Here is a 107,855-nt window from a genome sequence, read left to right as displayed (position 1 = left end):
TGTTATTCTTTATGTTATTTTGTTTTTCAATATTGCAAAGATGCACGAAAATAAATTAAAACTGAATCTGTCGAAGTGCTAATTGAACGCGTGATTTTACGCGACACATAGCTGTGCTTTAAATCAGAGTGCTCTTAAATTATACGGGCAACTTTCACACAAGTTACAGCAAAACACAATCCTACTTCAACTAAAATTCATTATGATAAAAATTGTTTTTATTACACTATTTATTGGCAGCAATAATGGCGTCATTTAGCAACCCAGCAGGTGTGTTGTTTTGTATTTCTGTTTACTGAAGTGTATAGAAAAGAGGCTAAATAAGAGTATCTTGAAAAATGGTGAGAAAAATCTAAATATCGCACTTTCTGAACTAATTAACGAAAGACTTGAAATTTTTCTTATTTTGAGAAAGATTAATTTCACCGGCATGTGTCTTGATTGTTTGCGTATGCTTTTGGGGCTATTGAAATAGTACTTCAATCCCTTCTAATTACACTCTAGCGGCAACTGTTAAATCTATTCAATAGCGACGTCAAACACGGCAACGGGGGTGGCGTCACAAACTCTCTCTTGTTGCAGAACAATGTGAGTTGAACCTGTACTTTACCAATGAATGTACCACTGGTCCACTGTCAATATGTCTATTGGCTTACGCACAACTTGTCCGGAACGCACAAACAGCAAAGGTGACCACTTTTTCACGAGCACCCCGAAAACATTGGGTCGTTTCTATGGCTTACCTGAAAAGGTGCACCTTTGTTTGCACAGGCCCCATTATGACGACACTGTCGTGCTTTCCTAGAGTCAACAAGCGATGACAAGTGGCGTTAAGCTTTGGAAATTTTGGAATTTACGATCGCGCGAGCGCCTGCGTGAATCCTTGTGGCACACACAGACAACCAAGTTCATACTTGCCCGCTTCTGGCGAAAAATGAGATTCTGAATACAATTGCCTCTCGCCCCAATGACGCAATTCAGTTCAGGAAGGGTTCCTTTGAAATTAAAAATTAGGCAGGCACATTGTTTTACTAATAATCGAACCGAATAAAATCTTATTTATTTTTTAAGAATGTTTACATGGAAAAAATTTTTTACCAGATTTTATTTCATTTTTTAGTTTTGCACGTCATTTTTTCAGTTGATACCGGCAATTTAAAAAAACGACACATTTTTGTTAGCTTATCACTAATGTAAATTAAGCTATTTACAACACTAACTACCAATTTGTATACAAAAATGCCAATCTTATCTCCATAATATCTAGCTTAGAGTATATATAGAACGCAACACTTTATGCGAGGGGGGAGAACCACGAAAAACTCACATGCTTTCACGGCACCCCTGGCAAAGTCTCGCGGCGCTTAGCTTGGGAACTGCTGATATATACCGCTTTATACTTAATCAGCCCAATTAATAGATTTGCGATTCCGCTTCAGTCTGGACTCACATTTTACAGTTAATGGCAACTGTTATCAAACTAGTTTGTTCAATACAGTATGAAGACTCTTTTAGGGGTAATACATGTCAAGGAATAATTGCGCTGTTTGTCTTTAAGAACATTATCCCAGTTTTAAAGTCAGTGGACAGAAAATCCTATAAAAGTAAAAATCCGCGATTTTGGGGTATTTATGCTAATTGGTGAGAAATTTACACAGATTATCATATTTTTAAATAACTTCAATCAACATTAATCTGTCAGTATGGGTATGCCCAAATGTTGGGAACAAAATCGCCTAGTTGGATCTTTAAATGGGGTCATGTTGGCAATCGCCGCAAGACATTGCTGTTAACCGCGACGACTTCCGCATACTTTGATTACCCTGTGCGTAAATCGAACGATGACGTAAGAGCGGTTAGAAGAATACACAGAGTGGCAATTACCCTGTGTCATAAATATTGCTTGCACATGGAAGAGAAGCGATGTTTTTCTGGAAACGACGTTTTAGGCGGTCGATTTTACCGCAATTCTTTTGTCTCTTGGCCTTTGCTTATCCCTGAAACTTGGTCCAACTGAGCATTGTTTTTATTACTTCCTTCATGGGCAAATCTGTTATATGTACCTCTGGGGTAACTGCACGGGAAACGCAATAAAAATAATAATAATACACCAAAACTAAGATTTGTTTTATCATGTATTGTCGACAAATATATAAAATAAATTTTACTGAAATGTGATTTATTCAAGCTTACACCCAGAAAACCTATATTATTTTTCAATAATATTGTACGGCGCGACGCACGCGAGAATTACTGTAACTTGTAACAGATGACGAGGTTTGCAGCAATACAATTTAAACGTTGTATTAACGTGCGCTTAAGTGACTGTTTTCACGGTTTGACTTGACTTCAATAGTTTGGACAAATAACTTGATTGGACTTAAATTATTTAGGGAAATGGAATACATAAATCCTAAGTGTTTTAATTGAAACATTTTTATTTTCCTTTTATACTTTTCATTGAAACTTATTGTTTATTGAAAACGACTTTTTAGAACTAAGTTATTTTGTAATTGAATTTACAGGCGATTAAGTCATATATACACTACACCAGGTGGACAGCAACGCTAACATATAGTAGGCCTAATATTAATTTACTGTTTGTAGGAAACCTAAAAGTAAAAGATTTGAAAACGCGAACGTTAGATTAGTAGATATATTATTGTATTACAAGGATGGGTGTAATTGGTAACCCTGGGCCAGGACTAGTGCATCTGCCTTCTGGAATCTTCAAAGTATGTACACCCTTGTGGACATTCAAAAATACATAAAAGTGGATTAAACAGAAAAAAATCCACTTTGTGGCGACTTAGGATCATTTTCACAACCTTGTATTGTATGAAAACCTTTTTTCAAAGTATTAGTTTTGTACGAACACAGTGAAAATTACTGAGGTCATTCCTGGCAACTCTTGTCAAAGCTATATATGTTCTTTGAAAACGGCCCGATAAGTCAAAACGAAACCAGATATTGCTTGTATTGTAAATATGTTTAGAGCTTTGATATAAATAGCTTAAAATTATTTGTTATTGAAAAAGTTTTGACAATCTTATTGTGTTGAAAGGGTGGTCCAGAGCTAACACAAAAAGGTTAAAACATACGAAATATTTTTCAACACACTACTCCTAGACATTTTCGTAAAACCTTTCTAGTTGTAGACCTTTAGTAAAGAAAGCATAGACATATAGCAAAATCATTCTGCAAATTACAGACAGTATTGAGAAATTATGAAAAAAATTGTATATTTGCACTGCGATGTGCAAATTAAGCTCTCTACTGCACCAAGGGAGCAGTTTAAAACGTTATAAAATTAGACGCTTTATGTGTACAGTTAATCTTATAACCACAAAAATGAAGCTGTTTGAATGATTAAACAAAACACAAATGAATAAATTTAATTTAAGTTTGATTATAACTTGAATTTTTATTTTCAGTTTTTGATTACGAACCATGAACGGGTCTTTTAAAAGAATTTCCTAGTTAAGATTACATGTTCCGTTTTTCATTTTATGTGTGTTTTTGTCGCTCGTTTGTAAATAAGCCTGGTAGTTATATTTGGCCTATATCAGGTACGACTCATTTAAAAAAAATTAAATTAAAATTTCAAAAAGTGTAAAACTAAATAAACATAAATGTCAGTTGCAGTACGATTTAGTTAAAAGGGGGAAAAATATTGTATGATTTAACTAATAATATCCAAATAGGTTGTTATGCTGAACATTCAAACTACAGCATGTAAAGCTTCGGACTGACCCATGCTTGAGTCGCAACATATGGGGCTTAAGAATCATTGAATTAAGGTTAAGATAATATTCCCGTATCCCATCATTTTTCAGCTCTTGTTTCATCCCAGGCACAAATGCATTTTCATTAAGCATTAAGTTAAGCTGTAAAAACGTAAAGGAAAAATTTATAGGTCTAAAAGATACAGCTCACAAATGTTGGAAATCGCAGTGACAATCATACTTCTAAGCAATGGCGCACCTTTCTTAGTAGGCCTACCTCAGTCAAATTCGCTCGGTTTTAAATGCGACCGCGCAACGATCAAGGAGTAAACATAGTATTTAATTCATAGCATGCAGCACTGCACCGATCAGAATTTATCGAAGCGTTATGTTTACACTTTTCCTGTTTTTCTAATGCCTTTCTATCGCCGGTACTAGTGTGGTCTTTTTGATTCGGCGCACCTGGAATAAAGACTAGCCATCGCCTTAAGCAACCATAACAAAGAACAAGAATCAAATAGATTTCAATTTAATGTGAAATTTTGATACTAAATTTGACCAGATCTGTAACCTCGTCAGTGGAGCCCGGTTTAAACTCCACCGTGGGACGCCCATTTTTGCTTATGAGCATAAGCTAATTTTAAATTAAGTTCTTTTTTCGCAGCACATAAAAATATTAACAAATAAATTTAATTGTTGTTACAACTGATAGTCAAAGAGGAAAAAAAAAGTTGATGCTTATAATTTAATACAAACCCATAGGTTCATACGTGCCAAAGTGTTTAAAACGGGGCTTTCAATAGGTTAAACAAAAAATTAGATTAATAAACTAAAGATACTTTTATAGTTTTTAATATAAATATTTTCCAATGCGGTGCACCGGGTGTTCGTACGATAATTGTTACGGACCTAATTTTGACTTTTACCAAGTTTCTTAAAAAGGCGTAATTGTAGAGAATGCAATGTGCAGGAGCTGCTTACTAAGGTCGCCAGTTAATTAAATACTATTTTGACTTTTAACTTTCGCCATTCAGCTTAAAATGCTTAACATGTGTCATTTGAATGAAATGTATAACGTATTCATCAAGACATTGGTTAAGGAATATTTTTCTTCTAGGAGTGGACTCAAAAAATAAAGTAGGTCTGTAGTTTAAAATATTTGTTTCCAGCTTAAGATCTGAGAGCATGTACATCAGCCTTAGCTGAAGTCTAAGAGGTACCGTGGTAGTTTATATACTGCCATATATGGTGCAACGATTTCACTAAAGGCATGAAAGGCTTTTCTTCAATTCATCAAATAAGTTGGTAGTAAGCGTATTATACGGTTCTAATGACATTTTCCATGATGTGGTAAAAGTGTATAAAATGATGTATTCCACAGCTGCGTATTCCAAAGACAAAGCTTTTTAATAAAAGCAGAAATTGTGCCATATAAAAAAGCGTGACTTTTAGGGCTACTATATTTTCAGCACCTAAAAAGAGGCAATTTTTGGCCGGCAAGTAAAACAAAAGCAGAATTGTTGCGTTTGAGTTAATGATGTTTTACGCTGGTTGGATGTTTGGTTGTTTTGGGCTTCTCGGTTAATTTTCGATATGAAATTTGGTGTTGCTGTCCGACTTGAGCGATGGTTTTGCTGTTGGCGGCTATGAAGAGCGTTATAGGTGACGATTTAAAATCCTACATTTCCGGCCGGCCAATGTAATTCATCCGGCCCGCAGCCTCTTTAACAAACTACACACGAGTCTATTCCAAATACTATTCGACTATTTTAACTACATTAGTGCAAAACATTTTCGCGCTTTGAGCGAATGATCGTTCAACTTCCGGTTTGTTTCCGTTATGATACTGTCTTTTGAACTATATCAGCGCTTCTTTTACCGTTGTTGCTCCGTGGAGTGCGTCGCGGACAAACGGAAAACGTATTCAAATATATTAGAAATATATTTTTTAACATTTTTTTACGTTTTATTTTCGGCAATGTAACAAAAACTCGCAAAAAATTTACAAGAAATTTTAAACGCCGGCCTGATTCACAGTTGTTGTAACATTTCAATAACACAATTTTCAGTTAACATTTTGTGCGGCCCGCAGAGACCTTTCTGAGTTTGATTTTGGCACGCCACTAGAAAAAGGTTGCCGACCCCTGTTTTAAAGTGAATAATCACACACTTTTGCTTTATTAATCGGGCCGTTTTTCATGTGAGGTTCGGTTGCAATTATTCTGGCGCAAGGTTTGCAATAACAATCAAGAAGGTAAGGCTGGTAGGCCAATTTGTTGGAAAACCTTTTTTAAACCAGCAATTCACCATGTTTCATCACTATCTTTAATCAGAAAATCACGTTTTGCATACTGCTTAACTGTTGTGGCCAACCTTTCTTAACATTGATGTAATCAAGCGAAAGTGTAGCTGGTTACCACACAAAATTATTGTATAAAAAGATAAAAAATGTGTAAAAATGTATTATACTCTGCATCTACGCGAGTCGGCTCTGTAATTATAGGAAATCATAATAGCAGATAAAGATTCACCCTTTGTCTAACTCTATACCAGGGGTGGGCAATTATTTTTAACCGCGGGCCACATGAGAAATTTAAAATGTTGTCGCGGGCCGGGTCAAAAAAGAGGATCTCTAATGCACGTAACTATGACGCCATACGACGCTAAAAATTAAATAAGCTAACCAACTTGTTATTACGTTAGGAGTTGTGCGCAAATGTTTCTTAACCTTTTTTACTTGGGGCGCACCTAGAGACATATACATACAGGACGGCGCACCTTGCGAGCGAAGCGAGCTCGAATTTTTTTAGTTGTACCGGTATTTCTCTTAAATTGCCTGCATTTTTTTTAATATATAGGTTTTATAGTTGCATATCATTAAAGGGACTCCAGCCTTTAAGACTAAAAACTTTATTTTGTCCATTTAAGTCTTGTTCCGATTAATTTTGGACTTATTACGTATTTAGTTCTTATTTAGACCATTTTAGATCTTATTCTGTCGTGGTTATTACTGCGAATATGGCGTAATTATGTCGGTGGTCTTAATAGGCCTACTATGAAAGCCTATTTATAGATTAATTATCTGATTTAGATATTGTTGCTTTGTAGGTCTTATTGCGTTTTCTACTTAAAAGGCTTGTGAAATCAATGAGCTAAGCTTAATAGGAAAGTAAAAAATATATGCTTCATATAATAGGACCTACATTTTTTTTTCTTTTGCTCGCGGCGCACCTGGCAGCCTTCCATGGCGCACTTTGCGCCCCGGCGCACCGGTTGAGAAACGCTGGGCTATTTGTTTAAAAACGATTTTAATTTAGACATAGAGGGGAACGTCAAGCATTGAGCACAGATAAAAAATGTACATTGCTTGATATGTTGGCGTTTATCAAGTTGTGGGCCGAGTTGACTAAAAAATTAAGGTTAAATTCGTAAAAATTTCCCACAAAAAAACTTACAATGTTTTTTAGCTTTTGAGGCTTCAAGTTACCGATGTGTTATACTTGGGTACAATGGCCATATTGCAAAGAAGGTATAAATCGGGCGAAACACACAACATGGCATTAACTAAATTAGGCTGACAAGCGTGAATTTGTATGTTTCAGAGTTTAGAAAACAGCATGTATTTCGTTCATATTTTAAAGTCGGAATAGATTCGAAAGCAGAGCAATATATCTATACATATATATATATATATATATATATATATATATATATATATATTAGGGCTCAGTTTGTTAAAGAGAGAGTGTCACAGTGCAGAGGACGCTTTTGATCTGCAAATATGGCCAAATAATTCGTGGAAGATACGAAAAAGACAGAAAAGATTCGCGCGAAGCAAAAAAAACATTTTAGTCTTTAAAACAGGCTTAAAATATAGAATTTGGATCCGTCCCTAGAAATAGTGCTAACGATACAACCAAACACGTAGAAATTCCCCCTTGTTTTCGCTCGGCTTATGTATTTAGAAAACTAAGCCGCGGGCCGGATTAAATTGCCTGGCGGGCCGTATGTTGCCCAGGTCTGCTCTATACCGTGTTATAAATATAAACTACGGCACAAAGTTCGAAGATTACCATTTTTAACACTATACAGATACGCTATAGTTACAGTGACAATAAAATCACCAAAGTTGATCAATTTACAGTTGTGCTTATGCGGGCAATTAAATGTAATAATGTAGGCTATATGGTACCAACCTGTCTTTCTTCGTTCGAATACTGCTGGACTTAACGATGGAAGGCCAACTTTGCTTTTCACTTAACCTTTGTTGCCACATCACGAAGTTTACAATCTTAAGTTAAAAAATTATTTCGAAATTAACTGTAATAGACAGATTAAAATATATATTAACAGCTTTTAAATAAAGTAGGCTGCAAGAAATCTTTAACTTGTCGTCATTTGAAGAAATGTTGAAATAAATTTATTTTAACTATACCCGGCAGTTTGTCCAATAAACCACTTCTCAGTTGAAATTTGGAAAAATCTAAAACACATTTTGCGAAAATACTGAAAATCCATCATAACAATAGAAGCAACGCCCACCTGCTGGTGGTGTATGTACCCCACCTTTACTAACCTACATGGTTGTAAACATAGTAGCCGGTCGATAATATGACGTCACAAACAATCAGTTGTTCAAACACCATTCGATGAATTTTGCTGGACATTGAAGCAAACGACAAATTGCTATGTTTACTGTCCTGTCTTCTAAGCTTGGTATTTTGAGCCCGGCTGGCATATTTGCCGACTTAACAAAATTGTTGTAATACGTAAATTACTCGCTTCACTTTCTGATTCGGACAGAAAAAAAAGTTAACTAAAGTGCGATCCGGTAAAGTTTGACGACTTCGTCGAGTCCCTTATCCGAGTGTGATTTTACAGCCTATATATCACCCATTTACGTCACTAGAATCATCCAACCACAATACGTGTTGGAAAATATTCTACCATATGATATTCATCCTTTACAATTTACAGTGTACCGCTTTATTGGTTCTTAGTTTAGTACTGCGCATGTCTGACTCCCAACGAATTACTTATAACTACAAAATCAGCCAGAAACACAAAATATGTAACAATAAAGAACAGTCTGAGTGACTAAAACATTAGCAGCAGACAGGTTAAGTAGCCGTGTGACGTAATGGAGATAGTTGTTGTTAGAATGTAAGTTAATCAAACAATTTTGGAGCGACAGTTTGCGTTCAGTCGTTAACGTTGATTAAAAAAATACCATTATTTACTCGTCTTTCTGATAGTAACTTTAAATTTTCAAAATACAATCGTTCATAGAACTTTAAGTAGGGCGTGTGTCAACTTTCAGAGAACGTTTTCGTTCAACGCCTGAAACAGTTTCGTAAATAGCAAGCAAATTGTTTTGTGTGCAAAATTCGGGGGGCTGGCGTGTTCGAGCTCTAGAACTACATTTGAGTTTTCATGGCTTTGTCAAGTGTTATTTTGTTGTTAGCCTATGCCTGCGTTTCCATCGAAGTTACCTTAAAGTATAACTGCAAAATAGGTTTAAAACTTTTACTTAGCTACCAAGCTTATTAGTTTCTCGGTGTAAGCCCCCACCAGGGGAAAACAAATAAGAAATACTACTCGGGCCGCATGTGTGTTTGCAATAGTGGCAACCGAAAGACGTCTGTATGCATGACACACTTGGTTGAGACCGATATTGCTTTTTTCATCGGACAAACTGGTCGAATATTTAATAGATATTTAGGCTTAATTTGTTGGCAGTTGATTGACATTAGTGGTAAAACTACAGAAAACCCCCAGCTTTATAAGCGCCCCCACGGTCAATCCGGATTTAGGGTGTCAACCTTTAGGCGCCGTGGTTTGAACGGCGACCGGTTAAGGACCTATTCCGATTTAGACGCTATTACGACTATTAGGTATTAGTCATATTTGTTCTTTTTCCGAACTATGTTTCATTCAAACGTCGATGTTGTTCTAATTTCGGGGCTCTGGCAGCAGTCCAGCTAACTGAGTGTAATAAACGAGGAAATGGGTGCTGTGGTCGTATCTTAATGTGTTGGTTTTACAGACCATAATAATCAAGATGCTATGGTAGATGTGTGTATCACGTCAAAATAGGTGTAGGCTTCCGAAAGCGGAATACGGAACTGGAAGGACATGGGAAATAAAACACAATACAAATAAATTGTTGAGATTTTTATTTAAAGAACGTCTAAACTTTGTTGAAAGCTGCAATATCGACTGACTGAACGATATCTTCATACTTTGTGATTTCCTCTTCCAAATAATCAGTTGAAACCTAATAAAATATTTTAAAAGCACGATCAAGGGACGTACATGTTAATACAGAACCTTAATTATGAAACTTACTTTGTCATCTTCGACAACACATGTAATTTGTAACTTCTTTATTCCGTATCCAACAGCAACAAGCTTGGCTAAAATAAATGTTTTATAAAATTAAACTTCATTCGAATTGAAGGGCTTGTTAAAAGTTATATAATAGTGCAGACTGCATGTTTGACGAACACAGCAGCGGTCGTGGGCACCAACTCGTACGTAAAGGCCGCATGAGGTGGCCATGGTGTAATGTAAGGGAAGTTTTATCATTTTTAAAATTGAGTTTTTTAATCAAACTTATAAGATTTATGCCGTGAAGCACACGGGGGCGTTTAATTACCGACCATTAACATACCCCTGCCTTAAAACGGTTGAAAAAAGCCAATGTCGCTTGACACATTTCATTCAACTAACACAATGTAACACGAGGTTATAATGCTGACCCACAGTACTGTACCCTGGACCTTACGCTATTCCTGTAAGTTGATTGCCGTTGTGTTGTTATTCAATAAACACAGACACGTTTAACCTATTGCAGTGATAAGCTGTTAGAAATGGGAGTTGGATCGAGTCTACCGTAAATTAGACAAGTTTTGCGCTGTACAATATTTACCACAATCCGAAGCAAGCCAACTTAGCTCGACAAAGGCATGTTCTTAAAAAGCTACGACATTAAGACTAAAGTTGAAATCAGTATGTATTGGTTTCATTATGGATCAATCACTAGATTTAAACTAGTGTGGAAACAATAAAAGCACCAGAAAATAGGCTGAAAAGTCAAAAAGAAAAAATTGTGTGTCCGTTCCTTAGCGGTCCCTATAAAATCTTTATTAGTTAGTTTCTCAACATGATTTACAAAAACCTGCACAACTGATGAGATCCTAACCACAGATGTTTTAAACTTTGCCTTGTTTGTAGAGAAATTCTTGTCACCTACCCCAATAAAAGTTTGTAAACTTACCTGCACCCCAAACAAGGCCATCAGTGGAAATTCCTCGAACTAACCTCTCCATTTCAACAAGGTCAGTGGTGTCTTCCCATGGTTTAACATCAAGAACAATGTTCGATTTAGCAATGACTGCCGGTTCTGAAAAAAAATGTAATTGCAATCTTTAAACCATCACAACAATTTTAACTAAAAAAAAACAGAGGAGTACTAGCATACTTTTTTGTTTTTTTGCCATATAAGCTGCCAGTCGCTCAGCCTTCAACTTTTCTGCTTCTTCATCGACTTCATCATCTGAGCCAAAAAGATCAATATCGCTGTCACTATCATCCTCTTCTTTCTTCTTGGGAACAGCACCATTAGATAATGCTTGCGTCAAGCCATAACTGTCAATTGGCTGCTTTATTCCAGGAAGACTGAAATTTGTTCAATACAATGTATTATTACATAAAAGACATAAATTACACAAGACTGTATCAGTGTGTATTTTGCAAACTTAACAAAAAAGAATGCATGGCACAACAATTGCGGTTGGTTAGTGATGACATTAAGTCCCAATGTTATAAAAACAAAAAAGTTTAACAAATAACAAGATTAAGTCATTGACAATTAAAACAAAACCCTGCCAAGTTATCGGTATTAATCTATGATCCACAGTATAAACCTGCTCATTTTTATGAATATGTGTTTTTACAATGTTGCACTTTCAACTAATCTATTTTGGAAAGGTTTAAATCACTGTCTAAAGCGGTATGTATAGCATGTTTCTCTATTCGTTCAGGTTGGCCAATCAGAAAGTGTGCATTCAACAAATCAGTAAATAAAATACTTCAGTTTTGTATGCAATTTCTGTTTGAAACTAATTTGGAATGAAATCTAATTTAATATTCTACTTTGACCATTGCTAGTTTAGAAACTCTTATATATATAATATATTACCTAACTCCCATTTTTTACATTATCAGAAGGCTACACATACCTGGCAAAATTCAGTTTGTATGATGTAATGTGATTGTACCAGCGTTGAGCATGTGGGAAGTCCAACGAAGGTGCTGATTCCATTTCCCCGAAAACCACTACATCAGCTTGAGATGGTACATACCTAAGAGTATTTTTTAAGTTAGACATGTATCAGTTATAAATATCTATGTTCTAGTGGTTATATGTATACAGACTGAACAATGTAGTATAAAAAGTACATGTTCTTAATTTCAATAAGGTGTACTATATTTTTACTCATAAAGGAAAATAACACAGAAGGATTTTGTTTTTAGGACTTAAAAAGCACAGAATCATTCATGGAAAACTCTTTGAGTGTGCAAGTGAAATTGATGTCATAGGCCAGGGATAGCGATCCACTGACCCATCACAGATTTTTTAATGACCCACTTGCCTCTCTAAAAATATTGAAATGTTGTCAATCATTTTCAGAAAAGGATAAATGTAAAAAACAATTTTCCGTTAGATAGCACTTTACTGTTTAAATCAGGGCTGCCCAATCTGTGGGTCATGAGAAATTCTTTTAAGGGTGATCAGTAGGCTTGGTAGATTAACTGCACTTCAACAACCCGTGCGGAAAAGCAGACAACTAAAAGCATTTTGTTTATCGATGTAAAACAAAGGTGGCAATAATTTTAGCGACATTTTTTTGGGTATACCGGTATTTCTTTTAAATTTCTTGCAAGTTTTTATTACATTGCCGAAAATAAATTGACGCACTTGGCTGTCTTCCGTGACGTACTTGGATACCCTCCACGGCGCAACGGTAAAGAAGCGCTGATCTAGGTGAAAACACTGCATCAAAACGTAAACAAACCATAGGTAGAATGATGATTCGTGCGAAGCGCGAAATTTTTTTGCACTTACGTAATTAAAATAGTCAAAAAGTATGTGAAATGGACTTGTGTCTAATTTATCAACGAGCGGCGGGCCGGATGAATTACATAGGCGGGCTGTAGGTTGCGACCCCTGCTGTAACAGCACAAGTTGATAGCAAAGAAGATTTAGTGTTCAAGCGGATAGCGGTTTAAGTAGCTACAGACAATCCAATTGCTGACCGCAGTGATAATGGGGAAAAAAACATTTAGCATTTAACACTTCGGTGTGAGTTAGCGTTGCTTGACATAGGCCAGCGTGGTCCAACTTCTTTTCATCGCGGGCCAAAAACAAGTTTTTTTTGTCTTGCGGGCTAATGTTTTTAAACAGAGATTTTTAGGCTTATTGCTGGCAAATAAACATAGTCTATGGCAGTGTTTCTTAAACTGGTGAATGGTTCTCCCCAGGGTGAATGAAATTCTTGCAAGGGTGAACCAACTAAAAGCTCTAAGTTAATATTTAATTCTTTTGCAATGATTTTAGTAGTTTCGTTTTGGTTGTACACCACTCCTACAGCGCTTACAAACTCTGTTTTTGCCAACTTTAACATTACAACAGCCCAAAAAAATTGCGAATCTTCTGTTATCTAATTTTGTTTTCTTTGTTGAGCATAAAGTCTCTTTGAGTGCCATTGCATGTTTTCATTTCATTGACCGCCCTATCTAATTATAATTTTTCCAGTGTTGTAATGACTTAAGTCATTGACTTGATTTAAGTGCACTTAAGTCACTGTTTTCAAATGACTTGACTTGACTTAAGTCCTTTGACCAAAATGACTTGACTTAAGTCTTTTGGACAAATGACTTGACTTGGACTTAAGTCATTTTGTCAAATAACTTGGGAGTAAATTAAGTGTTTTTCATTTAAATTTATCTCAAGTTTTGCACATTTAACACTCTTATTGCTGTATATTGCGTTTGTGTGTTTTTTTAGTTAAATTGTTGCTTGTAATCGGACGAGTTTACCAATTTTAATAGTTTAACAATTTACTTTTATGTCAATGACATGACTTGAAATTGACTTGCTCTCATAATGACTTGACTGGGACTTGACTTGGGCAACCGATTACTTGGACTGGGACTTGACTTGTTATTTTTGCAAAAGACTCGACTTGGATTAAGTTATTTCAAAATGACTTGTTTACAACACTGAACTTTTCTAACTTATAGATAAACCAGAAAAGTCACCCACCGTTTGAACTATTTTTTATCCATATTTTATATAATTGGATAACAGGATAGCAACAGGGGGACGAAATGTTTTACAAAAAGCCTCCTGATTTAACACGTATTCCTCAAACGTATCAATTCTATTTTCGTTTTACTTGCAGGCAAAAAAATGTCCTCTTGTTAGGTGCTAAAAATATGGTAGCCCTAGTATAAGTACCAAAATTCGGTGACTTTGTTTGGTGCTTTTGTTGCTTTATATTTCTGGACTTGAAAAATCGTAGATTTGCAATGGTAAAGCTTAGCTTGAGTTGATCCTAACAAAAATCGAAACAATCTAAGTCATTTTGTGCTGTTATATATAGACGAGATAGTTTTATCATATCATTAGACAAGGGTGAATGAAATCTGAAGATAAATGCTAGGGGTGAACAAAACTAAAAAAGTTTAAGCACTGGTCTATGGCATATATACTAAATTTATGAAATATACACCTTTGTTCAGTTATGGTAGTTATGAAATAATTTCAACATAAAAAATTAAGAAACAAAAATTGAACTGATATTGCTAGATTGAAGTTAAGCTGACTATCAGTTTGCGGGCCAAAAAAACTGGCCTATACTTGGATCACACTGACATAGGCAATAATACTGTCACATAAGCAGAAACATCATAAAACATACGGTAAACACAAAAGCTCTTAGTCGGTAATAAATCATGCCCTCTACAGCGTCTTATATGAAACTTTCTAAAAATGGCTGTTTTGCGAACTTATAAGTAATAACGAGCAGGGCGGATATTCCGATAGCTGGTATAGCCTATATAGACAAGATAGTTTTATCATATCATAATACAAGGGTGAATGAAATCTGGAGATAGATGCTAGGGCTGAACAAAATTAAGAAGCAATGATCTAAATTAAAAGTTTCGTCTAATTCGCAAATTTTTCGCGCTTTGCATGCACTATTTTCATTTGCGCACAAGTTCGACGATAGCAGCAAGTTTCTGGAGCTTATATGTATGCGACGGTGTTTTGTGACGTCATTCTAACCATTTCGTGCCCCGACCAAACGTAAATCGTTGATCTTCTTCTGGTACGCATCTATAGTCTATGTTATGTAGCCCGTAAAATATATGCAAGAAATATCGTGGCCCGCGATGCTGTCAACCTTGGACCACTCTGAGCTACACAATGCAGTTATTTAAAAAAAAAATATGGGAATATCTAAAAAGCTCACTTTTAGCATGTAAACAAGGTTAATTTGTATATATATATATATTTGTACCCCTACTATATTTTAGCAAATGTGATATTATAATAGTATAACACGCTAATTTATGGTTTAGGGATTTTTTATGCCATCTAGGGATTTATTGACATAGCTTTAGGGATTTTCTGTTTTTGATTTGTGAGAGCCCTGACGCTCTGCTAAATTTTGCAAGGCTGTATTCCATGTAATTTGGTAATACTTGCACGCGATTGAAGTTTTGCGTGTTTGATTGACGTTCTGAACGCATTTATTGGTAAACAAAAAATAACTCACCCCTCGATATAGCTTTTATCTTCAAGGTACGTATTAAGAGAACTTAGCCCAGCTGGTGTTGTAATATTACCAAATCCCATTGTAGACTAATTTGAATAAACTTATAAGGCACAAGAAACAAGAAACAACCATACGAAGTGACGTATTCTGCAAAAGACCAGATAGGGATTGACGACAATCTTAGGAATTCTAGAAGTATTGATCACGTGGGGTTTAAACATAGAAAAAAATCATTTACAGACGTTTTAAGCTAAAATTAAAGTTGGAACACCTTAGTAAGATACCAGGTAATTCAATAGTGTGTCATAGGTAAAATATATTCTGTTCAGAAAATAAAGTGAGGGTAAGTCGTACTTGTCAGGTCATTTATAACACTTCTGTAAACTATCTCCGGTAAAGGTAAATTTGACGTTTATTTTATCTGTACCAGATGCGGAGATCGTTTTTCTTGCTAAAATATTAAAATGTTTTCATAACGTAATATAATATATAGGTAACAACATTAAATAGAAAGCCTTTTTAAACAACTTTGAAAAGCATTTGTTAGAAATTTTGTCTAAAATTTTTTTTAAATTCTGTAATTTTAAGTAATTTTCATTATATTCTGATGGTATGGATTAAGGCAATCAAAAACACGTGTTCAACCATAGAATACTAATTACATAGAAGGCTCACTGGTGTCCGTCACGCATGAGTAACATTGACACGATTTTATAAAAACACGGGTTTCGGCGGCAATTACTGGTAGAGTATTTATGTCGTTTGTTGTACTGTGTATTATTTTCGCGTTTTTGCGTACTTTATTCAGCGTTTCAGTTAATGCACGAACTTTTCTAATTCTTTCCATGTTTATTTTGTCAGTTTAATAAATTTAACATGTCAAGGATTGGACTGACAAGTGAGGTAATAGCCGAACTGCTTAACGTTCCCCAAGAAATGGAATTAAATCACTAATCAAGCCAACACCAGAAGCAACCATCAGTTTAGTGTTCCTGCCGGGAAAGATTCAGCTTCCCTTCTAGCCTATGAAGTAATTACGGATTGGTTGCAGTTATTTTTAAGATAAAATCAACCGGGTTGTATAATATCACATTTCACAATATCCGAAATTTTGCTGTAATGTTGATAAGTTATTTTTAAATTTACCATAATTGGAAGCTGCAAAGTCCCTTTTACATTTAATCAATGAATTTGTCAAAAAAGAACAAGATACAGTTTTACAATCCTATTCTATAAATAAAGCCGAAAGTGAAATGTTAGTATATGTTGCTGGATACTGTAGGGGTTTTGGACTTTGGAACTGTGACCCCGTAAACTCTGTCCATTCTGTGAACAGCCTGCCGGCTGAATCGCTCATGCTGTCACTTTAATATCCCGTTTGTTAAAGGTATTCCCGTCGCGTGTTGTATAAATTCGTTCGTCGAATGGCCGATTTCCTAAGTCGTGTTATGTGTCATGTTTCTGACGCACCTGACGTGGTACTGAACACGCATAATAACTCCTGACTAACTAATATTCTTAAATAATTAATATTAACCTTTTGTATTGTATTTACTATATTTTTAACCTACGTTTTTTTGACCTATATTTTAGCCTTATTTGTCTGTGTGTTATTCTTAAAATTGTTATGTCGAAGAATAACTTTTCTGTTTTGTTTTCAAAGGTTTCAAGCAAGCTTGCAACGTCAAAATTTCAACGCGTATAGCTGCCATGCTATGTAATATAAGGGAAGGGAATGTTTTTCCGAAACCAAAAGGAATTAATTCCAACTTTTCCATTTCTAAGCTACGTCACAGGAAAATAGGATCTCTTTCTAAACTTGTTTCTTCTTTCTTTAAAAACAAATTTTCAGAAAGCAATGATGTTCCAATGCCATCGGTTCCAGTTGTTCCACCGATTGCAGTGTCAATCTCGTCTAACGATTCTGTTTCTCAACCTGCAACTTCTCTTTCAGCTGAGCCGCAGATGGGCATCAACGACCAACCACGTTCAACTTTCGAAGCCGCATCTACCTTGTTTTGCAGTTCGGCAAAACCTTTGATTGTGCCGTTTAAATCTTTTCAGACTACTCTAGGTGCGCCCAGCAACGAATCTTCAACTGCAGAAGCGACGCCTCGTCAACAACGCAAGTTTATTCGGCTGCTACATTCGACACATCTATGACATTATGCAACTCTACGTCATACTCTATTCGAAAAGTACTTTTAACCTATCTTTTTCACCTTTCTCCTGACACAATCTTATCAGACAGGAATTCTTGTCGATCGATTGATGATTTTAAGTATCTCGATGACTGGTATCGTCCGCCGGACCTAACAGCTTGCAAGGAAACTTTTCACATCTGTTGCGGCAGAAGTCTCGCCTTCTTACGACGGTTACACCTCATGATAACCTAGTAAGCTTTCATAACTTTACTTTACCTTATCTATCTACGGCCTCGTTTAGTTAACGTTTTTGGGTAATGTTTAGCGCCTATAACATTAGTTTTTGTTAACGCAGGGATAGGCCTTACACCAATCAAATTGTTTTATACCAATAGGCTCATTACGTAGGATGGCAGCTATAGTTTATTCGTATTTTTTGTACACGCTATGCATTGCCAGATTTTGATACATGCTTTGTTTATAATTTACGCACCACGCCTGTTTTTCTAAGCTGCCGCCATTGTAAGTATGTTGTTGCTGAATTGTGAACTCGTTATAATGTTGTCATATCGGTCGAACAATTCAGATTTTAAACCGCGTTTGAGATAAACTAAATTTACGGCATAGCTGTTCAGTCATTTGCAAAATTACGTCTCTTTTTGTTAAGTTAAAGGTGAAACTTTACGTAAGAGAATATTCTTTTCTCGTGAACTATTTCTCTAAGCCAGGGGTGTCCAACCTTTCATCTCTTGACGGCCGCATTGACAGTCTTATTTTCCTCACGGCCGCAAGTTAAATTTTTTTAGGGATGACTCAAAAAGTTGTCAAATCGTGACGTCATAGCATAATTAATCTTCAAAGACGTTTTGTTGTCTAACGTACTCGTGGTAAAATATGGAACCTAAATGCAGATTAATCGCGCGAAGCGCTAAAAAAATGCGTTTATTAGGTTTAGATTTGGCAAAACGTTTAATTCAATCGAAATGGGCTTAGGCACATAAAATAATCGCATATTGTTATAAACACAAGCATTTATGTAAGAATTGGATTTTATTAGTAATGCGGAGCAATAGACCTATGCCATGATATAAATAGCACTTTTGATATTAACGGATTTACTTCAAAGGACTAAAATACAATAAAGACAGAAAGAAGAAGTTCGCGCAAAGCGCGAAAAAATAGCGTTTGCATTGAAATTTGTCAAAATAATATGTTTAGAGGCATGGCCAGGTGCCCCCTCTGGATCCACCCATGCTCTAATGCTCTTAGCCAATCTAATGACCAGCAATGGTAGACGAATGTCTGCCTGGCCTATAATATAAAAACCCCGTCTAATTTTAGACCAGCCTCAAAGTTGCAAATTCAGCATTTTTTTTTTCTATACTGGCATTTGTTTTAAATTTCGTGCAAGTTTTTATTACATTGCCAAAAATTAAAAACAAATTAAAAACATATGCACTATATTTTTGAATACGGTTTCCGTTTGTCCGCAACCCACTTGTCAGCCTTCCACTGTTCAACGGTAAAGAAGCGCTGATCTAGTTCAAAAGACAGCCTCAAATCGTAAACGAACCGGACGAACAAATATCATTCGCGCAAAGCGCGAAAAATTTTACGCCCTATTGCCTAGTTAAAATAGTCAAAAAGTATTTGTAATAGACTCATGTCTATAATTTGTCCTAAGAGGCCGTGGGCCGGATAAATTACATTGGCGAGCCGATCCGGTCGGCGGGCCGTAGGTTGCCTACCCCTGTCATACACTGATTTCTTTGTGCATCAATCAATCAATGAAATCAAGTTTTTTTTAGTGCGCATAAAAAATCTGTTCACTGAGAATGTAGCGAAAGAGCTTTAGCTCACTGATTTAACTGCACTCCCTAAAGTCGTTTTAAATTATAATCTGCATTTAGCATATTATCAACCATTAACGCTTGCCAGCACGGTCACGGCCGCCAACACATGCTTATTAAAATACGTGTTAACGGCCGCACAATCATTCATCGACGGCCGCATGCGGTCTCTCACTCTTACAGAAGTTGCGCCTTCTAAAGTGCCATTTCCTTTAGCGGCTAACGTGCCGTCTGGTCCTATATGGTTTACGGTGTTTGATCCGAGATATCGCACATAGAATAACCTGACCATTTTGTTTGCATTCCGGGCAGAGATCCCGTTGTTTTCAAGGCCACGTGATGCCTTTTTTACCTTACTGACGGCTGAGATACCCGTCGCATGACCATTTGGGTTACAAGCTTGCATAGTGTAACTTTTTAGTTTAACCTTTACGCCAAGGTTAAAATGTCTTTCATTTAGGGATTACTTTAAAATGGACAAGGCGTTAGTTTTGTTTTCGAGTTTGAGAGATTAGCACCGTTTAACTTTCTTTATTTTGGTATTGTAGAACGATAGATTCTAGACATTTGACTGACGGTTTTGTCTTTTCACATTAAATTACGATTTTGACGGCTCTATTTCTGCATTGTTTAGGCTATACATTTATGTATTCGCATGTTGTTAATCGCCGGTGTAAGTATTTTTACACAGATTGTTCAGTTACAACGAACCAGCTCGACAACGGAGGTATTCTCGAACACTAAGGAGCAGTTCAGTTTCAGCACCTCTGTGCAAAGCGAGATTTTCATCACCCGACAACTACAGTTATCTACGCCTTGGAGTTTCGCTATCGCTCCTGACTTGTGCAACAAAGAGCCGATCGACAAGGAGGACACTATTATCCAATGAACAATGTTTGACATGCAGGAGGAACACCACGAAGATGAAGTTTCTCCAGACCTCTTGTCTTAAAGGCAGGAAGAGTGAAATGTAGAGGTTTTGGACTTTGGCACTGTGACCCCGTAAACTCTGTCCATTCTGTGAACAGCCTGCCGGCCGAATCGATCATGCTGTCACTTTAATATCCTGTTTGTTAAAGGTATTCCCGTCGCGTGTTGTATAAATTCGTTCGTCGAATGGCCGATTTCCTAAGTCGTGTTATGTGTTATGTTTCTAACGAATTAGTAACTACTAACATCTGTCCGATGTAGGCTATATAAGAAATGTTGTAAATCGTTAATTTAGCAGTCTTGCATACTGTTCATTGTGGAGTCCAGATCGCGTACGTTACACGGAGGTTAAGCATCGTACGTATATCGTAATTATCTGTAAATACTGTTTGTCGTTTGTTCATTTGCAATAAATATTTCTTTTATTGTGCTTAAAAACCCACAATACCAAAAAGACTTGCATCCAATTATTCAAGTTTTATGTGCACCTGAAAATGAAGGAACATCGAATTCAACCTTTCTTTTCGGGTTGAAAATAAGAAAATTGCCATCTAAAGATGCCTGCTGAGTGGTGCTCATATTGTTTAATTATATGTATTTTACTTGTAGCATAGAATGCAACACAAAAGCTGATAAAATTAATTTTAATGAAGTAAAATAATTGAGGTACTGTCAAGCAGTCGTTTTAGCGAGTATAATGAAACTCTGAGTGAAATGGCTAAATGTGATTATGAACGGAGCGAAACGGTGACTGTTTTTTATGGTTATCCTGTTTACAAGGGTTGTGGGACACAGTTATAGTAAAAATCTTTTTGAAAATGTTTTTAAAAAGGTTAATAAGCAATCTGCAGGTTTATAAGAAATATGCAAACAAAATAAGAAAGAGGCATGTAAAATAATATAAAAAAATATATATATTTAAATCTATATTATAACAGTTTATTTGCACATAAATGTTTGTCTATTTATTTATGACATATGTCTTGATTGTTGTTTTATCGTTGATGCATTATTAGCATTTGTTAGTTGGCCATTAGGGATCATTATAATAGTTAAATGATTTAATTTCAACCCATTAACAGCAATTCATTTCTTATTTGTTACATCAAGTAACAAAAGAACACCAAATTATTATTCAATTTGCATAATTTTTGGGGGAAAGTGGATCTTCACAAAGTATTATCCAGGCATTTTTGATCTCATGTGTTGTATTACCGCCTTTGCTTTTTTATGATTTTTTTATCTATTACATGCTTTACACCATATGACACCTGGTGAATATCCGGATTTCTTGCCCGGTAGCCAAGGCATAATTTGATCTTAATTAGTAGATAAAATTAGTTGTGAACGTTAGTGATAGTGTCATTCATGCGGAACGGTATGCAAATGAGGCAGTGAGCCTTTTATGTAATTAGTATTCTATCCACCAGTGATACTATATTATATAATAGTATTGTAGGGCCGCATATCATATATGTATATTGTACTACTATGTGTGGTGTTACCTTGTGTATTTTATTCCATCAAAGAAGGGGAAGCAAGGGAAACCTGAGAAAGTTAGGTCTGCTCTTAAGCGAGAGACAGAGCCGTCTTGCACAAACAGAGTAGGCTAGATATCGAGTCTATAGGCTTCAACTTGTTGTCAGCAGAAACCGACTTCAGAGTTCTTGCAGATGTTCATCTGTAGCGTTCCTCGTTTCTTTTTACATAAAACCTGTCTTTATGACGTAATCGAATGCCGCTTGCAAGACTGCAAGTTACCGTTTATAACCAAATCATCGCGCGGTTTGCAAGATTTATGCCTTTTGACACATACTTCAGATGACCTGGAAGACTTTTCGTAATGTTACTGATATCCTAAACGAGTTGTTAGAAAACAGTTTGATATTTTTAGCGCTTGTGAAAAAGGCAGATAGGACAACGCCTTGTCACGTGTTATATAATGTAATATTATAAGAATTGATTACGTATTTTCCTTTCTTGTACGCAGAATTCTTACTACTGATTTCGTTATAAAACAGAGTGGTGAATCAATAAAAATGCCTTTTTAGCCCAGCATCAAGCTCGAGTGAACAATCGTCAGTCAATAAACAGAATTGCTGGCTTAGCTGAACGAACAATTTAGCTGAATGAACAAAAATTTAAATGCTATCCCCACCTTGAAGAAGTTAGGTTAACTCATCAGGCAAAGATATTAATAAGACCTCATAATTAACCCACTTGCTTCACATCATTTTATGCTTTCAACATTTTAATAATTCTTGCAGCAGCAGAGAGTAACTTCGGAAACCTTTCTCGTTACAGAAATATGTAGAATTCTGGAATCCCTATCTCTGCATGCATTTGCTTCACCATGGTGTCACATTGAAGTTCCACTAACTCACTCTGTGATTCCTTAACTACAATGTCAATTTCTACAGCAAATAGCGTTAAAAAAGTCGAAATTGCGGCTCAAATACTTCGAAATTGCGGCTCAAATAAAATTCTGCATAGCGCGCTTCAACTCGCTGAATTGAATTAGGCAACAAATCTGTATATGCTTCCATGCATTTCGGCTTAGCTTAAATTTTCCCTAAAGACAACTTCAATTTATTCAAATGATGTGTTATATCTGTTAGGAAAGCAAGATAGCATTGGAAAGTAGCATCAGCCCATAAAGGAACTGTCGAGATCATATAAAGTTGACTGTTTTACTTACCACTACTTCCTTTTGTAGACTTTTACTACAAAGGGTTCTTGGTGTAAATTGCAGTGTAGCCTACACTAGCGAAGTTATTATTTTTCGGTTTCAAAACTGTTTAGTTTGTTTTTCACAAATCCAACTACACCCACATTGCTAGAACGCATTGCCGGTGCACCGTCTGTGGCCAAACGTACGTTACAAGCCCATCCCATGGGAAAAATCTAGTAGTCGTACCGCAAGCTATTTTCTCGGGGGCGCCCGTTAGCCATAAATGATTAAGAACCACTGCACTAGGGTGTCGCGACGCATAGTTTGATATTCATTGACTTATGTTATATCCATACTTTGTAATGGCTTTTTGAGCTGTCTATACCAGGTGTGACCACTCCTGCAGATGTACAACTCTGTTTTTTCCCAACTTTACCTTTGAAACTACGCAAAATTGTCGCGCTACCCGCGTAATTTCAATTATCTACTTTTTTTCTTCTTAAGTACAAATTCTCTTTGAGTGCCATTGTATGTTTTCTGTCTATATGTTATACATATATCATCGACGAAATAACCGCCCTATTTAATTTCAGTTTTTTCTAACTAATAGATAAACGATAAAAGTTAGGGTTTGGGGGTTAGACCCCCCCCCCCCTTTTTGTAAGTGAAATTATCGTTTTTTGTTCGTTTTGTCAGGGTTTTACTTACCGTCCTAAGCGGCAATGTTTTTAATGTAATTAGGTCACGCATCTTAAGCTAATGCCAAATCAAAATCAAACGCAAAACACCGTTTTTCTTATGTTTGTTTGGTCGACGTAAACGGTCGATAGTTTTTCTCTTTCGCCTTTCGTTATTCGTTCGGGTTGGCTGATCAGGAAGTGTGTGTTCGGCAATGAATAACAATAAATTAAGCGGTCTCCGCTTTTTTCTCGCTAAAAACGTCAAGTTAGCCGGTGCTGATGATTCTCGCTATTTGCTGTCCGCGTTAATATCAAATGTTGGTGTAAGACAGGGGTTCGGCAACCTACGGCCTGCGGGCCGGATCCGCCCACCGCCTATTTGACAAACTATACACACGAGCCATTTCAAATACTTTTTGGCCATTTAACAACGTAAGTGCAAAAATTTTCGCGCTTTGCGCGAATCATCTTTCTACGTCCGGTTTGTTTACATTTTGATGGTGTCTTTTGAAATCGACCAGCGCTTCTTTACCATTGCGCCATGGAAGGCTGCCAAGTGCGTCGCGGACAAACGGAAAATGTATTCAAAAGTATTGGACATATATTGTTTAATATTTTTTTAATTTTTATTTTCGGCAATGTAATAAAAACTTGCAAAACATGTGAAATGCCGTTATACCCCAAAAAATGTGCCGTGACTTGAAAAGGTTAACAAACACTGAACTAGATTACCATTTGCCGACCCCTGGTGTAAGACGTTCTTGTATTTTTGCTGACTTGGCACACAGTTTGGCACAGAGGTCGCGCTAATCGAATAACACCCGAGAAAAACGATCTTCGTTTAGTATTGCAGGTGGTGACAGACGAGCTTGTTCACGCTCTAGTTTACGTTTTTCACCTGAAGTTAACGATAACACAATAAGCACTTGGCGGGAGTGTGGACGACGCACGTGTTCGCTTTGTGTCTAAATGTTCGCTTTTGCTGGACTTTAATTCGCTGTTGCTGATAATTTTTTTATTACTTATAACGTCATTACAATCGCTATTTTATGACGTCATATCCGTCGTTATATTATGACGTCATTAACGTCAGACGAAAAAATGGGGCATTCCCTAAGTTGAAAATCGGCTAAACTTTAATTTAGGAGACATCAATCAGTTGGCTCAAAAATGATTACTATTTTACAAAACAACAGCACCTCTGTTTTATTATCGTCACGAGTAAATGTGAGTTTATTTTTATCCAGCGAGAAATGTGATTTAATTTTTATTTTTATTATCATGACGTAACCAGAGGCGCCCGCAGAAAATTTTTCAGGGGGGGGGAATCAGGGGCGTATCAGGAAAATTAAAGAAGGGGAGTCGTAAATTTTCAACTTAGGGAATTCCCCTATTTTCCGTCTGCCGTTACTGAATAATGACGTCATAAAACAGTGACAGTATGACGCAATAGAATGGTGATTGCAAGACGTCATAAAAAAACTAATCACAAACAGCCAAATACCGTTCAGCAAAAGCGAACCTTTTGACGCAACGCGAACACGTGCGTCGTCGACAATCCTGTCAGGCGCCAGCTGCGAAACTACAGTGTGCAATCGTTAACCTCAGACGAAAAAATAAACCAAGACCGTGAAAAATGTGTGATTAATTATGGTAGAATCATACATAATTCGACTATTAGCAGCGCAGTTTCCAAGTTCCATGAACGAAACTAGCGTTAAATTCCAAGCAACGCTTTCGCCACCTACAATACTAAACAAAGAATGTTTTTGCCCGGGTATTATAATGCAGCGATTGGCGCAACATCTGCGCCGAGCTGTGTGCTAAGTCAGCTTAAATACAAGTTGCGGTTGAGGGAAAATAAGTTAAGCCAATTGCACACTTGACACATGGTCTTAGAGCAGTGGTTCTTAACCTTTGGTAACCTGTCGAACCCTAAATTTTCTCAGTATTCGTTTCTTCCTCCTAGCAGCTGAAACTGGGTATGATTAAATTATAAACTTGCATTTATATGGGTTAAATTGGCCAAACTTTCATTTTATAACGTTACATGACACATTGGAAGATAAAAGAGATTCGAATTTAGCTTGGAATAACAGCATTTATGTTTCAGAGGACGTTCTCGCCGAACCCTTGAAACAACTGCGTCGAACCCACGGGTTCATACTGCGCCTAACTCGACGTTTTTTAGCGAGAAAAAATAAAGAAGGTTTGACTTAGAGTTGTCAATTGTCGAAAACACACTTGCTTATTAGCCAACCTGAACGAATAACGAAAGAGAAAAACTATCCACCGTTTACAGTCAAACAAACAAAAGACAAAAAACGGCGTTTTGCGTTTGATTTCGGTTTCGCATTAGCTGACCCAATTACTTAAAACGTACTCCGCTTCGAACATTCGTTAAACCATGACAAAAACAAACAAACAAAGTACTAATGTCACTTACCAAAATGGGGGTAAGAACCCCCAACCCCCTAGATACGCCAAATGGATAATGTATAATATTTTTAACCGTCACAAGTAATACATATTACACTTAGTTCTACAAAAAATCGCATTTTGAAAATTCCAAGGCGGGCAAGTGCCCCCCTCTTTTCCCAATTTTTTTTGAGGGTGCAAAAAGTTTGAACTTTTTTTGTTTAGCTTTTGCCATTGTATAAACTGCGTATCGAACACAAATAGATATGCTATAGCAAACGGTTTCGAAGAGCAACTGACCTAGTTTTAAAGTAATACTTTAAAGACATTCAAAGAGCAAGGGCTGTGACACCCCTGGCCACGCCTAAGTAAGTTTCATGTATTTTCTCTGTGATATAACTTTAACGAAAGTCAAATAAGTTGTATACAAGCACAAAGGCGCGTGCGTTTTTAATTACCTTTTTTGAAAAACCTATATTTTTATTGTGCTGCAAATTATTATGTTTGAAACTTATATTTACTCTACACGCAAGGTTTAAATAAATTTCAAGGCTGTTAGGACTGCATTTCAGTACTGCATTCAGGGTTGGAAATAGAATACGCGAAACTACATTAAACGTCTCGCTTCAATTCTGTTTTAGAATTGCACAACCCCAAAATTCAGTAGTTTTTGTCAAAATGCAATGTTTTTTTCATTAGATACTTGTATCACTAACAGCAGTAAAATATATCAGGTGAGGTTGTAAATGTTTATCTATAGAAGGCAGAAGCTCTCACTAGCACCTTTTTCGTAAGCTGCAATAGAAATATCGCGCACTGTATTCAAAATGGCGGAAGCGTTGCCAAAAATTTATTTTCGGAACATACCTTGTTTTTGCTCTTATTCTTTTGCGGTTGCTATGGTTTGCTATGGTATGTTTCAGACCGATTTTTGTCCGATGCATTATAGAAAAATATGCATCGTAGAAACGTAGAACTTTCAAAATTTCAGACATGGCGTAGAGTGGTATGTATGTGCACATAAAAGGTTTATGAGGCTGCATTTACCGAGTAAACTTGGCAGAACTATAGCAAACCATAGGCGTTAAACCATTTTAGGAGAATAACTATATTTGCTTTGTAAACATTTTATCTGGCCCAAACTTAATAACATGGCCGTTCGCGTTATCTATACGTAAATTCTATTTTAAATATATGTTTCGATCCTTCCCCAAATATCTCGCCGTATTTAAACCCCTTTCGCATGAAGCCAAAGTTAAGTGGGGAAATTTTCGGCCCATATCTGTTTTTGCCTGCAGAAACAAGTTAAGGATACGATAGAACAATGTTTCTTAACCTTTTTAGCTCTCGTACTCTTTGAGCTTCATGAAATTTTCTCGTACCCCCTGCCTACAATGGCCGGCGGAAGTAAATAAATTTTGTAATAATAGAAATTAAACTCAATGTACTAACTTCCGTGTTGAATGCAGAGAATACAGTGTTTTAAGTAGAGCAATATTCGCACCACGCAAACAATCAGTGAATTTACTAGTAGCCTTTTTGTTGTTGCTTTTTGTAAATTATGCATTCCTCACAAATATGCCTAAACAGCGCATAATTTCACACTGCATGTCGTACCCCCTGCTTTGATGCTTTGTCCCACCAAGGGGTACACGTATCCCTGGTTACGAACCCCTGCTATAGAACATTCAACGAAAATATTAAACCACGAACCAAAATGAAAATAATAAAATATAAGAAAGTATAGTCCTGGTAATTATCACTATTTATAACGGCGCACTAAGACAAACTCTTATTTAGAAATAAAATAAAATAAATACCAAGCCCTGAAAATATACCCCCGACAAAATATACAACAACCGCACCCCCGTCTAATTGTATTCCCATTTCCACCACTATAGTTGTGCTATCCAGGTTTCATAGAGATGTTCGATAATAATGCTTGGGTAGAACCGACGCAGGGTGTTGTTAGAACGTGACGCGTCTATTACTAGGGCGGCATCGGTGCTGCTATGATCTTAACATATTTCAATCGTGGTTTGACATCCTACGGAAGTTCAATCGCCTTAAAAAATGTAAAATACGTCAAATATGTATGACAATTAGCTTGCACATGCATTCTTTAGTATACATTTTGGTCGCACAGTCAATTGCTCAAGCTGTTCATCTGCAAATGTATCAATATTACCGCACAATTCGTGTGCCTTGTTTTTTGACAAAAAACTGACCACTAAGTGTAACAAACGAACTACTAGTTGTAGTTGGATACATCTTCGTCTTAAAAATGCTAAATAAGTTTAAATAACTGTTTTGCATTTTGGTTATATGACTCTTTCTGTCTATTCACGAAAAAGCAGTGAAAAATACGAAACCAGAAAAAGTGTATATTTTTCGTTTGTATTTACATTCAATATGGTTAATAAGCATATATATGACGTTATTTAATATATAGAAATTGTAATAATAAGGACTCAGTTCAGTGTAAGTAAAAAGCACCATTTGTCTTCAAAAACTACTTAATTTCATTGGATACCAAATTTTATATTGACATAGTTTATTTACATATTATAGTATTTAACATACCGGTGAATGAGTGATGTGTATACACAATTTAGCCACAGCCTATATTAACAGACGCCTCTAGAGCATTTTGGTAATTGCACACACGCAGTTTCTCGCACTTTCGTTGAAATATTTTGTGTGGTATACTGCAGTCGATGTCTTTCCGGTTGAACCATCTATTTACTCTTTTACAGACCTTCCTGGGCAAATGTGGCTCAATATGTGCGGCATCATCCAAATAGTAGAGGATCCTAAAAAAATGAAAATCAGACTAATTCACAAATTTCACGCGAAGCGAAACAAGTATGCACTGCGTTTATTTTGTTTGAAAAGGTGATACTCACAATATAATTAATATGCTTGAAACACATTTACCTTCGCACAAACGTCAAAATCATTTTAAATCACTAGCCTGTTTTCAAAAACCTCCTGAATTTCTAGCCGACCAACAGTTTCTTTTAATCATGTCATTTTGAAAGATGGTTTTGTTACGCTACCTTATATACTGAAGCTTTCGTTATCGCAAACTGTTTTTATCGTTGTTGTTGATCGCGTTTTTATTTGCATTATTTTACTTGTGTTTTGTCATACGTTGTACTGCGAGTGTTCGACGTTCTTCGCCCTGAAGAAGGCGACTTGATTATAGGTTGCCAAAACGTTTCCTTGCGGAGCGTTTTTTTCAAAAACAGCATTATTATTGTTAAAAGTTGTCAAATATACATTTTGGGGAAAAGTGCACAGCATAGGTCTCCACCATATCGTCACGCTCATAACCAAATAAGTCTTATTTTACACATTTTCAAAGTTTTTGCTTCAGTCACTCCTTGTTACCATCCCCGTCCATAGAAAAAGTGCTCAGGTCATTTTTAGGTCATTTTCCATGCGCTTGTGCAAAAAAATGACTTAGGCACTTTTTCTATGGATCGAGATGGTAACAAGGAGTGACTTAGGCAAAAACTCTGAAAATCATAAAAAAATGACTTAGGCCAGGGTTGGCCAACTTCTTTTCATTGCGGGCCAAAAACAAGGTTTATTTTATCTTGCGGGCCAATCTTTTTAAATTGCGATTCTTAGGCTTATAGCTGGAAAATTATACATAGCCTCTATGGCAGGGTTTCTTAAACTTTTTCTAACGCGGACCCCTCAATTTTATTTTTGCCTCGCGTGGACCACTTTAGGCAAAACGGTTTCAAAAACGACGTCATAAATTTAGGTCACAGTACAAATAGACCTCATAAATTTGCTGATTTCGGTTCAAAAATTGGAAAGTAAAATGGAGTCTAAATACATTTAGTGCAGAACTGTTTTATTTTTAAATAAACTATTTTCTTTGATAAATTGATTACTTCTTAAACAATAAGTAATATTTCAATTAGGCTTTCACGGACCCCCTAAAATTAGTTCACGGAGCCCTAAGGGGTCCATGGACCCCAGTTTAAGAACCCCTGCTCTATGGCATATATACTAACTTTATGAAATGTATACCTTTGTTCAGTTACGGTAGTTATGAAATAATTTCGACAACAAAAAATTAAAAAAACAAAAATTGAAGTGATTGTGCCAGTTTGAACCAAAGCTGACCAGCAGTTCGCGGGCCAAAAAAGCTGAACCCGCGGGCCAACTTTGGCCCGCGGGCCTGCAGTTGGACCAAGCTGACTTAGGCAATTTGGTTATGAGCGTGACGATATCAAGCCGATTGTTGTGTTTCAACATAGACCAAATTGTGGGCAAGAAGGATGCTGAAATCAGCGTTGGAAAGCCATGCAACAACCAACAAGCACAGTATTAACTTTTCTGCTGCTCAAGTCTTAACGAAGGAAACCGATTACCACAAGCGAGGTTTTCTTGAGTCGTGGAATATCCATTCACGCGCCAGCACGATGAACGTAAAAACTGACGTTCTAATGCTGATAAGCTATCGCGCGCTCTTACACCAATGAGCGTTGGGGCGAGTTTTTAAACGCACAAATAGGCATTGTCGATTTATAAGGAATCTGTTTTGCACGATACGTCAGTATCCTGATGAAGATGTTCTGTATAGCACGTCGAAACGTCGATCTATTATATATACTGCTGGAAGAGCAACACTCCGTGATATATTATGCCTGGCAGCAATAGCTTATTTCATAGACCAAATTGTTCAAAAAGTAGCAATCATAAATCCAAAGCAGCCCAAACCTCAAAAAATGACGAAAATAAGTAATTAAAACACTCGCAAATCTTAAATTAATAATTATTTTCTTCAGTAACTAAACTCACATGCGCATATTTTGTATACTAAATATAAAAGCAAACTTAACAGCTAGCGGACAGGATAGGACCATTAAAATCACTATGCGAAAAGTAAAAAAAAATGTAGTAGGGATGGCGCCCCTCCTAGTGGGGTGCGCCTCCGAGATAAGAATCACTGCACTAGAGACAACTTACTCTTCGCTGCCTCCTTCACCCGGCCAAATTTCGGGAGACTTGCCAAAGATGATCAATTCTTGATCGACCACAATTAAACTGTCCTATTTAAAAATAAAAATACATTTATACATTAATGTGATACCCTCAAAGCAATTGCCAACGTTTTTCGTGTTTCGTGCCAACAGTATTCAGTTTTCTTTCTGTTGTAAAGTTACATTAAAACTTAAATTTGTGAGAAAAAAATATATTATTTAAAAATATAAATAAACGTTTGCTATATATAGATTTGAATAAAATTAAAATATATTTGAATAAATATACGTTTGTTTGTACTATCGTGCGCATTGGGTTAATTTAATTCCATAAAAAGTGTTGAAACATAGGCCTACTAACAGTCAAACAAGATTTAAGCGCGAAATTGTATTTTGTTTCAAACAATTAAATCGTGTTTATGTTTTATGAAATGTAATATAGCATTCATAGCTTGCTATCGGCCTTTGGTAGAAGGAAGACGAGTAAGGCGGCCCTCGAAGCTAAAAAGGTTGTAAAGTAATATTCTATATACAATGATTTTAGTCGTATAAATTTTTGCGAGATTTGTGCCAACAATCTAATTAGGAATAGGAATGTTTTCTTTTTGTCTGATTTTTTAATATATTTACTGTAAGAGATACGTTTTCCATGGCATTTTTATTGAACTTACCTAACGTCTTACGCGAGTAAAAAATCAGTTAAAGCAGGATACTTTCTTAACACCTTTGAGGAATCTCTTAACGTTTATACCCAGTATACTTCTGATTAGTTTTTGCCTTCTTTAAGATACTACTTTTGAAAAGTTTTGGTAACGCATATAATTCGCATTCACTTCGGAACTCAAAATAGACGAATCAATATTTGATCATTAATTAAAATCGATCTATAGATTTATCCGATATTGACCTTGTCTGGCGACACATAAAAGTAAGTTTCTGTCTTCCAGCGATTCGCTTAAAATAACTTACATTTGTCTAAACACAGATATAAAAAAAAACTATAACTTACGGTTTTGGTCAATAGATCTTTCTTACATTTAGTAAAACAGTCGTGTTTCATTCGGAAAGTTCTCACAGGTCTGTTTTCCTGAAGGTTCTGATCATTCAGAGCTGAAAGGTATATTTAAAATATTTGATATATTGTTACTTTTTATGTAATGCTAGATAGAGTAGTGGCGTTGCTCTGACAAAACATAGTTTAAGCATATTTAATTTACTAATTTTTATTTTTAAATTTGCTTATTTCTGTAGATAAATATAGTTTTGTAAAAACTCATATTAAGCAAACAAAATCCTCACTTGTTAACGGGGAAAAAATCCAGCCAGCCCAAAACCAATATAGTCCTGTCTTTCAATACATAACTCTGTACCTATTATAATTAAAGGCTCACGCAAAAATCTTCTCCAAAGGCGTTTTTACGTCAAGATTTTCAGATTTTATTGATTTGGCGGCCAAAGCTGTAGTAAGTTTGACGTAACTAACACGTTTTGGTCTAATAAAGGCTTGATTTTTTACATAATAAATTAGGACGGTGGTACTTAAACTGTCTGTAATTAGACTCAAAAGAGTTTAAGTTAATTTTATAGGTAATTAAATTCCTTTTAAATCACAATAATAATAATAATGATATTATTATTTTTTATTAAACTTCTCGGAATAAGTTGATTCGGAATACAGCTTCACGATCTATTTATTAGACTTGATAACCTAACTTGAGATTTATTGTTCGTAAAGAAATTTTAGGTTTCGACAAAACAGGTACTTTGTTACATTGTAGATATCTGCAAACACTTTTCAAAGAAACGCTCGAAAGCAGACTAACGAGTATCGACACTAAACCTTTTTTACGGTTGTGACGTAACTGCATAACGAAGCGCACAACTGAAAAAAAATGTAAATGTCCCTATTTGTCTAACTCTAATTAGCAATACAATTTCTTTAAATATAGTGCCACCTAAATACCTTTACGGTAAAAAGTATACGTGTAGAATATGGGACGCTGTACACTTTTGTATGCGTGGTCAATGCAAGTGTTGTTGTCCAAAAAGAAACGTTACAGACGAGGCGACAATCTACCTGGCCTGACGTACAAAAATATGTTATGATGTTGCCGTAATATTTACTTATAACATTATAAATAAGCAGCGGCAAGTCATGATTTTATTTACTTTATTTTAACATACAGTTTAAACTGTGACGTTTTAATGAAGTCATCTCTTCTATATTAGTAAGTTACAAATATGCTTTTGCCGTCAGGCCAACTAACATATGTGGCTACTCCTAAGTTATTACGCTAAATTTTGAACTATATGGGCTGAAAATAAGGCCCTGAAAAATACCCCCTGACAAAATATATAACGACGCAACCCCGTCTTGATATATGTTGTATATTCCACGTTTTATTAATGACGCCTTGATGGAAATTTCAAGAGATGACGTCAAAAAGTTACGTTGCAACGTGAAAAAACAATTGGCGCTTATTTTTCTTTAAATTGGCCATGTTCAATCTAAAAAGAGGACGTAACGCGTTAAGCAAACGATCAATATTCTTGAATTACTCAAAAAATGATCAAGATTATTTTAGAGGACTAAGTTCACAAGGCGCAAGTTAGCTAATGGCAAGATAAACTATAGTTCACCTACACCCCCAGATCCTCCCCTGCCCTTAGTTAATTTTTTAGTTTGAGTCAAGTTTGAGTGGTGATCAACATTTTGATTTAGTAGCCCATAACAAAATTTATGGCGCCTTGGACATCATATTTTTGCGGGGATTTTTTGAAGTCCTCTGGCACCTTTCTCGTCCTGAATCAACAAACGATCGTTCTACTGCAACTTTTAAACCTATGAAAATCAAAAAAAAAATTTCTCCACTAAGTGGATTTCTCTAACAAATTATAGAATCCATTTAGTGGAGAAATTTGAGGTCAAGATCTGCCACCATGTGAAAGCGTACAGACAAATGTGAAAGCGTTACGAGTGAGTTGGCCAGAGCCCGTAAGAGTCCATTCAACGAAGGTGTGTTGGTCATTGTTGCATAGAATCATTACTCAGGACCTTCGCATTTTTCTTACAGAATACAGATAAGAGCAAAATTACAGAAAAATGATTTGTGTAATATGATTTGTGTAACAAAATTACTTGTAATAAAAAGAGAAGAATGTACCAGAATGGTTAATAACTTTACCACTTTAACAATACCAATAAATCATACTACAGAGTAATATCAAGTATTCTAGTTCGAGGAAGTAGCAACTTAACGATAAAGAAACTGGCCTAGAAAACGGTTAATAACGCACGTATAAAAAATATTGCGAAAATTGAATAGCAACGCATAATGTTTCCCGACCTCAAAAGGACCCTAAGTTTGATAGGCCCGGTACTAGAATATAAACAAAGTAGGGTTTTGATTTTTCATTATGCCTCTCCTTTTAACTTTTTTTTCTGCAAGACGGTAAATGTAACAAAAAATCACATTTTGTTTCATATATAGTTTCATGGAAAACAACACAGTTTATCATGTTTATTTTAGATAATATATTTTTTGTTATTTAGAAAGAAATTCTACACCGTTAATTTAATAAATGTCTGGAAAAACACATAAAGCTACAAAAGATTGTTAATCTTTTAAAAAAGTAGTGTAGTAAAAAGAATATTTTTAGTAAAAATAAGGCCATAGCAGCATTAGAAAGATATACCACATATACCTTTTCTCGGTGAGAGTAAAATGGTCGCATTGAACTCCACGAAATTTGGCGGTTCATTCATTCTTACTTGGGTAATTTTAACGTAGTAAAGATAGTCCACCCTGTGAAATCATCGTGTACATATATATTATATACACACTTCAAAAGGTGTTGAAAAATGTAAAAATTCATGAAATTTGGTTTTTAACGATATGTTGTTAATATGTTGGTATATTAACAACATAATAACGGGCATGGGCGCCCGCACGGGGGGGGGGGGGCACTTGCTCCTGATTGCCCCCCATTTTTGTATTGTTTTTTAATTATACCTTACTTTTGTAATGCAGTGTTATCTCTGAGATAAATCGTAAAAACGCACCTTGCACATCTTATCGATATAGGTACTGTGAAGTTTTGGCAATATTCCTTTTCGGGATTTTTCGGGGAGGAATTAACATTGTTAAAAACTTTTAGGGGGGAATACGAAAAAACACTTTGAGAACCACTTGTGTAGACATAATTATAGACAGTTTATTGTAGTGACTACTAAATAGACCAACTTGTTTTAATGAAGACAAATTTTATAGTTATAAATCCACACAAGGTAGCACTAAAGTAAAATATGATTGCTTATGGTATACCAGTTCTTACTTTGAGCAAGCAGTCGTTTCGCTTTGGAAACACTCTGTCTTATCGATAAGATTACAAGTGTTAAGTGATTTTTTTTTCTCCTTTTTTTTACTTTTTTCTCCTTTCTTTCTTTTTGATGTCGTGTAATGGATCGTTGCCGTTTCATTGGCAAGTTTGGCAAACCTCCTGAAACGTAAATATATTAATTAAATTTATACTTTTTTTTTCCACCTCATGGCGCGCATTTATCTGTCTTATCAGTTTACATCACTTTACTGATTGCATCGTCATTTAGTTGCAGTTGCGGCTTGCGTAGTGCACCACTTGCCTAGAACAGTTGGTTTAGGTTTTTATAGCGTATACTTGACTTATGTTGTGTTATGTTTTTAGATACTGAAGATGCTTTATAGCGAAATATATTTATCTTTTTATTACATACAAACAAACTGATTTTCGGTTTACTAAGTTCTGTACTTAGTTTAATCTTTATTAAATTTATACTAAAATTAAAATTTTTCATTTTAGCTTGATGCCTAAATCGGTGAAAAGTGAAATCCAATTGTTAACCTATGGTAGATTTAGTTTGCCTTAAGGTAGATACCGCACCCCTTTCTAAGACATGAAAATATTTTGTTATTTTACATCAAATGATTTGGATAACGTAGGTTTTATTTAAACGTTTTGTTCCTAACGGAACATAGTGGTGAAATCAATTATAAACTTTTGAATATTTCTAAGCGCCTAACAAATTACGAAGTCCTATAGACAGGATTAGGCTACCATACCGTGCTTATTTCTGAGTGCAGTGTCTTAGAAAATACCAATGTGCCTATTTTTACGAAACGTGCTTATTTTTGAGTTGTGTGCTTAGTTTCTATTTTCTTAGCATTGTTCTTTTTTAATTCTTTGACTTTGACGGAGGAGCAAAAAACATTTATCCATTTATATTGCCAGTTATTTCACCAGTTCTGACAGCAATGCATTATATTACTTAATATCAATGGATTGTGATTGTTTTTATCAAAAAAGTACATTGTAGCCAATAGTGGGGTATGTTGCTCTTAGCAATCAAGTAGACTTACAGTTTGACATGAGCACTGACATTGTACATTTTGGAATATGCAGACAAAACATTATTGAGAGAATAAATAAGCGTAAGTACGTTTTTTGTGATTTATATTAAAATGATTTTGTCAAAACTAAGTCGAAAATGGTAAGAACTACGCTGATTGTTGTTAGTGTGATTGTAAAATCAACCTAAAGGCTATCGAAAAATCAGCAGTTACTGCCCATTGCCCAGACCCTTTTAAAGTAAAAAAATCAACTCAGGCATATTTTTATAATGAAGATAAGGTATGACAGTTGAAATATTGTCAAATGCAATTTAAAAACAATGTTTGATAAAATTTTAAACTGTAAAACAATTTATTAAGGCTCACTACAGTTTTTATTTCTTTTTTTTCGTTTTTTTTTATTCCTTCGTTCAACGATAATAAAGCGAAAAACAAAAAATGTGATACTCGGCCCGCGATCGTAAATCCTAACAGTTAACCTGCCCCGATGGTCAGGACTTACAATTATCTCATCCTATATGAAAAAAGTTTGCTGACCATAAACTAAGGCATCGCGACTCCTCTTAATTAAAAAGTTTTGTCAATTTTACCCAAATAAACGCTTTTTTCGCGTAGACTGCATTTGAGGTTTACTTTTCATAGAGAAACAATTTTTTTTTATTTTAAGACATTATTCCTCAAGTTTTGGATACCCACCACACAAATCCTGGATCTGCCCCTGGTCATCAGTAGCGTTTTTTGGTCTTAGCAGATGGTAACACTTTCCTATATAGATAAGTGATTTTCAACCGGTGTTCCGTTCCGTGAAAGATTTTTAAGTGGTCCTCAAGAAGTTGATTGATAGGACTAATGTTATACATGGAACCGAGCGGATCCAGGGAGGGGGGCCTGCCAAACTCAATTTTTTGCCTTCCATGTAAAAGCAAAAGTTTTTTGCGCTCCGCATGAATCTGTGTTATGTTCCTAATGTGCTTAAGCCTATTTTAATCGCATTATCGAGAATAAAGGCTTGGCAATTAAACGTTGTAAAGGAGTTTTTCGTTTTGCGCAGTTCGATAACATCTTTACAGAAAAATGTTTGTATTGAAAGTAACACCTCTCCAACCTTAAATTATAACGAAATAAACGAACTGTGTGGTGTTCTTAAGGTTTATTCTTTTTGTCGTCGTTAAGATGTATCTTTGTAACGTCACATTCTGACGTAACTTTTTGACTAATGAGTGATTGTTAATTGGCGTTTTGTTTTTTCTAACAAGCTTTTCTATGGTGATTTAGTATACTTCAAGCAACGCTTTCGATATTTATCCGGCGTCTTAGTGTTCCTGTGAAAATAGTTCCAATTTTAGGCGCGTTTCGTCACCATCCAGTGTTTTCATGTTATTGTAAACAACACCTGCAACTCATCAAAAACTATATAGGCGGATATGTACAATATGATCAAGTTTTTTTTTCTCAAAACGTAAAATTTCTTATAAGTAACAATTAAATCAAAAAGTTATTTCATTAAGTCCATCAAAAACACATACCAAAGTTATTGGTCAAACTATATATCCTGAGGTAAACTTATTCCAAAAGTAGTATACAAAAAACTGATAGTAACCATTATTTTAAGCCGTAGAAAATATTAAAAACAAAGTAAATATGCCAGATTGCCCGAATCCTTTACTTGGCGTGTGGCAAAACAGTTGTGGGATCATAGCTGAATGTCTTAAAACACGAGTTCTATGTCATCTCTAACAAGTCTTCATGCTTCCTTAATTTAACTGTATAACATGTGAGACATAAAGTTCGCGCGTGGTCTTTATGTCTAAATTTCATTTGTTTCTTATTTGTACATTTCATCCTCAAACCTTACCTTTGTGATATCTTTACGTCAGTCGTTAGTAGAACTTATTTCACTTAACTGACTTTTGTGTCCGAACAAATTTTTCTTTCTTAGGAAACTTATTTCAGGTCTGTATGACTTTTTAGTCTATAATAACAAGTCTGAAAGGTGATATTACTTTGTTTATGATTTAATTTACATAATTTACGTCATAGAGACGTTACGCATTGTAGCCTACTATTAATTACGAGATTAATATTTTGAGTTGGTGGGCTTTAAGTTCGTCGTAAGTGCCCATGAGTTAAATTGCAAAATTGACGTCATATCGTATTTTTATATATATTTTTAATAACGTTTTAATAACTTTATCAATTCGTTTTTTAGCCTATAACGAATATGTGACGTCATTATGACGTCTTAGACATGATATATCCTCGAGAAACTCTTTGTTCCTGGCATTTTTCTGTGGTTGCTGGCACTTTTTCAATTGGCTTTTACACCCTTGTTAATCTGTCTTGTTAATTCACAACTGAGCAAACCCCTCGCGAGTTTTTCCGGTAAATCAAACTTTGCAACACTTTTGACTCACCTGCATTTTACACAACCGTCTTCTACGCATTTACACATGTTTTGTTTATCGTTGCAGCTTAGTTCTAAGTTTCCGCTGCCTTTTAGAGCGTAGAATTTGGTACAGGTTACCTATAAAAAGATTAAAGTAATGTTGTTTAGCAGACCTTGAACAAAACACGGCCAAGCAATTTAATCCGGACCGCGGCTCATTATTAAGTAAAAACAAACATTTTGCGTTTTTTCTTCTAATTTTGCAATATATACTATCGAATAAATTTCATTAGTAAAATAACCTCTCTTTTTCTTAACATCAGACGATTTTTAAAACATTTTTTACAGTATTTCTCATAATGTGGCAAAGAGTTTTATGTAAGACTGTCAGGGTAAATACGACCAGGCTAAATCAAATTTTATAGTAAAAGCTACGCAAACTCAATTTTAAAACTTCGAACATGTCTAGGCTTTTAATACATAGATATTAAATTGAACCTCAAAATATACCCAAATACACGATTATTTTTTAAATATTCTTACATCAGGGTTGTAGTAGTCGTATACTTTGACAGCGGCTGGCTGTGGATTTTTTACTATCGTTTCCCGTATCACCTTAAAATACAATTGGGCCACATCTGAGGAAATCTGGGATAAGTAGAAGATCACCGTGTTGTTGGTGATTTCGTAGCGATCGACTGTAAAGCAAAGATCGTTTATATTATTAAATTAAATTATAATATTTTATTCATTTACAATATTAAATAGCATATAGATAACAGCAAAATACTCTAGCAAAGTTAGCAATTCAGATCTGACACAATTACCAGATCTTAAAAGATATATATATATATATATATCGCCAACAAAGGTATCGTCAGATTCATAAAAAATAGAAATAAATCAAACGCAAGAATATAACAATAAGTCAGATTCATGAAAAAAACAAAAAAACATGTATGTTGGTATATTGTATTTATTTCGTCTTTAAGATTTCCAAGAGGTACGCGGCAACATATCGGAATTTTACTGTTGCAAGGCTGTAGGAGCGTAACTACAAGCGAACATGCGGTGTTGGTAATTTTTTCTTTAAATTTCTTTCTGTTAGAATCTTGCGACCAATTCCTTCTAAACATTTTTTTACAATGAGGGTATGCAATCTAAACATTTTTTTACAATGAGGGTACAATGAAAATGATATGTGCGGGGCGCAGAATTATTATTTTGATGCTATACTGCCCGAGCAACAATGCTTGTCCGGTTACGCGTAAGCAAATTTTAGCATTGTGTAAAATCCTGCCAAAATCACCGTGCCGAGGCTTTAAACATTACAGACACCAGGGAATCATACTTTAATATTACAACTAATGGCGATCGTATAGGGATATGGGCTGGCTAGACTGTTTTACCTTTTCCATCAACAACCTTGTCTCTGTCCAAGTTGTCTATAGATTGCTTAACCGGTTTGAAACCAGATAATAAACCAACCTCGATGATCGACATGTTTAATGGTGGTCCTCTAGGTTTCATTACGGTAACCTGAACAATGTCAAACATACCAGTTTTTAAACACGATGTTTAAAATAATGATATGAAAAATTAATCTAAAAATGGCATTGTTGATTTCTACTGACCTTGACTACGCTGTTTTCTAATTTAGCATCAACTTCAAACACACAATTCGTTGTGTTTACCGTTTCACGCCACGTACATCTGTAGGAAAGTGTGCCTTCACCTTGACCTGCACCAGCAACGGTTTTGTTTTTAAAGAAATTAAATTACTATACCGAATAAACGATTTTTTCTTAAGAAAATCTAATGGTTTACATTTATGACAAATTCAACCAATTAACCAAACCGATAACACCACAAGCTGCCAATGTTCGCATGCAGGAGTAACCATCTGAAAATATCCAAGTATAGGCCTAGGTTTTAGTCGTGTGCTGACGTGAACACTAACCAGTTACGCTGACTGAAAGATTTGTTCCAATAATTTCTTCGGGAACTGGTATATCTTTTCGTAAATGCTTATGCTCGTTTGTTAGCACAAGTTTTTTTCCGCTGCCAAACCAGGGCGTCCCTCGTCTGGTTCGTATAAGGACGCTAAGGTTTGTTGATGGAGGTACGACGTTCTACATTTAATATAGTACACAATGGAATGAGCAGTTTGCTTGAGTTAAGTCTGTTGTATATATTACTTGACTTTAATTAGTTATGTCAATTTGGTCAATGACTTAAAATAACGCTTCCATTGAATATAATTTTGGTAAGATTGGGTATATATTCGTTTTAAACAGTTTGCTATGTGCTTTATTTTGCTAGTCGTTGTTGTTTTTAAAACTTGATGCTTATAAGAAGGAACTGACTTGCTGTAGCAATAACTTGTACTGGGACTTGACTTGGGAAAGAAAGACTTGGGTTTACACTTGACACAAACCTAATTTATTTTGCGAATTACTTGACTGGGACGTAGCCTAAGTTTTTTCGAAATGACTTTTATGTTAAAGTCCTAATACTAAGACAATAACAATAATAAGCACTGTATGTACGCTGTTAATCTTAAAACCCTGGCTTATAATTGAGATTAAGGTAGTTAAAAATCAGGAAACATTGATATAATTAATTGATGCTTCGATTTGAAAGGTATGGTGTTTGTGTACAGAAAATCGAAAAATTGCAATCACAGGAAGTTGGTTTCAGAGGATGAGTTGCACTGAGTCATGACCCCCATAAAATTGCATAATTTGCGAACTTTGTCAATGCAATAAAAATATAAAAGCCATAATATTTGATAAAAGCGACATTTCGCAATTTACAGACGTTTCAGCAATAACTCATGCCATCATCAGTGTAAAAATCAAGTGAAGATGAAAGCGATAAAACGTAAAAAGAATTGCTGAAAACGTCTGTAAATTGCGAAAATGTCGCTTTTATCAAATATTATGGCTTTTAAATTTTTATTGAAATTACCCGTGTATTGTGTTCCGAAGTTTGTCAATGCAAAAACAACAATTTTCGTTTGTTTGTTTTGAGAAAATGTTTCCAACATAAAGTCGCCGTACTTAACATAACTTGTTTTTTTTTTCAACTTAAACAAAGTAAAAGGCAAAATATTTTTCTTAAAAAATTCAATCGCCATCTAAAAGTATTTTTACATCTTTATCGTTCACCACAGGCTAGCGCCATTTAGCCATCTGGACTCGGGCTATTTGCAAAATGCTATTTCTGATTTTCTGCAAAACATGTTTAGTATTAGTAAATCAATGCAACTTCGGCCGTTCGCATCAATGTGGAACGGGAACACACAAGACTTACAAATCAACAATATCTAAAGCAGGGGTTTTCAACCTTTTAAGATTGTTCCAACAGTCTTTTTTTTTAAAGTGGCCAATCCAGAGCGTTTAAAGCGTTTTTAATTTTTTTAAAGTATTATTAAATATGAATGACATAATTTTGACGTCTTAGACACGCTATTTTTCCGGAGATTTTTTGCGTGGTGTTTCAGGCACCTTTTTTGACCTTTTCTGAACAACAAAAACCTTCTTTTGCAATTACTTTAAGGTTTATACTTTGTTCAAGTTTACTTACTGACCTAACATCAAATATAATATTACACGTACAATTGTAGACATCCAGGTCATGTAGCTGGCTGTGGCCTGCAAACCCATTACTGTGTCCTGAGTGGAAACAAACCCTCCGTGGCTGTTTCGTTGCGTGATCAACCAGAGGGCAATTTTTCGCGTGCGTTGTAGATGCTCTTCCGTCACTGAAATAAATAAATTAGTGTACAGGAAAATATAAAAATGAATACAATGTAATTTTATTGACCTGGGTCATCAGCCAGCTTAATTTGAGCCAATAAAGCATATGCAGCGGTTTCTACCATCCCAGCTCTTCCTTGAGTGCTTGACCACGATATGTAATTGTCGTCTCTGATTGCTTGATTCATTAATCTGTAAACAGCAATAAAAAATATACCAACAATCTCGGATAACAAGTTAAACCTAAAGCCTTCGGGCATCTAACCGAAATTAGTCGATCTTAAAAGGATTTTCCTTCAAAAAGGTAAAATTAGAAAGTGTAGCTTACAGTTCGTTTCCCACGATATCTATGTCGTGCGAACGGTCGCTCTTTCTTGTTATCGACGCAAGTACAGGAAATTAAGAAACAACCATATAGTTAAAAAACAACCCTATAGTACTACTGTATTTTTATTATTTGTAAAAATAATGTATGCCTAATAAATGATACTACTCTGAGAAGTGGGAGCCGGCTTGGGGTTCAGTGGAGTCGGACTCGGAAAGCTTTAGACTATGAGGTTTTCAAACTTTTTTTAGCTGCGTATACCTCTTCGATTAATTTGTATGTATGGCGTAATTCATTACAGCCACTGGTAATTTTTTGTAGTCAAATTTATCAAAAAATAATAGGTTCAACTGGAGTTACCTAAAGTTTTGTAACGCTGAAAAATTACATTAAAACGTTTTAATTTAATCTAATGTGCTTGTTGGAACATAGTAATGACGTCATTTGGTATAAGATCGGACCGCGATGCAGTAAGTCTTAAGGGATCGTTTAGCTTACACGCTTCACTATAGGCCTATAAGCTTAAAACGTTTTTCTCGCTCGTCATTTAAACGGTAAAAATAATGCAAGTAAAAATAACTTTCTCGTGTACAACTGATTTTTTTCTAGCGTACCCGGCGGATTTTGAGAAACCCTGTTTTAGACCGAATCCACGGCCCTGGTTGTTGCTACGCCCAAACATTTGCTTGGTGGTGTTCAATCCAAGTAACAAGTTTTTGTCTTGATTGACGCATCACATATTTATTAACCTTTGATTCCATTGGAGGGCTGAATTTCGTTGGTTGCCACTGTAGGCGAGAGCGTATGTAGTCACGGCTAACACGTAAGGGTTGTTCGCCACCAGAGTGAGCTGCCCCTCAATATATTGCAACGCAATGCTTCGTGCTTCCCGCAGCTCCTCAGATAAGTTGGGACAGACTGATTGCGATTCGGCCAATGCAACCGTAACGTAAGCAGTAGTAGCAATGACACCTTCCACAAGGCCCTAAACAGGTCGATTAAAAATAAAATCTTTTTGACTTGGCGGAGAATAGATTTTGTAAAAATCCGAATGAAGTTTATGGCTTCCAAATATTTAGGCAGTTCATCAACTTACATCCATTTCTCCGTGATAAACTGGATGTTCATCGTTAAAGCTTCCGTCGGAATTCTGTTGCTCTAGGATCCACCGAAGGGAGTTGCAGATTGGCTGAACGTCCAGCTGAGGCCAGATGTCCCGCGCTTCGGTAAACACGCGATCTACAAATGCATTTAACCTGCAGAAAGATCAACAAGATTCTAATTTAGTTTTAGCTTATGTTTTGGGTAAAACTACTATTTTCCGTGACCTCTGGGGTCAGTGTGGTCCAACTCTATTTTGTCGCAGACCATAGGTAATTCGTTTCATATGGCAGTCCATGAATATAGTGTTCTTTAAAAGGGGTGGCCGTCATAATTTAACCGCGCAAAGCACGAAAAAATGCGTTTACCGGTAGTTGGTCGGAGTTGGCCAATCGTTTAACTTGCAAGTATATTTCACGCATTAGGCGCATAAATAGATCATCACAATATTAACTTTACATGAATGGCGGCATCGAAGTCACGTAAAAAAGTTCAAAGAAAGCGCAAAAAACATACATACTTTAATACAACGGCCATATTGCAAAACTATCCATATATGTTCTGAAGAATCCTTTTATTCGTCCGCTAGGTTATTTTGTTGATCAGTGATCAAATTAAAATAAAAACAAAACACCAAAGATGAAAAATTATTTTTTGTTGACCCGCAATCAAATCCACCGGCCACATATTTCTGCGTTTCATCGTTTTATTTTGCTGCTGCGAGTTACCCCTAAACTTTATCTTAATTTAACAAGGTAAACGCAAAATGGCTAGCGCCTTGCGCGAACATTTTCTATTTTCGATATTATATCTTCCATTAAGGCAAGTTAATGTAAAATGTTCAGCTTTTCTATATCTCCACAGTCTATAGCGCTGTGTGGCAACTATCCACAATATAAAATACAATTTCTGCCGAATTACCTACTTCATTAAAAATTATAATTTTCTATACAACGTTGCAATAAGGCCATTTTATCGTAAGTAACGCTTATCCATTTTGTAAAACAAGATTAACGTATTGTATGTCTGTTGCCATCGTGCGAAGTGCTTACGTGATTGCGGTGCAGACATTTAGCTGTGGAGATTATTTAGTGGTAACAATTTTGTGTGTCAAGTATATACTGTTAACCTAAAGTTAAGTTTTTGCGATTAAAAAAAATATTTTGTAAAACTGAAATCTATAGATGGAATTCATTTGCGTATTGCGCGAATAACTTTGTTTTAGTTACATAATACCCAGCCATGTTCGAAAACAGCATATGTGTGTTTTTTTTTAGAATTACTTGAACATAGACGTTATTTTGAAGATTTTTTATGTCCCTTTTCCGAACTAAATCCTGCCCAACTGTATAAAACAAATTGCTTCTGACGGCCCGCGACCAAATATACTTGAAGCACGCTATTTTAAATATTAATTCTGCGTTGCAGTAAAGCATATATTTTTCTTAAACAACATTTTAAACGACCTGCTAATAGGAAATTTTAAAAACAATTTTATTCTTACGCCAATATAGCCGAGTAAAATAAATAACAGGAGGAACAAAACACAGAAAAAAAAACATTTTAAACAAAATTCGCCAGACTGTACGCGACTTTGGGGCGTGTTTTATATGGTTCAACGCTGTGTTTCCCAAACTTTTCTCCCAAAGCGCCCCCTAAATAACTTACTATCAAACGCCTTCTTAACAAACAAAAAAACGAATTGATGCAAATAAATGTTGATTTAATTCGAGTCTCTAGTATAGTGTGAAGGATGAGCTTGGTGCAATTGCATAAGTTTTTTTGATATCCGGCTCCATTTTCTTAGAAACAGTCGTAAATCACTATGTCAAGGCGGTTTCTTTTGTTATCCAGAAGCATTGTGACGGCACTGAATGCACGCTCCACTAAGTACGAGCTGGGAAATGCAATAAAAACTTTACAAGTGTGTGTTAAGCGCATAAGCTACAAAGTGTGTGTTAAGCGCATAAGCTTTTATTTTATTTACTGCCTTGATGACAGTCTTCAATAAGAGGTTAAGACGATCACTGATATTGTTGGCCACCAAATATCTTCTAAAGAACAGGAAACCTATTCTGATATTTTCATTTGCTAGCTCTAAGCTTAGGCAATTTTCTGATATTTTCATTTGCTAGCTCTAAGCTTAGGCATCCCACTACAAACTTGAAGTGCCCCAACTTGGGCGAGAATTTCAGAGACTGTTATTTTGCCTTCTTAGCAACAAAAGCTTCTGACATGCAACTAACTTGAAAGCTCTGCAGGAACTTTTTTTATCGTCCGAAAAATTAATCATGTGACTAATGCTACAGTATCAAACTATATTAACTAATACAACCTAAAATGCTTTTCTTGCCTACGGGCAGTAAACTGCATTAAAGCTTGTTTAGATAATCCTTTGGAACACACACAATTAGCCTCCCTACATAACGAAATGATTGAGCGCTCCACTAAATATAGCAAAAATCACGAACACGATAGTTATACCAGGCTGACATACATTCATACATGCGTTACATAATTTTCTTACATGCAATTTTTACATAATTTACTATAGTAAATAATCGTTTTTTATGAAACTCTCTATAAACGTATGAAAATTCCGCCACGTTGAGAATCACTGTTTAACGGTATATTTTGTAGTTAAACACATACTTAAACAGTATAAATAGGGGATATGTGAGTAAAGCGCCCCCCCCCCCCCCCTAAGACCTATTATGACAGGGTTCACCCCCTCTTTTGAAAAATGAATGTTTATCGTATTCTGTCAAAAGTGGCATACCACATCTCTATTTACACGTGAATATTTGTTTGAAAAGGGTAACCGTTAAAATCTTACCGCCTGTTTTTCAAACCCCTTGAAAGTCCACATTACCCCGACATGTAGGGGCAAAGTGAACCAGCGTCTAGGACGATATTTTAAAACGCTATTTGACCAAAATATAGACTATAGCTACACCAAAAAAAACGTTTAACACGAACTTTTATTTATATACAGAACACAGTTAATTTGACATCTTTGACTACACAATTCACAATTTACAAACAAAATTCGCACACAAAGTTACCATCCTCTTTACTTCATCCATTGCATGCTTCATGTGCCCATCGTTTACGTTGGGAACACTGGATTCACCCATCGCCAGTACAAGAAAGAGAATACAATTCGTTGCAGTAAAAACACTCTGGGTCTTCTGTTAAAGAACGTTTGCACAAAGCTTGCTTCCTTCGTTTCGTAACTTGCTTTGATGCAGTCTTTACATTTTTCTTTTCTCTTCTCACAAATAACTGCTTAGATACGGGCGACTTAGAAGCTGCCAAAGTGTTCTTGTAGGAAGAACTTGTAAACACGGTGGCACATCCTCCTTTGCGTGATTTTCGCATTTCTGTTTTTTCTTGATATGCCTTTGGGAGTGGAAAGATATCTACTGGCCTTTGATGTGCGAAGCCTGAATCTACTTCATGTGAGGTTGAGGGAATATCGTTGCTGTTGGTATTATGATTACTAACAGATAGCGGTAGGGTAATATCTGTGGTTTCAGCTGTAGCATAGTCAGCATCAATAAAAACATCCGGATTGAAAGGATATATCCCACATTTTTTTAAGCCATTTACAGTATTGGTAGGCGTCGCTGCTCAGCATTGGTAGGCATCGCTGCTGCAATGAGGAGGCAGGCATAAGACCGACACGTGATTTAATATTGCCATTTCAATAAATTCCAGGTTTTTTGTATGAGTCATGTGTCCATCCAAAATTAACAATAGAGGGTCCTCTTCTGATGGCTTACTGAAGGATAGGAAGTGCTTAAACCACGATGTAAAAATATCTATTTGCACCAGCCTGATGGAAGACAGGCAAATGCTGTTCCAGGGGGGGTATCGTCTAACAATTAGGGCTTCATTCGTTGGCGTGGAAATATTATAAACGGCGAGACATGGTTGCCTCCTGCAGACATGCATATGACTGCTGTGCAGAGAACGCCCCTTTCTCCAGATGTTAATGTTCCAACTTGCATTTTACCTTTTAGAGAAATATTTTCGACTTTTTTGTTTGCACTGTTGTGATACCAGTTTCATCTACATTAAAGATTTGGTATGATTGATAATAGGATACACCAATTAGATTTTATAAAATACTGAAAGATCTCTTCACATTTGCACGATTAAAACCTCTGGCACGTGCTGCTGGTGTGGCTTCAGGTGTGCGCAAACTTAACGTGGGGTTCCGTTGTAGAAAACCCTACAGCCAGTCCTCGCCAGCAAGACCATTCTCTTTGTTGAAGTGATCCCAAACATTGGGAATGTTGTTTTTCGTAGCTAGATCAAAAGCCATTTTCTTTAAATCAACTCGGGTGATCCCAAACAATCTACTTTCAAGAATCAGGACATGCTGGACCAATTCGGCTTCTTGTGATTTCGTAAACGTTGATCGAAAACTTCCTAATATATTTTTATTATCAACCGCTGCCACATTTGTTCCTTTTACTCTTCGGATTAGGGTTGTTTTGGGTACATTAATTGTCTTACTTGCAGCGTAGCTCATGGTTTTCGATTGCACAGCCCTAATTGCATTCTTCATGTTATGCTCATTCCAATTCTGTTGTTTTTTTTTAGTAGTTGCGTGGCATTTCTGAGCAAACCTGTAAAATCAAAAAAGTATAAATAATCCAAGGGGAAAATCCAAAGTTTTCCAAATATTTAAACTGGAGAAAAGTGGACCATCGGGGCCCACTTTACCCCTGTACAATATTGTGCTTACAAAAACATTGTAATAAAAATTTTGCTAAAAAATTCAAATTTACTTTACTTTATGCACATAGCCTAGGTACTGGTTACCAACACACAGAATTATCTGCATGTGCTACAACAGTTAGCAGTTAATACGTTAATTTGTTTAAAACCCTTACCTTAGCTTAGATCAAGGCATCCAAAAATCAACTTTCAAAACAGTTTCTTTGAAAACTTGAAACTGTAATGGCGTCCGAGACGCGCTTTGAGCCATTGACGCGCTTCATTACATATAATAATATGCGCTTGGTGGCGCATTATTTAAATAAAGTACCGGTATAGCGAAATTCCACTTTGTCCCGGTAGTCCGCTTTACCCACATTTCCCCTACTATTCAAAACCTACTGTATAGTAACACCATTCAGCGTAATATCCTAAATCTTAGGATAAAAGTATTCGAAGCCCCAGACCCGGTCGCGATTATAATCAGCCGTAAGAAAAAAACTTACCATAAACTCGGAGGAACGTGGTTCCATACTGCCCAAGCTCTTTTTTGCACTTTATCCGAGCGCCACTTGAGTTCAATATTGTAACCTGAACAACAATTTCGTATTTTATTATAGGCAATTGCAAGAATTTAAATACTTTGGTTCGTTTTTAGTTCGGGCCGCGAGTGCTATACCGGAAGACATATGGTAAGGCAACTTTTAGAGTTTTTTTTACACAAAAACAAAAGGTACAGTCACAATATCATTTTAAACAGGAATGGAATTGCAGCATGCAAATAGTACAATACAAGATGTTTGTGAATTAAAAAATACTTTTCCTATACTTGCAACTAACATTAAACTCTGTGTGGTAAACTAAATTCTATGCCTAAATCTCAAATAAATATTAAAAATCGCAACTGTTATATGTAGGCTACATGTTAATTTTTTGAATTATTGCTATCCCATCAACGACTGTTATCCTATTTTTTTTTTTGATTTGCTTGTAATCACATAGAAAATCTTAAAAAATTAACCCCCCTATATATTTTCGTACCTCCCTGAATATTATTGACGACTTGATTAAACTCTTGGCCTCCATCTTCCACTTGACCTGTTGCTTTTCTGTATTTGTACACGTAAATGGATGGCGCTATACGTATCATGTTTTGCTCTCCGCAACCCCCCGGTGCATGTATTAGATTCTGCAAGTTGCTAAATGTCTGCGTGATTGGGTCCGGTGATGCAACTGGTCCCATTAAACTTGCTATTTGAAAAATATAAAATGATTTATTGGCGGGAAAAAGGTTTGAGTTAAAATGCGGTGTGTAAAAACTTAAGTCCATGACTTGATTTAAGTGCACTTAATTCTCTGTTTTTTGTGACTTGACTTGACGTAAGTCTTTTGGACAAAATAAAAAAAAGTAAATTGGGTTTTGAAAGAAATCTTTTTCGTATTTTTCATTTATTTTAAATTGAGCGCATCTTTCAGTATTTGCATAATCGAGTTTTACAATTCTAATAGAGATAACGGTTAATTTTTATGACAAGGACGTGACTTGAAGTTAACTTGATTTTGGCAACTGATGACTTAGACTTGGACTTGGACTTGACTTGTTTTATTCCAAAAGATTTGACTTGGATTTCAGTTATTTTACAAATGATTTGACTGGGACTTATATAAGTTCAAATTGACTTGTTTACAACACTGCAAAAAGCACAAATTGTTTTAACAGTCCAGCCTAGACACTCAGTTAAGAAAGAGTTATAGAAATAATGAGAACATAATAGAAAACATACATAAACAAAACCTACCATAAGCGTAAATATGACAATTACGAGATTTTGATTCAAACGAAGTTGAAATGTCAAATGTAAAGGACACCGTTTGGTCAGGTTGTAAAATAAACGTCCTTGAACTGTCCTTCAAAAGACCTCGAGGCTAAGAAATAAGATTTAATTATTGCTTTTAACCATTTAGAAACTCATTGAGTTAATCCACATGGTCTATGACAGGGGTCGGCAACCTTTCGTATGTAGTGTGCCAGTTTATGAATAATGTCGAAATTTCAACAACTCGCGTGCCAAACATTTTCTTTGTTTGGTTTTGCACTGGTAACCAGGGCTGCGGAGTCCGTTAAAAACAACCCGGGTCCGACAACGGCCAAGTGTGCAATTTCATCGAGTCCCAAGACAGACTCAGACTGTTCAGACTGTACCACTTGTATTTCACCGATTTACGTAAATGAGATGGATATTCAGCAATCCACTCATAGGGGTCATGGTAAATATGCCACCATATTCTATTCCATCTTAACTTAACAATTTACAGTTATCAGTTGTGAAATGTGGTACTGCACATGCGCACACGTCGAACTCTTGTGATTTTACCCAGTCTTACTCGAGTCGGACTCCGCAGCCATGCTGTGATCTGAAATCTAATTTACGTATCATGGGAGACGCCATGAAACCTAATTTCATAAGTTAAAATCTTTTAGATACACTAACCCTGCTAAAAAACGAACTTAACACAATACTTTGTCCGCTATTTTGTAATATACGTTGACGCTTTTCAGCCGATACCTAGAACTTAGAAGTGTTAACTACCAGTTTCGTTTTTTGCTTGGTTTCTCAGTCGCAAAAATACACACGCGCTTACTTGAAATGTAAAACGCTCTGTTTTTACGCAGTAAACATCACGCCAACTTTAGGGCTTTGTGACGTAAAACGAACGGTTAATCGTAAACAACAAGTTTACGCCCACAAAAAATAATGTTAAAATCAGCAGTTAAGACACGAATTGGAAATATGTGCAACCATTTAGTTAGCTAGCGTTAGTGATGTAATAATAGTGTTAATCATGTGGTAGTGATGTTATGGTTGCGCTTTCTTAAGGTGATATAACGTGCGCGTTAAATCATTTGGCGTGCCCTGGAAAATCATCTCGCGTGCCACTTTTGGCACGCGTGCCAAGGGGTTGCCGACCCCTGGCCTATGAAGTACTGCATCAGTGTCTTGGCTGTCATTCATTTGTTTTGGTGTTTTGTTGACATCAGGTGAAACATAAATCAGTTATATTAAAGGGTTATGCAAAACTCTTTAGTTGAAATACAAGGTAGAACTAATTGCAAAAAAATAACAAAGCCCTATGGCAGGGGTGGGTAATAATTTTTAGCCGCGGGCCGCATGAGAAACCGAAAACGTTGTGGCGGGCCGGGCCAAAAATAGGATCTGAAATACTCGCAATATGACGCCATAATAAAACAAATAACCTAACGAATTTGTTAATTCGTTTGGAGTTGTGCAAAAAAGTGCAATTTAAGGTGAATTTAAAGAAGGCCACAAAACGTCGCGCGAAAAATGCGAATATGTTTGTTTGAAAATGCAAACTTCAATTTAGATTTAGAAGGACGTTAAGCATTGAGCACAGGCAAAAAGTGTACATTGCTTGATATATTGGCTTTTATCAAGTTGTGGGGAGCGTTGACCCAAAACTTAAGATTAAAATGCGAAAAATTTCGAACAAAAAGCGTACAATGTTTTTTCTTCTTTTTACAGCTTTAAGTTACCGATGTTTTAGTTGCGGCACAACGGCCATATTGCCAAGACGATATAAATCACTCAACATGGCATTAACTAAATTAGAGAAACACACAACATGGCATTAACTAAATTAGGTTGACAAAATGTAAATCGGTATATTTTCGAGTTTAGAAAACGGTTCATATTTTAGAGACGAAATAAATTCGACGCGTAAATAATATATAAATATTAGGCTTAGTTTGTTAAACTTTTTGGCGGGGTCTTGACTAGATACGTCAACTTGCCCTTGTTTTCGCTTAGCCTATGTATTTTAGGGAAAATAAGCCGCGGGCCGGATTAAACTGCTTGGCTGGCCGGATCCGGTCCGCGGGTCGTATATGTTGCCCAGGTCTGCCCTATAGGACGGTCATGTTCAAATGGCGGATCGCGATCCGGTTCCGGATCTTTTCAGCGTTTTGTGCGGAACTCCTAATGATAGTCTTAAAAGACAAACTTTCTACAGTGTTTTCATGTGAATACCAAAGCGACAGAAAGCCCCAATTCGATGCTATTGTAAGACCTAAAGTCTTCGGCAACCTACGACCCGCGGGCAGGGGGGGATGTAATTCATTCGGCCCGCCGCCTATTTGACAAACTAGATACGAGTCCATTTCAAATACTTTTTGACTATTTTAACTACGTAAGTGCAAAAAATTTTCCCGCTTTGCGCGAATCATCTTTGTACGTCCGGCTTGTTTACGTTTTGATGCGGTCTTTTGAACTAGATCAGCGCTTCTTTACCGTTAATGGAAAACGCATTCAAAAATATTGGACATATATTTTTAACATTTTGTATTTTCGGCAATGTAATAAAAACTTGCAAGAAATTTAAAAGAAATGCCGGTGTACCTAAAAAAATCGCGCTCGCTTCGCTCGCCACGTTCGCCATGACTTACAAAGGTTAACAAACACTAAACAAGATTAACTATAAAACCTATCGCGTTTACATAAGAAAAGCAACATAAAAGTTAAAGCGTGTCCAATATGTTTACTATTCGTATTTGGTGGATCATCTTGTCAGGTTTGGCTGTGGTGGATCATGGCAGAAATCATTTGAACACCCCTGCTATAGGATATGATGGAAGCAATTCCCTGCGGGCGAGTTGATTGGCACCCACTAAAAGAGTTGGTTGTCGTTGTCAGACCCACTGAAGGTCTTAAGATATTTAACCGTAACTTAATTGGGTTTAACATCAACGACGGAAGGCCAATTATTTCGCTAACGATACACTCTTGCGCCACTACAATAAAACATTGACCAAACGCATACACGTGGTAAAACGTCCTGGTATTTACCATTTCGATGAAGAATCGAAAGTCTCGTGGAGTACAAAATACTTATTTCACTGATATTTCACCGTCTCGATCATTTGTTAAAAAATATATTTGTCAGGAAAGATTTTGCGCTTTGGAAACGACATAACAAAAGGCAATTATATAATAGTGCTTTTTTCAAAAAAAAACGACTTAAGTGGATAAAACCCCACTCGCAACATGTCAAGATCACTCTCTCGGTCAATATGGCCTACTTATTGTTGGCAAGTTCGCTCTGTTCAACTCTTACCTTTTTATTTTCAAAATCAAAGTATGACTGGCTTGCTGCATGCAGTAATGAGGGACAAGTCCTGTTTCTAGAGCGAATTTCTTAACGAACTTAAAAATGGACTAAAAAGTCGACTTTTTGTCTTAGAGTGTTATAATATTACGGTAGTACTATGACTCTAACATTCTCGGAACAAAGTTAATATATTTATTACTTTGTCCAGAACGTTTGTTATGACTTTAAATTAATGAATCCGACTCATGGACTGATCAATAGTTTAAATTATCGTTAATTTAGTCAACTTGGTGGCGTTAGAATTTGCAATTTTTCAATCCGTGCATGTAAATAAACACGCTAATTTGCCTTTTAAGAACTAGGTATTGTAGACGCACCCAAATGATTAATAAGGCATACAAAATTATGACAAAAAAAACAATTTGGTAGAACGGAAATTTGCAGACTGCCGGAGTTTTGGCGAGGGTAATTTCGTCCGGGCGAGTGTGCATTGGTTGACATTCGGCCGATTGGCGAATGTAATTTAATGCCGGCCATGTAGTGGTAAGTTTGTTTAAACTAAAGATTTTTGGAGAATACGAGCTGGTAATACGCACAGGAAAATAATTGATACTTATCAAAAAAGAGTTGCTATTACGTGTGTGTAAATTAGGTATATAAATATTGCTGAATTGCTCTGCATTTAAAAAAAACTAAGGAAAAACTACCTCGATCTTAATAAACTTCCTAATAGAATCGGGCCCGGCCCTCATGACAATTGAAGCACCAGCAGGTTGTTTTGGCAATTTAATAGGTATAACATTGAAGGTCGACGAAACAGCTGAGTTGCCTGGCACGTTTAAGGTGGCGATGGACCTCGCAGTATCTTAAATAAAACGAGTTTATAAAAACAAATAAAGCTATGTGCTATGCAATTTAATACAACACCAGTTGCGTAAACGAAAAAGTATCTGCAACATTCTATCGAGTATAACAAGTCAAAAATACCTAATTAGCGAACGATAAAATAAATGCTATACAATGTGCTATTACCAAGTTGTTTTTAACTCACTACACATACTTGATTTAAAAAGAGAACAAAGTTCATCGGTATGCTTCACCATGACGTTGACCTTGAAGTAATGTAATTGATTTAGTTAAAAAAGGATCTCAAATACTAGTTATATTTAATCACATGTAATAACATATACAGTAAAAACTATTACCAAATATGTACTTAGGACGAGTAATTTTGTGGTTATCGAGTCAATCAATTTTTGTTATAATTCTTATTCGCTTTAGGTCAGTGATTTTTAACGTCAGGGTCACAATGGGTTGTCTGAGGGATCGCAGTGTACTAACAATATAGTTTAGTATTTAAGATGTCACCATTGAGTTGGTTTTCAATTGATGAATCAGCTTCGGTAAACTGTAATTATGGTAGAAATCAACTATTTTTCCATTGTTACGTCTAGTCGTCTAGGGATGTCCACTACGTGATTTTTTTCCGAGGTCGAAACCTGATAATTTGTACAAAACTTATCGCGATCCGATCCCATACCGATTACGTCATTCCCATGTTCAAACGAGTGAATTAGACAAAATTAAAACCTCCAAAGGTTCTTTTTACAAGTGACTTATTATTTAACATTTTTTGGCTTAAATCGTGAACTTTTTTGCCAATTTTTGAAAAATTAATCTTTATTATTGATTGGAATTGGTGAATATTTTTTTTAATTGGTCGAAAAAATTAATTGGTCGAGTACGCTTTCGAAAACTAAAAACAAGGTTGGTTACACTGCTTAATAGGTCCCTATTATAAGGCTTTAAATAACCAAATTTGGCAAAAAAATACAAGTGTTTCTTACTAGTATAAACGCCTAAATAAAAAAGTGAGGCAGCCAACGAGTTAGCAACAAAGATAAAGCCTGGTTTTAAACTTGAAAATTACCATAATATATATATTTATCTAAGGCAATTTCTGACGATAAACTTAATGGCTTCAAAGTCGCGTTGATTTAACCATTAAATAAACATGTCCGATAATATCGGATCGTAGTATAGATAACCTATGCCAATAAGGTATCGATGAACTCGTCCGATACTGGGGTAGTGTCGCCGATTCGATACCAAACTATTTTATGAATTTTAGCCATGACATCGGCGCAGCGATTCAACCTCGAAAGATAAATTTATAAAAAAATACAGTAGGTTAATAGCTGTAGGAAACGAAATGTCTTAACACCAAAGTAATTTATTGCTGAGAAACAAGGAAATATTATCTTAAAACTTTTAACATTTATATATTCTGCCTGTTTTAACATAGTAATTATACGTAATTTGGTAACAGATTGGATCGCAATACTCTTTGTCCAAAATATCTGGTATCGGTATCAAAATATATTATATAGCCTGTTATCGAACATTCCTAGTTCATAATAGTAGCACAGGACTCTTTGATAATACGACTCACATCGACTCACCATTAACGAACATCGATTCGCCATTAACAAAAACTCAAAATTTAGTGCGTTTCTCTTTCATACTTTTACCACTAGTTTTAAGTTCAAAGCGGGATAGGTTGCAAAAAATACTGTGAGGCAAAATGTTGCTTGTAGTCTCGACAATTGCATAATAAATACTCACATCTCGATCGCCTTGGCCGTAATTAAACACGGAATATCGCAATGTAGCTTGTTCCAGGAGTCGCAAAGAGTAAGGTAGGTAAAGTTGAATGAACAAATTTCGAAAAATTGTCACCTTTTTCGGCTTGGCGATGCAAAAACCTAATACATTTAGCAGTTCATAAAAAACAGCAGCTTTAACTTAATTACTACAGCCAAAGCATAAAAAGCCGAGTCATCAGTTAATAGGGCATTCAAAAAAATGGCAAAGAAATCGGCTACAAGAATAAATTTCATAATTGAAAAAACTGTTATCACTTGACTGCGTCTCGTCAAACTACCAAAGAAAGCAAGATTATTTATTATAAAAGTATGAAACTTTAAACGTATTTTTATTGATTTTATACCAGTTATACTATCCAACAGTCAAGGCAGTGTAGCACGTTGTGTACTTTTTTACTTGCGATATTTTTCAACGATGCACTTGGGCCAGTGACTTAGCTTTTTATTATTGTAATTTATACATACCTTGGTCGCTGTAACTGAAAGTCGTAAAGTCGAAAGTGCTTATACTTCCGGGCACAGTAGTCTCCCAGGAATACCGCCCATTTTCTCGTCTGATAAAGTAATGTGATTAAAGCTTAAGTGACCAGCTGACCACACTATACGCCGTGTCGTTTTATCTAAATAAATGAAACTGCTAAATTTTTATTATTAATAACGAGAACAGGTGATTGGTATACAATTTGGAAAAGTTACGTTAAACGCACTATGTTGAAATGTTATTTTTGTTTAAAAAGTTTAATAAACAAAACGAACTGACCAGATGGTTGCCCCGTGAGTATATCACGTCACCCTGGTTAGCCCGAGGTTAAAAACCACCCTAGTGTCTTATTTTTGGGTTTTCGGTTGATAATCGCTGTCTATCATGTAGCAGGGTATTTTAGGATATTGCTTTTATAGAAATGCTAAACAAGCGACCCAGAAGAAATATCAGGCGATTCACATTGGCTCGCGACTCATATGTACAGAAAACACTGGTTTATACCCGACAATGATCAAACCATGATAAATAACGAAAACATTAAACTCATCAGATTCAAAATTTAGGGTTACCAATGTAAAGGATAAATACTGCAAAATTATACAAAGTGCACTCTTTACTCACAAATGTTCGGTTTCCCAAATCCAATTTTCATTAAAATCGGTTCGTTCATTGTTCTCGGCTCTAGAAACAAGTACATTGGGCCCGATAATCGACCTTCCGCCAGTGCTAGAATAAAACAACAGCTTTTGAATAATCGCTTGAAAAACGAACGTTTTCATAAGATTGTCTACGCAGAACCGCAGAATATCTTATATTAACTGACCACTCGTCCATTAGCCTATTGCGTTGTTTATGCTGTTAAGTTTGGAATACTCCATGACCATAATGACAAATTTAATATGTTAGAGTAATTAATAAAGACTTGTCAGGTATATTTTTTCCGCATTATTTACTAGTTTAATGTTAGCTTAATCCGGTAAAATCGTTTTAAAAATTTAGCCTTTTGGTGTCTTTTTCGGGCGATGAAAATATGGTGGGCGTACATCAAGCTAATTGAAAGAGAAGGCATTTTTGTTTCATGACAAGATAGGTGCCAGAAACTCCGAAAAAGTCCCCAGAAAATAGATCGTGTCTATATAAGACGTCATAATGACGCCATACATATTTTTGGGCTTTAAAACAAAATGCCGAGACACTTCAGATTGGTCTAATATTAAGAGATAATAAAAGTTGAGTAGACCAAATCGATTATTCCAATGTGGTGTCATTACCAAAAATGTTATAAATAAAATAAAATTTGTAATTTAGCGTAGAAACTACGAAGTGGCCACATATGTTAGGTAAACAACAGCATAACAATAATTTTTGTAACTTAAAGATACAAGACATGACGTCGTAGTTTTAACAATGTAAAATAAAATAAATGAAATAATCGATTGCCACTGGTTATACCCAACGTTAAAAGTGAATATTATGGCAACATCAATGTATATTTTTATAAGTCAGTACCACTGAGATTATCGTTAAACATTTCTTCTTGGATAACATCGCTTGCACTGACCACATGCAACAGAAACTACAAACATTGTTTTATACGCCTACATGTTACAGTTGTTATGCTGTAGTCTTGCAAAAAGGTTTTGTGCCGATGCTCGTATGTCTGTCATTACAGGCTGTAAAGTTCCACTGGATTTTATTATCTCAGGGAAATCCAAAACCGTATACCAAGCATTTGTTAACCATTATAGTGTTTTGCTATAATTTAAATCGTTTCCGATATATTCCATGCGTCCTAATGTTTCTGTGAAAATATTTCTATTGCAAATAGTTTGATGGGGTTTGGGACTTTTTTCACCCAAATTTACCGGTCTATTTGGCGTTAATCTGCACCGTATATTCTGTACCATTTAAAGGTTGATAAAAAGTATTTTGAGTGTCTCATATCTAAATATTATTGTCAAAATTATAGGAAACCTAGATTACCTGTGTTGGAATTGACTACTGTTAAAATTCACTAGTTTTAGGCTAAAAATTTATAACATATCAATTAAATAATGGATAACATTCAAATATTGTTAACCAAACAAGTTGGTTGGATAATCTTGAGTGGTACAAAAACAGGGACAGATACTTCACTGTTACGATAGTCGATTATACTTACAGGCTTGATTCTTCCTCCATAGCGTTTAGGCAAGCAGCGATAAAACGGTTGACGCATTCTTGATCCGCTTCGTTTCTGAACACAATTTCTCCTCGATCCGCACAAGTTTCGTTAGTCAAGGTGGGTATCATTCCATTTTGGGCGCAGCTACTCAGGAATTGTTCTCGTTCTGATAAGTATCAACGTTGAAAACCAGGCAGTAAAGTAAACTCAAATAAATAGGACGATGACTTGAGTTAGGCGAGCTAGGCCTTACAAGTTTTCTCGGCATTACAAATTTAGCATATCACCAGCGTGTGATAAACTGGGAGTTATAAATATGTAGTTTTCTTTAGATTTACAACACCTAATTTAAGTTACACCACCTAATTTAAGTTTAAGTTAGGTGGACTAATTATGTGGCCCGAAAAAAAAAATTTTTTTTTGGACACATGTTGTTTTTGTCCGAATTATTTTTTTTTTTTTTTTTTTTTTTTTTTTTTTTTTTTTCAGTCAATTTTTATGGCTCACTTTTGACAAGGAAAAAAACATAGTTGGAACATGAAATTTTCACAACTGTTAAATACCCTCCCAAAGTTGTTTCTAATATAAAAAAAAATTGCCTAGGTTCTAAGGGGTGGTTTTTAGGGGGGTCAAACTGTCATTTTTTGTTAATTTTGGTTTTCGGCACTTTTCAGAGATGAAAAAATGTAAAAAAAATCTGATATATTTATGGATGATGGATACATGACATATACAATGCTAAGTAACAAAATTTTAAACATTAGCCTTGAACTGTTTATCCGGGGGGTCAAAATGCACAACACTTTAGGAAATTTCAATGATATATTTACACTAGAAGGAAATGACATAAAAATCTGAAAATTTCACAAATGTTAGAGAACCATTTAAAGCTGATGTTAAAATAAACATTTTACCTCTTGAAAATAGGGGAGTATTTTAGGGGGGCAAAATTAAAATTCGGCCATTTTTGTGTTTAGAGGTATCTTAAACTCAAGAAAACATTGTTAAATAGTTTTCAATTATAAAGACAAATTATAGGTTGCTTCACAGCAAAATTTTGACCTTCAACTCAAAATAATTAACCCATGGGGGAAAATAATTAACCAAAAATATAGAAATTAAAGTGATTTTGTGATGGAAAAAAAATTGCAAACAAAGTGGTGTACACTGCCTGGCAGATTTTTTATTTAAACTTGCGGCGGTAAAATATGTTGTTTGTAAGAGCAATAAGTTAATTCACTAAGACGAGACACTTTGCACAATGGATGTTGCACGCGCTGGACAAAAAAAGCACAGCAGGGAGCCAGCCGCTTCGCGGCCAGAATAAAGCAAGCGATATGAACAAATTTTGTATTGAAGGTTTTCTGCCGCTAGATTAGAGTAGATAGCTGTAAAGAACTAAATCGAACACATCACACTATTGATTTTTGTCCCCAATTAGAGGCGTATAGGGGTGCAAGAAAAAATTGTCAAATATTTTTCAATTATAAAGACGAGTTATAGGTTTGCTTCGCAGCCAAATTTATATTAAGACCACTGGCAATCAATCTTGTAAAAGTACACCATGTCCAACCTATAACACGCAACTTCGGGCCACATCCGCTTTTGCCTGCTAAAGCACCGAAACTGGAAGCACAACATTGGGTGTATATGGACACTGACAAAAATACCCGTTGAAAGAATATAGAATAACCAAGGAATAACACCCTGGTAAATTATAGTGGAACTGCGCTATACCCCCCCTGGTATAATATAGTAGAACCGCGCTATAACCCCCTAGCAAAATATACAAAAACCGCACACCCTGTCTAGTTTTTTTTTTTTTTTTTTTTTTTTTTTTTTTTTTTTTCAGTCAATTTTTATGGCTCACTTTTGACAAGGAAAAAAACATAGTTGGAACATGAAATTTTCACAACTGTTAAATACCCTCCCAAAGTTGTTTCTAATATAAAAAAAAATTGCCTAGGTTCTAAGGGGTGGTTTTTAGGGGGGTAAAACTGTCATTTTTTGTTAATTTTGGTTTTGGGCACTTTTCAGAGATAAAAAAATGTAAAAAAAATCTGATATATTTATGGATGATGGATACATGACATATACAATGCTAAGTAACAAAATTTTAAACATTAGCCCTGAACTGTTTATCCGGGGGGTCAAACAGCACAACACTTTAGGAAATTTCAATGATATATTTACACTAGAAAGAAATGACATAAAAATCTGAAAATTTCACAAATGTTAGAGAATCATTTAAAGCTGATGTTAAAATAAACATTTTACCTCTTGAAAATAGGGGAGTATTTTAGGGGGGCAAAATTAAAATTCGGCCATTTTTGTGTTTAGAGGTGTCTAAAAAACTAAAGAAAACATTGTTAAATAGTTTTCAATTATAAAGAAAAATTATAGGTTGCTTCACAGCAAAATTTTGACCTTCAACTCAAAATAATTAACCCATGGGGGAAAATAATTAACCAAAAATATAGAAATTAAAGTGATTTTTTAAAGGAAAAAAAATTGCAAACAAAGTGGTGTACACTGCCTGGCAGATTTTTTATTTAAACTTGCGGCGGTAAAATATGTTGTTTTGTAAGAGCAATAAGTTAATTACTAAGACGAGACACTTTGCACAATGGATGTTGCACGCGCTGGACAAAAAAAGCACAGCAGGGAGCCAGCCGCTTCGCGGCCAGAATAAGGCAAGCGATATGAACAAATTCTGTATTGAAGGTTTTATGCCGCTAGATTAGAGTAGATAGCTGTAAAGAACTAAATCGAACACATCACACTATTGATTTTTGTCCCCAATTAGAGGCGTATAGGGGTGCAAGAAAAAATTGTCAAATATTTTTCAATTATAAAGACAAGTTATAGGTTTGCTTCGCAGCCAAATTTATATTAAGACCACTGGCAATCAATCTTGTAAAAGTGCACCATGTCCAACCTATAACACGCAACTTCGGGCCACATCCGCTTTTGCCTGCTAAAGCACCGAAACTGGAAGCACAACATTGGGAGTATATGGACACTGACAAATAAGACCCGTTGAAAGAATATAGAATAACCAAGGAATAACACTCTGGTAAAGTATAGTGGAACTGCGCTATACCCCCCTGGTATAATATAGTAGAACCGCGCTATAACCCCCTAGCAAAATATACAAAAACCGCACACCCTGTCTAGTTATGTGGCCCGAAAAAAAAAATTTTTTTTTGGACACATGTTGTTTTTGTCCGAATTATTTTTTTTTTTTTTTTTTTTTTTTTTTTTTTTTTTTCAGTCAATTTTTATGGCTCACTTTTGACAAGGAAAAAAACATAGTTGGAACATGAAATTTTCACAACTGTTAAATACCCTCCCAAAGTTGTTTCTAATATAAAAAAAATTGCCTAGGTTCTAAGGGGTGGTTTTTAGGGGGGTAAAACTGTCATTTTTTGTTAATTTTGGTTTTTGGCACTTTTCAGATATGAAAAAATGTAAAAAAAATCTGATATATTTATGGATGATGGATACATGACATATACAATGCTAAGTAACAAAATTTTAAACCTTACCCCTGAACTGTTTATCCGGGGGGTCAAAATGCACAACACTTTAGGAAATTTCAATGATATATTTACACTAGAAGGAAATGACATAAAACTCTGAAAATTTCACAAATGTTAGAGAATCATTTAAAGCTGATGTTAAAATAAACATTTTACCTCTGGAAAATAGGGGAGTATTTTAGGGGGGCAAAATTAAAATTCGGCCATTTTTGTGTTTAGAGGTGTCTAAAAAACTAAAGAAAACATTGTTAAATAGTTTTCAATTATAAAGACAAATTATAGGTTGCTTCACAGCAAAATTTTGACCTTCAACTCAAAATAATTACCCATGGGGGAAAATAATTAACCAAAAATATAGAAATTAAAGTGATTTTTTGATGGAAAAAAAATTGCAAACAAAGTGGTGTACACTGCCTGGCAGATTTTTATTTAGACTTGCGGCGTTAAATATGTTGTTTTGTAAGAGCAATAAGTTAATTCACTAAGACGAGACACTTTGCACAATGGATGTTGCACGCGCTGGACAAAAAAAGCACAGCAGGGAGCCAGCCGCTTCGCGGCCAGAATAAGGCAAGCGATATGAACAAATTCTGTATTGAAGGTTTTCTGCCGCTAGATTAGTAGATAGCTGTAAAGAACTAAATCGAACACATTACACTATTGATTTTTGTCCCCAATTAAAGGCGTATAGGGGTGCAAGAAAAAATTGTCAAATATTTTTCAATTATAAAGACAAGTTATAGGTTTGCTTCGCAGCCAAATTTATATTAAGACCACTGGCAATCAATCTTGTAAAAGTGCACCATGTCCAACCTATAACACGCAACTTCGGGCCACATCCGCTTTTGTCTGCTAAAGCACCGAAACTGGAAGCACAACATTGGGAGTATATGGACACTGACAAATAAGACCCGTTGAAAGAATATAGAATAACCAAGAAATAACACCCTGGTAAAGTATAGTGGAACTGCGGTATAACCCCCCTGGTATAATATAGTACAACCGCGCTTTTTTACCCTAGCAAAATATACAAAAACCTCACACCCTGTCTAGTTTAAGTTAATTTAAGAATAAATTACCATCCCTTATGTTCAGGTCGCACTTACCAATTTGAATTACATCCTCTTGTAAAACTTGGCGCTTGCGACGAATCGGTTCCTGTTGACAAACTGGAGACCGGTACCGTGTTGGTGCCAGAGAATTACTTGTCACGAACAAACCCGCTTCCTGTAAATTGCAAATGGCTAGGTAACGGAAAAGTTTTTCTACCTCATTGCGAAAATGAAAATTTGACGCTGCCACTCGGGAAAATAATAATGAATGACATTAGAACAGTATAGTACAACTTTAATATTGTGTTGCTTACTTCCAAAATTGCCAAAGTTGATAATTATTATTGTAAAAATAACCTCAAAAACATTCTTGCTCGTACTACCACCCTCTCTTGAGCAAGCGGGATCGTAAGACGCCATCTTGTCCCACAGTTCATCGCGAGTTAGCCGACTATCATTGTACACAAAATAAGCTGCGCGGTCAACCGCTGACATGTGGAAAACCGCTGACGGGTTGCCTACGAACATATTTAATAGAAAGGAAACGTGCACCAGTGATCAATTTGTCGTTTCGTTGGGTTAAAACAATTTCTTATGGGCTTAATAAGTGGTTCTTAACCTTTGTAGTTTACGGACCGGTAGAATTTTGAAACAAATTTTGCGGACCGGTGGACCTTTAAAAATTAAAATCCACCCAAAATTTAATTACGGCAAAAGAATGCAACTAAAAGTCTTCTTTGATTTTCCATACAACTGGTCTTAAATTTTAAGACTTAAACGAGCTGTAGCCCATACTTCTAAACCAGGGGTTCCCAACCTGTGGTACGCGTACCACTATAGTGGTACGCGACGGTTTTCCAGGTGGTACGCGAGTACCTTCCGTTTTTTCCACAAAAACATGGATTCACAACTTTATATTTTGTTGATCTGTTTTTTTTACAAAAAAAATCCCTAAAGCCTATTCATTGTTACGTAATTATTCCTGCTGTTTCGTACCATTACAATCTTCAAAAGACAGGCCATAGCAATTGTCGACAAGGATCACATTTGCTTTGTAAAGCGTACAACGCTGTTAAACAGTGAGCGTTAATTATGTCAAACGATTGCTCTTGATAGATATAATCTACTGATTTATAGCTTAATTTACAAATAGCATTGAATAACGCTAGTTGTAAGCTAAAAATAGGCAAAAATATGATTCGATCAAAATAGTTGTTCTACAACAGTGGTTCTTAACCGGGGGCGCCAAGCAAAACTTAAGGGGGCGCAAGCTCTATTCCAATATTTAACTTTTTATAATGTTTTATCAGTTCCATGTTGCTTTAGTTACTAAATCTGGGGGGGGGCCGTAGGTGAATAATAATGCGACCGTTAACACGTATTTTAATAAGCATGTGTTGGCGGCCATGTCCGTGCTGGCATTCGTTAATGGTTGATATGCTAAATGCAGATTCGAAATTGAAGGAGTGTAGTTAATTAGATCAATCTGCGCTAAAACAAGTTGATATCATTGATTGATTGATGCAAAAAGAAATCAGTATGGAACAGTGGTTCCCAAATTTTTTTGGATCGCTGCAGACTAAAACAATCTTAAATATTTCGCGGCACACGGCACACTTTTAGCAGAACACAATACAGTAATTTTACAAACGCCCTTAACACACGACAAACTATATGTAAATGTCTCAATATTATTAATTTGTAATGTATAGAGCGTGTTTAATTGTAAGTGCTTTCGTGTATACCTATTGGTAATAAAAAAACTCTATTTTCCGACATTACCAAAAAGTTTTGCGGCACACTTGGCAATCTCTCAAAGCACATTAGTGTGCCGCGGCACACAGTTTAGTAATCACTGGTATAGAAGATGTGTAACAATCTGAATTGTGCTGTCACATAAAGATAAAAAAGGAATTGAGGGTACATAATAATAAACGGCTTAGCAGACATGTGTTATGCAAGTTGTGAATGAAATTAGGGCAAAACTATGAGACAGGTTGAGCGGTTATTATAGAAAGCCTTGTATAACCGAATTAGATTGTGTAAGGGATTCTCAAACTGTTATTGAGCAAATTGAGAGAGAATAAATTGAGGAGTAAATAGCCAGACAAAAAAATCTGTATTTCGTTAAAAACAAAGAAGATTAAATCATAAACCACAGACAGTAGGCGCGGAGACACAGGTCAACGAACTTGGCACCACCCTGGAACTGCATGCGCAGTTGCGCACCGTTTTAGAGATCAGCCGATCAGTTTCGTCACGTGTCACATTCAAAAACCCAATAAACGATTTTTTTCGCGCTTCGCGCGATTAAACTGTATTTCAGTTCTATATTTTTTGCACGAGATCGTCAGAGAACAATAAGTATGATTAAAAATAATTGTTCTATGACGTCCCGTTATTACTTAACTTTGACTGTCAATGCAGCCGTCAACAGCTAAAAGGTTGGGCACCCCTCTAAACAGTTGGGCACAACACTTGCAGCCTTGTGACGTATGATAAAGTCTAAAGTAGACAATTAACTTTATGTTACGTCACAACTCATATTTTCGCACAAAACGATTTTGCCTGACTTCATTGGCAAGGTAAAACAAGTGAAATACTTTAAATCAAACGTTCAAAGTTATTTTTATTTTAGCATTATGAAGTTTAGGTTACTCCATTTGAATTTACTATTTTTATTATAAATTTACCTTTCAAGATAGAGATCATCGCGTTGAATTGCAAACCATGGCTAAAACGCGAATTTCAATTTGGCGTCCTATCGACACCGAAGACACTGTAGTATCGGGCGAGTACCGATACTACAACATAGCATCGGGCATCGGTTCTGACCGAATATCAATTTATTATCGGTAATCCTACTTTCCAGCATAAGCAATGTTTTGTGTCCACACTATTTTTTCGCCTAGGAAGTCATTATTTGTATGGCACTTAAGCGACTTTGTTAAGCTGATTCGTGATTTATTTGCGGTTTGAACCGTAGTTAAGCAAACCTTAAGTAGTGCTTCGTTGCATTCCTGCCACGTTCTATGGTGAGTTAAATTGTACATTGTGGCGTCATACTTTTGGGCCCGGTCAAGTTAACGAGAATTATGTTTTCAGCACAACTTGCTGCTCTGCCACTGTGGCCTGTGGGCTGAACGGTTACAGTCAGTGGTGGGATTCAAAATTTTTGTCAGCCGGTTCTATCACATAAGTCCTTTTTTTTAGCCGGTTCTGTTACAAAAAGTTATATTTTTTGGCAAACAAACTGATTATATACGGCAGAACTTCATTTTACAAAGATAAATAGAAGGCAGTGCAGTAGCAAGAACATAATGTATAACTGTTACGTGCGAACTTGACCTTTGCAAGGGTTAAAAACACACACGTGAGCTACTTGGATCTAAAAAATCGTTGTATTAGATAACATGCAAAAATCCATTGACGGTAACAAGTAATGCTAACCGGTTCGCTGATTTCATCAAATTTCGTGAGACGGTTCTATAGAATCGGTGCGAACCGGCTGAATCCCACCACTGGTTACAGTTTTAGAACTAAAGTGTTAGTCAGATCTTTTACGTTTTCTATGAAGACTTTGACAACGATCCTGTTTTACCATAAGAAGCAAGGCAGTATCTTACAATTTGATTAATTAAGTTTAGCTACAAGCGTCAATGTAAAAATGGCCTATGCGAAATGCTTAAAACCGTTCTGGCAAAAAATGTAAAGACTTTTTAGTTTTAATTTAGAAATGATGTAAGTGCGCAACAGGCAAATTTTGCTAAGCAAATTGTCTGATGTGGCTGCCATTATTGCGAATATTGTGCGAACAAAGGCGGTGTAATAAATCTTTTGTCAATTTATACTAAACAAAGGCAATACATGTCGTTTTGCCGCCATCTGAAGATCAAACTTCAGTTGCACGAAAGATTTCCATACAAGATCCATTGGAGCAGAAAGTTTACTTTTTGACTTCATCCTTATAAATTTCCGTACCACAAAGCTTTTCTATGTTTGAAAAGGGACAATAAAAACTTTCCCTAGTTATGATGCAATTTGTTACGTCAATGAAAAAAAGTTAATTCGTCCCTAGTTCCTTGCCAGGTACTTTTAACCATTCTTAATGCGCCACTCATAAGTGGTGTGTCGATTTTTGATGCAAAATATAAACAACACATACAATTCACCTGTGACTTCAATCGAAATTGTGGTCTGTGGCAAGAAAACATCGTTCGAGAGGGTGACAGTCAGTTCCTAAACAAGGCCAGTAAAAACAACTTAATAAACATTATATGACCTTTATAACCAAACAATCGATCAAACATATAACACTTGCGTACTTTATGCACATGTTTTTTTTATGTTAAATTTTTAAAAGATTCATTTTTTAAATAATTATAAAAAAAAATTAAAGCCGGCACTATTTCCTACGATGCTTCTTAAAACAAACCTTTCCGGCGCATTGGTTTTCCACATTGAACCAAACCGAATTCGCAACAACTTTATTCCCGCGCATATAATAGGCTACCAGGCGGGCAGATGGAACCATCTGTTGATTTATCTCAATGCGTCCAGAAAGATCCCCTTGATGGTTAGCCGCGTACTCGACGATGCCTTGAGACACGACTTGACCCCGTGAAACTACCTAAACACAACCAGTAATGCCTATACCAAAACGTATTTCACTGAGCGCAATAACGTGTTCATATATAGCAGTTAATCAATGCAAACTTTAAATTCTACTTACAAAGTATCTCACATCCCCTGCAGACGACGGAAGATCGGGTTCGAAACGAAATTGTACGTTGAGTGTGTTGCCGACATGAATGCGACCACTGCGCAAATGCAGTTTGAATAAAATTGTGCTATTTTAAACGTCTCATAAATGCCTAAAAAGACTTTTATTACTTTACTTAATTGTATGTTATTTGTCCTTAACTTTATTTCGTGCATGACAGATTTTGTGGATGTGACAACATGCTTGAGCATTTATTCTGATCAGTTGGTGATGTTTTATACGTAATCGGGTGAAAAACTTATATAATTACTTTTCTGTGCTTATTATTAACCACAAGCGATAAATTCATTTGGATTAAGGATGCTTTGTATTTATAAAAAGTTATTTGTTATTAATTAATATAATATCTAACTATTTAAAATGCAACAAGATGATTATTTATATCATTGGTGGCTTCATGAAGATAAATTTAGATTGACAAAGAGTTGTTTTAATATTTACACAACAGTTATACCTTGATTAAAAAATGAAATCGATATGGTTTACTAAAGAGTTATTATAAACTCACGGTTGAACAGAAATGGAAATGTGTGCGGCACCCGTAAGAGGTTGGACATTCAAAATAGCTGTGGCTTGATCCATATCGCTGATGCGGGAGTCCGCTGTAGTAATCTGCAGTGTATGTCTTAATTAACATGTTTGACTTGACAGGTGTTGAAGTCCTTGGAATCAACGCGACTAATCAGTTTAGTTGTTTAGGCTAATGTACACTTCGCAAGGAATGTAACACAATGCTGGAAATCATGGAAATATGCGGAATATTTTGTACAGAGAAAAATATGTATGCTTTTTGAAAACGGTAAATTTACATCAAATATGTTTTTAAACTAAAAACCTTTTTATTTATGTAATTCGAAACCGCTCTAACTAGCTCAGTTGGTAGAGCGGAGGTCCCAGTGTGGCCGGATTAGTTTGAACCTCAGTACAGGCTAGTTGTTTTTCAAGCCTGCCTTGCTTGCATAATTGTAGCGGTATACTTGTGATACGGAAGCTGTAATCGTTGGTCAAAAAGCAGCTCTAAAAGGGCTAGATCACAGTTGTTGATCACATGTCATATATGTGTGTATCCTGTTATTTATTCCGTAACAAGTGGACACTTCAATGGAAATGCACTTTTTGTTTAAACGCGTATGCCTATTATGCAAGCCTAGAATTTTTTTTTCATTTTTTTTGTGTGTGTGGGGGGTGGGGGTGGGGGTAGTATGTGACTTTTTCAACTACTGGGTGGCAGTAGGCGTCTATAATGTTATACTTTCTTACTTTAAAATTCTGATAAAAAACTCGAAATTTGCTGTACCGTAATTTCAAGTTGATCTAGACCAGAAGTTTGGACTTGCCAGAGAATTTGCCCACGATCGTCGGTACGATCTTCTTTAACTTCTCCTGTTGTAAATACAGTCTTAATAAGTTTTTATTACCTTTTATTGTCGCATATATTTAGGTCCCTAAACAGGCAGTTTACTTGAAGAATACTGTAGGATAGCAATGGGTTAAACACTTACACAAACTCCCATACCTATGATCTTAACTGATAAACCAGGAACGGGTTTCAATGTAACAGCATCACGCACGTCAATCTGAAAAATAGGTAAATAGTATTTTTTTACCAAACCTGTAAATATTACCTGTTTACCTTTGCGTCGTAAATAAGCCCGGGTACAAAGTATTTAGAGCTACGATCCGTTTTGATGACGTAAGGAGAGCCGGTGAAGTGTAAGGCTCTGGATCGTCCTGACTCAAAAATTGATTCGTCCCCTGTTAAAAAAACACCAGTCGCTTTCATACGTTTTTACGATTTTTTTTCATACATTTTTACGATTTTTTTGGTTTTAACCAATATTTTTTCTTTTAACCATATGAACTCAAATTTTTTAGTTACGAAAATCGTGTGATTGCGGAACACAAAGTGTGCCTACCACTATAAGTAAGAATTTATTATAGTGGTAGGCACTTTATTATGGCCAGTAAAATTAGGTGAAAAGGCATAAACCACAACATTAATAGAACAAAAGGTTTTTTATTGATTTATCACGAAAGAGGTGTCGGGATCACCCAAAAGAGTCTTTCTATAGTGCAACCAAAGCCAAGCTAGAAATATAGGGTGTTGCGACGTTCAAACTTACGGCCTCGGCCAGGAGCGTATCCAGAAACTGAAATAGGGGTTCCCGAAATTTCAACTTGAGAAATTCCCAGATTTTCCATCTCACGTTAGTAAACAAGGAAACAGATTAGACTATTTATCAGCAGCGCAGTTTCCTAAGTTCAATATACGGGACTAGGCTAATTTACAAGCACTCATTTTGCCACCACACGTACTAAACGAAGATCGGTTTTCCCGGGTGTCATCATGCCACGATTAGCGCAACATCTGCGCCGAGCCGTGTGCCAAGTCAGCTAAATTACAAGATGCGTTTGAGAGAAAATAAGTTGTGTTAATTGCACACTAAACACGTGGTCTTAGGATATGCTTATAGATAATAACATTGCGGTAACATCATTACATAAAAAGGCGACAGTCACAGTTAGACCATTCTTAAAGAAAATAAAAAACCGCCGTTGTTACACCAACATCGGATAGTAGCGTAACAGCGAGAAACATTGCCTCAGTGGTGTCTAACTCAAGCAGGCCAGCGTGCCAATTTTTATCCTATGACTTCTTCCCGTGCCAAAGTTAAGTAACTAATTCGTTCTAATATTAAAAGCGCTTTTTACAAATAAAACGTTTGTATTAGCCAAACCCGGAAGATTGGACTTAAGCTGTGTAGTAGCGGTGCGTCTAAAGTTCATTCGGGAGCTGACTTTTGCTTCTTGTTTCTTTACGCCAAGTTACAGAATTATGTGAATTCTACTTCACTACAGCATAATGTTATAATATAAGAAGTAATTGTTAGTTGTCGTGATTGCCGCGATGGTATTGTACTGAGAATAAACAATGGCAGTAAGTATTTCTCGGGCCTTGCGTTCCATTTTTTATTATGTCACATTTGGCACGCTTGCCGCGTGTTTAACTACATTGGCCTAACTCTAACCTATTAGAGATAAAAAATGAAGAAGGGATGACTTAACGTTGTCATTTGTCGAATACACTCGTGTTAACCAGCCAACCTGAACGAATAGCGAAAAGCGAAAGAGAAAAAATATCCTGCATTTACGACCAAACAAGAGAAAAACGGCGTTTTGCGTTTGAATTTGGTTTCGCTTTATCTTAAGACGTCTAACTCAATTACATTAAAAACATTGCCGCTTCGAACAGTGAGTTAAACCCTGATAATAACGAACAAAAATGATAATATCACTTACAAAAAGGGGGTTCCGAACTCCCAACCCCGCCTGGATACGCCACTGGCCTCGGCCATACTTCGACCTTCGCTCGACTAACTGAGCTACGCATGCTAAAGTGTGAAAGGATACGAGAAACATAGTAGGGCCTACCATAGTACCATGTTTGTCTACTGTCTACACCAGTGTTTCCCAACCTTTTTGACACTAGTGCCCCCTTGGGCTAAATAATATTTTATATCGCCCCCCTCATCTTGCTTTGCAGTAAAGTGTCATATTAATCGTTGTCTAACATCATATTGTCTGCACTTTTGTTTCGATAAGCTGTCCGTAATATTTTAAGTTGTCTAACATACATTCACTATAGGAATTTATGGATAGATTAATTCACCAGGCTATGTCATTACGAGGAAATATTCAACTTTCTGCACCAATACTATCAGGGGTCGGCAACCTTTTCTTGTCACGGGCATCAATCAAACTCAGAAAGGTTTCTGCGGGCCGCACAAAATGTTAACTAAGAATTGTGTTATTGGAATGTTAGAACAACTGTGAATCAGGCGGACCCCGGATTTTTTTCATCCATACTACTAATGTGTTGGAAAGTGTAATAAAGCTAGTTTGAGGAAACGCGATAACCTTAGTGTTTATAGATAGTGTAATTCAGTGTTTGTTAAGCTCTTTAAGTCCTGGCGCACCTGGCGAGCGAAGCGAGCGCAATATTTTGGGGGTATACCAACATTTGTTTTAAATTTCGTGCTAGCATTTATTACAATGCCGAAAAAAATAAAAAAATGTTAAAAAATATATGTCTAATACTTTTGAATACGTTTTTCTTTTGTCCGCCACCGTAAAAAAGCGCTAATCTATTCCAAAGACAGCATTAAAACGTAAACAAACTGGACGTAGAAAGATCATTGGCGCGAAGCGCGAAAATTTTTTGCCCGTACTAAGTTAAAATCGTCAAAAAGTATTTAAAATGGACTCGTGTCAAGTTGTCAAAGAGGTGGCGGGCCGTAAGTTGGCGACAACTGCTTTAAATATACAAACATTTTGCCGCGTATAAAACTGTGAAACGCAACAACAACCAACAACTTTACATAAGAAAGTCAATTATTACGTAACAATGGTCGGAAAACTACTACAAGTTCGCAGTACAAAAGTTGCCATTTAAGGTTAAAAGTTGCCTACAGTCCTGTTTGTTACTATTTTTTATGTGAACTTTTAAATTTAGCCTATAAGTGCTTTTATGTAACGCCCCCTTATGTGCATTCAGCGCCCCCCAAATTAGAAACAGACCCAAAACGCCCCCTTGTAACTCGCCAACGCCCACAAGGAGGCGGTACCGCCCACGTGGGAACCTCTGGTCTACACTATACAACTTCATTTAGACTTTAGAGCAGGGGTCGGCAACCTACGTTTCATCCGGCCCGACGCCTCTTTGACAAATTAGACACGAGTCTATTTCACAAACTTTTCTATTTCACAAACGACTATTTTAACTACCTAATTGCGAAAAATTTTCGCTCTTCGCGCGAGTGTTTATTCTACGTCCGATTTGTTTACGCTTAGATGCTGCCTTTTTAACTAGACCAGCGATTTTTACCGTTGCGCCCAGGAAGACCGGCAAGTGAGTTGCGCAAAAACCGCAAACGTATCAAAAAATATTGGACATTTTTAAACATTTTCTTATTTTTATTTTCGGCATTGTAATAAAAACTTGCAAGAAATTAAAAGAAATACCGGTGTAACCCCCCAAAAAAATCTCGCTCGATTCGCTCGCCAGGTTTGCCTTGACTTGAAAAGGTTAACAAACCCTGAGCTAAATTAACTTTAAATGTTATCGCGTTGGTCAAACTAGTTTTATTACACTTTTTATTAGCAGTATAGATGACGACGTGTGAACTCAAATTTTAAACCAAACAAACGCTTTTTTCGCGCTTTGCGTCAACGCTTTACGGCCTCTGTAAATATAATTAAGCACGTTTTTAAATACAAAAAACCCGAGCCCCACCTGATTCACAGTTGTTTTAACATTTTAATAACACAATTCTTAGTTATCATTTTGTGCGGCCCGCAAAGACCTTTCTGAGTTTAGTTTAGGCCCGCGACTAGAAAAACATTATACCACAATATGCAATATCGTATTTCTCTATACATTTTATGATAAGTGGGTTCAAAGCACGCTCGGATGTTTCTGTTTTAAATCAGTTCACTTCAGCGACTGATCTTTCGACATGTTTTTTTTCTATTAACTGTTTTTCAATTACGCAATTATGTTAAAAAATTAGGATAATTGTAACACACGTTACCTGTAACTGTAGCTTCAACTATTAATGTAGCTCCTTCGGTGACAAGGTCTTCTATTGGATAGTGGCTGGTAATAGCACTTTTTGGAATGGCAAACCTTTCAATGCCGCTTGAAATGTATGCCTATTAGACATTTTTTTAAATAAGATGTTTTTTTAAGTTGGTGGATAAAATCACACAGCAAAACTAAAGCAATGAAAAGCAAATTAGTGTCCATTAAGATTATTCAAGGGCACCAGCTTCATTGGTTCTATTGCGTGTTTGTGTGACTTCAATTTAAATCCATACCTTGAGAATAAAGCTGCTGGGTTTCTTATATACTTCCAAAGGTTCGTGACCGGGTCGCATCAGGGTCACAAAGATAAAGTATTGTCCGTAAACCTTCCTTCCGTAACTGTATTCGGCGTGGATCGTACCGTTTATGTCGTAATTGTTGTTAAGTATGTAATGTTGATCCAAATCGACACGAACGTTAAATGTCGGAAGAACTTGCAAGATACAGAAGAAAAAGCGTAGTTTTTAAATAGGTCATAATTCAAATAGCAAGATAGCCTATACGAAAAAATAAGACACTTTAACATGTCAACGAACTCCAGTTTTATGTTCCCTTTCAGTTTGTACTAACCATTCAAATAGGGTGTATAGCTTCTACGTGCAACACAAGCAACAAAAGCCCTACTAAGAGGCCACATGAAAAAACGAACAAATTAAAATACTATAGTATAATAGACTATAGAAGAGTATAGACTATAGATGATTATGGGTTGGAAAAAGGGTAACGCAAATAAAATCAAAAAAAATAAGACCGTTACGACGATTTGACTATAATTCTATTCGATTACTTTTTATAAACGTACCGTATCTTTTAACCAAAAACGAAACTTCTTCTTTAATTCCGATTGACTGTAAAAACATATTTACAAAAATCTTAAAGGCAGTATAGGCGGACCGCAAACAATACAGTATATTAAAGTCCACACAAAATAGGAAGTAAGACGTAATAAAAATATCAAAGCCCATACAGAAGTAGGTATCATTTTTAACGTTTCGAATGACTCTTTATTCATTTTCAACATAGCTATGTACAAAATGATACCTTCATTATGTATGGGCTTTGATATTTTTATTACGTCTTACTACAACCTCCAACCATTATGCTCCAAAATAGGTAGTATTTTGAACGTTTCAATTTACTCTTTATTCATTTTCAAGGCAACTGGTGCCTTTTTATTATAGAAAATGTATAAGGACTTATTCGAAGCGTTTTCAATGCTACCTACTTCTGTATGGGCTTAAATATACTATAACTTCAAAATATACTATAGCAAATAATTCGCATTACGCCAAGGCGATTTCTACAAATTGTTACATTGAATGTAGGCCGATAAACAGATAAACGCAAGTCCGCAAAGAGTAATGGGCAACACCGACCAAATGTAATAAGTACTAAGTTATAATATTCTAGATAATTCGTTTACTATGCCTAACCTATCGACATCGAGGAAAATGCCGGGCCAAGAGTAAAAAAATACCTAAACGCAAAACTTTTAAATGAAGAAAGAGGTGCGTTTTGGCAAAATAAATATTTACGCATTTTCGATATAATTATATTTAACATGATGCCTTTAGCAAAATATGGGCCATTAGACGATTAATTAAATCGCTTAGTTTAGCCAGATGTGGTTGACCACGATCGTTTTACTCTCGATGTTATCTTTATTTTAACATTACAAAAATATTATGTTGACGGCAAAATAATCGTTTGAGAGATTCTTTAGTATTCAGGACACCTGAAACTAAAATTATTTAAAAAAAAAAGGGTAAAACGTACTAAAGTTTCGTACATTTTTGTCCGTCGAACTGGTGAAGGTATAAGTTTTGTGACACAAGTCGCTTGAGTTATATCCAACAGAATTTATTTTGGAAAACGAGGCGCTGAACGAAAGTGTAGTGGAACAACCAGTGTTCCCTCTAAGGTGCGCAACTGCGCAATTGCGCAGCCACATCAGACAAATTGCGCAGTAAAATTTGCTTTTGCGCACTTAAATCATTCTCAAACTAAAACCAAAAATCTTCACTTTTTTGCCACAAAGTTTGAGCATTTCGTATTGGCTATTTTTTCATTGATGTTTGTAGCTAAAAGCAAGTAAATAACTCAAATTCGCATTGACGATTGTGACGCAATAAATTACTTTGTCTAATCGGTTTTATCTTCCATGCTGTGTATGTTTTTTTTTATTTCACGTAGAATTAAATGACTACTCAGGAAAATCGAGAGACCGAACATAGCAGTGGAGTGTTTGACAATAATTCGGGATCATGAAACCGAAATTTATTTTAAGGGCGTAAATTTATTAACACAATTACAGTTTTTACACGATTTAGGTGCAGATACAGCTGTGGGGTCAAAAATGGCGCCTTTTGACAAAATCATCTTATTGATAAATGTAAATGAGCGGATAGTTTGTGATTTTTGATTGTGCGCGAAAGGCATCACGCATTATGTTTGTAAAATAAACATTTTGTCAATTTAGCCCAAATATTCGGATTTTTTTTCGCGCGATCGTATTGTTACATATCCTTGTTTCATGTCGTCACGCTTTGTGACGTCATCTTTAAAATTTTCTCTCCTCGCCCCAATACAAAAAACATTCATCCGCCGCGGGCCCCTGCCAACGCAGCCTTAAAATATTCTTGCGCATCACAGAAATATTCTTGCGCACTTCAAGAAATATTTGCGCAGTAGAAAATTTTCTTAGAGGGAACACTGGCAACAACGTATATGCCAAAGCTGCAGCTTACCGGAACCGAAGCCTCGACGAACCAAACTCCCAAGAGTGGCACGGACCCAAGTTGAAAAGAGTCCCTAATGTATTCCCCGCGAGAAAGTGTTTGGGACGTTTTTTGAACGCCAATCTTTCCAGAATCAGCTGGGGTCTGCCAAATAAAGCCGGTAAACTTACATGATTCTGTTTATTACTGGGATGATTATTTTTGGACTTTTGAAAAATAGTCAAAGTTTTGTCTACATTTGCACGTTAGGTCAAATTCGTCACAATTATTTCAAGTCAAAATCGATTAAAAACGCAAACAAATCGTTTACAAAATTAAAAAAACTTTAGTCAGCTTTTTTAAATTGTCTTAAAATTTTTTCATTTTAACTGTATTATAATTTCATTAGAGTAATATGGTATAAGCGACCTGGCAGAATCAATTAACTACCAAGGCCTTAGGTTCAGCTTTAACTTTATGTAGTATAGTCGTTTATCTGTTTTTGCATTATAATTAGAACAAATGTATTGACCAGTATTTGCTTTCTTTTTTCTCTTGCGATTTGCAATTATACCATTTTTCGATAAATATAAGTCTTTGTTAATTTTGTGCAATTATTTTTACGTTGCATTTCATCGGTTTACACCACATATTTCTAAAATAACCAGCGTCTTATATTTTTGGCATGTTTATAGTTGTTTGTTTTTTCGAAATGACAAAAATATAATTTAGCATGAACTGCCAAAAATAACTGACTTGTGTACGACGGGTAAGTCAGTAGAACATCAAATAATTAAGTGTGTTTAACGACGCCAAGACACTAATGCAGTATTTCAAACAACAATATGTTGTTTCAATCAATGTATTTCTAATAGGTTAAATGTTTTGTCAGAATTTAAAGTTTTAAATCGCCCTAGTTATTACTCGAATTCTCTCCATGACCCTAAAAGTAATTTACACTTTCGGCTTACCCGGACAATAATGTCGACTTGATGTAGGTTGTCAACCCTCAAGTCTTGATCTAGCAGAGCAGCCACAATCTCAACCTTCTCACCAGGCCTACAAAACAATTTCAAACAAGATTTACACACAACGATTGTGTGATGTTTGTGTCGGTTATAGACAAACAATTACGCACAACATAATACATCGAAAGCATTTAGGGCAGGGGTGGGCAATAGTTTTTTGTAACGGGTCGCTTTGTGGCTGGCCAGGACAAAAATCGGATCTCAAATACACACAACATGACGTCATACTGCGACGGAATAATAACAAATACTTGTAAGCTTAAGAAACTTGTGATTACTTTAAGAGTTTCGCGCGAATGTGTAATTAAAGTTGAATGAAAGGCGACCAGGCATCAAGCTTGGCGCGAAAAAAAAAGCGGGTATTTGGTTGGGTAATTTAATTTACATTGAAAGGTTGATGTGACGCAAGTTACATTGGTTATATTAACTTCAGCTTGCGGCCCGTGAAGTTAATTTTAGCTTGTTACCGCCATCGTACCATTTTGAGTTATGCAGGAACCGTAGCAGGTTGTTTTACTAAGTTTTCGAACTGCTACGCTACGCTATACTTTTATTGTGTTATCAGAAGTAAATAAGTATAGACGCTAAAATGCTTGGTGGGAATCGCGTTCGCAATGCGAAGACGCCACTAGGCACGTTGCAAAAAGCCATAAAGTTGTGCCCTCTTAATCGCTAAAAGGATACGACCGATTAAAAGAGGAAAACAAATGAGCACTGTTGAATGGCACTATTTTTTTAACGGCCTACTGACACAGCACCCTGCAAAACGAAATCCGTAAAAAAAAATTTAAAGAAAAATATACATAATATGGTACATTTAGTAATTCTTTAAGGATATCGGACCTATTTATAAAACAGTTTTTTTCTCCTATGAGTTATTCACCAGACTCGTTTCAGAGTGCACAGCCCAAGAGAATTTATTATGTTATTTAAGCTTTTAAATGTTAACGGGTTTTGTAAAATATTTAGTGGGTCCCCTTGTTTTTGAACTCAAATTGACACCGTTTTGCTTTTTACTCTTACTCAAACCAATTTATTTTAAGTTGTTATGAAACAAATATAGGCTATATACATATACAAACCCGTTATACATAATGGGAACAAACGTAAAAACACATTAAGCGACTATGCCATTTAATCATTTGTAATGTATTTTTTAAGAATGTAGTTTTGATTTTACTACTGTCATAGGAACTTTAAGCACCTCAGAACTCTGAATGCCCTCATTGTCACACAGCAACAGAAAATATTTGCGTGTTAAATTTAAGCTTTAAACCCAAAAGAAGGGAAAATGTACCGTAAAATACTGCACATTGTTGTTTTCGTAACCAACGTGCTAGTTAACGCACCACTTTGCTTCAACCCTCCCCCCCCACACATTTGGCAATAATAAAATTGGCAAAATTAACTAAAGAGCTTGTTTCAACTTAGCATCATTAAAGCCTTATTGTTTATGAAATACAACTCGCTGCTTAGTTCAGCTGCCTATATCTTGACATAATGCATACAAAATTACTGAGTGTAAGCGACTTGTTGTTTAAAAACCAATCAGCATATTCAGGGCCGTAACTTACCACACACTGCGATGTATATTTAAAAAAAAACAGCGAAATACAGATTAAATTTCATGTGTGTCGTGTAGGCAAAAGCGTTGAACTTAAAACAAAAACACTGGATTTATTAACGAATTGCGAATATGAAAAAATCCTTATTGACCATGTTGTCACTGACCAGCACATGCCTCGTTGCAACTAACACAATTGGGTTTTCTCGCATTATTTTTCATGATAAATGAAAACCACGAATTTTGATAAACTTCAGTGTACTACGTAGTTTTATTTTTGAGGAAGTTATATATATACATTTTGGTTGCTACATTAACCTTTCCTTTTTATACATATATAACCAGTCCCTCTAGCTAGTCTATATGGTACTGCAGATCCCCTTCAATGTGAAGTTGCTTGCACTAACAGAATGAGGCAAGCATTGGCGTATGGTTGTAGCTCAGTTGGTAGAGCGACAGTCCCCGATGTATTACCGGGGTTTGGAGATCAAACCTCACTGTAGGCTAGTTGTTTTTCTGGCCTGCCCTGCTTTCATCATTGATCGACAGGTTAGGTGATTCTGCTGTAGATTTCGGTATACTACTAATGATACGTAAGCCGTAATCGTTGGTCAAACACAAATATGTGTGTGAATTTTTCATTGTCATCATTGAATAGTGATGTGCTACTGAGGGGAATGTGGCAAGCATTGGCGTATGGTTGTTTCTCGACTCGCACCTCTATGATCCTGTGTTCCTGCCTTCGTGTTTAATAATAATAAATTGTGAATATTTTCTTAGTTCAAAAAAAAAGGTTTCTGATATTTACAATGGTTCAAAAACAAGTAATAGTTGATCGTCAAAAAAGTAATAATAAAAGCTTCCCAAACTATGAAAACGTATATAATCTAAATAAAATATTTACAAGTTTAACAGTGTTTTAGTCTACATAATAAATAAACCTATCAATGCGAAAAAGTCGTTCCTTGAGTTGAACAATATCCTACCGGTAAGCAGGTCGGTTTGTGGTAAGAAACAGATATCCACTGGTAAAGTTCAACAATATAGGAATTTTCTTTATAAAATCGTCGTCGGATTGGCTCACTTCTATTTCCAATTCCACGTACGTATTTCTATTTCTTTTCTCTACAAGTTCCGACTCATCTACCTACAACGAACAACTAAGGCGATAAGATAAATAATAATAATTTTTGTGAATTTAATTTAAAAACATGTATCTATACATTTTTGGGTAAAAATTACATGATTTTTAATAAACGTAAATATTGCCTCCAGCCATAAGACCGAAATAAAATCAACATCAACATCGTATAAATCGGAATAAGTTCTAACCCGTCGAAATAAAACCTAAATGGCCAGAATCCGTCCCATACAACACTTTACCTAACTTTATCCGGTCGCCCTTACCCTCTCCCCACAGTACAGTCAGGCGTTATTTTGCAGATTCCTTATTGCGATGAATTTAGGACTTATTCTTACAGATTTATGTCTTACTCAGACGATGTTGCTTTTTATGTCTTATTATGTGTTCCCGTAAATATATTAATGTGGAGCTATAGGAAGGCAAAAACAACAAAAAAATCACAAAAAATGGTGTCGACTAATGTATATGGACCAATACCGTTAATTTTGCGTCATGAAAAATGAACCTACAGGGTATTTAAATAATGTTGAGTAGCCTATACGTAGTAGTATATTAATTATTCCTTTGTAATATGACGGTAGGCGCCGATTCCGCAATACAACACGATGTTTAAGGTTAAGCTACCCCGACTATAAAAATTATCAGAAAATCACAAATAAGTCAAGGTGATAAAAACAACTAACCAAACAACTCACAATATTGCTGTGAAACGGTAAATAAAATCTCTGTGAGCACCCTCCCAAACAGATAAAACATTACAAATCAATGTTATAGGTATAAACTGTTTATTTGCACACAAAAATCTACAAACCAATATAATAATTGGGCAGTAAGTCTTTATCACAATCCCTTCTACATAAGGTAAATCTAGTCCAATAGAACTGTGTATATATACGTTTCTATAGGTCTTAAATATGTCTAACAAAATTGTAGCGCTTTTAAATAATTGGTTGCCCAGTAGGTGGCGTAGTTAAAAACCATCCTCCAAAAGTTCTGCTTAGTTCAACTCGTTTGTCAATACACAACTGACATTATGTCTGAATAAACTCTAGGTTAGGATTACTATAGCAGATAAACTGCTTAGTAAAAATATGTACAAAAGCAAAATAATTTATAAAATTATTGCCGAACAGCGAAATGTCAATTTTATCGAATATAATAGATTTAGTATTTTATTGAAATTACAATAAAAACGTGTATTGTGTTCAAAAACATTTCTAAAATTTTACAGAAACATATATTCCGTCGTAGTAAACAGGCATCGTCAGTTTCTGTAGAAAAACCAAACAGGTATGAAATCCTATACATTGTAGTTAAAATGTAATATATAAATAACATAAAACCGCCTTCTCAAAATATATTTGGCGTTGTCCTCCGGCCGCCGGCATACGTTATATGCAGGGGTCGGCAACCTTTGGTTTACAATGTGCCAGTTTATAAATAATTTCAAAATATCAAAACTCGCGTGCCAAACATTTTTATATGGTTGTGATTTGAATAGGACTGTTTATTTCATTTTAAACTTTTAGGCGCGAAAAAATGTATTGGCAAAGGCTCTTTAGACCAGAAAAGATTCCGTCAATAGACTATAACGGCCACGTACAGACAAATAGGATTCACGCGAAGCGCGAAAAAAAGCTACTATATATGCTACTATAAGTAAAATATACCTACAGTTTAAAAGGGGTCATGACCGCGTGCAGTTTTGTTCTAATCGTGCTAGAATGAAAACTTAGACCAGGGGTGGGCAATTATTTTTAACCGCGGACCGCATTAGAACTTAAAATGTTGTGGCGGCCCGGGTCAAAAAATCGGACCTCAAATACACGCTATATGACGTCATAATCTGACGGGATAAAACAAATAAGCTAGCGAAGTTGTTGTTACGTTTGTAAATTTGCAATTTAAGTGTTATTTGAAGAAGACGTCGCGCGAAGCGCGAAATAATTGCGTATATATTTGTTTTAAAATACCGACTTTAATTTAGATTTAGAGGGAGACGTGACGCACTGAGCACAGATAAAAAATGTAGTCCACATATATTGTTGATATATTGGCATTTATCAAGTTGCGGGGCGCGTTGACTCAAAAGTTAGGAATAAAATACCTCAAAATTTCTCACAAAAAACTTACAATGTTTTTTTTTATGGTTTTTAAAGCTTTAAGTTACTGATGTATTATTTGCGGTACAACGACCATTGCAAAGACAGTACAAATCGGGAGAAACACACAACATTCTAAATTAGACACACAACATTCAAAACACATTTTGTCAACCTAATTTAGGTTGAGGAATCGGTATGTTTCAGAGTTTAGAAAACGGCTGGTATTTAGTTCATATTTTAAAGACGGAATACATTCGACCAAAGCGCAAAAAATATATAAATATTAGGATATGTTTGTTAAACTTTCGCTGGAAAGAGCACCATCATGCCGAGGACGCTTTTTGTCTGTAAAGATGCCAACAAATGGCGTGGCACGAGAAAGACAGAGGAGATTCGCGCGAAGCGAATAAATAATTTCCATTTTAGTATTTAAAACAGGCTAAAAATAGAGTTTTTGAGGTCATGTCTAGATCCATCTTTGGAAAGAGTGTTTAAGATACCGTACAACCAAACATGTAGAAACTCGACCTTTTTTTTGCTTATATGAATTTTAGGAAAAAATAAGCCGCGGCCCGGATTAAATCGCTTGGCGGACCTCGTCCGGAAAAATGGGAAAAAATTGATGTATACCCACTGATTTATATAAACATTTTTTAGTTTATTGCCTATGATAGCATATGCGTTTACTTAACTCATACCGCACGCCATACGAGGGAACACGCAATAAGACCTATAAAGAAACAATATTTATTGCGGAATTATCTATAAGTGACTTAAACCAGGAACAAGCAATAACATATATAAAGCAACAATAGGCTTATACGGCAGTATAATTTAATACTACAGTCTTTAATCCAACGAAATAACTAAAACCAAATGCGCAATAGCATCTGCAAAGTAAATTTTATAAAACAAACAGGTATCCAACGCTAACCATAGTAGGCCTTTGCTGGTCGTTAACATAGTAACCTATATTAAACCAAGGGCTTACAAATGAAGGAAAAATATAGGTTATGTTGTTTTATCAGGTAACTTACTGCGAACGAAATTGGAATTGGCTGGGTCGCAGGCAGCTCTGTTCGTTCGAATATGGCAAACTGAGACTCCCTTCTCGGCAAAGTCTAAACACATAATAATGAAATTATTTTTGCTTTTTTTTCAACAGCTTTTAAACAAAACATAGTAATAGAAGTGTTTGAAACAATTTATGAAAGTTAATTTATTTGTTCAATATGCTGGATGGAGTGTTTTTGGTGGTGAATAGCAATTTTTGGCAGTGGTATAAGCAAGCAGTGTTGTAATGATTAAGTAAACTTGACTTTAAGTCTTTTGGACAGATGACTTTGGTGAATATGAGGTGTTTACATTACATTCCATAATAAAACATTTTTACTTGGCGAGTAGGAATATTAGTAAAAAGGGATAGTTTGATGTTATACAGAACAAAATCGTACGCTACTTCAATGAAGAATGTATCGAAAATCCAAGTTGGGACAGTCGAATAGCCCTCTTTGATGGTTTCACAGAAAACCTTTTTTACCGGCGCTCTTCCAAATATTAGATATTTACCCAAAGTTTGGCTTCCACAACGGCTGTTTCTGTGTAACCATGTAAATTCAGTACGATGTTGTTGACTGCGCCAACCCGAAACACTTTTGCACCCACGATGGTGTAATCATATCTGAAAGTGAAATAAATCATTTCTATTGTGATCCTATAGGACAGGGGTGGCCAACCAATCAGATACCAAGAGTCGCATTTTATACTTGGTTAACCGCAAAGAGCCACACCTTACAAACATGGAACGAAAGGAATAGCCGTATCCATTTCTTACTCACTCCCACAAAGAAATCGCACGAAGCGCGAAAAAAAGTGCCTTTATTTCGTTAATTAGACAAAATTTTAATTTATAAGGTGACTCGAAGCGTTGGATGAAACAATACACATTTCTCGATATAATGCCATTTATCAATATTATTTAGGCATATTTTTTGAGTTTATCTTGTTTCAAACGTATTGTTCAAGAAACACATTGGCCTTAAGGCAAACAATCTGAGTCGGAACCGGCAATAATCCATACCTTAACCAAACGAAATCAAAACATTTAAACAAATCAGAAGTGCAACATAAAGGTATGCATGTAACTGGGTGAAGAGCCGCATGCGGCTCGCGAGCCGCGTGTTGGCCACCCCTGCTATAGGATATTTGGGACATAAACCTTCTTAAAAGTGAGTATAGTTTTAGCAAAACGCCGTTCGGAAAAAATATTTTGCCGTACCGGTACCGTCGTTCCGACAATTATTTTTTTGTCGGAATATTGTAGGACGGATCGTTGCGCCTTACTTTCACCAATAGATTGAAGGAAGCAGACGTTATGCGAGATTAACAAATTTTTTGTTCGAGCAATTTAAGAAATACAATTTTACACTAATTTCGACTTATTATGTTTATATCAAAATAAAAATAAAAACATTGCTTTTTTGCCTTTTTTCACTCTCTTTTTCATTTGTCCAGTATTAATGTTTAGAGGTGCTAAATCGCAAACGAGTGTACAAACCTTCAAAGGATTATTATATCAGTTATTATTTTTATACGTTAGTATTCCATTTTTTATTTGAACAAAAGAGAATGCCAAAAGAGAATGCCGCGTGGGTTTCCACATGCCTATTAGTCTAGGGTTGCCATATTTTGAAACGCGAAATCCCTGACAAATTTACCGAGGTTGGATTAGCTAACTCCAGATCAGGGACTTACGGCGTTTAGGCAAATCCAATTTCAACAAAACGGGTTAGATAGACATAGATAGCGCGCTTTTTCATTTACATATTTTCTACTAAGTTCATCATAACTGATGTGCGATTTTGGACCCGCGCTGCCTTTGTATGAAACTGCGATATATGTGACTGGATTGCAAACTAAACATTCTGCTTCCCATTCAAAGTCTACGATTTCTGAAGCACGGACATTTTACTTTTTCTCTTAGAAGTAAATTTAAGATCTTAACAAACTCAGCTCGAATCTTTAAAATAAATGTTGTTTATAATAGTAATTTGGCTAATAAACAGCAGCTTGATGTGTACCCAAATAATTACTTAAACAACTCAAAACAAGTGTGTTTTCGTAGTTGGTTTAGCGGTAGGCAAACGAAGTTTACCCGCAACTCCTTAATTGATAAAGAGAAATATGAAATCTTCTTACTGTTTAGGGTTAACTTACAGTACAAAAATGAAAAAAACATGCTGGGTAAAAGTTTTAACTGAGCTTACTAAAATAGAAGGCAGAACGCCAAAAACTCTTTTCAACAGCGAAATTAAAATAATTAAAATGCCATAAATTTGGTAGTGTGTGACGTAACAAAGAACAGTATTTGCACTCGCGAGTTACTATCTGTAAATATTTTAGCTATAGGCTACTTATTGGACAGTAAAAAAATTTAGAACAAATTTTGGTATTAACAAATATCGTGTCATCATTTCTGCCTGACGCAGATTTTAACACTAAATTTATTTACATGTCAGAGAAAATCCTGAAATGGCATTTGGCAACCCTATATTAGTCCACAAAAATCAGTCTTTCTATACATTTCATAAAAACGTTTTACACTGCTTATTTTCCACAGTGGCTATATAGGAAATATAGGAAACACAGTTTAAGACAATATCATTGTTAAAATGACACCCATTTGTGGCTACGAATCACTGTCCTAAGAGTGCGCTTTATATAAAAACATTAAAACACACGGAAGGCATCTTACCCTTGTACAGAACTTCCAACGGCGAGCAGTAAAATAACCTCCACAAGCATCGTTAATCAGTGTTAACCTCAAAATTGAAGTTACATTGGAAAAAATACTGAACACCTTGAGTAAATCTGCTGCACGCCCTTCTCTCCAAGTTGGACGCACAATGATTTCGCTTGCAACAAAAATGCGATCAGTAGCAATAGCAGTAGTCAAGAGAAAAAATGTCTGGTCGAAAAACATCGTCGGAACAGAAACTAGACATTGCTCCTAAAAACAGCATTCGAGGTGGTGTTCAGTTTTGATTGCGGCAGTCGACCTTAAAACAACATATTTGTCAATGCTCAAAAACAAGTTCTTTGCCAAGTAGGCCTAGAAGGTTGGCAAATGCTTGTTTACGAATGGTGTCTTTGCCTAGCTGAAATTTAAGCATATCGACAAATATAGTACAATTTTTGTATTACTTAAAATGTTGTAGCCTACGTTTTTTACACGGTTGGCTTAAGTTCTATTATACTGGCTTAAGTTGTGTTATATTACCTTCATAGGACAAGTTAAAGGGGGTAGAGAATTTGCAATGTCTTATATGATTTGACTTAAGCAGTTTTGGTAAAATGACTTGACTTTTTTTTTTATATAAATGAAGGTGTTTTTGCACGTGTTGTTTTTTTTGTTTTTTGAGTTATTGCTCATAATCGGACGAGTTTACCTATTTTGATAATTTAACGTTTATTATTATATCAACCACTTGACTTAGAGTTAACTTGCTCTAATAAATGACTTGACTTGGAAGTGACTTGATATTGCATGGAAACACTTGACATGAATTTAACTTATTTCATGAAAACCTTGACTGAAACTTCAGTCATTTCAAAACCACGTTTTAACAACACTGGACCAATGTCACCGATAGTGGAGATTGCATATTGTGAAATCGGTTGCTTTATTTGGTGCCACCTAGTCGCTCGTTCCACATAAAGGTCACAATACAACACCAAGTGCAACATGTTGAACCGCAAAACAAAAACGTTTGCAAACTTTGTTTGCTGGTCTTGGCGCTCAGTGAACAACACGCATAGGAAACTCATAGGACCACCGTGAAAACGTATACAGTTTCAATCGGTGCATTCAGCCAGAAAAACTAAATGCCATCCTGTTTTCTGCTGACGTGCTGCAGTTCAGTCACTTGAACATCGGTTTTCAATTACTTCCTGGGAATTTTCACGGTTTGGCAATTGAAGTCACCGAAAACAAGTAGGTTCCACAATCGAGCCAACATCAAATCTAAAAACTTGCGCAGTTTGCTGTTTAAAAGATACTCTATTAGATGGCTTGCATGGCCTTTTTTTCGCAAACGTGTGGGACAGGCATTCGCAGAAAAACTTTGGAACCATATTAGCAAACTAATCGAAGAGTAAGTTAAATATTTTCCTAAACTTGGCGTACACCTATTCCGTCCAAAATGTTGATTGCACCACTTGCTGTAGATTGCCGAACCTTTATAAATGTAGAAAAAGCAGTATTTGCAACCTTTTTTTTGTATAAGTTTAAAAACTTTAACTTTCGAAAAGACATGACGATTTGCTTCACAAAAAATTGTTGTTTGATCATTGTCTTATGAAAAAAGTCGTAAACAGAAAAGTTGGGCGATCTTGCTATGCTTTTGTTTGAAACAGTGGTTTTGCTGTCGCGCAAAATTGGCAAAAATGTCCGAATTCACGCCAAAAGCACGCATAGGTAACAAAAGAGGGTTTATTTGCGTCATAATGACTTTTTTCTCCCATAGAAAAAAAGGTATATTGACTTTCCACAGTCTCGTAACTTAACTTAAACAAGACAATAAGAATTGTTTTACTTCATTTTTTATGATTTAAAACAGTGGTTAGCGAACTTGTTTTTGGCCAAAAATACCCTTTCCAGAGCTATTAAAAGCCCACCACGTAAAACCACTAGAAAACAGAAAAAGATCTACTTTTTTAGATGACGTCAAAAGTTACGTCAACAATAAATCTTAAAAACACCTGTTGTTCTCAAGCGTTTTTTGTTTCAAGTTTAATTTTTTTAAATACAGTACATTATATGTGCGACTATGGCGCGGCCCATTACTACATAATAAAAGTAAATCATTCTACGATGGGCCGCGGCCCACAGTTTACCGACCACTCATCTAAAACAAAACTGATCTTATTAACGTTTTACAATTATTTATTGTAGTACTTTTATTAGCGTAGTCCAGTTCACACTTCACACACAATACGTTGCCAGCGTTAACGGCAAATTTTCTCGCTTCTAACCGAAAGCGTCAAAATTGAAATATTCCAATTAACCGCAGCCAAAAGAGTTTAAAAAAAACGTTTTAAAAAACGTCTAGTGTAAACCAGTGTGTGAAGTGGAATATAATGTTGCTACAGATAATTTAATAGGATATAAATGTTGCTATAAAGAACTTTTATCCGGTGTTGGTCTAATAGCCACCGTTCCTATTTGTACTAGACCAGTGTTTCTCAATCTTTTTAGCATACGGACCGGTCAAATTTCAAAACAAATTTTGCGGACCGGTGGACCTTCAAGAATCAAAATCAACCCAAAGTTTAATTACGCAATAGTATACAACTAAAACACTTCTTAGCTTTCACATACAACTGGTCTTAAAGTTTAAGACTTAAACGAGTTGTAGCCTACTTTTAAACAGTTGTAGCATTGTGACTTCGCTTTGCCTGAATCGATAACATCTTTGTAATGTAGCTTTTGTATTGAAAGTAGCAGCTCTTCAACATAAAACTCTAACAAAATAGGTTACTTTTTATTAGTGTTGTAATGACCTAAGTCAATGACTTGACTTAAATTAAGTGCTCTAAGTCACTCTTTTTAAATGACTTGACTTGATTTAATTCGCTTTGGTAGAACAACTTGGCTTGACTCAAGTCTTTTAGACAAATGACTTGACTTGGACTTAAGTCATTGAGTCATATGACTTGGTTCGAAATTAGGTGTTTTCATTTAACATTTTATAATAAAATTGACCTATCTATCCCAAGAACGGTATATAGCAAAAAAACGTTAGATTGCTACATGTTGATTTTCTAATTGATTTTGCTCGTAATTATACGAGTTTACCAATTTTAATGGTTTAACTTAAAAAAAATACCCATTTTTGCAATCGTGATCACACAAAATTAACATTTGCCACCCTAGTATAGCTCGATAAAGGGTTTTCTTGTTCGGTGGATTCTATGTCGAGCATTCGTAACATAACTTTGTCCTTCGTGTGTGTCACCTTTCCCAGATTTCCATAATTTGTAAATAAAACTTTTTCGATAAGTTGACTGGGGGAAAGGAATAGGTACCCAGCCAACCGCGATATTGATTTTATCACTTTCGTTTAGTTTAACAAATGTATTTTCATTATCTGCATAGGGCTTCTTGCCGTGTTCCAATACATTTTCTTTATTGGCGCAAGTTAAATCAACATTGCGCCCTCTTATTAATGCGATTCCAAGAAGTTTCTTCAGTGAAAATTCAATACTTTTCATAACATTAAGTAACTCCTTTCTTTTCATAAGATTTAGTGTTCTCAAAGTAAGTAAAATCAGACTTGGCTGCATTTTTATTTACTGCCTGATCAGAACTTAATTGCTTGCTTGCTATTTTTGGCTTCGCACTCCACTAGCGACCAGTGTTGTAAAGACTTAAGTCAATGACTTGACTTAAATTTCTTTATTGATCCCAATCTTTGCACATAAAATAATTTCCTCGTAATATGCTGCTTTTATGTTATTTTTTACATGAGTTGCTCATAATAATCGAAGGAGTTTGCCGGTTTTTATAATTTAAAGTTTTATTTTTTTGACAAGGGCTGGACTTGAAGTTGACTTGCTCTAATTATTACTTGACTGGGACTTGACTTGGGCAACCGATGACTTGGACTGGGACTTGACTTGTTATTTATTCAAAAAGACTTAACTTGGACTTAAGTTATTTTACAAATGACTTGACTGGGACTTAAGTCATTTCAAAATGACTTATTTACAACACTGCTAGCAACAGACTGTACAAATCGAAGGCCCCTTTATCCAAGGTAACAGATTAGAAGCGCTTCTTAATGGGAACGTAGGAACAAACAATGCAATCACAAAGCGTGTACTTCCTATGCGAACGTTACGTTGTGCAATAACGGCGTGCAAACAACTCTTGGAAATTATAGATCCAAAGTCAAACAGCCGTCCGCTTTGGCTAAACAAAAAAGTAAAATTCCGCTCAAATGTTTTTTTTATGCCATCACTTATAGATTCCAATATAATTTTTCACCAGGATTTATTGAATAGAAACGGCGAGTATTTACAATATGACACATTAGTAAATAAATTTAACTTTACACCTAACAACACAGATTTTGTCCAATTCATAAAATTAATCTCGAGTCTCCCAGAAGAATGGGATTCGGGTAGCGCAACAACGTCCCATTCGTATAGAACCCCAACATTAAAATTATTTATCCAGCAGTATAATTCCACCAAATCGGTTTACGAAAAAATACAAAGAACAATTCTCTTTTCTCCAAAAGCTCAATTAAAATGGCACTGGACCTTAAATTGCGGGAGTGCACGTCTGCCATGGGAGAAAATTTACCGTAACCTCTACAATTCAACAATCGAAAACAAACTGAGAAGCTTTCTGATAAAGTTTAACTTGGGCGCAATTGTTACAAATGACTCCCTTTATTCGTTTGGTAAAACCGAATCTAACCAATGTACTTTTTGCAAAAAGGCCACGGAAACCCTGTACCACTTGTTTTATTTGTTTCCTGTTACGTGTCTATACTGGGAAAACGTGAGTGCGTGGTTAAGTACTAAACTACGAATATCGTGTGTTTTTTCCCACGAGCAATTACTCTTTGGAGTGCACAAAAACGAACCGTGCAAAACATTTGTTAATTGTGTCCTTTTATGCGCGCGATATGTTATTTATCAATGTAAATATGCCGACACTGTCCCGACTATGTTACGCTTTTTACTGTTGCTATCTTCTGTGCGAACTTCCGAGCGATATTCGGCTTTAAAAAGAGGAAGTACAATAAAACACAAAAGTAAATGGTCGTTAGCTGCTTGAGAGCTTTACTATTTTAATTTGTTTTTCTTGTTCGTTTTTTTCGCTATCTATTTTATTAATAAAAAAAAAATAAATGAATAAAAAAAAAAAACTTTTTTTAACTTATACAGGTAACAACTGTAACTATTTTAGAATAAACTGTGTGGTCTTAATTTGTTATTTTGCAAAATAGACCTCTTTCTTTCAATTTATGGAACTAAAGAAACTAGTACTGGAATACAATTTAAGCAGATGCTGCTTTCCAAGTGATCTAACAGGTAAAAGTTTTTTCTACCTCTACCTCTAGTGCTCGCTATTTTCTACCTCTAGTGCTCGCTGATTAAATTAATTTGTTGTAAGTTATGGGATTCTTTAACAGTGTTTGATTTAGTTGGAATAAATAATAATCATTATCTTATAAAAATTATTTATACCTTTTTTATAGGTTTGGAATCAAAACAGACAAATCTGGAAATATAATTTCTACGAGGGGAGAGGAGAAACAAGACTGCATTAAAAAAACACTTTAAATCATGTTCTTGATGTCATATACTACAGTTCACACCTAACAAAAAGTCAACAGTTTTGCTTGTTTTATTAACTTTATAATATGCATTTATTTTTTGTATGATACGAAATGAAACAAAATTTTACAGTTGATCTAAACGCTGCAAATTAAATTGATGATGGCAAAACCACAAGTAAAAAACATTCTACTAAATTTCATATTAAAATCAGTACAATATTATTCTAGAGATTTGACTACGATTTGAAGAATGATAAGATTCATTTTAGTTGTGACTTGTTTGTAACATTGGAAACTGACAAACTTCTTTCATTGTCCTGGCGTTCTTCCACAAATATACGGTTTCTTTGTCAAGATTCTATAGCCAAAATATTCTTTGGAATTCAGCAAGTGCCTGATTTTTCAGCCAAATGCACAAGCTTGCATGATAGTGTCTGCTCTAGGGCTCCAGGCTATATTTATTCCACTTTTGTAAAACCACATGGGGTCACTTGTAAGAAAGGTTATAATAAGATAACATTTACAAAATTACACCTATTTCATAACAGTATAAATAGTTAGTTATTTTTAAAAGGATGTGGATCACTCGAATATTTTCCTAAGATGTGAGGTATCTTGTATTAAAAGGTGTTAAATTAATGTTGAGTACTGTAGGGGTATGGGTCCGATTAATGAGTCTTCATTTATTTAATTGCCAAGATGAATCGACCACACTCCTACAAGATTTGAGATGGCCTGTCTTCGTGAGGCCATTCAGGTCCAATTCTTTCCTTTAGTTCAGATACATGAACAGTCAATTTTGCTGTCTTAGTAAAAGCTGTAAAAGCCTTTTTTATTTTATATTGATTGAACACGCTATTTATAGACGAGAATCAGTTAAGAAAATTTCTGCGAACGAAGAAAGATTTACGTCATTAATTCTTATAATACTTAACAAAATATCACGTGATAACAAAGCGTGGTCTCAAGCCTTTTTCACACTTATTTCTGACGCGAAACATACAATTTTTACGTCAAAATGCAATTGCGAAACAGCTTCTGACTCCAGTTAAATGTCAACAGTTTGAAAATCACACGACCGGGGAAACCGACTAATGTTCAGACCGCGGTGTTTTGAAACATATACAAATAAACGGATGTAAATACCTTGACGCATAAAAATTGGTGTCAGCAATTTGAATTTTTGCAAATTCGCTGCAAAGATATCGCAAACATTACAATGTGGTTGCAAGAAATCTACGTAACGGAATTTTACCGAAAACTTTCCGCTTATCGTTTGCACATTGGCTGCAAGGAGTAACGCAAACATTACAATGTGGTTGCAAAGAATTTAGGCCATAGATTTTTACTGAAAATTTTCCGTTACGACACATCGATTAAAAACAAAAATTCTCTGTGTAAACACAATATGACGAAGTGGCTACTACAGTACAAAAGAAATATCTGGTGAAAATTTTAAGTTAATGCACAAGCAATACAATGTCCTTTAGAATACTATACAGAAGATATATTTTTGAATTAAAAATGTCTGTTAAAAAGTGTGAATGAAACAACTTGCAAAATGCAAAGTTATAGGTTAAAAAACAGCAGTACCACAAAAAACTACATTATTCCTCATAAAAATGCTTATTTCAGCTTTGTTTGGAACTAGCTGACCTTAAGTATTCCAATTACATTTTATTTATAATTTAAAGTTGACGCAAATGCTTCCTGGTATCAACCGAAACCCTATTTTAAGTACAAAATTAAAGTTGTAACAGTACATGTTTAACAACTTCTCGCTACCAGTATTTGAAGAAATTGCGAATAAAAAGTGATTATAGATATTAATTAAAGTTAACTTAAAACGAATAATTAGCTTCACAATAGATTCTACGAAAACAAAGCGCGAAAACACGTAATTGAAACCACGGATAACCATTGTAAAAGATAGGCGCTCGCAACTGTTCATCTGACTCACGCAACGCCTCTAGTGGTGGAAACCATCCCATTGGCTTCAAAAACCGCTCACGATCAAAAAGGCCATTCCAAAGATTTGTTTATCATGTAAGTTGATTTTACCTAACTTGACGTTGCCTTGTTGCAATAAAAAAAAATATTTTTCGGTGCCAGTAAAAACGAAGTATATTTATATTAGCAGGAGCTAAAATTAAGTTATTCTGCTTTATTAGTATTGTGTATAGTACCAAGCATACCAATACATCACTAATCCCTTAAAATTCGGTAAAATAATCACCAAATATTGCCATAAAGACAATTTTAAGATACCTCTCCCATAAGCCGTAATGCAAAATTTACGCACTTTTGGAACCTTTCAAGACGGCGTAGAAGCCTTCAATTTTCAACCACTAGTTGCGCTATCCAGGTTTCATAGAGATCAGTGATCAAAACATAAGGTCGCCCGTTTACATAGTTGCCATTCTAGATTATTTTAATCTAGATTTAGATGTTTTGGTTTGAATCTAGATGTAGGATTATACAATCTAGATGTTAGATGTTTTTTTAGATTATTATAAAAAAATATTGTATAATCTAAATTAGTGACAGATTCGCTATTGACGATAAATATTTCAGTAATTTCATAAGTTTTTTTTTTGCAAATTGAAAAAAAAAAATGATGAGATATAAAATCGAAATTTCAGTAACTCGTCATCTTCAGTAAAATGTTTTATAAAGCAGAAGTCTTAAATCTAAAGCATCAAACAAGTCCCTTTATGCAACTTTATACGGCATTAAGCTTTTAATGTTGATTTTTTGTCCAAAAGTATTGAATATTTTTCAAAAATCATTTTTAGATTTCTCCATAAAAATCTAGATGTTTTTAGATTATTTTTTTGGTAAATCTAGAAGATTACTGTGAAAAAAAGGCGCTCTTACTATTGTACGTAAAAATTAATAAAAAAAGATTTTCTTCAAATGCCGCATACCACAACACATATTGTTTGGGTTAGGGTGCGGGTTAGCGTTTGGTTGAGGGTGGATCAAGTTATTATTAATAATAAACATAATATTACGTGACCCACCCTCACCCAAACGCTAACCCAAACAATATGCGTTGTGGTATGCGGTATTATTATTATTTTTTGTTTGCATAACTTTTCACGTACAATAGTAAAAGAGCGCCAAAAAAAAAGGCAACTATGGCCGTTTAACGTTTGAGCTTGAGGTGCGTTGCTACGTGTAAGTAAGGCGCTGGCCCTTAAGTCGAATAACGACGGAAAAATTCCTGGGATTTCCCACGAAATAGTGATCCCAAATCTCGGGAATTTTGTTTTATAATCCTGGTTATTCGGCAACATAGCAAAACTTTAAAAAACATTGTTTTTGACTGATACAAAGAAACAAATTATTATACCAAACTTAATAAAATAGTTGCCTGAGTTGCTTTATTTGCGCCTACCAGCGGAAAACCTTTATTAAATTTATTTTACCAATAAAAATGTGCCCTACATGCGTTTGTTTTCTAAATAAAAACACATAACAGTGCAGCCTACAGCGTTTAATACAAGAACGTCTTACAGGATTGCAGATACAATACTACACAACATAAATGAGCTCAATTAAATGTTTGGAGCTAATATGAAGTAATTTTAAACATCCTAATGACGTCATTAGGTATACTTTTTTCGTATGGATTCTCGGGAATTTTTCAATTAGTTTTCCGTTCTTCAATGTAAAATAACTTAACTCTAAGTCAAGTCCCAGACAAGTTATAGTTAGAGCAAGTTAACTTCAATTCATGTCCTATCATAAAAATAAAATTTGAAACTATTATAACTAGAAATGTGCCGGAGAGGAACCCTAATTATAATTCTAACTGATAAACGTATTTGATTATGAGCAATACTCAACAGCAACACATCATAGCAAGTAAATTATTTTATGTGCAATATTAAAATAAATAACCCAATTTTTAGACCACTTGAGTTGTGTGTTGCTAACACGCCAGTGACACCAATCATGCTCATTAGACGTTTTATTAAGCTACCCAGTTTTAGTTTTTTTTGTAGGTTTGCTATCCTTTGGTGTGTTTCGTTTATGAAAGAAAGGTAAATTGACTTCTAAAAGTTAATGTGTGATTACTTGCATTCGAGGAGAAGACTGAAGAGTGTCAAATAAAACAATATGGGAAACAACATTGCTTTAGCATCATCCGGTCTGAAAGAAATGTAAATCACTCTTCATTAAATATTAGCAATATCAGAATTAGGGTTTGATTGTAAATAGAGTTGGCTATTTGCCCAGCAATCCAGTATCCAACTTTTAAACTTGAAGTGCAATATACAACAATCCAGTTTTTATATATTTATGTAAGAATGACCCGGTTCCTATAATTCAATACACGGCTAGAGGATTGGTTTGCAACTTAGTAGTAGGCCAGTCTGAAAAGTATGGCAGGTCTTGACGGTATCTTGCGGTTGCACAGCCGAAAATTTTCTGGTTGCACTTAATGATTTTCCGATGCACTTTGTATTGCATACATTGCACAAACACAAGCGTTTGACATATTTGGGGTGCAGTTCAGATTTTTTGGAGCGCATTTTAAAAAGGGTAAAAAAAACTCGCCGGAGCACTTGCCGTACTTTCCACAGTGGGTAGTAGGATATCTATATTATGCCTGAGATCAAAAATGCATTGTTCTAAAGATAAACCTAATGACGAACATTCATGATCCAAAATTCCAGTAACTTTTATATGCCACTTGTGCTTGGCCATTCTGCATTTCATGGCACTTCACAGTTCACACCAAGATGTTGTGTAATTATTGCAATCAAGCTTTTATGCACACCTGAAGTTCAAGAATCTAGCACAACTTAACCTTTTTCTAGAATTCAGGTGTGCAAGGTACTAATTTTAGTTTGCACACAAAAATACAATTAAAAAATTTAGGTGTATAGTTTAAATTTTTGAAGTTCGGTACACAGCTGAGCCATTTGTGTGGCTTTCCTAAAATTTGGGTTAAACAAAATATTTAAAACAACAGAGTGCTCCACCAAAGTGGAGTTGCCCAATCCGAACATTGTTGCTAAAAAGTTACACACAGAACACGTTTAAAATATGACAAAATGTTGGAACATTTTATGGGAGTCCAGTGTTAACTTGCATAGTGCGCCCTAGTTAAAGTTACTGAAATTTGTTCAATGATAAGTGTATATTGAATACTTATAAAGCTATGTAATATTTAACCCTTAGATCTGGTGTCGGAGGCCCAATTGAAGATCCTATTGTTCGTGAAAACAATAGAGTTTTTCATGATGTGGAGGTTACAGTACCCCAAGTGGAATATAAGAGCAAGTTTAATTTCTTGCCTTTTGCCTATACTTTTATGCAGAAGTCATTCACGCTACCAGCAGAAGTTATTCATAGTAAGTTTTTGCTTTCTTTTGTACGAGTACATTGGAAAAACTTTAACAGTTGTCACATTAAAAAAGTCACAGCCTTACAGTCTCATAATCAATCCAATAATGTAATTCTACTACATAAAATTGTATGTTCCACCCAAAACACAGTAAGAATGAATGTTGACTTCTCATATTATGGCTGAAACTCCTGAAATAATGCATACTTTGTGTTGAGGACTTCATACCTGAACAAATTTGGGAATTTCATACATTTTGAAAAGACTACCTAATGGACATAAAATAGATAAGTAATTTTTGAATTTCTCATGCCTAAAGTCAGTGGCTCTTAAATTTTTATCCTCGAGACCCCCTTTAAAAATTAAAGTTTGTCTAACTTGCATTGAACCAGAGAAAATTAGAAAAAAAATAAGGTTTATTTATTTGTGTGTAAAAAAATTGTGTGTAAAAGACAAAATTTTACTGCATATACCTAAAATATCCAAGTAATTCAAATAAACAAAACATACATTAGTCCTATAAGTTAATATCCCGCTATGACCGGAGGTCGTAAGTATAAGCCTCACTGCAGGTTAGTTGTTTTTCTGGCCTGACCTGCTTGTAACATTGATCGACAGATTCGTTCAGTCTGTGACAGCTTTCCGTGTAGTAATAATGTGCTGTTACTGTTGGTCAAAATACAGCTTCAGAAGGGCTAGATCACAGTTGTTACTACACTTATGTGTGTGCATGTTTCGTTGAAAAACTATAAGGTACTGCGGACCCCCCTTGAGGTTATAGGCGCATACATGTTTCTGGACTCAACTCCTCTCTGGGCCTGTGCAGCTCAGTTGGTAGATCGATGGTCCAGGTATGATCAGAGGTTGTTTGTTCGAACCTTACTGCAGGCTAGTTGTTTTCCTAGCCTGCCCTGCTTGCATTATTGATTGACAGATTCGGTGAGTCTGCAATGGATTTCGGTGTACTAACATACAGACTGACAGAATCATACCAGCCTTCTGGGGACTAGCATTTTTGGCCTAAATTATTCGTTTTTTAGACGCACCCCTAAAGTTAAAGGATGTTTTTGCCTAAGTAATGTATTAACTTTGCCATGTTTAGGTCATAAACAAGGCTGTTAACAAATAAATTAGTTCACAAAAAGGTGCGCCTAGCCGCCGAAGGCACAAAATTTTTTTGTGATTCGGACAAATATATGCATAAGGGATATGCTAAACTACAAACTGGGCCTACATGTCAACACTGTTACATAGATAAACTGTTTTAGGGAGAACTTGTGTGCAAACACGCAGCGCAAAATCAGATTAAAAAACCTGAAAAAAATTATGCGGTTAAATCACAAGACATTTTAATATATATTTCTTGAAATAATGATACTCATGATCAAATTTAATGGAAATTGTTCACCGAGGGTAGAGTCACACAGCCATGTGCAACATGCCTTAGTATGATTAGTGCTTATGGGCTGAATAGATTTGCTTAAAACAGAGACAGAAAAGCAAAACAAGGCCAAAGTTTTGCATGAAGCTCAACAATTTTTGAGTTTACATAATTAAAATAGCCAAAAATTTAGTTTAAGGCTTAGATTGAACAGCACGGCCTAGTACACTGATAGCAAACCTTTTTATCGCGCGGGTCACAAACACGACCTTAATTCTTATAAAATGCACAAGTGGGTCATGTATTTAATTATATGCTAATTTTATGTGAAACTTTGCTGCTGCATCATTTTAGGTGTTGTTATCCAGGTTGTTAATTCAAGGTATTTGGACGTTTTTCAAATTCAGATTCCCACAAATTTTAAGAACCTAAATAGTTCACAAATGCTGCAGCATTTTTATGGAATTATAGAAGTTAAACAGAAAGCTTTTCAGCATGGTTTAACCAGAGTGTTTAGAATTCTTGTCTTAAATGATCCACATTTTATAGCGATATGCAACATGCTTTTTGTCTGCTTTTCTGCACACTTTGTTGAAGTGCAGTTAATGTAGGCCTACTCGTCACCCCTTAAAAACTTTTGCATGACCCACAGATTGGGCAGCCCTATGATTTAAACCAAGGGTCTCAAACTCAAATTGCTCTGAGGGCCAAATGAGGACGTGTAAAATGCCCAAGGGCCGCAATTCACAATAAATAAGAACACAATAAAATATAAACACATGTAGGTTGATTTTAGGCCATAGTTATTTATTCTGGCTACTTTACTGGCAGCGTTTTTCAACAAGGACCTAGATATTGGGCTTCAAATTGTCAGCAGAAACAAATCTTATAGTTGCCTGCAGATGTGGACTGCTGGCCAAGAAACTTGTTTGCAAAATGCTGGTTTAACTTTTTATTTTTTTACTTTGCCCTGGTAAGCATCTTATTTATCGCGGTGCATTGTTTCGAAGTGCAAACCCTTGTTATACTTCTTCATAACAGCGATCTTCTGCCGGCAAATAAGGCAATAACTAGTACCTCTTACCGCGGTGACAAAATACAACTCCTCCCACTTATCTTGAAAAACTTTTCTTTCGTATGTGATTTTTCTCATTTTTGAAGCAAAAGACAAGTGTAATTTAGCTTTTTAAACTATAGCCATTTATTCAATATTAGGCTAGCCGCTAGCCTAGAACTCAACAATCAATTTATATATTATGAGATGACCAATTACACTAACACATAACTGGCGCGCTTTCCAGCGTTATTGTGACAAATGAACAGAGTTGAATAGGCAATGTGACGTAATAGCATATCTTTTACCGCATAAATGGTAGCGTTTGAAAGTGATATGACAGTGAAGTTTGGTGAGTAGTTTCAGGTTTTTGAAGCAAATTTAGAGTGAATTTTAACTTTCAAATCTGATAAAAAAAGATATGTGGCGCTTAAATATTGTCAATACTTGAAAACTCAAACTTTCGACACGGGCCGCACAAAATGTTCTCCCGCGGGCCGCGTGTTTGAGACCCTTGATTTAAACAGTATATCTAACAAAGATATGTTTTTTTACATTTATTATTTTCTGAAAATGATTGATAACATTTCCGTGTTTCTGGAGAGACAAGTGGGTCATTAAAAATCTGAGACCATTTTTACAAGATTTTATTAAGGCCCCAAAACAACTAGTTTATGGTGACACCTGGCATATTACTTTTCCTTGAATGTTAAAAAATTATGCCTTTGTATATGATCCCATTATTCATGAATTGAGGATTTACTATCAAAGAAAATAGCGAACATGAAATGTTCGGCCAAAAAAAAATTGTGACTTGATATTTCAAAAGTTAAACAAAAAAAAAACATATCACTCTGTTGATAACTAACATTAAGGGCCCCAAATACAACTAGTTCATGTTGACATCTGACATGTAACTACTTTTCCTGAACTGATAAAATACGTCTGACTTTGTATATGATTCCATTATTCATGAATGAATGGTTTTCCTATAAAATTTTCTCAAATATTAATATTTTATAATTTTTTTAGGTCTGTTTGATACTATTCGGGTTACACAATCACGTCGCTTTTATCACAAAAAACTCAGAAGAGTTCCTGAAATTTGGGAATGTCAAATTGATGATGTTGTGTGTACATTTGAGGCAGAAGCCCAGTTTAAAAGAGACAGGTGTGGTTTGATACACAATATGCTACACACATTATAGTTTATATTGCATATTGTACTGTGCTTCTGTTCTATGAAATAAGCTGTCAGCCATCATCTAAATCAGGGGTCGGCAACCTACGGCCTGCACGCCGATGTAATTCATCCGGCACGCCGCCTCTTTGACAAACTATAGACACGAGTCCATTTCAAATACTTTTTGAGCATTTTAACTACAGAGTGCGAATTTTTTTTGCGCCTTGCGTGTATGATTTTTATATGTCCGGTTTGTTTGCATTTTGATGCTGTCTTTTCAACAAGATCAGCACTTCTTTACCGTTGCGCCATGGAGGGCTGCCAAGTGCGTTGCAGAAAAACGGAAAACGTATTAAAAAAATATCAGACATATATTTTGTAACACTTTTTTATTTTTGGCAATATAATAAAAACACTAAAAAGAAATTTGAAAGAAATGCCGGTATACCCCAAAAAAATTGCGCTTGCTTTGCTTGCCAGGTGTGCCTTGGCATAAAAAGGTTAACAACTATTGAGCTAGATTAACTCTTGCGTCCCCTCAAAGTAATTTTATTACAATTTTTATTAGTAGGCTAGTATGGATGATGACCCGTGAACTCAAATTTTAAACCCAACAAACCCTTTTGGTTCGCGCTTTGCGCCAAGACTTTACTGCCTCCTTAAATGTAATTATACACGTTTTTTTTGCAAAAAAGATTCGAGGCCTGCCTTAATCACAGTTGTTCTAATTTTAACAGCACAATTCTTTGTTAACATTTTGTGCGGCCCGCAGAAAACTTTTTAAGTTTGGTTTTTAGCCCGTGAAAAAAAAGTTGCCGACCCCTGATCTAAATCCTACCGTCTGGTGTACCGTCCTGTCAGCGTAGTGATTTTACAATGGCTCTTTGGTGTACGTTAAATGGCTCTTTGGTGTACGTAATTTAGTAATAGAGAACTTATCTATAAACTCGTTGCGAGACATACAGGTATCATTTATTGCAGCCTGGATTGAAGCCCTATTTTATATATCAGCCAAAATATAGTGTGATTTCACAGATAATGTATATTTTCGGGTTAGCTAATATTTCTTAAGTAATAACACAAAAAAAAGAAATAGAATCAAAGTAGCAATGCACATAAAAACACAAAGACTTGTCAACAAGCATTTCAAGAACTATTATAGAATTCTCAATACAACATTTACACAGTCTTTCATTTTAAAAAGCTTTTCAGTACCTTTTTATTTAAACTAAGAATTGAGTAACTTGTACTTAAAGGTAAATGTTATAATAGTTTAATATTAAGTAAGTAATGTTTCTAGAATTACCATTGTTGGAGTATTTTTAATTTTTTTATTAAAATTGGGTCATGACAACAATGTGTTATGTATGAATTTTTGTAGGTTTTGATAAAAATTATTGAATCATAAAATTCACTGATAAAGATATATAAAATATTTTATCTATGTGCAGACACAAGTATACTTAGATAGACTTTATGTATATTGCCTTGGATTTTCTAAAAAATAAATAAAAATTCCTTTGGTAAAAAATGTTGCCTAATTACCCATGATGAACTTTGGCAATCAAATTGTGCTGTCACATCAGCTTTTTCGTGTTTAAGTTGGCTATAACAAGAGATTTACAACATGGCTTAGTAGGAAACCTGTTACTGACAATACACCTGGCAGACTAGTAACTTAAAATATGAAGACATTATAAACTTATATCACTGTTGTTCACAAATTTTTAGACTGGTTGAACAAGATATCATAAAATTGCTTTCGAAGAGATTACGGGCATGTGAGGGATTGGCTCAAAGCAATCAGGCAGTTCATTGCAAAGAAGTTGCTGAGCTTCTACAGAAAACTGAAAATGCCTGGCAAATCAAATGTGAGTTGTGTACATTTTTTTCGTCTTTTCTTTTTGGCAATTTTATTTCTTTTTAAATTACAGCTTTGGTAACCATTTACACCAGGGGTTTTTAACTTTTTCCCCTTACCCATTTCTGTCCAGATTAAAGTCCCATTACGCAAAATCTAATTTTATTTATTTTACTATTTCGCGATACTAAAAATATAATAAAACAGCGTTATTTATCGAAATATAGCTCGCTCGTCGCAACAGTAACTCTAAATGTACACTTAACAATTTTACTAAGAATACCTTTAAAAATATCTGCTACAAACAACGCAGCCCACAAGCTTGGATATAAAACAGCCGTAACTAAACTGATTATGAAAAAATAGCTACGCTAGCGGGTACAAGAAAAATCTTACTATTCTGTCACATGAAAATAAAATACGTAAAACCAGCGACAAAAATGATCACTATGACGAAACAATTCTAAAGAGGATAAAATATCACTGTGCTTGTGAAGTAATAAACCAGCTTTACCACTTACAGCTGTGACATTGTTTGTTACATCTACAATTCTAAATATTCTGGTTTAGCTTATTACCCACCTGCTATCCTGAAATTTTACCCATAGGTTAAGAACCACTGATTTACACCATGTTATGACTTTTGGTATAAATAATATTTATTAAATTTTTTCATGATTTACGTTTTTTTCACCCTTTTTTCGTGCATACATCCTGTAACTTGTTATTTTTACCAAACACAAACTTGCGCCTCACTTCACTATTTTTTATTGTTTGTACATACCGGCAACTAGATTTCGTAAAAAAAAATGTTAACTGATAAATTTTAGACTATGTTCCAATAACTTAAAAATAGTTTGCCTTTTTTTTAGTAATGAATGTTATTGTTTGGTTGGTATGACTGTTGTAATTTAGTGTTTAAAATAAATTGTTGCCATAAATAGATCCTACTTGTCAACCCCTATTATTTTTAGGTAAAAACAATTAAAAAGCTGTGGTCATAGATAGACCATTTGGACGAAATGATCTTAACGAATTGTTATCTATAAACCGTTTGTCATCAAGAGCCATTATTTTTTAACAATCCATTATTAAACTATTTTTTGTTCTAAAATTGTCATACAAACTATTATTAGACAAATTATTTTACAGATGGAGATATTGGTTTCTATATAGATGCACGGCGAACGCTAAATAAACAAAAGAACCGCTTCATCGAAGATCGATACTTAGCTCGTAAGGCGGGAACCAAAATTGATGAAAACGATTCATGATTTTCTTACGTTATATTTTTATCAAGATTTTCAGATTGCCAAATGTTCCTTGTGACATCATTTGTTTGTACGATTCAAGTCGTGTTTGAAATACAATCTAAACTACACCTACAAAGTATTTAACAACTGCGCATATTTTTTTTTTTTGACCGAACTTTACTTGGACACTGACCACCGTCCTTCCGGACCCCATGAATCGGAACTGAACAAAGTGCATCGACATTTTAATGTGCGTATTGCCAAGTTGCGGATTTTAGTTTACAATTCATTAACTCAACATAACTGCGATCTAGTACACAGCACGTTAGCTAAATTTATCGAACATATTTAAGCTTTCTAACGTAAAACTACATTTTAGCTGGAAAGCATTACTGTACCACTTTGCAATTTGATTTAATCCTGCTTAAGATTTGACCTTAGTGATGTCGTCATTCACTCCAAGCGTGTAGTATGCTTGTAATATATTTTCCATGGGCCTTCATAGTTATCTGCTCTAGTTCTGCCCAGAAACCATTTACAACATTGCGAAATGACTGCCAAGCATTTTTTGTCTAATCTGTGGTCCTGTGAATATAACATCTTTCACATTTCTTTCTGAAAGTTTTAGGAACATTGCCCGTATTTGCTTAAAAGCTTAATTATCTGATTTCAAAGCCTTTAAACCGCTTTACTAGCCCAAACCTAAAATGGGTATGGCGAATCACGTGTGTTACAGCAGTTATGTTTCTTTAAGTAGTGACTGCTTGTGATGTAATGTTAATCATCAGCACGGCTAATCCATCGGCAAAGAAAGCATGCATAGTTGCTACCCATTGTTGGCCGAGTAAGAACGCTAGCATCTTTAAATCATCACACAACTCCCAGTTATTAGTAGTTAATTTGCCATTGTGGAACAATACGGCTTTCAAGATTTGAAACTGTAAAGAAGTGCAGAGCAAATCGCGTTTTCCATACCTGTGTAACCTATACCTTACAGGGGAGATTTCGTTAAGTCGTAAGGTAGTTGCGTTCTCTCTGGTACGCTAGTCCCACTCCCATGTCTCGACCAATTCGTAAATTTCTTGCTGATTAAAAAAGTGAGGCTTTCTGCTTGTAGGTCTATACAGGCCGTATAAAAAGTAATGTTTTTATATTGCACATAGAACCTTAAGCAAGATTTCACTACACTGGTCAACTTACCTTTTGTTCATATTTTTATAGACTAGTTGAATATGAGTAAATATAGCTGTAGTCCTAATTGTGATGCTAAATATATCCCCACCAACTTTACCATGTGCCAGGAAAAAGATTCTGCTCAGGCGAACAACTGGAGTGGGCTGATGATTTGGAAAAAGTTATTCTTGGTCTTAGGCAGGGAGTCGAACCGTTTGACTTTTTCGGTTCGGGTTCAAGGATTTTTTCGGAATCCGGTTCAGTTCCGATTGCGAGCATTGTAAAACTTCCGGTTTGACTGAATTTATTTTCAAAGCCGGTTTATAAAGTTCCGGTTCGGATGCAATAAGAGTGAAATGTGGGTCAATAAATTTAGAGTTACGTAACATAAACAAGCATCTCAGTATTAAAATATCTAAAAAATAAAATGAACGTCTTATCTAATCAGTATTCAATTTTGTTTCTTAAAATTTCGAACATAGCATAACTTGACTCTGTAAAATAAAAGTTGTGACGTCATGCTGGAGTGAACCGCTTTTGTTGACAGGTTAAGGTTCGTTCAAAATATTCGGTTCAGTTTGAGTTCGGCTCCTTTAAAGTCTTACATAAAACGGTTCAGATTCGTTTAAGGTTCGGAAAATTTGGACCAAAACCGGTTCATAAAGTTGCGGTTCGGTTCCGGTTCGACTTCCTGGTGTTAGGGTCTAAACTCTAAACTGTTCTACACCTGTATTGTGTTCATGAATTTGACCTATGCTGTACTGTATAGTAAAAGTACACAAAAGGAAGGAATTTTACTAGATTAGAAGAGTCGGTGTGTATTAGTGTATTAGGATGTTAAAAATCGTAAGAATGCGTTTGGTTGATATCAAAGAGATTATAACCTTATAATCTCTTTGGTTGATATCAACTGGCAAGTCTAAAACACATTTCTTAATTACCTTTTTCTGTAAAAACAAAACTTGTTCTGCAACAAATGTAGCATCAAGTTCACATGCAGATTCCTGTTGAAGTACGGATTTTACATTTAACTCGGACTGCAAGAAAATATTTTTGGGTCATTCCATGTCAATTCACCAGGCCATGTAACCCATGGTTTCAGACTCTTGAATTTTTTATTGAACTTGGTAGAGCATTCCTTCCTAAGAAAAATGATCTACTTATTTCACTCAGATTATTTCTATATCGGGAGATATGGCCTTTTTTGTAAGGTCACTTTTGTGTTCATTAAAGCGTAACTGAAAACCTAAAATGTGAAGGCGTGTTGGTTTCTTGCATTTTCTCAGTGATGGAACTTTGTTGAAGGTTCAAATAAGTTGTAAGAACCATCATACTTGCCACTTTGAAGTTACTGCAAAATTTCTTGTTTATCCAACTGTTCTCATTGTTTATTGTCTATTGTTTACAGCGTAGTTCACGAAATTATTGAAGCGGAACTATACTTTAGTTAGCTTTTTTTGGAAACCCTTAATTTCTATTTTTCTGCAAATTATCTTGTTTGAAAGATATTTGCACATTTTATATATCAGAAAAAATTTGGAATGTACTTTTCTGTTTAAGCATTTTTAGGGGTGTTTGAATTTTGTAAAAACTTTTTTATCTAAAGTGCAAGTATTGATATTTTAAGATGTTTTTTTTACCAAGAAGATTTTGTAGTGTGCTGTGAAACAGGGATAAATATATGATCTAGTAAAAAGTTTCAATTTTTTATTTGTTCAAACTTGTTTATACATTAAAAACCTTGCAATTAAGTGCAAATAGTAACTTTTAGTTTATACAACAGTATTAATACCACAGTCACTTTTAGTTGCAGAATTTATTGAGTTAGCCTATTAATCAGCAGACTAATCGTATCTATTCCTCAGTCATACATTTCAACCACAATCAAAATATCTCAATCTAAAAAAACAAATCACTAATAATGACGCATTTCAGTTTTTATATCCAAGATGAAGCACAAGAATGCCATTGGACATACCACTCTTGTACAATTCGTCCAGTAGTTATTATATGCTACATGATGTTTTCATGGTATATGTAAATCAAAAAAATTGTATAGCTCTAAAAAAGAAATACTGCCAAATATTACCACTGTAGAATGTATTACTAATGGTTGTGCTGTGCTGCACAGTACAAAAACGGTAAAAGCTTTTACTATCTGTGCAAACATAAAGATGATTTTGGCATCTATGCTCAATGGTCTTTTTTGTAACAAGTCAGTGAAAAGGAGCATGTGATGGAATTGAGGATACAGTAAAAGGAT

General features: G+C 35.5%; 3 protein-coding genes and 1 pseudogene across 3 annotated transcripts; 1 reads left to right on the top strand and 3 right to left on the bottom strand.

The window, feature by feature from the left end:
- Positions 1 to 9,863: 9,863 nt before the first annotated feature.
- LOC146160428 (elongation factor 1-beta-like) lies at positions 9,864 to 15,743 on the bottom strand. Its single transcript, XM_083383515.1, has 6 exons — positions 15,575 to 15,743; positions 11,969 to 12,091; positions 11,209 to 11,405; positions 11,005 to 11,130; positions 10,074 to 10,141; positions 9,864 to 10,002 (listed from the first exon to the last, which is right to left on the bottom strand). The coding sequence occupies exons 1-6, from the start codon at positions 15,652 to 15,654 to the stop codon at positions 9,916 to 9,918; spliced, it is 681 nt and encodes a 226-aa protein (XP_083239641.1). The 5' UTR covers positions 15,655 to 15,743; the 3' UTR covers positions 9,864 to 9,915.
- Positions 15,744 to 28,645: 12,902 nt separating this feature from the next.
- Positions 28,646 to 86,888, bottom strand: LOC146160426 (A.superbus venom factor 1-like). The gene is made up of 41 exons (XM_083383466.1): positions 86,730 to 86,888; positions 84,545 to 84,656; positions 84,013 to 84,096; positions 80,713 to 80,873; positions 78,106 to 78,193; positions 77,165 to 77,299; positions 75,220 to 75,265; positions 74,651 to 74,850; positions 74,365 to 74,485; positions 70,407 to 70,528; positions 70,290 to 70,350; positions 70,071 to 70,156; positions 69,282 to 69,385; positions 68,723 to 68,810; positions 68,426 to 68,620; positions 68,163 to 68,229; positions 64,348 to 64,508; positions 64,045 to 64,165; positions 59,394 to 59,562; positions 57,854 to 57,958; positions 57,214 to 57,302; positions 56,708 to 56,847; positions 55,143 to 55,194; positions 54,790 to 54,947; positions 50,758 to 50,884; positions 50,000 to 50,209; positions 49,465 to 49,549; positions 44,226 to 44,385; positions 43,879 to 44,114; positions 42,872 to 42,996; positions 42,664 to 42,809; positions 41,004 to 41,175; positions 40,678 to 40,784; positions 40,453 to 40,582; positions 39,587 to 39,741; positions 39,072 to 39,181; positions 35,606 to 35,770; positions 34,976 to 35,076; positions 32,280 to 32,380; positions 31,257 to 31,339; positions 28,646 to 29,080 (listed from the first exon to the last, which is right to left on the bottom strand). The coding sequence occupies exons 1-41, from the start codon at positions 86,777 to 86,779 to the stop codon at positions 28,879 to 28,881; spliced, it is 5,130 nt and encodes a 1,709-aa protein (XP_083239592.1). The 5' UTR covers positions 86,780 to 86,888; the 3' UTR covers positions 28,646 to 28,878.
- Positions 47,007 to 49,412, bottom strand: LOC146160427 (uncharacterized; annotated as a pseudogene).
- An 8,662-nt stretch (positions 86,889 to 95,550) lies between the features above and the next one.
- LOC146160425 (NADH dehydrogenase [ubiquinone] 1 beta subcomplex subunit 10-like) lies at positions 95,551 to 104,551 on the top strand. Its single transcript, XM_083384156.1, has 5 exons — positions 95,551 to 96,497; positions 97,522 to 97,694; positions 101,155 to 101,293; positions 103,037 to 103,176; positions 104,319 to 104,551. Exons 1-5 carry the CDS (start codon positions 96,454 to 96,456, stop codon positions 104,438 to 104,440), a joined length of 618 nt encoding a protein of 205 aa, XP_083240282.1. The 5' UTR covers positions 95,551 to 96,453; the 3' UTR covers positions 104,441 to 104,551.
- The last annotated feature ends 3,304 nt before the right edge of the window (positions 104,552 to 107,855 follow it).

This window comes from Ascidiella aspersa, chromosome 3 (genome assembly GCF_963924565.1).
Source record: "Ascidiella aspersa chromosome 3, kaAscAspe10.2, whole genome shotgun sequence".
NCBI lineage: Eukaryota > Metazoa > Chordata > Ascidiacea > Phlebobranchia > Ascidiidae > Ascidiella > Ascidiella aspersa.
The sequence above is the reverse complement of the archived record's forward strand: the minus strand, read 5'-3'. Positions and strand labels throughout refer to the sequence as shown.

Coding starts and splice junctions, on each gene's coding strand:
- LOC146160428 (XM_083383515.1), bottom strand. CDS start 15,654: ATGGGATTTGGTAATATTACAACACCAGCTGGGCTAAGTTCTCTTAAT. Junction 11,131..11,208: donor TATGGCAAAAAAACAAAAAA/GTATGCTAGTAC, acceptor ATTTTTTTTCAG/AACCGGCAGTCATTGCTAAA. Junction 10,142..11,004: donor TGGCCTTGTTTGGGGTGCAG/GTAAGTTTACAA, acceptor CATTTATTTTAG/CCAAGCTTGTTGCTGTTGGA.
- LOC146160426 (XM_083383466.1), bottom strand. CDS start 86,779: ATGCTTGTGGAGGTTATTTTACTGCTCGCCGTTGGAAGTTCTGTACAA. Junction 78,194..80,712: donor ACAAACCGACCTGCTTACCG/GTAGGATATTGT, acceptor ATTGTTTTGTAG/GCCTGGTGAGAAGGTTGAGA. Junction 64,166..64,347: donor CGAGCAAGAATGTTTTTGAG/GTTATTTTTACA, acceptor TGCAATTTACAG/GAAGCGGGTTTGTTCGTGAC.
- LOC146160425 (XM_083384156.1), top strand. CDS start 96,454: ATGGGAAACAACATTGCTTTAGCATCATCCGGTCTGAAAGAAAT. Junction 97,695..101,154: donor ACCAGCAGAAGTTATTCATA/GTAAGTTTTTGC, acceptor TAATTTTTTTAG/GTCTGTTTGATACTATTCGG. Junction 103,177..104,318: donor AAATGCCTGGCAAATCAAAT/GTGAGTTGTGTA, acceptor ATTATTTTACAG/ATGGAGATATTGGTTTCTAT.